Source organism: Terrapene carolina, unplaced genomic scaffold (genome assembly GCF_002925995.2).
Source record: "Terrapene carolina triunguis isolate 2854851 unplaced genomic scaffold, T_m_triunguis-2.0 Scaffold93, whole genome shotgun sequence".
In the NCBI taxonomy this organism is placed as follows: Eukaryota; Metazoa; Chordata; order Testudines; family Emydidae; genus Terrapene; species Terrapene triunguis.
In genome coordinates this window covers 10,419,036-10,563,214 of record NW_020664444.1, presented here as the reverse complement: position 1 = coordinate 10,563,214, position 144,179 = coordinate 10,419,036, and the positions used below count along the sequence as shown (strand labels likewise).

At 44.3% G+C, this 144,179-nt stretch overlaps 2 protein-coding genes across 2 annotated transcripts in view; both read right to left on the bottom strand.

Moving 5' to 3' along the window:
- GNA12 (G protein subunit alpha 12) overlaps nt 1-28,740 on the bottom strand; it is a 75,065-nt gene extending 46,325 nt beyond the window's left edge. Inside the window, exons 1-2 of the mRNA XM_026650602.2 lie at nt 28,320-28,740; nt 8,975-9,190 (exon numbers count right to left, since the gene is read on the bottom strand). Coding sequence (XP_026506387.1) covers nt 8,975-9,190; nt 28,320-28,634 — 531 coding nt within the window. The 5' untranslated portion in view covers nt 28,635-28,740. The remainder of the gene's footprint in view (nt 1-8,974; nt 9,191-28,319) is intronic.
- A 24,657-nt stretch (nt 28,741-53,397) lies between these two features.
- CARD11 (caspase recruitment domain family member 11) lies at nt 53,398-103,089 on the bottom strand. Its single transcript, XM_026650772.1, has 25 exons — nt 103,061-103,089; nt 97,040-97,113; nt 88,628-88,840; nt 87,809-87,946; nt 86,646-86,971; nt 85,962-86,141; nt 83,879-84,031; nt 83,277-83,402; nt 82,562-82,756; nt 81,729-81,908; nt 80,515-80,566; nt 79,229-79,344; nt 77,958-78,061; nt 71,989-72,041; nt 70,044-70,176; nt 69,223-69,424; nt 63,849-63,975; nt 62,534-62,774; nt 61,794-61,890; nt 60,595-60,684; nt 59,137-59,269; nt 58,378-58,557; nt 55,425-55,549; nt 54,400-54,515; nt 53,398-53,857 (listed from the first exon to the last, which is right to left on the bottom strand). Exons 1-25 carry the CDS (start codon nt 103,087-103,089, stop codon nt 53,653-53,655), a joined length of 3,588 nt encoding a protein of 1,195 aa, XP_026506557.1. The 3' UTR covers nt 53,398-53,652.
- Nucleotides 103,090-144,179: the final 41,090 nt, after the last annotated feature.

The window sequence follows — 144,179 nt, the reverse complement described above, 5'->3', positions numbered from 1 at the left end:
TGGAGGAACTGGAATGTTTTGATCAGCAGTTAAATGGTTAAGTGCTCACATTTAACTTCAGCATTAATGCCCCTTCAAATGAACAGGGGCAGTTTACATCACTGAAAACTATTGTTTCAGAGCTGTCTGCATACACTACTACATCATATTACAGCAGGTTCACATTCTTCAAATTACTTTCCCAGCCATGTGAGGTAGAGACAAATTTAAGTGAAAGTTTAGGTTCTGGAGCACAAGATGCAACCATCAGCACATAGGGCTGCTAAGAGACAGCTTACACAGAACTTTACAAATATTAGTAACTGCAAAATATCATGGCCAGTGAGTGACAAGGATGTTTCGGGCTAGTAGCCCTGTGCTCAACCACTAGCTTATGCTGCTTGTAGGGACACCATGGACTTCCACATGGATACTAAAGTGTGGTGTTAGACAGAGATGTAAATGACGTTGTGCAAAGCTTCCCCATGATGTTGCAATTTCACAGAAGTTTTGCAAACTTGAAAAATCCTGGAATTTTTTTAAATAGTTTTGCAATGAATATTGTGTGAAGAAAAGGTTCTCTCTGTAGCGGCCCCTTGTTTAAATTATGCTCAAGGTGAAGTAATGAATAGTTTTGTTATTTCTTTTGTATATCTGTATCAGAAGCCTCCAGGGACACAATTGATGTAATAGGTAAGAGTAACTGGACTGAAAAGAGGTCAAAGTTACAGAACAAGCAACATTTGTAGCCTCTTGTGTAAGTTTATGATTGAGAGTGGTTTGGAGAACAGCGGTCTACCTGTAACATTTGTTTTATGAACTACTGTACAACAGAGCTAATTTGGCACTTCAATTTCCTGAAGAGCAAATCCACAACAAGTATATTGTTGACATTAGATACACAAATCCTCTTCACCATGATTGTATGTTATACTATTTCACATAAGAAAAAGAGAGCAAAATGCTATCTGAGTCATGCGCTTATGTCTAAAATGTAAAACCACTGAGGGCCTGAGATGGAGTTATAGCTTTCAATCCACGTTTCACCTTGAGTACTGGAGAGACTGCCACATCATGTTACATACAGCACGTCTACACAGCAATAAAACACCATTGGCAGGCCCACATCAGTTAACGGGGCTCGGAGCTATAAAACAGCAGTGTAGATGTTCGGGTTGGGCTGGAGCCTGAGCCCTAGGGACCTGCGGGCAGTCAGAGCCTGAACATCCACCCTGCAATTTGATAGCCCCACAGCTTAAATCAACTGAAATGGGCCAGTCGTGGGCATTTTACTTCAGTGCAGACAAACCCATACAGCGTTTTGATAAAACATACTACTGAGTTTTCAGATACTAAAAAAGCACCATAAAACTCCATTAGCCTTCATGTGAAGATGCATCTATATCTATATCTATATCTATATCTATCTTCACATGAAGGCTAATATATATAAATAAAAGTGTCTTTTCAGCAAGTAAATGAAGTGGAGATAGTGTTCCAAACACAGGTGTCCCATACAATGACCGAGAATATCAAAAGAACCTATAAAAGAACAGTTTTAAAGTATTTTCTTGACCATCTACCGCAAACTGCCCCCCCCCCCAGAAAAAAAAGACTTCAGGGGTTCGAGATCATTTATGGCTATCTGCACAAGGAATTGCATGGAACACTCCCCTTAGTAGTAGTTGAACATGAGCAGAGCAGGAAGTTTCCTCCTACCTCTGCAACCCCCACAACCCCTCCATGCATGCCTTTCATGGATTGCTGCTTCATATAAAAGCTAATATTTGGTGCTTTCTCATAGGTTTCAAGGTCAGAAAAGACATTGTAATCATCTAGTCTGCATTCCTGTAGAACTCCTCCAAAATAATTTCTAGAGCATCTCTTCCCAATTTAAAACTTGCCAATAATAGAAAAAAATCACCACAATCCTTGGTAAATTATTCCAATGGTTAATTACCCTCACTGTCAAAAATGTACACCTCCTTTCCAGTCTGAATTGGTCTAGCTTCAACTTCAGCCAGGTTATACCTTTCTCTGCTAGACTGAAGAGCCCATTACTAAATATTTGTTCCCCATGAAGGTACTTACAGAGGGTAATCAAGTCACCTCTTAAACCTTGTTTGTTATGTTAAATAAACTGAGCTCCTTTAATCTATCAAGGTAGATTTTCTAATCTTTAAGAGGGCTAGGGTGCTGGGATAAAATTCACATTTACACTGACTAAAACAGGAGTCTCTCTTTTTTGCTTAACAAGTCCTATTAGGCCCACGTGTGTTAAGGACTGTATCCACTGCTATGGAGCAACACCAAGATACAGATAGCTAATTTAGCTGAGCTATACTCACACATCAATTTTTGTGTGCACCAGTTTTGGGTAAGAAGTCCCCCTCCCAGACATACTACAGTGAATAGCAAGTGCGTGCACAGGAAATAGCTTTTGCAAGTTCTATCCCTTGTTTGGGTGCAAGAGCTGCTGGATAAAAGGAGTAATCTGCTGCCAATCTTACTTTCAGAGAAGTGGAGAAAGAGGGTTGAGCCTATGCCATCTCACTGCTGCCAAAGAGGGTTGCCATGATTTTCCCCTCACACGCACTGAGTATACCCACTGCAGGAAGAGGTGAGAGTAAATCTACCACCATTTCTTGCATCCATAGGACAGCTACTATTCTTGCACTGAGTTTCCCAAGGGCCTTTTTGACACAGAATGGAGCCTTCAGCTGGACAGGAAGTCACCAAGTACTCAGTCTGATGGACTTGGGAACCAGTGCTGTTCCAAGAGGGCAACACCTAAGCCCTACAACCCTGAGATGTTGGTACATATGGAACTCCTGTTTACACAAGAGCACTTGGAATTGGGCCCAAGCCTCAGATTCTTCGCTTCCATGTATTCGAGACAAGCAACCAATGATTCCGTAATAAGTTCCTTTGTGGAAGTAGCCATGCAAATCAAATATTCTGTCTCCATCTGCTGGCAGGGAGGAATGTAATCCAAGTATCTGAGGTAGTACAGAAGACCTCAGAAAGAATAAGTGTTACAGGGTATCTATAGTGTAGTGATAAAATGTATTCTTTTCAAAAATACAGACAGAAAATATGGGGGGGTGAAGAGAGTCACACACTGATTACAAAAGTATTCTTGTAGCTAAAAAAAAAATGAGGACAGCGACCTGACAATGTAACCAAATACACAATGAAGCTTTTGTCCCAAAACTACTTGCTTGCATACAAGGAACAGAGGAACTTGGGAGGGGGAGTGGAGGGGGGCGGGATGTGAAATTGGTTAGCCTGATTTAGGAGAGAGAGAGAGACACTGAAGCAAAGAAAATACTGCTATTGTGGAATCCACCCACTCAGTTCTAAGAGGCTCAAATACCCAGACGGGGTTTACAGGCAGCACTTGAATGCATTGTGTATGAAACAGAAAGTGCTGATAAATGCCTAGAGGCAGCTCCTCTGGTCCAAGTGAAGAAAATTTCAGATTATATTAGGTTATGGTCAAACAGCCATTTTAATCCAACAAGCTTTTCACTGCTAAACCAATCATTAAGTTTAGCATTACAAAGAAAGCCACCTATAGATTAGATTTTTTTAGCTATAGGTAGTCAATCCATGCATCACATTTTACTTTACACACACAAAAAAAGTTACTAAAAAAGTATAGACAGTTCAAAAGCAGAACAACTGCTATAATATGGTTTGGTAGACAGGTATATTGCATAATGACTGTACAAAATGTTACTACACAGATCTTAAGTTTAAAACAAAAGAAGTTTAGTGTTAAATTGATTGGAAGACCACCCTGAAGATATTTTACAGCATTAAGCAAGGTCTTCACTGCAAGCATCTCTAAGGCCTGGTTTATACACAGCTGTACCAGTTAGGTGTTAAATGGTTAAATTAAACTGGTGCAAGAGATTGTACAGGCACTTGTTTCAGTTAAGATTAAAAATCAGGCTTTTTTCAGTTTAAATCAGTAATTGGTTTAAACTAAAAAGAACTAAGGAGCAAACTTCTATGTGGATAATTCTATTTAACCAAGTCAGTTTAAAGTCACACCTTTAGTTAAACCAATTCAGTTTCTCATATATACAAGACCTATAAATCAACAGAGACATGTTAAATTTGGTTTACATCTATTTAGACCAATTTAAGTGCCCACGTAGGGATTAAACCAAATCAGTGCACAGGTGTGGACAAGATCTAAACTAGTATCTACAATATGGGGTTATAAATAAGCCCTCCACATTATAGCATTTGCTTGTTGAAAAATTGTGGGTGTTAAACACAAAAAAGCCAGACCACAAGCTACTCCCAATCTCCATGACCTCAGCTATCAGCCTTTTGCTACATCCTAATGAGATTAGGCATGGCATGAATAGCCCTAAGAGCCAACAAGAGGTGAAGCAGAACCATTCAATTTATTAAGCAGCAAGATTATTTTTGAAAGGACTTGTCTAGTAATGTGTCAATCTGAAAACTAGTACCTATGCACTCAAGAATATTTTAATTCCATGTACCACATATAGTAGCACCTCAGAGTTACGAACACCTTGGGAATGGAGGCTGTTTGTAACTCCGAACAAAATGTTGTGGTTGTTCTTCCAAAAGTTTACAACTGAACATTGACTTAATACAGCTTTGAAACTTTACTGTGCAAAAGAAAAATGTTGCTATTCACCATCTTAATTTAAATGAAACAAGCACAGTAACAGTTTCCTTACCTTGTCAAATCTTTTGTTTTAATTTTTTTTTTTTAAGTATTTTATGTTTAACACAGTACTGTACTGTATTTGCTTCCCCCTATCTCTGCTGCTGCCGCCTGATTGCATACTTCCAGTTCCAAATGAGGTATTTAGTTGACCAGTCAGTTCGTAACTCTGGTGTTCATAATTCTAAGTTCCTATTGTACACTTATGAAGCTTTAATGCAATAAACTATAATTCACTTATATTTAAGGCATCATTCCGATTGTATCTGTGCGCCATATCATGCATTATAGTTGATATTGAATTGCTTTGAATTGCTGTCTTCTGTCTTAAATTATGTTATTCACAGCAGGTCGGGTTACAAGTAGTATTCTGTACTGCTACAGGTTACATCTATGCCTTTGTATATAAAATATTCCCAAGTAATAGTTCTGGGGCCCATAACAGTTTTGTTTCCCTTAGTATCCATATAATATATTTCTACATAACCAATTTAAGTCATGTTACATTAGATCAGAGGTTCCCAAACTGTGGGGTGCACTGATGAGTTTATTGGAGGACACAAAGACCTGACAGGTCAGCACTAAAGGGCTGGGAGCTGGGGGGGGGGGGGGGGGGGGGGGGGGGGGGGGGGGAGGAGGGGCGCTCTGTCTGAGCCCTCTTGGCTGAAGGGAAGAAAGCTCCCTGCCCATCTCATTCCTCCATTGCTGCAGCCACCAGCCAGCAGTCACCCTCCTTTGCTGGGAAGGCCAGGGGGGGACTCTGAGAACTACAAGCCAAAGGCTGCACCCCAGGAGTACTGATACTCCTGCCTGACACAGCCCCCTGCTCACCCCAACCCTTCTTTTCGACAAAGTCTACACAAGGAAAGCAGACAGGACCATACTGAAGGACCAGGATCAGGATGGGGCAGTGTCCAGCGGACGGGGAGGGGGATAGTACTCCAAGCCCCTCTTGACCACAGCCCTGGTAATTTTCCCGGGGGGGGGGGGGGGGGGCAAGGACAGGCAGGGACCAGGACTCAAGAGCTGAGATCACCTGACCACTGCAGGGAGCAACACACTTCCTCATGTCCCAGTGGGGAATACCCCCATGGACCCTCCTATGGGTACTGGGCACCCCTCCTTCTTCCTCCCCATGCATGGAACATGACTCTGAACAGAGGAGCTCAGCAAAAAGAGTTTGGGAATCTCTGCATTAGATGTTACAAATACTACTGACTTCAACATAAAGGTGGAGATCTGGTGTCTTTAGCATGCATCTCTGCCTTCTGTTTGTTTAAGCTTGTAGCTGAAGTTCAAGAATGCAAAAGCAGCCTTAATTTAGTGTCTTGAAAAACCTCTTGTATCAAGGAACTAGTCTTTCCAATATAATACAATTTCATTGCTATTCAGTGATGTGGAGGGAGCATCTGACCTATGTAACCGTTCTCCACTCTGCCACCTGCCCCCGCCCCCGCAATATACTTAGTCACCGTGTAATATTCAAAGGTTGTTTTTCCTGTAACCAACTTCAGCCAATTACAAGGGTTGAGTTTCCAATCCCACTATCACAGCTCAAGTGGTCATAAAGCATTTAGGTCTAAACAGTCTCAGTTATTTAGGATTAGCAAATATAAGAAAGCATTTTAAGAAGATAATAATTTACAGGAGTTAGGTTGGCAAGCCGGACACCTGCATGAAAGACTTCAATCTGCAAATTAAAGGATGTTTAGGTATGCTGAAAATATACAAGATTAATTCATAAATATTTCCCAGGTATTTTAACAACTTATCCTAAATAAATTTCCAAGGACTATTAGTTGTGGTTCTGAGGTATATTGGCAAGGGTTTGGTTGTTTGTGTGTTTTGTTGTTGTTGTTTTGTTTTAAATAAAACAAAAAATAAATAAATGCATTACCACACATAGTGAAATAGAATATACAGCCTTTTCTTTGAGGAATGCAAAAAACTAACTAAAACTGAAAAAGCTCTCTAGCTATTTTAAGAGAGTCACTCCTGATCCAAGAATTTTTAAGTCATGTTTCAGCAAAAGCACAATTTTACAGTTAAAAGTTAAAATTTCTGGAAAAGGGATATAATGGAAGCACTGACAATCTTAACTGTAATGGCACAAAAATCAGAGCTTTGACAATCTGGCATTGACCCTTACTACTAAAAGGCACAGCTAAACAGAAATGTTTGTTTTAATCTTGTTATAAGCTATTCCATTAATTCCAGTTATTCCTTTTAGGGCCAAAAAAGGAAGACACAGCAATGCTGTAATTCCTGCCCTTAAACTTCAAGCACATTCCATTTCAAGAACTTCAGAGTTTATTTATGCAATTAGTTTTCAGAAACGCTTCTCCAGAGTCAGGCAACAATGAGAATATAAAGAATGGCATATTATATTTTATGAAGTTACTGAAATTAAGCCAAAAACTTGACTCCTTAGAAAAAGAGCAGAGTTATAGGGCCACTTTGCTTCCTTGTATGAAAGTACTAACAAAAACATAGCAGACTTGTGTATCTGTGAGCACAAGAGCATGGTGCAAGGGAAGACAAAGAATAATTTCTGATATAGGCAAAGAATATGTTTTAATGCTATGCCTGGTCTAGGTAAATTATTAGTGTTACATTACTGTCAGTTGCATGACATTACAATATCTGTTACTTTTACACGTCAATGCCTAGGATGTAAAAGGACTAAGATTATTTTGGACTGCCTATTTCCTCCTTAACTATGAACTGACAGTGTGGGGGTGGAAGTCTGCACAAGTAACAATTTCCCATTCCAGACCTTAAAAGTACACAAACTAATCTCAAATCTGGAGAATTACAATCCCTACCGGATGGAAGAGAGGCTCTTAAACCCAATGTTTTAAGATGTCTCGGATCACAGCAGCACCCGGAAGGGAGTCTTTAGAGTACTTGTTCATTTCCAATTTTTATGTTTGCTTAAATCTAAAACTCTGCACTTGACTTTGCTTCTCTCCCCGTCCTGTCAGCCTCAAACACTATGGTTGCTCAGAGGGGAGAGAAGGGAGATGGAATGGCATTTCTCCTCCTGTCTGAGGAGAGTGGTAATACTGAGAGTGTAATATAGTAAGGGGAGGCCCCAACTTGGAATTCACTCCTACTGGGCTCACCTTTGCATCTGGCAATTCTCACATAAGAAGTCACATTCTCCATCATACAGAATTAAATTCCTTTCTTTGAACACAATGTTATTTATAGCAGCAAAGCGAGGAAAACACTATTTAGAATAAAGTTCCCTCTTATGCCCAATTTTAGGAAGTCATAACATCTCTTTTCAATGAAAAAAAGGAAATGTTTTCTGTGAAGTTACAGAGTGAGAAACATGGAACATAACTTAACATATAAGCATGGAAGCTAAGCCACTTAAGTGACTGGTCAGATTTTCGTTATCATACCACTGTTTGAACCCAAATAGGTAGTCACATCTTGAGGTTAGCGACAACCAAAAAACACCAATCAACCAAAAGAGGCTATAGTCCCTCAACAACCGCCTCATTATTTGGGGCTGGGAGGGGAGAGGGGAGAAGAGGAGTGGAGAAGGTAGGGAAGAAGACAAGACAGGAGAATAAAGGGTGGTCATCAACTGCTCCAACAGGCATAATAGATATATGTTCATTCATATCAAAGACAAAAATGTTCAATATCAGAAGTGCTTTCTTATCATACCTGCATTTTATATTATGCAATGAGTTTTGAGCTGAACTCTAGAAGTCTGTTTTTAAAGGAAAACAGGGGAAAACAGTTTTTATTTTTAGGCTGACATCCAAATGCTGCCTCAAGTGCAACTTGCAGATATAAAAAAGGAAAGGAAAAAAAAAAATCCAAGAACAGCTTGGAAAGGGATCACATTAACTTCAAAAGAGTTGATCTGCAAATAGTAGCAGCCTGCCAGCATCAATAGAATACAAGTTGGCAAAACTGGACAAATATAAAAAAAAAGTGTGCATTAATCAGTGGCCTACTATGATCAGCCCAACTGAGCAACTCAGGTTTTGGGGGGTTTTTTTGTTCAATCATTTCCTGCCTTTTTTGGTTCCTCTTGTTCTTCCAGTCTAGTCCACTTATTCCGCTCTTTCCCATAGTTTTTTTCAGTTTGGCTCCAATTACTCCTCATTCCTGCTGCTATAGCACGCTCAGATTTATAGCATTGCTACAGCTTGCTTGTATTATGGCCACACACCGGGTCTAGCAATCTGTTCTTAAACTGGATTCAGACTGAAAAAACCCCGTTTACAACTCTTCAATCAGCATACAGTTGGATACACTTACCAGCTGATACTCACTCCGACGGCTAAAAGCTTCCTTGATTCCAGAATCCCTCCACAGGGCGCTCAGTGCAGGTACATACAACTGGAATGTGGCAGGCTCTATAGGCATTCCAGCTTTGTTTTCAAAAGCCATCAAAAACATTCCATGCTTCTCGTTCTCCGTGTACTGCCAAGGAATCCCTAGTTTGTCCCGTGCATCAACGAGAACCTTGCAGCCCTACAGAATGATTCAGATAAAACAGAGTCAGTGATCAAAAAATAAAAGTGTAAAGGAACTTGAACTTAAAAGTACATGAAGCTTACAGTGGCACAAGTCAGTAGTCCTGTGGGAGGACAATTCAGAAGGGGATCCAATTGCAAGGAGAAATGTATGAAGGAACAAAAACTGTCCTTGTTTAAGCAACATAGCTGCTATATATCTGGTAGGGGATGGGGAGAAACACTTTTACAATGACATGGTCAGAGAGCAAAAGTATAAAAATAAAGACCTATATCAAATGTATACTACAATATTTTCTGTTTAGCAACCTGTAAGCAACTCCCACCCCATCACTGTATTATCCAAACATCTACTGAAGCAGACACATGCCTGAAACAGTGTTAAGTATTGACATCTCTTTCCACCTGTCTTTAGCAGTTGGATACTGACATCAGTTATGTCACATCCTACCCCTGAGAAAGTTAGACTAACTCAGCCCCATAAAAGGCAGCTTTAATGAAGATTAATTGAAAGATTTGGCAGGATTGAAAAGCTGAAATAATTTTGGTTACACACACACACACCTGAAAGTCCTTCAATTCAATAGTGCACTCCTATCCCTCAACCCAAATTATTTCCCCCCCTAAAGTACTGCAGAGACCTGCAGGTCTATTTCACTTATTAGCCATGACCTGAAATACATAATGTATTGTAAGAGCTACCAGAAAAGTCTGCTGGAATATGAAACTGTCTTAAAAAGGAGGAGGTGGGAGCACTGTGGAGATTATTTAATAGATGGAGTGTTTTACAAAGTTTTCTTGATACAGAGCCTGGGGGAATACCTTAGGAAACTTTGACGGTTGCCATGTAAAAAGAAACAGGAACTTATCAAAAAAACATCATTGTTTGTTGGGTATGTCGCACATGGAGAGCTGGCCACACCTCCCCTCAAAGTTTAGAAAAGGAGTTATTCAGCATGGAAGCCAAAAACTGTATTAGAAAGCGCATACAGCATATTCTATTGAAGTAAACTAGACTGATTTACAGATCATTGTCTCCATGCCCAAGAACTCTGTCAAAAAAAAAAAAAAAAAGTCAAGATTCATGGGACATGTTTATGTGTTTACCACATAGCCTTAAAGAACCAGTGCCATTTTGCTCAGTCATGTAGTTGGAGTTCACATTAGAAGTTGGCAATTTTAATTAATTTTAAATTGCCATTGACATTTTTAACGGACTCCTAGAGGTGTTCATGTTGCTGTGAAACAGAGCTTTGACACTGGCAGTGTGGGTTCCAACATAATACCATGCCATTTTTAGTGGACTTTAAGTTAAATAGCTTAGACCCTATTCTAAGTTTGCACTGTTCTCAAGACACCTTTTTTCACCAAGATAGCTGTCTCCAGCCAGTTTGTAGGCAGAACAAGACATTTCAATTTATTTGTAATAAATATTTCATATTATCCTGTGAGTTTTCATACTGCAGGGCTGGGCAAAACAGGCACAGTTTGTTCTCTAATAGCAAGCTTCCTTTTAACTTGCCACATTCACAAAAAGGGCTTTTTGGTGAGTGAATTGCCACCTTCTGATTTCATTTTTCTAACAATCAGATTTTGGGGGGATGGGAGGAAGATATCTAGCTCTCTAACCAAATAGTTCTTGACAATACAGAATAGACCGAGTCAGTCTTCATGGTTTGAAGTTTTACACAAGGTTTTTATTTCATGCTGAATGCACAAGATAAATAAAATATCTTTCAAATTTAAACTTTAACAGCCATTAAAGCACACCCATGTTCAAGAGTTCCATGTAATAGACATCTAGTTCTTAAAAGCAAAAGCAATTCGAATGATGGATATATCAACTACAAGGTTTGGTTTTATATGAGCTAACTGATTCATTGGTACAACATTTGTTGTAAGCCAATTTAAAAATGAAACTGCTTTGTTCAGAGATGTGAGGGTTTTTTTTGTTTTCTTTTAATACACACAGCACTGAAGTCTTTTTTTCAGCAGCTTTCAGCCCAAACTTCTAGACCAAGGGTCTGAAGCCTCTTGTTTAGGACATTTGACAAAACATTTTGTTTAACACACACATGCAATCTTGGATTACTTAACAGGTCTGCAATTAACAGAGTATACACATAAATACCTCATCCGCTCCAGCCCTTTAAAAACACACAGCAAGGATATTGTGTTAAAAAAATTTGGAGAGGGACAGAGTTGAGAGACGTTAAACAGTTTTGAGTGCCACAGAACATGAGCTTATAATCAAAGTACCTCAGAAACCATTATATAGTAATGTTCTTACTAGTGCGGTTTCCCAAATATAAACAGTTAATCTTGAACAATGTTCATTTTAATACAACATAATCCTCCAGACACACTGTTCAAAGAACATGTTTTCATGACACCAAGCACAGAGTACAATTCACCATTTATATCCTTAAAATGAGGTACTAAAGATACATATTTAGGATTTTGATTTATTGGACTGACCCAAAGCTGAAAAGCCTGTTCTCATTTCCAAATAGTTAATTCACCCCCTTACTGATCCAAGTCTAAATCTGTTACTGTGTGTGAAGCTCACACCATAACTAAGAAGAAGGAAGACAACAGAATATACAAGGCTATCTTTCAGAATTGCACAGACTCTACATATTCTTTAAAACTAATCACTTACACAAAAGTACCACTCTGGGAGGAATTCAAAGTCACTCCTTTTTTTTTTTCTCTCCCCAGAACTGGTTTTGTACTGACCAGTGGAAAACTGCTATTTTTGGACTTAACGTCAAGGTTGTGTTTTATTGCCTATCAATATACAGAGCAATGTTTGGGGGTTGTTTTTGTTTTTTTAAAAGAGGAATGGTTATTTGGGCTGTTCTCCAGGGAAGCTATCCAAAATACAAGCACATCAGTTGTTGCCATTTCTATCTTCCACGTCTCTTAAATTTGGTTGCAAATATGCATGTAGTGTTCCAGCCCATGCAAGCCAGCTCTGACCTTTCACCGGCTCAGGCTCCAGCTCTCCAGAACCATCTCAGTCAGCCATTTACTGTCTAGCTTCGCTATCTTACAATTTTTAAACAATTTCAGCCTTTACCCATCTCATTGCTTCAGCATTTCCTTAAGACTCTCTCCAATGAATGGCTAAGTGATGTTACAACAGCTGCTTACAAGATAATGGAATTCCCATCAACATCACAACTTTAGTATTTTTTAAATTTCGGATATACGTTTTATTTCCATCCAATGGTCAGCTCTGATTTTTCCTGCTTCCACATATATAAAAATACCAAAGGAGTGGAGTTTATTCTTGTTAAGTTTCCCCATCTGTTTGGAAAACAACCTGACAGCTGATGTGGAGATGTTTTGCAACTGTCAGCCTAACAAATGTGACCACTAAACCAGTTTCAGATTCATCCATAGATGCTTCCCATACTGACAAGATCTGTAACCTGGGACAAGATTTTCAAGAGCACATAAGTGACTTCAGGCTCCAAAGTCCCAATGAAAGTTGATGGAACTTAAGTCACTTTTGAAAATGATACTTAAGTGCTTTAAAAAAAATTTACCGTACACAATTAAATGTCTGCCTGTAAGTTATCCATTTGTGAAGGGAAATGAAAGACCAATCAGATCAGTTGTTTAGCAAGGTGTTTTATAGAGAGAAATTTTCCCTCAAGCTTTCTCACCTGCTAGTTTTCTCGTTATATAGCATTATAAACAGAGCACAAATGGATCCAAGAATTGATTTGCATATCCTACAAGAAATCCATCCAACACATCTGTAAAGTACTTTAAAAACAAAGTTTGACACCCATATCATCCAATTATTACATCCATTACACAGATAGCAAACACAGATACAAAGAAATTCGGGTAAGTTATAGCAAGGTAGTGAGAGAAAGATAGTCAGGACCAGAATTGAATTATGAAACTCCAGCCTCCTGTATATCCCTAGAGAACACTCCCTCTCCAGTACTCCTTTACAGACAAAAGGCCACTACAGGCATAACTCAAAAGCCAAGTCTAGGAGAGAAACAGAGAAACTGTAGCATGAGTTCCTAGAAACAGTCAATAGAAGAATCCCTAAAGGATGGATCATTGAGTAATCTTTTGCTCAAGTGGTTTCATTACTACAATCACAGTATGAAAGACAGTGGAGGCACAACAGATACTACAAATAGATTTCAGTAAAAACTATAGGAATTTTGTTTAGAGGTGAGAAAAGAACTGGCAAAGGCTGCCTAGAGAAGTATGAAACCTTGTCCTAAGAGTACACCACCATTGGCTCATACGTTGGTTACGTCTACTCTACCGTGGTAAGTTGACCTACGCTACGCAACTCCAGCTATGTGAATAACGTAGCTGGAGTCGACATACCTTAGGTCGAGTTACCGTGAAGTCTACACTGCGGGGGGGTCAACGGGAGAAACTCTCCCGTCGACTTACCTTACTCTTCTCATCGGGTTGACTGGAGCATGATCTGCTGTCGATTTGGCGGGTCTTCACTAAACCCGCTAAATCGACCACCGATGGATCGATCTCAGAGCGTTAATCCCAGCTGTAGTGTAGACATAGCCTTTGTTAGGATAGAAGCTTTAGACTGATGGTTATAAACTTGAGGTCATTTTAGATCAAGCAATAGGCTGCTCAGACCCTTAATATAAATAGTCAGCCAAGATTATAAGACTACTGTCAAGATGGACAGAGAAGTAATACCTAGTCACTGCAATCCTATCACTTCTGCAACTTTTTTCCTCCACAAAGATGGAATTTCAGAAACAGATATAGGACAAATGCAACATAAGAGGAAGGGAGTCAGATTTGTCTCTGTGTGGCACAACAGGCCACCCCCATTTAAAATATTTTCCCCTTCTCTCTCCAGCTCCAATGTAGTACCAGCATGAGGAGCTGTTCAGAGAACTGCTTGCCTCTAACTACCCAATCATCTGCCATAGATGAAAAAGGCAGACTAAACTGCAATTAAAATGAGCAATTAACCATATCTTGGCCTGGATACTCTCTTTGATCTATATATTCAGTCACTATGCAATAAGTGAAGATTAAGATTTAGGACAAAGCAAGATCCCAATAAGAGGGAATCCAATCCCAAGATTTCTCCATCTCCCTAGAGAAACAAGAGGATGGGAGTGAATGGGAAGGGAAGGACTGAAATTTTCCCATCAACTGGAAGTTATTCAAGTGAAGTGATGCCCCAGGTTAAGTCTCATGGAACACCAGGTGCCCACTTCAGAGAAGGCAAAAATTATAAGTAATATTTTTACCTCTCCTCTCTTGGGAACCTGTTGCCCCTTGAACCATTACAACTGGAAAGTAACCAGTGGTACAAGTTTTCACAAAGAATGAAAGCACATTTCCCTCCCATCTCAAGGATTTTAATGAAGAAGAACCAAGAGGAATACTGCAGAACCTTTAGTCCAAAGGTCATATCAGATGAACACAACACATGTAATTTATACCACTTGGTGAAGGAATGGCACAATTGAACGCTGTACTTTTACGCCCAGGAAGAAGCCATGTGCCTCACTGAGTGAGCCCTCACTGAAATAGAAGATACTTATAAACTGTATATGGGCTTGAACTCCTGAGTCATCTGGAAAGAGTGAATATGATTAATTTACACCACTTTAAATCCCCCATATAATCCTAAAAATGTATCAAATGATTAGTTTTGCCTAACCAGAATTTGAATGCTTAGGCTACACCTAAAATGTGCAACTGTTTCTCCTGGGCATGGAAGGGCTTAGAACCTAAAGAAGGAAAACAGGCTGACTTACATAAAAACCCCGAATTTTTTGCGAGGCAGAAATACTGGTGCAAGTCAGAGAGACACTGCATTTGGACAAAACCTCACATAAGGATCCCACTCGGATAAAGATCCCAAAACTGAACTCTCCTGAACAATCTGATGGCCAACAAGAAAGCTACTTTAATAGAAACATAGCCCTATATATAGTTTGTCAGGCCACCTCTGACCCTCCCATTAAAAACAAAATCAAGCCATTCTTTCCAGACTCCTAATAAAGACTCTTCAGGGACACAGCTTGAAGAAAAAGGGAAGTGCCAGGATGTAGGAAAAGGAAAAGTGGACTAGAAGAAAAAGGCTGCAAAGCTTTAACTTGTATCTTCAAGAAGCTAGGCTTTTGACCCAATCAGAACCCATCTTGATGGAACTCCAATGTGTCTCCTGGATGTGAGACAAATGGGATGCTACTACACTCCATCCAGAGCCTTATCAAATGACTCTGAATTGCCAACACAATGCCTGCATATGAGAACCTCTTTATGTTTCAAAAAAGGCATTTTTCATCTATTTTATGGCTTAAGTATATTAAAATCAAACGTTTAATAGGTGTGTGTGCATTACACAAATTGCACAGACTTTTAGATATTGAGACGATATCACTGCCTTGAATATGCTGCAATCTAACGAAGAATTAAGAATTTCTATTGGATCCAGTTAGTCGGTTTTTCTATAACTTCATTGCTTAGTTGTGTTTTACTATTTCCATACAAAGCCTTGTGAAAGGAGCTACCTTTAGATTTAGTCATTCACAAGGGATGCAAGAACTCCCAATTTGTCCCCAAAAGTGTTAATGAGGAAATAGCAATTGGCATCCATCTAGTTATATAAACAACTTGCTGGGGGCTTGTACTGGTATACCCCATACATCAGAGGAGAATTAGGAGGCATAAAGATGTTTTCTAGTATCACTGCAGTGGCTCAGCATTACCACAGAAAGTTACAATTCCCTCAAGCTCAGAAGCAAGTGAGTCACAAAGTTTGTCTTCCCAAATGTAAGGAGAGTTCTCATTTATACATTTTTGTTCATTTGACTGCTATGTCTGAGAGAATGCAGATTTGCTGTACTCCAAAATACTTATGAAAAGTGGCTTTTTACCAGATTAAAAATCTCAAGAAGATTTTACAACTTACACAAGTGATAACCAAGTTTTAAAAATTCTTACATAACCTGGCCCTCTCAACTCAATAAAGTTCAAGATAAGGAACACAGAAAATAAACTATAAGAAATCCTCACCACTCTGGAATGCATCAAAATATCATATAACACTGTCCTTTGCCAAGGCAATCATAGAGTGACCTCTTGTCTGTCTCTTCCAGATCTTCAGTGGCTGAGCTTTCAAGAGCCCTCCAAGATGCTGATACCTCTACCATCACCCTCAGCAATAACATTCCATTTCTTTCTTGCTTTGGAGAGTTTAGTGTGTGTTCTTGTCATGGTGCTATCCCTTAAAGCAGTGGTTCTCAACCAGCAGTACGCATACCTCTGGGGGTACACAGAGGTCTTCCAGGGGGTGTGTTAACTCATCTAGATATTAACCTAGTTTTACAACAGGCTACATGAAAAGCACTAGCATAGTCTGTACAAACTAAAATTTCATACAATGACTTGTTTATACTGCTCTATATACTATATCAGTGTTTCTCAACCTGGGCCCACAATTTATTTTATAATTATACGGTAAACATGAGAAAGCAAGCAAGTTTTCAAGCAAGCAAGCATAACGTGCTGAGACTTTTGGATTTTTATGTTTGGATTTTGTAAGCGAGTAGTTTTTAAGTGAGATGAAACGTGGGGTACACAAGCCAAATCATCCTCCTCAAAGGGGTACAGTAGTCTGTAAAGGTTGAGAACCGCTGCCTTAAAGGAGCCAATAAGCAACTCCAAATAAACTAAGTCTAAAAATATATATAACTGATTGAATGCATAGACAACTTTTGATCTGAACCCTAGTAAACCCAGTTTTTAGTACAGTCAGTGTGAGAAAACATTCCCTTATTAATGCAAATACTGTACTTGAAGAACCAGTAGTTTTCTATAATCTAAAATGAGTCCCCAGTTTCAAGTATGGAAGACAAGTGTAATTGAAATTCCAAGGCCATCATGGGTCATTGAAGATAATTACTCTTTCGCATGGTTTCCCTGTACATGTAATTCAATAAAAGTATCAATGTATTTACAGAGAATGAGGACTACCCGAGCAGATAGCAAATAAAGGAATTTAGCATTTCATAAGTTAAAAGCAGGCTACTTAATAGTATATTCAGGATTTGACCTTTAAATATCTATTACAGTTATAAAGGTTTCACGTAGTAGATAAAACAATAGGATCTATAGCAAAACTGCTTGAATTAGAATTTGCAGAGCTTTGTGTCAGCCAACTTCTCTAGTTTATTTTAATCCTCATCTATTTGCGATCCATCCCAGGTTTGAATTTGCTTATGTTCACTTTGTGATCAATTTGAATGATTAAAGATTTGATTACATTAAAAAACAAAAACAAAAAAAGGGAAGAGGGTTATGCTACTTGACAGTTCCTGGTGTGTCACGGGTTTGTTTTCCCTATGGTAGAAATATTCACTAGCCTTAAAAACACCCACCAACTCAGAAGCACTGAGAGCATTCTCTCTGCAAGTTCTAAAAAGGTAGATGCCCATGATGCACTACTTTCACTATACAGTATATTTCCTGATGAACCCATGAAGTCTATCAATAAGTCAGAAGATATGGGGTACAGTGAAATAATCTTATTTTCAGTCATTTACTTTGAGACCAATTAGAAATCTTATCAGGAGCTCAATCGCTGAAGTTGAGAAATACTGGTACACTCTCTCGCTCAGTGCTTGTCTACACTTGAAACACTACAGCAGCATAGCTGTGCCACTGCAGTGCGTCAGTGCAGACACTACCTACACCGATTGGAGGAGTTCTCCTGTTGGCACAGGTAATCCTCCACACCCCCACACTCCCCACCTCCACTCCCAAGAGGCAGTAGCTAGGTCAAAAGAAGAATTCTTCCATCTACCTAGCACCATACGGCCTAACTACCTCATTCAGGAGTGTGGATTTTTCACACCTCTGATCAATGTTGCTGAGTTGACCTAACTTTTTAGTTAGACCAGGCCTTGGAAGAAACGGAGTTTCTTTTGTCACCTATTACTACAGCATTCTTTCCTATACTCCAGATAAAAAGAGTAGACACTATCATAACAAAAAAGCTTTTTGTGTTAGGAATTGACTTCTGACCAGTTCAATTGACCTACCAGGTGATTGTTTGCTAAGATCAGAAATTTTTTTAAAAATAGGTACAAGCCTAAACCTTGCAACACATTAGATAAGGAAACCTCCAGATATTAGAATACAACATGCAAACTATGAATGCCCTGGAGGCAGACTGTTTGCTGCTGCCTATGGGCTTTATTTTAAAAAGCTTTTTTTGATCATTTGCAATAGATACTACTTTTAACTAGTCCTGTGCTATCTAGTTTGATTTTCCCAGCTACAGTACTAACCTGAGCCAAAAAAAGCTTGTTTTGTAACATTTTAGTTATACTCCTGACAGCTAAAATTTCATTATTAGTATTTGTATTACAGTAACACACAGAAGACTGAAATCAGGACTGTATCTTGCCTATTGTCATGCACACCAGTTCACCTACAAAAATCCAAATTCACATGAGATGGTCCTGGTCCATAAATCATGAAAAACAGTTTCATTATTTTGCTATAACAATTAGCATGGAAAAAAGGGATTATTTCTATTTGCAAAGCAAGTTCCCTCTCTCAGAAAAGATGAGTTTTTTGTAACTGATCACATTTCTTTAGATAACAGAGCAAAAAATGTTTACTTTAAAAAGTAATTAATTAATTTGGTAGAAAGGAAAGATTGTTACACTGTTTTGAGATAAACTATTGAAGTGTTTTAGTTAACAGACACCTTCCACATGAAAAGTTAATTCTTCATTGTAACAGGAAAAAATCTCAGTGTTTAAGACAATTGTGTACTCCATTGGGTGAAGTCTTTCATTATCCCAAAAGATCACATACCTTGCTGAAGACAGCCCTACAGACAGACTGATATTAAAGGTGAGGGAAGTACTACAAAGGAAAATAAAGCATTTTTGGCAACCACCAGCTCATGTCCGTGAAGTCAGCACAGACATGGGGAGAAACCAAACAACTCAAGTACCACCAATCTGATGGTTCTACTCAAGCACCTAAGTCTACTAACATGAAATATTACCCAGAGTTCTACATAACCGAACATTACTAAAGTTTGCTCTAGCTGACCTAGGAATTGTCTTAAGGAGCTACTTCAAATGCATTTCAGTTCCCTTGTAATTAGCAACATGATTCATTTCCCTACTTTACAATGGATGGGCAACAGAATGTAAGCAAGCTACACGTGAAGCAGTGCAGCAATAACCTTTTCCAGGCTTTTAGCCATTAAAAAAAGTTGTCAGACCTCATACAAAAAACTGTAGATGGCCAATAGTTTATACTACACCATTTAAGATAGTATATTCCACATTTAGGAACTGATGTGACAAATGAATGAAGTTCTGCCAACTCTTGTGATTTCATCGCGACTCTAGCCATGTTTCTTTTTAAAAAATCTGTCTCATGAAAACATGAAGAAAGGCTGCCAACTCATGAGTTTTCACTCATTCAAAATGGCCACCATCTCCTATTGCTGTGAATGGGGCTGAAGCCAGCAAGATGGCTGCCATTTCATTACAGTCAATCTGCAGGTGGCAATGAAACTGCCACATCCTACTGTTTTCAATGAGACTGAAGTCATGCCCATGTGCAAAATGGCTGTAACTCTATGGTTCAGTGGCCTAGACAGGACACAGGGACTGTGAGAAGCAGCAGAGACACTGTACAAGGTAGACGGGGAGAATGAGGAAGACCAGGAGGCAAATTAAGGGGCTGCAGGGGAATGGGGTGTGGAAATGAGTCGAGCGGGGTCCAGAGGAGTGTGGGAGTGCTACCCATCTTTGGCAGAGAAGTGGGAGAGAGGAGGGAAGCGTGCCTTCTTACAAAAGACTAAACCAATTCCATAGTCTGAACTGTAATATCACTGATATGATTAAGTTTTTATATCTTTATCTGTAACTCATCAACCCTAAACATAATAAGTTTATGTACGAGTCTGAATCATGATGCATTAAGTCAGTGGCTCTCAAACTATTTACCATCCAGCCCTTCTTTTATCAAAGGGAATCAACTAGGAGGGGAGAGTAACAGGAAATGGACGGCAGTTCCCTTATCTGGGGGAGGGTGGGGGGGGTTAAGTGGAGTCTCCATCTGAGCAGCCAGGGAGATGTGTGTATTTTAGGAGTAACTTTGCAACCTAACACTATCACAAATGCATTGGTAGGGGAGTAGCGGGCAGTTAAAAAGTCAAGATAGACTAAAAAAATTATGTTTTTAAAATCTCGTTATTTTTGTTCTCTTGATATTGACAATACTGCGACTGTAAGCAACATCATCATTGTATGCAATGTTGTTGTAGCCATGTCAGTCCCAGGATATTAGACATAAGGTGGGTGAACTAATCACTTTTATTAGACCAACTTCTGTTGACAAAGAGAGAAGCTTTTGTTCTTGCATAGAGCTGTACTTCTCCAGACCCAAAGAAGAGCTCTAGCTTGAAAGCTTCTCTCTCTCTCTCTCACCAACAGAAGATGGTCCCATAAAAGATATTACCTCACCCACCTTATCTCAGCAAAATCACTCACTGAAACACTGGACTTTAACATGAAGAACTGCTGTAGTTTTCAGACTAGACTCATTTTCCCCATGCTGTATTATATTGAAAACTAATAAAGTATTTGGTAAACAGTATTTTGTAACAAATTAAGAATTTTTGATAGTTTAGTGTTCTGAAGCAGTTGCTTGAATTCCTGAATTCACTCCTAGTTAAAATTCACAAGCTTTTTCCATAGAACACACTAATGGTGTGTTTAAAATACAGCCACCTTATTTAATGGAGTGTTTGAATCAGAAAGGAATAGACAATACCATTAACTTCAATTTTTATATATATCTAAAACTTAGCCAAATACATGTTTTACTCTCGATTGCTACAGAAAAAATAGTTGTTTGAGGATGAAGTATTACAGTCTTCTAGAAAATGGAAGTGTTACTCAGTACAAGAGATATACCCCAAAATACCAGTCTTAACTCACCTTCAACATGAAACTTACATCAAGTACTTTATTTGCCTGGTGGAACGATATATGTAAATACTTAATCCAATGCTACCCAGGTGAGAGCAGGGTAAACAGTAAAGATGACTACTCTTCCAGACTGCCAGCCCAAATAAAATATATGAACAAAGGAAAGTGTCATTTACTTAGTCCACGGGAACACAAACATTAAGATACATTTGGATTAGCTGCGGAATCTCTGTATTTGTAGCAGCAGTGACGTCTGCTTGTCTGCAAACTGTGAAAAGACTTCTTGTCTCCAAAGAAATCCAGTGAGATGCAGCAGAACAAAAACTTCATGCTGCAAATGAAACTTGCAACTAGAGTTCAAGGTAGAGTGACCGCTGAACCCAGAGGTGCAGATTGGCACAAACCCTTTGAGAACTTTCAGAATTAAGTTAGTAGTTTTTTCATTTAATGTGGATCTTTACAGAACAGATCAAGTGCTATGAACTTATGACTGATCTCTAGCTCATAATTGGCTAATGTGTTGAAAATTGCTGAAGCAGCTTCTAGTGTTCTGAATTTGATGTGCGGATTCTGATCTATGAAGTGGATTGAGACCACCCCTCCCCTCACACTATACTGCCATAGTTTCAGTCAACAGAGGTGGACACAGTGTTACCATCTCTCATGATTTTGTCAAGAGTCTCATAATTATGGTTATCTTTTAAATCCCCAGCTCCTGGACTCAAGGGAATATGTGATGATTCCAGCCTTCATTCTTAACGAAAAAGTAAGTTTCTAGCTCTCGTGGCTGTGAAAAAAGCGTCAAAGTGTGACCCCAGTGAACTCTAAAGGCTCAAAAAGCAGAAGGCAAATAAACACACCACATCTATTATTTTTTACATAATCTCACGATTTTAAAGCCAATCATGATTTTTTTGGTGAGCCTGACTCATGATTTTTGAACATTTGGGGTTGGCAATACTGTCAACATGAACTCCTCTTGATCTGAAAGGGAGGCGAACTGCTGGTGGAGCTCTTCGCCTCTAGAGCAAAGTCTCTCCTTCCCCCACTCCAAGATAGCCCAGGTCTGTTGACCTTTAGAGCACAATGCCAGGTGTTTCTATTTGCATGGAATGATGCAAACATAGGCTTTTGAGATGAAACAGATTTGCTAAAGAGTAAAAGAGCTGTGGCTCTTTAATTTTGTTTCTGTAATTTACAGAAGAAGGAGTGTTTAGAGCCTGTATAGACACTCCTTATTTAGACATACAAACCTCCCCTCCCCCTGAGAACCAACAAATGAATTATCACATGCACAGGAGGCCCCTGGGTCTCAAGTTCATACTCACTATGCTAATAGCAGCAACGCTAGCCATCACTCAAGCATATTTCAATGGCTAGAGAATCTGTTTGAACTGTAACTGGGTATAGGGGTGATTTCTCCACCTGCTGCATTCCCAAGTGGTTTAAAAAAATTAAATGTGAGGTTTAGACTGGAAAATGTCAAGGTTTGTGTCTTTACTCTCCAGAGACTAATCATGTTCTGTGAGATTGGTGAACCCATATGGGTTAACTGAATGCTATTTTGGATCAAGAGTGAATATTTAACAAAGAAATAAGCATCAATAGTAACTGTTGATGGTATTCATTATCCTGTCAGCCATGATGTAGTCAGTTATATTGACCACTTTCCTCCTGACCCAAACAAGAAACTATCCAGATCTACTTAGGGTTGATGGAATGTGGGATTTATTACAGTAATTTTGCATTGTGCAATTTATTAAGTGTCTTATTGATTCTATTCCAAGTGCATTGCAAAGGGCACCCAGAAACAAATTTCAACAACAATGGCCCTTTACCATTAAGTCAGGAGTAAAGGTGGCAATGATGCCGGTAGTTTTATTACAAAACAATCTATATCTTGAAGACATATTGAGAGTGGACTGAAGGTAACAGTAATTAAGTACCAATTCAATCATACAGTGTAAGGTCTAATTAATTACAAAGCCATGTGTACACTTCCAAGGGCTGACATAGTTCTATTACAACACTTATCTACTGAATTTTCTTTAATTACAAAGTCAGCTTTAATGTAAGAAAATTCAATAAAGATAAGTCTGTTGTAATAGAACCACATCAGCCCTTTGAGGTGTGCAGCTGCTATGATCGAGAAGAAAATGATATTGTCCTGTGACAGACTAATGAAGAATCAATCATACCTACTGCAAATCAAAAAACCACTAATCATGAATCAATACCCAGAATATTTTACCTCTACAGTGAAAGACTATTGAAGGTCAAGTATTGCAAATCCCTCACAGGTTTCTGAATTCACGCATATGCAAACCCAAAACATTGTGGATCAAGACCAACTTATACAGCAGCTTGTGGAATTCCCAGTAATGAGATGACATTTCTCCCTGGATTCTCAAACTAATATAAGGGTTATGATTTTTCTGCATGTATTATAAAGAGCTAAGTGTGTCAAGGAGAACAATCAGCTTGCTCACATAAGTGCAATTTACAACTGAATTCAATGGTATTCTCCAACTTCACCCTTTCTATTGCCTCATAAAATTTGTGTCTGTTTCAGACAAACCTCTGATCAAGTACAAACCTTTTCACTTGTGCAGCCATAATGAGTGCACATCTGTACAGCATCCTGGAACTTTTCTATTCAAAGTCCACAACTTAAGTTATGGATTGGAGTGTCTAGCAACAGTTTCTCTGGAGTCCCTTCCTACTCAAATATGAACTTTTCAGTCACTCTCAAATAATTCAGGTTCTGGACTGAAAAAAAATCACTCAGTGCTCCTTACAGCTTTAATTGGTTTAGTCCATTTCAATATGGACACTAATTTGAAAAAGCTCCACAGATTACACTTTATGCTTTTTTTAAAAGCTGAATTTAGCTGTTAGATTTCTGTTTGAAGTAATCACACATGCTGGCACAGGCATTGCTTCGGTGTTAGTGGGTAATTTTAATTGCTTTCTCATGCAGTGAAGCCTGGTTCATTTCCATTTTTGTGGTGCTCCATTTTAAAAGTCAAAAACAAATAGAAAATAACAATAAACGTACACAAGGAACATCAGAGTTATGACTCACCAGGTGACAGTACAGCCAGAGGTCCCTAAACCTTCATTAATTGTAGTCAGAAGGAGCAAGAATGGGAGCAGTTATTTTATGTTTGAAGAGCAGTTATTCAGTTTGTTCTTTGACACTCAGATGGGAACTCCAACAAACATTTTTACAGAATAGCCGCAGCCATTCACCAGATCTGAAACTTGCAACATGCAAAGACTTCCTCAGTCTCTCCATACATTTGAGATTCTGCTTAAAAAAAAACAAACCACCACAGCAGTTACCCCTGTACTATCCATTTTCCACTTCCAGGTGGGCGTGCTGAAGTAATGGAGTCTGTGTACTCAAAGCAGAACATTAACACTACTGCTTTTCACTTCAATCATCAAAAAGTTTCAATGTTACTTTGAAACTTAGCCTTGATTAACAAGCAAAACCCTAGTTAACCAGTGATTATTTACTTTAAACCAAAGCAAGACTAACGTATTTGAAGATTGCCCCACAATGCCAGAAAAAGCTAGCAAGGCTCTGAACCATCACCTGTACTATATGGAAAAGTAAATTTTGGATCACAGGTTTACTTATTTCAGCATTTTGTTTTTAAACCATGACCTCCCCACAAGGAGGAGAAGGCTAAGAACCATGCATTCATAATTAATTTGCAACAAGATACAGGAAAATTAAGAGGCTGTGGATCAGAAAGGAAGAAGTGGGAGATTTAGTAATAAAGGAAACAAACCAGATGACATCAGAGTCAATATGACAAACTATCTGCACCAACTCATGCCATTTTATTTAATCCATATAAAATGACCAAGTACTACTTCAAGAGGCACATTAGAAAGAATGCAATGCAAACCATCAGGAGGGCATAATCTATTTTCTATTAGAGAGAAATTTAATCATATTGGGGTATAAAAGGTGACCATTTAATCCAAGATATTTACACTACATTTCTAGCAAAGATCCCAAAACTCTAGAAGCTTTAACAGAACTGCTCTTTGATAATGCTGACGAGTAGTGTGGAAAGAGACCTCATCTTCTAGGGTGGGGCCAGAGATGAGTGGTTTGGGGTGCAGGCTGCCCCCAGGCTGCGGTGGGGAGAGAGGATTGGGGGGAGTCCCCAGTCCTCTCTCACTGCAGCAGCTTGGGGCTGAGGGAGGGGCGCCTCTCCCCACCACAGGAGGTCTGAACTGGGGCCGGCCAGGAAGGGCACCTCTCCCCGCCGCAGCCATGAGCCACTGCAGAGGGCTTAAATAGGCAGCTGCGAGGCCGTGTAGTTAGAGGGAACTTAGGTTTGAACATATTAGCCAACTGAAAATAAGTTTGTTCCACGATACTGTATTTCGACTCCACCTATTAAACCCAGGTTGAAATTACAGGCAGCTCCCCAACATCCATGGTGAAAGAATGAACTATATTGAAAGGCGAGAGTACAACTGCGACCACTAAGAACTCAGACAGATGCTGTCCACTTGTCTAGGAGAGTTCTGTCCCACTTTTCCTACCCTCACACATTCCACTGCTCTTTACCATCATTTTAACTCAGTTTAAGGTAGCACCAAAATAAACACACTAATCCAAGATTCACACTACTCACTTTTGGGTATACTTCAAACCTAGTGATACTCTTCTCTTCCCTCCCTCTTCCCCAGAGGAAGAAAGAGAGAAGTAAATTGTCAAGCTATGGATTTTGTGGCCTGAGCTCTCCTTGTGCATTATATGTGCCCACTTCTTCCTCCTGCAGTGGAGTATAAAGCCAACCCATGGCACTTGCTACCACAGGGAACTCCTTTTTTCCTCCCCTTCCTACCACCCATTTTCAGTGACTTGCCTCATGCTTCTTAAAAGCAATTCAGGTAGCGGAATTAAGTGACGAATGGTCTTCCCATTCAGTTTGGATGGACGGGGAAGCTTCTGAAGGAGATCTTGACTGCAAGAGTCACTTCTTCGACTTGTGCTTAAAGAGAGCGCTGTTATAAAAAGGTTTCAGAGTAGCAGCCGTGTTAGTCTGTATCCGCAAAAAGAACAGGAGTACTTGTGGCACCTTAGAGACTAAATTTGTTAGTCTCAAAAGCCTGGTCCACACTAACCCCCCACTTCGAACTAAGGTACGCAAATTCAGCTACGTTAGTAACGTAGCTGAATTCGAAGTACCTTAGTTCGAACTTACCGCGGGTCCAGACGCGGCAGGCAGGCTCCCCCGTCGATGCCGCGTACTCCTCTCGCCGAGCTGGAGTACCGGCGTCAACGGCGAGCAATTCCGGGATCGATTTATCGCATCTAGACAAGACACGATAAATCGATCCCAGAAGATCGATTGCTTACGGCCGGACCAGGAAGTAAGTGTAGACCTGCCCTAAGGTGCCACAAGTACTCCTGTTCTTTTTGTTATAAAAAGGTTATCTTTCGAAGCACATCTTAAGATGTGGAAGCAATTTTCCTTATCTCAGATGGTGCATAGGCCCCTTCCTTGATTTTTGCAGGAAATCCCACAGCAACTACAAGTTTCCTCACAAGTATGGGTCCATGCAGAAGTGAGGAAAGTCCTATACAGATACATTTAAAAAAAAAAAAAAAAGTAGGCAGGGACCCTTCCTCAGAGGGGAACAAGCCCTCTTGGTAGCCCTGCATTTGTATGGACAATATAAGAAATAGCCCTTTTACACACCATGTATCTATTTTTCTGTGCACAAGGGCTCCTTGTATTCCCTTGGTGACCAGTTTTTATGCACCTGTAGGATTGTTCTAAAACTGTGGTTCTCTACCAGGAATCTGGGACCCCCTGGGGTGGCCACAAGCAGGTTTCAGGGGGGTCCACCAACAGGGCTGACATTAGATTCGCTAGGGCCCAGGGCAGAAAGCTGAAGTCCCGCCATGTGGGACTGCAGCCCGGGGCCCCGAACCCTTCCACCTAGGGCTGAAGCCGAAGCCTGAGCAGCTTAGTTTTGTGTTGCCCCCTATGCTGTGGGGCCCCCAAGCAATTGCCCTCCTTGATACCCCTAACACCAGCCCAGGCTTTTATATGCAGAAAACAGTTGTGGCACAGCTGGGCCAGGAAATTTTTATAACATATTGGGGGGGGCCTCAGAAAGAAAAAGGTTGAGAACCCCTGTTCTAAAAGATGACCACCACCTGGTTATTATGCAGAGCACCTAAGACCCCCAGGCAGAAGATGTGGGCAGTCAATTTCCCCAAGCTCTCTACACCTTGAGGACGATCTTCTACATGATGGCCCTGAACTCCAGCAACCATTCTATCCTCTCACCAGGAAGTCATCATGCCATGAGCCCCAGAGCACTGGGGTCTCCATAATAAAGATGTAAGCATTGACTGAAGGCCCAACCTCTCCCCCAGTGTTCCAATCGGGGTGCTCTTAATCTTGAAGCTAACACTCAATGTCCTCAACAGGCAATCTCCTAGATACATCTCCACAAGTCTTTGGTGTTAAGATTCCCCCTATTCGCTTAAAAGTGTTCCCCAAATTATAGCTTTGAACTCCTGTAATCTAGGGGACCTCCCCCTCATCTTCAGGGTCATCCTCTAGGAAAGGATCCTCAACACCCACTCCTCATGGTGGAGATCCTCATCTCCCTCACCTGCCTTCTTCCAAATATGGGGGTCCCCAACTCCCCTGAGGGTGTTCTCATCATGGTTTCCCAGAACATACCTATTACCCCCTTCTCCTCTGGGTCTTAGAATTCGCTCCAGAACCCTTCCATGGGTGTCTGGGCTCTTTGAGAACATCCTCTTGGATGATAATCCAGAAACCCAGGAGGCCCTGTACTCCAACTCACCTATAGGCTACCCTCATTCATGGCACGGAACCCCTGTACCCCAAAGCCCCAAAGGGCTGCGCCCGCTGCCCGATGGCGGCCCAGAACGCCATCAGCCCAGTAACTCTTTGTCCTGCATGGGGTCCCCTCCAACCTTGTCCCCACCCCCTTGAAGGCTGTTCTCAGGTCGGCCCGAACTCCAGCTGCTGTTGCGCCCCGTTTTCTGGGGGCAGGGTCAACCCCCGGCCCCGGGCTCCAGCGCCCCCTCTGCCCCAGCCCGGGGCTCGCCCCTACCTTGACCATGTTCTCGTAGATGATGGCCCGGAACTCCAGCAGCGCCTTCTGGTCGAACTCGCGGCCGTGGATGATCCGCATCTGCTTGAGGAAAGTGGACTTGCCGCTCTCGCCGGCGCCCAGCAACAGGATCTTGACCAGGCGGCGCACGGCGCGCCGCTCCCGGGCCAGCATCGCGTCGATCTCCCGGCTCCGCCGCCGCGCCTCCCGCTCCGAGTCCCGGCTCCGCTCCTTGCCCTCCCGCCGCGGCTCCCCACGGCTGGTGGCTTCGGCCGGCAGCAGGCAGCGGCTCAGGGTCCGCACCACCCCGGACATGGCTGCTGGGGAAGGGGACGGGATCGGCACTCACAGCCGCGGGGACCCCACCAGCGCCCCTAGCACCGGGCGGAGGCCAGCCAGACGCTCGGAGCGGCCGCGGCTGGGGGGGGCTAAGGGCCAGGACCGCCCATTCCCCCGCTCCGCGAGGCGGCGGGGGACGCTGCAAGGGGAGGGGTGTGGCGCAGGGAGCCGCTGGCCGGGAGCGGAGAGGAGGGGAGGGGGGAGCCGGAGGGGCGCGGCCCGGAGGCCCTGACCGGGGCGGGGCTGGTGCCGCGGCGCCCCTCAGCCCGTGGGGGCGGCGCGCGGTTCAGAAGCCCAGGAGAACCGGCCACGGGAGCGCAGCCCCGCGGGAGAGATCCGGCCGCTGGGGTACCTCGGGGCGGGGAGGGAGCCCGCCGGTCCCTCGGTTACTAGCCTGGCTGGCACCTACAGAGCGCTGGCCGTGAGGGGCGGGGGCGAGGGCGGGACGTCACTCCGCCCACCCTACGCCTCATTGGGCAACGGGGTGTCAATCAACGCAGCCCGCGATCTGACTGGACACGCTGCACTAAGGGAGAGTGGGCGGGGGGAAGGCAGGAGGTGGGGCGAAGGGGAGGAGATCCGAGGGCGGGGGAGGAGAAGAGGAGGAGCTCCAAGAGGGGAGGCGGGGTAAAGGAGAGAAGCACCAATAAGAGAGGAGAGATTGGGACAAAGGGGCGGAGTCCCTAAGGAGGCGGAGCAAAGAGGAGGGGCCTTAAGAAGGGAGTGGACGAGGGGAGGTGGAGTTGTTGGCCCAGGGGAAAGGGAGGAGGTGTTAGGGGGGAAAGAAGGCCGGTGTTATCCTGTCTCTCCCAGTTTCACGGATGTTCTCATCATTGTTGGGCTTTTTAAACAAAGTGGTGCTGGGAAAAGACTAGTGTTAAAAAATCCCCAGCCAGATCTGTCGCGCCTCTCTCCCTGATTCCTTAGCGGGGTTGTTGGTTGAGAGCTGGAGTTGCCAATGGTGTTTGGAATAAAATAAAATCAGAGGTATAGTTAACACTGCAGTAGAAACTTCCCTTACAAAGATTATTAAGAAAACAGTGTCAGGCTGGGTGTATTGAAAGCTACTCGCAAGCTTCTAATGATTGGTTTCAGAGTAGCAGCCGTGTTAGTCTGTAGCCGCAAAAAGAACAGGAGTACTTGTGGCACCTTAGAGACTAACAAATTTATTTGAGCATAAGCTTTCGTAGGTTACAGCCCACCCACGAAAGCTTATGCTCAAATAAATTTGTTAGTCTCTAAGGTGCCACAAGTACTCCTGTTCTTTCTTCTAATTATTGGAACTACACAAGGGCTTGTTCCTACACAGAGCAGGTGAGGAGAATTGCTAACATATGCACAAGGTATTAAGTGATGAGCTAAGAGGAACCAGACAGCGCATTAGGTCCTGATTTAGCAGCCCCAATGAACAAATTCCTATTGTCTTTAATACATGCAGGATCAGTCCCTTAATGAGAGGAGGGCTGCATCACTGCCAAGTCAAAAGTTATTTGTTCAATCAAAATGTTGTAATCATTACAGACAAAAAATCTTCAGAGAAATTTTTAATAGACCCATCTCTAAACTGCCACCTAGAATCGTAAGCGGGTTCCCGAAACTGCACATTTGACAAAGTGACCTACACATCAGGAAAAGATAATGCTGCAGAATGTATGTTCAACTGTCTGATGATAAAACACTCTGCAAAGTCTAGAGTAGCAGACGTTCATGTACTTTTTATTATTCCTCAGGCTACTCCTCAGGCCCTAATAAAGGAAGAAATTCTGATTGAAACAGCATGATTGTGACTTTCTTGTTGTAATACTAGTTACTGTACTTTTATATTTCAAAACAAAGACTCTAAAATAGAGTTAAGGTTAGGAGTACAGAGCAGTAACAATGGTTAAAAAACAAATTATAGTTACATTATAGTTGTCTCCAAAACCACGCATTACCAACCCAAGAAATGCAGAGTTAAGGTTACACTTAAAAGAAATTCAAACATGTTAATGTACAGAAATGCACAGGGAAAGCACCCAATGAAGGTTAAGTGCCCTGTATTGACATCAGGCAATAACCGTACAATTATGATTAAGGCATTTTAGCATTTGTCATCCCAGATTAGAGGTGACAGAGTTTTTTCATTTTTTTTCTCTTCACAGTGCCACTACAGAACCAGGTTAAGGTTTTTGTTTGTTTTAACTATGAATTTCCATACACAAGTTAAAACAAAATAAATTGTAACCAGCAGTTAAGACCCAGCAATCTCCAACAAAACAAAAGTCAGTTCCCCCAAATCTTCCCTCTTACAGAACCATCAGCCTCTATCAAGCACTCTCCTCCACCCAAAATGAGAGCAGAGAAATAGAAGTACCATGATGATCAGCACTTTATTTTGGACTAAGGGAGGAGTAGATTCCAAAACAGAGAGCCTCTCTGAAGAATGCTCCACCACTGGTCCCCACTCTTTCAAATCAAGGGGTTACAGCTCAAACATTCCCTCCAATAGCACCCGTGGCAGCATAAAACAAAGAGAGAAGCTGTCTCCCAAGTAGGCAGGTCCCAACCTGTTTGGAGTTGAGTTTTATAGGTCAAGACCAACAATTTAAATCCCTGTGGAGAGCAGTAATCAGCAAATGGAGATCATGGAGCACTGGTGTCATATTCTCCCACCAACAAGCAGACTCCAGTTTAAGTTTCCAGATTGACTTCAGAGGTAGCTCTATGTACAGCACATTGCAGTAATCCAGCACTGAGGTGGCAAAGGCATGGATTATAGTAGCAAGAGTTACATCTGAACAACACTGTCACAGTCTCCTGGCCAAGCACTGGTGGAAAAAAGCATTCCTGGAACTGTTGCTTGTGATTGCCTGACAACAGCCCGGGATCCAATACCCTCTGGCCGCAAACTCAAGCAATAAATAGCCACACCCCCTCAATTCAAGATAGAGAGAGATGTCTCCATATCTTGTTGCTTCTCCCCCCTCTCTTGTCCCCCTCTCAGTTATTGAATGCACAGATGTACAAGGAACAAGGGTGTCATAAGGAGGAGGGAGAAAACTTGTTCACCTTAGCCTCTGAGGACAGAACAAGAAGCAATGGGCTTAAACTGCAGCAAGGGAGGTCTAGGTTGGACATTAGGAAAAAGTTCCTAACTGTCAGGGTGGCTAAACACTGGAATAAATTGCCTAGGGAGGTTGTGGAATCTCCATCTCTGGAGATATTTAAGAGTAGGTTAGATAAATGTCTATCAGGGATGGTCTAGACAGTATTTGGTCCTGCCATGCGGGCAGGGGACTGGACTCGATGACCTCTCGAGGTCCCTTCCAGTCCTAGAATCTATGAAAAAAAAAACAATTAAAAACAAGCTCATCCTTTCTGGAAGTGTACTGAGTGAACATTAACCACACATGATGCTGTTGTCAGCACTCCAAAACAAACCCTTTTAGCCTTAGTAAGTGCAGTGACTCAGGTACTGCAAGAATCAGGAGCAGCAGAGCATAGCAGTTTGTCACAAACTGTCCTCTTCTCACTATTGCAGGACCTAATTTGGGGTTTTTGTCTTCCAGGACCTTTTCTCTTTATAGGGGTTAAGATGCAGCATTGGCTATCTCCAAGGGCTGGACGCCTCTAATATATTACATGTAATTCCCCAATTCAGCCACCAGATGACACCATTGTCCCACAAAGAAACGAGTCAAAAGAATAAGATGGGCGGGAGGGGGGAAATCCTATGGCCTTTCAGAGCAGCTGAGCACCCAGGTGTCACTCCAGCTGACATCAGTGAGATGTGCAGGTGCCCAGCACTTGTGAAAATCAGGCCCGAAGTGACTATGAAGTGAGTAGCCTGGTACTTTCTCATTAGCTCCAGAACCCTCCTTTAGTATAACACCGACACCACTTCCTCTCTGCACTCCAGGCTGCTTCAGGGATTCAAGGGGTTGAGAGAGTTCAGACAAGTACCAAGCTTAATTTCCCTGGAGACTATGGTCCCAGATGAATTGCTCAACAAACAAACCAGCAGCTAGAGATCCTCAGCTCCCATTATTGGATCCACATTAACAATGCTCACTTGTGGGTTGAAGTGGCTTGTCCATTCACCCTTCCATCCAGCAGAAGGAAAAGGTCCATCCCCCCTCAGCGCTGTGGCTGTTCATCCAATCATCCCTAAGCTATTCTCACTGCAGTGCAGAATGAAGTTTGATCACCCTTGCAAAGCTGCTACAATACCGCTTCTGTCGTCATGCTGAGAGCAGGGCCGGCTCCAGGGTTTGGGCCGCCCCAAGCAGCCCCTCCCCCCCCCCAAAAAAGCCGCGATCGTGATCTGCGGCGGCAATTCGGCGGGAGGTCCTTCGCTCCGAGCGGGAGTGAGGGACCGTCCACCGAATTGCCACTGAATAGCTGGACGTGCCGCCCCTCTCCGGAGTGGCCGCCCCAAGCACCTGCTTGCCAGGCTGGTGCCTGGAGCCGGCCCTGGCTGAGAGGGTGGGAAAGAACCTCACTATGGCTGGACAGTGCTAGTGTAGCCACTTATTGATGCCTTTGCTAATTTTGTGTGTGTGTGTGTGTGCAGTACAATTAAGTGTGTGAACACCCAAAGAAAACATCTTGTAACCAACATACTGTGCTCAGTCTGCCACTACTCCTCAAATACACCACACTCCCCATTTCCTGAACCCTGCCTATCGCCCCGCCCCATGACTCCCAATCATCCCTCTCCCCCAGCCTTCCATTGCGGAGACATCAAAACTCCAACCAGTTGCATGAGTAAATTAAATACAATGTAGTGACCATAATACTGAGTCTTGGCTATCAATTTCATTCTCTCACTCCCTCTTTGTCTTCCTCCACCCAGGGCCGGCTCCAGGCACCAGCGGAGGAAGCATGTGCCTGGGGCAGCACATGCTAAAGGGCGGCATTCCATCCATTCTTGGGATGGCACAGTCTGGGTGCCTTTTTTTTTTTTTTTTCGGCAGTGCGGGCGGCTTTTTTTTTTTTTTTTTTTTGCTTGGGGCAGCAAAAATGGTAGAGACGGCCCTGCCTCCACCTCCCAGTTTCATCCTTTCTTTATCTCTATTCCATTCCCCTCGTTCCTTCTCTATTTGTTACTTTAATTATTATTGTTCTTTGTGTCTTTTTCCTCCTCCTTCTGAGGTGAAGAGCTAGCTGAGAAGTTTGGCATATTTCTTACCTGTCTCAGTTGCTGACAGCATAAGAAAGAGGGAGGGATAGCTCAGTGGTTTGAGCATTGGCCTGCTAAACCCAGGGTTGTGAGTTCAATCCTTGAGGGGGCCACTTAGGGATCTGGGGCAAAAATCAGTACTTGGTCCAGCTAGTGAAGGCAGGGGGCTGGACTCAATGACCTTTCAAGGTCCCTTTCAGTTCTAGGAGATAGGATATCTCCATTAATTTATTTAATATAATTTAGAGGAAAACATAGAGTGAAAGATGAGTATGGGGGAGGAGAAATAGGGGGAAGGTAGAGTAACAGTCACTCCATTTCCCTCACTAGCTATGCAGCAGTTGAGTTCTGAACAAAAAGATGGTTCTTGGGGAGCTGTTGGGTGATGTCACAGGGTGGCTTGCCCCTTTAGGGCTGGAGGGCCTGGTGCCAGCCAACCCTAAATACCGAAGGAACTGCTCCAGTCCACCTGTGTTGTGCGTGGATGGGGCCTGATGGAGGATAGCTGATTCCCCTATAAAAGAACATAAGAACGGCCATACTGTGTCAGACCAATTGTCCATTTAGTTCAGTATCCTGTCTTATGACAGTGACCAATGCCAGAGGCTTCAAAGGGAATGAACAGAACAGGGCAATCATCCAGTGATCCATCCCCTGTCATCCAATCCCACCATCTGGCAGTCAGAGCCCTAGGGAATCCCAGAGCATGGGGTTGCATCCCTGACCATCTTGACGAATAACCATTGAAGGGCCTATCCTCCATGAACTTATCTAGTTCTTTTTTTAATCCAGTTATAATTTTGGTCTTCACAACATCTCCTGGCAATGAGTACCGCAGGTTGACTGTGTGCTGTGTGAAGAAGTACTTCCTTGCGTTTGTTTTAAACCTTCTGCCTATTAAGGCAGCAGCAGGAAGCTTTGCATAGACGGTAGAGAGGATGGAAAGACTCTTGCAGTGAAGACCCTGAAACCAGAGGAAGTTGCCCCACCCAAGAGGACTGGGAGTAGGCTGCTAAGACAGGAGGAACACCCTGCTACCAGAGCCTGAAGGCTGAGGTCCATCCAGGTAAAAACTGAATACTGGTGAACTAAGACTCTGTGCTTGGAAGAAGGGCTGGGAGATCCCTACCAAAGGAAGGGTAGGGGGGGAGATATTGAACTGGGAATGCAGTGTGGAGGGCCAATGTGAGTAAAGAATAAATAAACTGGATCCCACAAAGGAAGTGTTCTAATTCCCTTTTGAACTGTGCTGTTGATTTATTGCTGCAGAGTGACCTCTGGTCATAAGTGGGTGCTAGGAGGCAGCTGACCCACTACAGGAGGAATGCTGTGGATTGGAGGTTGTGAAGCAGTTGGGAGCTCAGTTGAATGAGGAAGAAGGTAGTAAGCTTGAACCCCCAACATCTCTGTTTTACTCTTCCAAGTTGACCCATTGCACCTAGAAGGGCCAGAAGAGGACACAGTCTCATTGGAGAGCACAGGCACAAGGTAACTGAAATGAGGAAGGGTGGCACCATGGTCCTGCCTACCTCCAAAGCATCTACCAAGTGGGCCAGACACAGAGAGGGGCAAGTGCTGCAATTCTTGAAAGAAGGCAAAGCTGTCGCTTTTGGCTAAGCCAGAATTCCTCATGGGGAACTCCATGGATAGCACAGCCCCTCCACACCCATTCTGTCCTCTAGTGTTACAGAATTATCTGGTGGCAACGTCATCCTGTTGTGTCTGGTCAGGAGAATGAGGTGGCATCATCACTTCAGTTAAGAGCTTCATGAACCGAATCAAAATTAGTAATTGCTACTGTCATCACACACTGGACACTTACCCATGCTGAGGACACTGATTAGCAAGAACACGACATTGCGATCACAGTTGTACCTGCCAGGTGTTATAGAACTGGGAATCTTGAGAGAAGGAAATGACAAAATATGTAGTAATGGAATCCCTGTTGATAAATCACCTGAGTTGTTCTTTCTAACCAGTGGGTTAGGCAATTAAACTGAGTCAGATTACCAGGCTACTATTACTTCAGGGCAAAAGCAGTCCTGGTTTCTCTTAGTTTAGTTAAAGATGCCATAGAATTTTAATCCAGTTATAATGTTGGTCTTCACAACATCTCCTGCTTACTATGCATTTAGATGGCAAAGCTGAGATTTGAAGGAGATTTATGATCTGCGCTCCCTTTGCTTCTCTTACATCGTGGTGATTGTGACTATTACTGCCCAGATGAGGAGGTGTTCAGTTTCCAGGTACACTTCAAACACGTAACTAATCTGGTGGATTTGTAATGTTAAAAGGCCAGGCTCCTGTTTCAGTTGCTGTGTTGCCAGTGGTTTTATGTGAATCTCTTGATGGCCTTCTCTCTGTGTATTCTTGATAGCTGAATAAAAAGAAAATGGTCAGACAAATTAAATAATGAAATTTATGGGGAGGACTCAGAAAAAAAGTTGTTTAAATAGAGAGGATGCTTTCTAGAGATCTCAGCAATGGGACCAGAGACTCTCAGTATGGTAATTCAGGCTTCTGGTACTGGAATCTTGGCTGGATAGTCTCCACATGTCTGATCATCCCTATCACAACTGGCTTTTTTCTTTCAGGGCCCAATCCTAGTACCTGTAATACCCAATGAAATCAATGTAAATTGATGTCATTCAGCATCCCCAGGATATGACTCTTAATTATGAATTTGGCTCCCAGATTCTGCCTTTTTTCCAGTTCACTTTACTTTCCCCTACAGTGGACCCTGGAAATATTCAAACCCCTATCCCACACAATTGGCGGTAATCTGGGATCTGAAGTTTCCCAAGATGTAATGGGCTCCAGGTTCATAATTAAGGGCTTCATTGAACTAGGGGAAGAGACATTTGAAACAGGACTGGACAAAGCACAAGAGAACCGGCAATAATCCTGCATTGGCCACAGTGGACTGGATGGCCAGATAGCCCAATAGTGCGTTCCATCTCTGTGTGATTTCAGTACATTTCTATGTTTAGTTATTCCTTCTTTCCTCTTTCTTTTGTTAAGTTCACAAACAGTCAGTTCTTGCTCTGTGTAATTTATTCCCAGCATGCGTTATGCTGCGGATGGCACACCCACCACTAAACAGTGCGGGAGCTTGAGACAGGCCTGGAGGGACAATGCAAGTCTGTTTCTTTTATAAAATTTGTAGCAGAGGGATTTTTTGTGTGTGTTCTTTGTAGCACTCATTTTCGGTCCCCTAGGGGATGAAATAGGAATAAAAGAAATATGTAAGTTGTGGCTCTTTACCCAATTAATCTTCATTCGCAGACTACTTGGCAGCAGCCTGTTCTTTCGCTGCAGCGCCAGCCACTGTCACTCAATGAACTAGTTAATTTTCAAAACACTAAACCTCCTATTAGTCTCCAAATTATTAGTAGTTGAAAGAAGCTGATATTTTTTCATCTAACTTGTGGTTTTCCCATGGAATTTCTGCAACATGGTACGTATTGTGTACCCTAGCAAGGGTCCTGATGAATATAAGGGTAGGCCTTGAGAGCTCACAAAGCCTAGGTTCTGAGTATAGGGATATCTTGAGAGAATACAGGGACTGTGACTTGTGGTTCTGAGTGCAGGACTATGTCTTGAGAGTACAGGGACTGAACCACCAAGCTGTGCCGGGATGATGTGTTGTCATCAGAGTACACGGGCCTTTGGGGTCCAAGCCTGGGCCTCTCTGAATGTGTGGTTATGTCCTGAGAAAATACAGGGACTGGCTCTTATGTTCTGCCTGGGAGGATGGGTCTTGAAAGCACACCGGGACTGGAATCTGAGAATGGGCATATGTCCTGGGAAAGCACACATAGTGGTGGGCTTGTGGTTTATGAGCATGGGAAGTGCAGCCCTAAGTAGTCCTGTTGGTTCACACTTGTCCATGGGGCGTCTATATTATAAAAACAACCGCTCGGTAATAACGTGAGAAACAGGGAGAAAAGCAACATGGCAAAAACGACAAACACAAGACAGGGAAAATGGAGCTCCCTGAGAATGGAACTCATCACAATCACTGCTAAACTATGCCTGTTTTTTTCTGCAGTGTTTTTTAAAATGACTTATTTAGTGATGCAGAGCCAAATATCTCTATGGGTAATATAGCGCTCCACAAACCAGTAGGAAATTAGCAAGGCTTAATATAATTATGTGCATGACCTGCTAGTGAAGCTCAAATATAAAGGAGAAAACAGATGTTCTCTTTGGTTATTCTCTCAGATTCAAACAAGGACTCTGTTAGTTACTTAAAAAAAAGAAGCCTGGTGCTAACTGTAAAAAGGTTACAGTGATGTCATTTTCATTAATCTATTGCAGAACTGTCCAGTGACCTCACAAATGCAGGGTCACCCACTTGCCTGTCACCTGCTTCTTAACACCTACACTTTAGGAAGAATGAAACACTGTCCCCAGTGTTTGCATGAGGTCATTGATGGGCTGGTATGTTGGAGGTCCTTGGTGTGGAGATCAGTATTCTGCTCACTCTGCCTGGGTTTGTTTCAGAGCAACTGGAGCATGAAGTTGGGTGGTATTTGAGTTGCCACTGAGCGAGTCCCTCTCTGAGAAGAATCTGAGCTCTTTTACACGGAACTCCTGGCTCCCCTCCTCTAGTTTATGGGGTGAAATCTGCCCACTTAATTTTGCACTGAAAATTGCAGGTGGACAACCTTCTCTTTCCACGTCTACACAATATTTTAAGGGTATAAAAACAGCGGTACTTACAGTAAGTGTTTGCCACTTGAAAGAACGTCCCACTGCCAGACAGTATGCATGTGTCCATGCATAGGGATAACCCTCATTTTTTCACTTTATAGATGTGCATCTAATATAGATTTAAAATGCTAGCCCACAGTGCTTGAGAGTCTATTTGCTCCCATGAAATGTTTATTTATTGTCCCCTGGATGAGGTGATTACCAGCCTCCTCTAGTCTTCTGCAGAGGTTTCTGTGGAAGGAGACACTTATTAACAGAAAAGTATATTTCCAGAACAAAAGTGCAATACTTAGATACTTAGTACTCCAAGTACTGACCTGGCATAATGTTGCTTAGATGGTGAACAGTTAGGAGGTCACAGACAATCGCATGCACACAGACAAGAGACTACCAGCTAATTTAGGATTTACTGGTCTCTGATGAGGAGGGACTGTGTAATTTAAAGAAATGGTAGTGAATGCTGCAGAACCTGGCCAGCAGGAAGGCAGAGGAGAGCTGGCAGAAAGCTAACCAGAGGAGGCCTGATCAGCAGAACCCGGGTTCTGTTGCAAACGAACAAGATTTTAAAAATAAAAAGCTGCAAATAAAGATTCAATTTAAACTTGGGGATAAACTCGCTCAGTTAAATCCTGGCAGGTGCTGAGCGCAAGGCTCTGACTTCAATGGCTAGATTGCGCAGAAGCTGACCTCTGGGTTTTACCCACAGGGCGGAATGTGGCTGGTTTTGCTACCAAAACAAACAGACAAACTAAGAGAATTGATAACTCAGTGTGCACCACTTAGTGGCAGTGTTAGAGGGGCAGCCGCAGGTTGGAGTATGGTGGTGAAGCACCTCCTCGGAGTCACTCAAGAATGAAAACTAATTAATGAGCTGTCACTGGAGTTATGCTGACTGATGCCAGCTGAACATCTGGCCCTGGGTTTATATATATCTGCCCCGTGGTACAGAGCACACTGCATGGGTAAATATTCTTCTGGATGAAATCTGACCTGACTAGCCAAGTGTCTATGGTTATACCACCCTCTAGTGTTTAGCCTACAAGGAGACTATAGACCCTAATGCTAGTGACAGCTTATTGATGGTGGTGATCTGTTACCTCAGTGGCTCTCAACCTTTCCAGACTACTGTACCCCTTTCAAGAGTCTGATTTGTCTTGTGTACCCCCAAGTTTCACCTCACTTAAAAACTACTTGATTATAAAATCAGCCATAAAAATACAAAAATGTCACAGCCACACTATTACTGAAGAATTGCTGACTTTCTCATTTTTACCATATTATTATAAAATAAATCAATTGGAATATAAATATTGTACTTACATTTCAGTGTGATTAGAGTATATATTATAGTATATAGAGCAGTATAAACAAGTCATTGTCTCTATGAAATTTTAGTTTATATTGACTTTGCTAATGCTTTTTCTGCAGCCTGTTGTAAAACTAGGCAATATCTAGATGAGCTGATGTACCCCCTGGAAGACCTGTGCGTACCCCCAGGGGTACATGTATCCCTGGTTGAGAACCACTGTTTTACCTCAAGTGATAAAAGCCTGCGTTTTGGGAGCAGAAGATTGTGAGTACTAGGCCCCGGACAGCGTGTGTGCAGGATAACTGATCACTGCTGTGTCTCTGTGTAGTACTGTGTCACCACCCAGTGGCACATGAGCATGAGAGAACAGGTCTAAATTTTCCTCCCCATCCATTATTACAGGAGCACAGCTGGGCGGCAGCAGAACAAGAGCACAGCTGTGGGTGGAATGGTGCAAGAGGGAAGTGAGAGGGCTGCCTTGCAGCAACTAACTCAGAGCTCTTATTTATGTTCCAAGTCACTGTGCCTTGATTCCAAAGGCATTTCAGCCTCTGACTGTGAAGCAGAACAATGCACTGTTCCTGTTAACCCCCCCCCCACCCTCACCCCATCCCTGCTGTTGTCAGAATGCAGGGATTAGATGCAGAATAATGCAGTCTCTGCTCAAACCTCCAGCTTTAACTCAGTCTCTGGACATTGCTGCTCAGGGGTGCTGGAACAATTTGTATAGTGGCGGTGCTGAGACTCACTGAACCAACCTGTAAACTCTGTATAGGATGGAAACAACTTCAAGCCTGGGGGTGTGATAGCACCCCCTCCCCCCACCCCTGCACCTCTAGTTCAGGCACCTATGTTGCTACTGCCATAATGTTGGGAGGAAAGTGCAGCTGAAGCGGTTTGAGAACAAGAGCTGGTGAGTCCAATTGAATTACAACTCTGGGAGGCAGCTGGGATCCCCCTGTGCAGCACTATTAGTGGGCTAGTCAGGGAATGACTTGAATGAAACTGAGATATCATTTATAACCTAGGCTGGAAGAGGAACAGGTGACACAGAGGGGAGTTGGGTGTGGGTGACAGGACAGGATAGAACAAGGAACCCAAAATAACCCAAACCAAAGTGCCTCCGACAGGAGGGAGCAAGATGACAGCGTCTTTGATAAATCTGGAATGTTTTAGCAAATGGCTGCAATGCAGTGAGGATCCAATGAAATCATTCCATGTAAGGGTCAGATGACAGAGACAAGGCAGATGACACAAGTCACAAGATGGAGGTATTTCCCTTTGACTCACCACAGCCCACTGATAATATTTTCAGGGTATGTCTATACTACCCACCGGATCGGCGGGCAGCGATCGATCCAGCGGGGGTCGATTTATCGCGTCTAGTTTAGACGCGATAAATCGACCCCCGAGCGCTCTCCCGTCGACTCCTGTACTCCACCGCTGCGAGAGGCGCAGGTGGAGTCGACGGGGGAGCAGCAGCAGTCGACTCACCGCAGTGAAGATACCGCGGTGAGTAGGTCTAAGTACGTCGACTTCAGCTATGTTATTCACGTAGCTGAAATTGCGTAACTTAGATCGATTCCCCCCCTCCCCCCGTGTAGACCAGGCCTCAGTGTAATCTGCCACACTGAGATTTTCTGGGCTGTTGCAAAAGGGACATAAGACCCTTTGGGGACACGTGAGGTAGATATCGTGTATAAGGGCTGCAACGAAACACTGCCTCTATCACTATGAAAATGTCTGGAGAAATATGATGGTGCTCAGAAGGCGAAGAGGGGCTCAAAAGTCTCCAAAACCATCATAGTCCATCATTCCGGAATCCAATCACCAGGATGTCATGAATAGATAGTATTGACATTCTCATCCAATAATCATGTTCAGCTTGTTTTATGAGTATCCAGTTTTGGCATTAAATGGATATTTACGGGCAGCAAAAAAAAAAAATAGCAGACAATGCTAAATATTAGTTGAAACAGGGTGAGGTACGGTTTTGTGGCATTCCCAATCTTGGCACATCCCCCTCATTGGTTCAATATTCTTTGTAATACCACACTAGGGAATACAGTTGAGCTCACAGTCAGGCCCGTGGTGATCAGGGACAGGGAGATGTGGAGTTCATACCAGAGACATGGAGATGAGAAGATCTAGGGAGCAGTAAAGCATTCGTTTATAGCAGTGGTTCTCAAACTTTTGTACTGGGGACCCCTTTCACTTAGCAAGCCTCTGAGTGCGACCCCCCCCCCTTATAAATTAAAAACACTTTTTAATATATTTAACACCATTATAAATGCTGGAGGCAAGGTGGGGTTTGGGGTGGAGGCTGACAGCTCGTGACCCCCATGTGATAACTTCGTGACCCCCTGAGGGGTCCTGACCCCCAGTTTGAGAACCCCTGGTTTCTAGCCAGGAACACATGATGGATAATTAAGAGGAAGTTACAGTGGTGTTTACAGCAGAGGCTGTCAGACTTGGGGCTCACAGCTGGACCCCTGCAGCTCAGGGATGATTAGAGTGATATGGGACACACAGCAGAGGGGATGAGACTGGGGGCTGGCAGCAGGGGGCACAGGAATCAGACAGAGTTCAGAAGAGGAGGTGAAAAGTGCCTGGCTTCTTGGCTTTACGTACATTTTTACAGAAAGTAAATCAATATTGCCTCACTCCAGTGCACTTGTATGGTATGGCTGTGTTACAAGGTGATCAGGGCTTGAGAGTATGTCTCATCTAAACTGAAAACAGCTTAACCCAAAGAGATTTTTTCTGTAAAACATATGGAGTGTTCTATTACCCCATCACCTCTTGGCATGACCCAGTATTTTATCCTACATCGCTGGAGTTAGGAGGGAGAAAAATCACGTCCTACGACTAAAATGGGAATTCACTGTCATTCAGGGCATTTTAAAAGGATGTTATTGCAATGGGGGCATTAAAATGGGATTTAATATACAACAGCTGGAAATCAAAGATAAGGGGGGTTTCTATGAGACAGAACATTATAAAAGTAAACACTAACACTGGGGCTTTGACCCCTTAGATTTGTCACGCCATTAATTCACATACATATGCACTCCTGTGCGCACACATCTACATGCCCATTGCTTCTGGAAACTGAAGTTAACCCCTTTCACCACTAGAGGAAGATAGAATTCTTTTAAAAAATCAGTAACGTCTTTTGTTGGCATAAATGCACCTAAGAAAGAAAGGAGAGAAAAAAATCTTGAAAAACCTTTGCAGCTGATTCTGATCCAAGCCAACTGCAGTACATCCTGGGCCCTAATAACAATAATAATAAAGTATGAATGAATCAGTGCCAGATTTACAAAGATATGCAATGCTTTGACCAAATACTGCTCAACTGAATCTTATCCAGACTTCTGTACTTGGTCCTGGTTAAATCCGTCACTAATGTCTATGTACCTCACCTCCTCCCATTGCTCACAAGGCTGTGCTTGTAAAAACACATTTACGATATCAACTCCTCAAACGCTTGTTTCCTAACCCTGGGAGTGCGACTTCACGTGTGACCAAATATTGGCTTGATCGATGGGATCATCTGTGTTTCCACTGACTGTGGCCTGGTGGTCCATTGTGCCATCACTCAACTACCCCTCCTACTGCTCCAGAAAACTGGTGAGAAAACAATTATTTGCTGTAGCCCAAGGAGCTCAGCCACAAGAGGTGAAGGGACCATCATAAAAACTCCGTCACCCCACTCAGATGCTATGGGACAGCAGACCACTATATGCATGTGGTATTGAGAGGTAGCTAAGGCAGTCCAACTCAGCATCTCCAGCTTCAAAAAACAAAGGCTTCGGCCAGTGGAGCTAAAGGAGCTATCTGCTAGCTGAGCAAGTAGAGGAAGAATGGTTATCTCTGATCAGTTCTGCCACACTCTATCAGAAGGTAGTGGTGACACACTCCTTCCCCCTCCCCAATCAGTACAAAACAGCATCTGAACAAGATAAAGCACGTGATAAGAAAGAAATTCCTGTCTGAAGGAGACTCACATTTCCAGTAACCGTGAAGAACCGCCCATGGAAACTTTCAAAACAGCTGAATAGTTGTGGTTTCTGTTATGAACTTTATTAATGAAATGGTGCTAAGGGCCTTTGTGACCTGGCAGCTGCCCCCTCATTCCTGACCTCGGCTAATTATAAAATACAAGTAGAAAAACAACTCTCTCTCTCTTTCATATCTATTTTCATCACCTCCCTCAACAACTGCCTTTCACACCCATGACTGCAACCAACCTTGGGCTTCCTGTTGTATTCCTTGAATGAGGCAATTGCAGAATAAGTACAACCAGAGGCTCAGATGGTTGAAAATCCCTAGTGTGAAATCCTGGTCTCCAGTAAAACCAATGGGAGTTTTGCCATTGACTTCAGTATGGCCTGGATTTCACCCCTAGTATCTGGGGACGCTAGGTTCACCACTACTTTATTTATGGGGCTGAGATGTCTATTGAGGGCCATTTGTAAAGCCTGTTGCAGCCTCCCTCCTCCCTTTATTGATGCAAATGTCAACTTCAATGAGAACCTTTCCCTGACCACTTCACACCACCACCAGCTCCAATCTTTTAGATCTGCCCTGCTCTGATAGTCTAGACAACAGGGAGGAAATCTGCAAAATTTGCTCCAGTCTGGTTTGAAGATCAAAGTCAAATTGCCATGAATGGTGATTTGGGAGATTAATGGAGATCCAGGGAGGAAGAAGACGGAGTGTATTTCATCACCAGCACAGTCTTCATTCTTTCCACTGCAAGACAAAAACCTCACCATGAAGCTGCCAAACCATCCTTGCCCTGAGCTAAATGTAACCATGCAAGTCCTACAAATCTCCTCAGTTTATCCCCCCACCTGCTGCAACCCTGGCCAATATAGAGGACCTGTAAGACATAACATCTTGGGCTCTGGTTTTCAGAGCACCCATGGAGCTCACTGATTTCAGCAGGACTTGTAGATACTCAGCAGCTCTGAAAACCAGGACTTCTACATGTCTCAGAAGAACTCCATTTCTATAACAACTCCACTCTTTCTGTCCCTTAGTAGAGAAGATGTTGAGCCCTGGCCATTGGAGAACTAGCTGTTCTTACTGCCATAGTAGGACTAGCAGGTGCTAAAAAGAGGAATTAAAATAGGTACCCACCACACATTGCAGTTCAATCTGTTTTGAGGCACACACAGTAAATAATAATAATAAACTATGACGGGGAAATCAATCAGTACAAATGAAGCACCGTCCACGCTGTATTCCAGGCTTCTCTATCTCACTGTTAGTGCTTTGATTAATGAACAGCAATCTGATAATGAGGGGAGCAGCTCAGCACCAGGGTGTAGTGAAGCAGCAGTGCTACAATGGCAGAGTTCAGACTAACCAGCATGAGGTTGTCTTTTAAAAAAGGCTCATTTATTCCAGGCTTCTAGAGAGAAAAAGACCATTAGCACAGGAGGGCAGGCACATTCCATGGCAGAGCTCACCAGGAGCGATGCCGGTGGGAGCCACTTGGTTTTCAGTTATGTGTTATACCTGAATATTTAGAGGCACGTTCTGAACCCCCTAAATAGAACTGTGCCCCACTAGCAGCCCCATAGAGGGACCTGAGTACAGGAATCAGAATCTGGCCCTAACTACTGTATTTAATCATAAATTTACATTGGTGTGAAGAACTCAGGATAGGTCAGAGAAGGGACTCAGCTTAATTTCTTCTGGACCATATTTAAGACCAGTTTGAATGAGGTGCAAATCAGTGGAGTTATGTCCACTTACACCAGGAATGAACTGGGCTCTTTTCTCCTCTCTCTCTCACCTTATTTTGCTTAATTGTGGATTTTTCTTCACTTTTTACAACTTGGCTTCATTTTCTTCCTTCCCGTACATTCTGGTCTTCTCCCAGCACAATGCTGGGGCTAGGTCCTTGTATGTTCTGGCCTTCTCTGCGCCCTGTGCTGGGACTTAGCCCTTGTACATTCTGGCCGTCTTTGAGTGTCACGCCAGGAACTGGCTCCCTGCATGTGTTGGCCCTTTCTGGATGCCGCACCAGGACGGGAGCCCTGTGAGTTCTGGCTCTACATGGGGTCTGGTGGGACTTAAGTGTGCTTCCATGGGCATTTCCTCACTGTTTTGCTAGAGCCATAATAAATGAAATTGGTGCGAGCGGTGCGGGCGATTCCTTTTTGTTTCTCTAGACCCCTTTGTTGGCAAAATGAACAGGCTTGTAGAGCACTTCTCTCCTGAGAGCGCAGGGAGCAGCGTGCTTAGTGAGGTACTTATAAGAGGAATATTTATGGTGACTTTAGCTCAGAGAGGAAGGGACGTTCTCCAGGGGATCAGAGGTACCTGCCCCTTCCCATCAAGAAATGCTTCCAGAGTCTATTTGTCAGCCCTGTAGTTAATGACAAGAGAAGCTAATGAGAGAGGGTACAAGACAGACGCCATCCTTGTCTTAATTCTTCCCTTCTTGTTCTGCATTTTCCCTTCTCTCCACCTTCTCCTGAAGCTGCTTACCCCTGTGCAGATTGAAATAGCAACTTCATGTGACGCAGGACACCCCCGACCAAAGCTGACAGGTTCTGGTGCAGAAAAGGGGAAACTAACTCTTTTAGCCCTTTAGTCTGGGGCCCTGCCCCGTGATGAACTGCGTAGGTTGAACTAGCCCACACATCCTTCCTGATAACCTCCAACCTGTTGTCTGCTATTTACATACTAGCTGATTCTGGTGCTGCAGTTACTTTGCTAGCCGGCTTGTCCTGTCTTGTTATTCCTCCCAGGCCTGATCTGCAGCCTAGGATTTTCTATATGAAAGCACCACCTCTCCATCTCTCATGAGATCTGTAGTTTGGAATAAAATCAATACTGCTGTTTGTTGCTAAATTGACAAACGGCTTCTGATGCTAATATCTGATGAAGCAGCCGGGCTGGTATAGATATTTACACTCAGAACATTTTTCTATCACCCACCATCTGTTTTTAAAGGGTCTTTTTTTCCCCAGTGACTAATGGCGCATTTAACCCCCGAGAATCTGCTTGTGATCTGAACATCAGAGGGTTGCTGCAGCGAAGGAACAGAGACAGCGGGGGAGGGAGGGTGAGTGTGTGAAACAGGACTCATACGGGAGCTTCCTGTTGTTCTAAACTTGGCTTACGGGTAAGGTTTTCAAGTCAAACTAGAAACCTCACCTGATAGGGCAGCTGCCACTCAAGTGCTAGATAGGAGTATCAGAATTGGCCTGTGTCTTCATTCAGAGCCTTGAGCCTATTTCAATGTATCACTCTATATATCTATGTGACTCAGCATTGTCCTGTGGCTAGGGCACGAGTCTAGCAGTCAAGAGACCTGGGCTCTATTCTTGGCTCTGCCACTGACCCGTTATTTGACCTTGGGCAAGTCCCTTCACTTCTCTGTATCTCTGTTTTTCCCATCTGTACAATGCGGATAGCAATACCTTCTTTTATAAAGCATTTTGAGTTCTACAGGTGGAAATCCTAAGAGCTAAGTGTTATTGTTCATCTTGGAGACTCAGGGGTGGAGGCCCGGGGCCAGATTTCCCTAGAAAGACTCAGGGGACAGTCTCTGAGGGCAGAAGGAAGCATTCAGGGTCAAGGATGATCCCTGAAGGCTAATGGTAACTCTGCAGAGAGATTGAGTGCTATCTCCAGAAGCATAGGAAAACTCTGTGTGCCTTGCAAGATTCTATGAGCAGCACATTGCAGTGGCTGAATTAGATTATCTGTTCAGGAAAGGTACAGACAGAATGGCCATACTGGTTCCATCAGGTATTGTGTGGGAATTACAGAGCTCTGCCAATAGAACAACTACAATTCCAGACTGAGACGTCTCCACCAGATACTCTGCTAACATGTGGCTAAATGGCCATTTAGCAGCAGGGGCAAAATAACCCAATTTGTTTCACTTGTTGCAAAAATCACATTGGGATTCAGGTCTCGCAGGCTGAAAGACTGTTGCATTGACCCACTGTAGATTTCCGCACCCACCTTCCTGTCTTTCCTTGTGTGGATAAATCTGATAAAGCCAGTTCTCTGCTGGGATTATTGTTGTTGATGACCCCTCCCCCATTTTAACCATTTGGTGTCGCAGATCGCTGCACAGGATAGCTCTACAATGAAGGACCCTAGGGCAATACAAGTGCACTGCAGGCCCTGAATAGATGCATTTATAGATGGGCTGGCCCACAAGAACTTTGACAACTGGACAAGGCCGTTGAAATGGGAAAAACAAAAGAACTTGTAAGAGAAGAACCAAGCATTTAGTGGCTGGCAGTTTTCTTGTACATTTTAATTTTGTTCAGTGGGTAGAACAATAGAAACAGTGCTACATTAAAACAGAAATTGCAGTGCTGCACCTTGTCTTACAGGCCCTGTAACAAGACTGTTCTCATGTGTGCACGCATGTAACTCTCCCTCTGATTTACAGGGGGACTAGATGTACAGAACAGACCCATCAGGAGCAATAATCACTGAACAGAAATTGCAAGTGATTTGGGTTCCAAGGATGTTTATTTCTCAGAGCTGCAAGTCTCTTAGCACACTTAAAAGGGGGAGTAGTGAACCAGCCATAAATGCAATCAGTAGGTCGAACAGTATGGCTAGATTAAATTCTAGTGCTCCAGCTCATTCAGCATTAAACACAGATGCAAAATCCTAGATTGTCACGGTCGCAGAAGCCCTAAACCCCTGGCTGTGCCTTGTGTCCCCAGAGTCATCATGAGATGGAGTAATTACTGCTGCTTAAAAGCCCCAATTTTACGTAGCCATTTGGCATGTCCTAATCCTCCTGAGAGCACTGGGTTTACACGCAAATTCTGAATCCCACAGCACTGAATTCAGTCTGCCTGGATACAGCATTCTGATTTCAGCACTTGGTCACTGCAAGAGTCCTCCAATCTCAGGCCATGAAAATGGTCCAGCATAAACGAACATAAATATATAAGTGACGTACAGACATTTCTATAATAACTGCAGCTGACTTCCATCTAAACTTTGTAGGGAGGAGTCTGCTTTGTGTCAGTTCTCCCTCCCTGGCAAATTGTGCTACCACGGCTGTCTGCTACTGCAGAACAATTGACAGGTTAGCCTCCAGCCAGCATGCTGATGCAAAAGAAAATCAAATACTGTGTAATAAAGTTTGCATGAAATTCTTACATGCAACAATTCCCCACTGTGCTGACCTGTCTGATACTGACTTATATAATACAGCATAATTTAAGAGTTGGGCAAAGCAGAATGGAAAGTTGTATTTAGTTTGCTTTTCTTTATTATCATAAATACTGCCCCACATCTAATGACTGTAAACCACTATTAACGTTACTTTAAAGTTATATAAATAAACGTTAATACCCCACCCATGACTTACTGGTACTTTACCAAAAATATAGTAAACAAAGCTTGTTTTACTAGAGCTGTGTGGGAGCCAGAATTTTTGTGTGTGGGAAATTCCATTATTTTTGAGATATGTTTTCGGTCTAAATTGGAGCAAAACAGAGAATTTCAAAATTTCCTGTGAAATTAAATTTTTGAAAATGTTTTGTTTTGGGTCAATTGAAACATTTCATTTAGATTTCAACTTAAAAAAATGAACATAAAAATGTCAAAACCAAAAATCAAAACATTCCATTCTGAAAATGTCAAAATGGAATGTTTCAACATTATCAAAAGGCTTCATTTTGATGTAATGACATTTCATCAAAATTATCTTCCTTCTGTGGAATGTTTCCATTTTCCACTTTTTGGTGGAAAAACCTACCATTGGAAAATTTTCGACCAGTTCTTCCTATTGCAATTACTTAAGGGTAAAGAAATACATTTTCCAACAGTTCATTTTTTAAAAAGATTTTTATTTCCTGGTTCTGTAAGTGTTCTTAGAGAATAAATAGCTCATCAAGTGACAAGGCAATTACCTTGGATGTTGGAAATCTCACCTTTTCAGTTTAAGATTTTGAAGAAAGTTGAGACATTTTCCAACTTCCAATTACAACTTGTATTTTAAGAGTCTGATGTAAACTTTGCTTACTTACTATAGTCCTATACAAATCAGATGCATCTTCAGTAGACATGGCCTGAGCCAAATCTCCAGATTCAAACCCTGGATTCCAGTTTGAATGTGGTATTGCAGCTTGAATGTTTCTTTAATGGACTGCCTTACTGATATTATTTACTTGTATCGTGGTAGCACCTAGAAGCCCCAATATTGGACCAGGACCCCCATTGTGCTAGGGGCTGTACAAATGAAGAACAAAGAGAAACTCCTTGAGCTAAAGAGCGAACACCCTGACATTTGGGAAAGCTTGGATTCTAATCTGGATTTCAAACCCCCACACTCAGGAGAGTTCAGACTGGGATTTTTGGCCCATCTTTATTCTACAATAAATTAAACCAATTTCCAATTAGTTGTCTGGTGGGCAATTTGCTTAGTTATTGCTCCTAATCCCTTCCAAACTCTGAATAAATGCTGTCTGCTACCCAAGGATGATTAACAGCTTGGCTGTGCTCAGAAGAATGTCTGGGTGACTGAGGGAGGTGGGGCTGGTAATTTGAAAAGATACATCACAAATAAGAACTAGATGAATCAAAAGCCTGGAACTGAGTCCCAGCTCCAAGGGTGGATCTCAAACCTATCTCTGGAGCAGGCGGAATCTGAACGCAGATGCTGAACCCCCTCAAATTTGGAAAAAACCTCATTCACCTTTCACGCCTGCATGTTTGCATATGTGTCAATACCAGAGGTTAGGTTGCGCCATTACAGAGAGGTGACACTTGGATCAGGATCCAGATCTTCAGCTGGTGTATGCTGTCATAGATAACTCCACTGACTTCAATGAGGCTATGGCAACGCACACCAGCTCTGGCTCTTCCCCTTGAGTTCACATCTGGGGATCAGATGGGGAACAAAGCTTCCAGCCCATCTCCAGTAATTCAGCCTGGAAAAATGGATGAGGATTCCACGTACTATACAGGTTGCCAGACACCTGTGTAAAGGAATTGGGTGTAGTAGAACTGGGAGCTCTGCCTGTTGAGCTACGGATGACTCCACTAGTTCCCACCAGCAGACGCTCACAATTCCTTACAGTATCAACGGCCTTGGAAATCCCAGCAGGTGCGTTAAGGTGCCAGGAGACTGCATCGCTTCCATGGAGTCACTCCTTTTACAAAAAGAATTTGTTCTATCATCTCATCCAACCTCAGTCTCTATTGCCACCTTCCCATAGTCTCTGCATAAAGATGGTTCAACGCTAAGTCTTGCGGTCTCAGGACACTACAAATACCTGGAAAATGCCACTCTGACATGTAGCCCTCCTAAATGATATTGCCTTCAGCTCTTGTAGGTGACAAATGCCCTCTAGAGAATCATGCAATGTGCTGAGTTCACCAGTTGGTTGTTACCCCCTGCCACAGAATGGTTGCATGTCATTGCATATGTATACTATAATCTGTAAAGAACTTGAGGATTACAAACTACTAGTAGTGGTATAATCTCTCTACTCCCCTACACTGCAGAAGAGGGCAGATTCCCAAGGTATGGAGTAGGACAGACAACTAACTATTCTCAGAGAAATACTTGCTATGAACAGCTTTTCAAACATTAATGATGTGATGGGCACAGTAGCAGGGAATGAGAGGGAAAATCGGCAGTGATTTCTATAAGGTACCATAAGAAAAAATAAATAAAGTACACCACTGCATGTGTAGGCACAGTCTGGCAAGCTGACCAGGACAGAAAAAAGTGCATCACCGTGGAGAGGCACCCAGCACACATGAACATCAGAGACACCTTCCAAGGAAAATGCAGTCACTCATCTAGCAACTGTGACAGTGCCAGATGTTTTGCTTGGGCTCTGTGTGCCTTTTTATTACCAGCTGCTGCATGCTGGCCTGAAGCACTGAAACCAGGGACTTTGGATGAGCACAGGAGCAATGACAACTTTCAGTGTAGAATCTATCTAAAAAGGGAGGCGAATGGGGAGGCATGGCTGACTCAAGGGAAAAGGGACGTATAGCCACAGGTCACTGTTTCATTTATTCCAGGTCAGTAGTGGTGCACATCATATTAAGGCTGCTGTGAAAATTAATTTGGTGGTTTCAATCCAGTGCCTAGTGTACAGGCGTAACATTTTCAAAAGCACATAAGTGACAAAGGCGCTTATGTCCCACTGACTGTCAACAGAAGGCAGTGCTTTGAAAATGGGGCCTACGTTCCTAAGTAATTTAGACACTTTTGAAAATTTTACCCCAGATGTCTACAGCTGAGTGTGATACTCATTGGCTTCCATGCTGGCAATCATGGCAGAGGCCAAGGACTGAATGGGCACGAAAACTGAACTTCTCCTAGAGGAAGAACTTCCCCGATCATCCTCTAAAAATGGCCCCTCCTATTCAGAGCAGGCATGTTGGCAGATGGCAGCACTGGGGAAGCATGTAGGTCTCTGGGGTAAATGCAGACATCCAGTTTCCAGGAGTGTTAGTCCTGCACCAAAATTCATCTTCTTTTTTCTTGCCACGTCCCTATTGGGAGTCAGTGACTTTTATAGCCTTCTTCCAAAACTCATGATTGTATGCCCGGCTGTCATGAAGATTGGGTTCTCTGAGGTCTACAGATATTTGGTCTATGTACCGGGTCTTTGGTCTCCCCTTTTGTCTACAATCATTGCAAGAACCATTCTACCGATATAGCTCTCAGGTCTCCATACCGACATAACCTAACCTTCCTCAACTTGTCTTCAGTTGTGGCAACCCACATTAGGCCCCTTACAACCTCATTACATTTCCTATCATGGAGCATCCAACCATTTGACAATCTCAACATCTTCATGGCGGAGAGCATACTGATTTCCTTTCTTGTGGCTGGCCAAGTCTCTGTTCCGTAGATTAAGATGGGTTGAGTTACAGTTTTATACACTCTACCTTTTAAGTCTATTGGCATCTTTTTGTCACAGAGAACTGGAGTCAGCTCCCATCGTTTGCACCAAGCAGCTTTAGTATTAAAATATGCTTTTGAAATTCAGGATTGAAGTAGTGGGACTAGTAAAATAACAGTAACAGGGATCAGCTAAGTGAAGCGTGGGCCCATTTGGAAAGATTTGATTTGCCATTGGGGAGCTGGGAGTTTGTTTTGTTGAGGGTGCCAGGATGGCAAATTGCTAAACAGAACTGAGGTTTAAAAATAAAGGGAAAATAAATTGTCATTTTCATTAATGCCAGGAACAGTGGTTAGTTTCTTTCCTTCCCACATGACTGCACCTACGTGTACACACAGGGCTGTGTAGCTGCTGAGGGTATCAGTTGCAGTGTTTCTGTTGCTACTGGGCACCTTGCAGCTTCTTTAATGGAACATACTCAGCTTCTCACTTTGGACTGGGCGTGGGGTGCTCCATAGGTTCCATGTCCTTCAGCCTGACCCTGATCCTTTATCTCCCTATAGATTTCACTACTCTGGTCACGTCAGGAGATTAATGAGGTCCATCTTTATACATAATAAATTACCTCAAGCTCTCTCTCGAGATCTTTGGCCTTCTCATGTGTTAAACAGCTGCCGACTCTGAATGGGGGATCCGGCGCTATGCTGGTAGCAGCGTTCTCATCCATGTCCTAGCTACCTAGCATCTGTGACACTCACTGTTAAACACACAGCTCTGATTCCATTCGACACACAAATTCTGCCAGCAGAAAGAGTCCCCAGCCAGCAAAGATGAAACAGGAGCGGCCGGCACTGCATCAGAGAATTCTGAAAGCCCCAGCTCCACTTTACTGTGTCCTTTCATTGCCGCTGAGCTCCATTTTATTTGCTGCTATTTTTATAGCTGATCTTCGTCTATCCAGATGGTTTTACGCTGCTCTTCCCCAATCTTCTCCTTGATTATTCGGATGAGATCCTCAATACTGCTCCACATGTCTGCCTCTAGGGGGGCATAAAGGCACGGTAGTGCCTCCAGTTCTTTCTCCTTCTGGCGACACATGCGTAGGAACTCCTCCTCAGTCTCTGGCTTTGGCAACAGCTTCCTGCATCAGATGACCAAGCCGAAAATAAGCAAAATAGGGTTATGTTTAAAGTGAATCCCTACAATCTCCCTCTATCCCAGCAAGAGTTGATATAAAGAAGGGTATAGGAGAGCTAGAACGTGACAGCTACTCCGGTCATGTCCTCTCCCACCAAAACTACCATGAGAATAATGAAGCAGTGCTCATTGTAGGGAGATTATCACTACTCCAGACCCAATCTTTCCCAGTAGGGAACGGCACAGGAGTGCTTAGTATGGGGGAGCACACAGATAGTCCAGTCCAGTGCCGTCCTCCTGCAACAAACACTGCCATCAGGAGTGGTGACAGAGTGCTGGATTTGGGGCAACTCATAGCTACTCCAGTGGTCACATTTCCAGGGAGGAGGGGGAGGAGTCATGGGAGGAAATAGAGCCATACTGAAGTTACTAGATTAGCAAGAAAAAGCTCTTCACCTCCTCCCCCCCATGATAAAGTCATTGGACTATAGTGTTATTCAGTGACAAAGACAGAATAGAATCTGTTCGAAAGATTTGATATGTTACCTGAACCTCTTGATGTTTTTCTCTGAGACTCTGATAAAGAGAATAATGGGATATATCTTGGCTTTGATTAAATCCTTTGTGCAGCTTATTCCAGCTTCCAGCAGACAATGCTTATTCTAAAAACATAAAGGCATAACAGGGTTATGAGGGAACATCCACAGCACTAATATCTTGTGATACAGACAGACATATCTCAACAGGGTCAGGTGAACTGCTCTTCATTCATCAGACCTGATGTAAAACCTTTACATCAAATGTACATTTCAGGTCCAAACTCCTCCCATGAATTCACAACTAGCCAATCAAACAAAAGCTAATTTTAGTACTCAGTATGAGAGCTCTTCTTTTGCAAAGGTTTAAAAATGAGTGACCCGATCTAAAGATAACAAATAAGCTAAAATACTATAAATAAAAAATAAAGTCAGACATATATTATATATTCACATGCACAGGTGTGGTCTTTGTTCAAAGAGAACATATACTGTAATTACTTCTGAAAAAACAACCAACTACTCACTTTAATCCTTCTGTTTTTCTCCACCATGTAACAAAAACACTGTATTTGAAGCTATCGTTCTGTCTTTGACAATGTTATCTTTATACTGCATATCATTGTCTCTCTCTGCATCCCAGTCTATCCTTTTCCTTGTCTAGGTCCCTGTCTCTCTCTTTTGCATTCACACACAGACAAAACAAAAGGGGGACTGACTAGGGAAGAGTGGGTAGGAAATGAAAGGGTATTTCACTCTATCAAGGTAGGCCATCACAGAGAGAGAGCACAAATGTAAAAGGATATGGCTAAGGATCAAAAGGAAAGGAAAAATAACAGCACAAAGCTAAAGCTATTTGGGGAAAGATAAATAGAAATCTGGGAACAGGATGAGAAAGGGAGAAAAAAGAAGTTACTCTGAAAACATAAGCCCTTAATGTGGCAGTTAACTGACCACTTTGTTTATGAAAAGCAACCCGCTCTGTAGACAGACTCACAGACAGCCTAAATACTGGCTACATTCCACAACCCTCACCTTGGCAGTGACGGCCTCAATATTGGCAGGTACAATGCATTCATAGGTGTTCGAATTCTTCTCTCTGGAAAAGATGATAGTCTCTGTCCTTTGCTTCCTTAGGAACTCTTCCTTTGTTACAATATCTGGAGAGGGAGGGGGATGAAAGGAAGGTTAGTGGGTTCACATAATATGTACACCTAGGAAACTGTCCAGCAGGAATTCAGACAGGACTCTGATGGTACAGTGAAAGAAGACCAAGCGTCTTCTTGAGTGCTGGTCTCATTTCATTCATTTAATTGAACTGAACCCTCAAATATGGCCGGCACCTGTGAATTTCTGAGCAATTACCACAACACAATCAAGGCACCCAATGACAACAATATGATGCAGTAAAAACTATACCAACACCTAAAATCAAAGAGCAACTATGTTCCACAGCACCAAATCACGAGGCTGGAATATTACACAGTAGCTGAGACAGCATTTCACACAGTAATAGGTTACTATATCACCACATTATTATTGGTGTTGCCATGGGGCTAAGGGGTCCCAGCCCGTTGTACTAGGTCTTGGACAACCACATAGCAGAAAGATGGTCCCTCCTCCAAAGAGCTTACCCAGCTCTTGTACTCATACTAAATAAACACGGCAAACCAAACTCTACAGCACTGTACAGAGCCTAGGAATCTGAAAATCTATCTGACTAGCAATAGACCAATTTCACTGTCCAAGGTGCGTGAAATACAGAATAGTAAACAAACCATACAAATGGCAAAGAGTAAATTAGACTCTTAAAATTACTGTATTTATATCAGTCTAAGTTGTTCATAATAACACAGACCAGGGTACTGGGATTTCAGAACAGATGGTTTTTAACCTAAGAGTCTCTCTTCATGAGATAGTTGTGATGATCTGGGGAATCTGTTTGTATAATTTATTATTTTTGTGTTGGATTATGAATTCTTTGTCTGTAACTTTACCAAGCCACAAACTCCATTTTGAATGCGGGGCCTTGTTACCTTCTCTGTGACCTCTTTACCTCCGTGCTGGACTGAAATTCGAACGGGTATTGATACAGAGCTGACAACAGTGGGTCATTAACTCAGATGGTCTTCTATTCAAATATAAAGATCCTAGACGATTGACTGGTTCCGAACCAGGAAAATTGGTTTGTCAGGGGAAAGATCACCTGGCAATGAAGTCATCCGGTAAGGGTCTGGGGTCATCAGAACAGGCTGATCGAGGAGTCACCTGACTGATGAACTGAAAAGCTATGAAAGGGCTCACAGGGAGACACACAGAAAGTGTGGGCAGGAGAGGGGAAGAGGATGGACTGGCCAGCCAAAGTTGGCATGGGTGAGCAGGGGGAGAAGGCTCCATGTTTCAGAACACAAACCATGCACTGCAATGGAAGGATGCTGGATGGCCTCAAAGGACTCTGACTCCAGCCCACAGAATGCTCCAGAAATGGTGGAGAAACTAAGGCAGTGCAATGCACATAGGGTTTATTATTTGTGTATAGGGGAAAGAGCAATAATGTGTTAGAATCCTGTGCGACGTCTGTATGTGCTATGTGCTACACCTTACCACGTGCCCCCAAGAGGAAACCCAGAAGCCTCAAAACTGCAGGTGGAGATCTGAAAGAGGGTGCTATGGCAGGAGTCTGAGGGTGCATTTTGATTAGTTGCTGTGGAGTGGTTGGAACTTAAGCTGTTGCATCCCCGCTGGATTACTCAGAAGCACTTGAGCTTCAGCCCAAGACCCCACCAATGGGCTAGCTAGCCCAAGCCTACAGCACCAATTAATTCAAGCTAGAGATTAGTGTGTGTGGATGGGAATTGAGTTAGTGGTCACAGTCAAGTTATAACCCGAGATAACTGTGCTGTGAAGACACATCCTGAGGGGCCAGCACTGGTTCTAGGGACTAGGCTGTGCAGTCTAAGCTCTCGGGAGGGGGTGCCAGATTAAGATCTGTACTCTGAAGGCGTGTTAGGGATCCTAAACCGGGGGAGTGACTGTACTCTGTTCATAGTCTGCCGGCTTAAAACACAAGGGATTCAGCACCTCATAGCTGTCTGGTGAGTGGAACAGAGGTGGCGCTTAATTGGAACTATGACAGTAGTGTATCCCAGAGCAATCATGGTACAGCAGGGTTTCTCAAACTGGGGTCGCCGCTTGTGTAGGGAAAGTCCCCGGCGGGCCAGGACGGTTTGTTTACCTGCCCCATCCGCAGGTCCGGTTGATCGCAGCTCCCACTGGCCGCGGGTCGCTGCTCCGGGCCAATGGGAGCTGCTGGAAGCGGCGGCCAGTAAGTCCCTCGGCCCGCACCACTTCCAGCAGCTCCCATTGGCCTGGAGCAGCAATTCGCGGCCAGTGGGAGCCGCGATCGGCCGGACCTGCGGACGGGGCAGGTAAAAAAACCGGCCCGGCCCGCCAGAGGCTTTCCCTACACAAGCGGTGACCCCTGTTTGAGAAACCCTGTGGTACAGGATACTGCTTTGAATGGTAAACAGTTAACAAGAAAGAGTTTTACTCAAAAACCCAGTCTTTGGAGAAGATCAAATGCAAGATCTTCATGCCCTGGACTGGAAAGAAACCTATAATTGGTTGGAAGGAAGATATTCATCATTATAGCAACAGCTAGACACAAGCTGAGCAAAATTTCACATTACCTAGAGTTAAACACATTAGTACTGACAAAGAGCACTCACAACATGCCAGTCCCTGGAGTGTATCATGGCAACTATAGAACAGACACATGTATAACATTCACAGACACAGCACCTCAGGACCATTTATGATGGATATCTCAGACACATTCAGAATGTTCTTACAAACTGTCACATTGCAGGATCCAGAGCTATGCTGGGTGGTGACATGGCTCTGGGAGTCCCCAGCAGCTGGAATTTGTATGCCTACAGTAAAAAGGCTTGCTAAATTTAATACATACTGCAATCTTTTACACATTTACCTGGCTTGCACATGTTGAATTCCAAGGCACCTCCAGAATTGAGAAGCTTCTGCACCAAGGTCTTTGCAAGAATAGTGGGAGTGAAGAGGACTGGGCGCCTGCGGTCACAGTGGATTGGTCGCACCAAACTATAGGGGATCAGACTTAGGCTCTTATTGATTTCACTTTCTGAATCCAAATCTGAGTAAAGAGGAGACCGTTTACAATCTAGTTTGTTCTTCACCAGTACTGGGAGAAGGATGTAGAAGAATCACATACATTAGAGAAGGGAATTGCATGGTTGGTCATCTTATCCATCCCTCCATGCAGAGCAGTACTGTCCCCTACAGTATATTCTCCAGTGCAATGTCCAGTCTAGTTTTAAATGACTCAAGCAATAGGCCCCTCGTCATTTTCCTTGGGAGACTATTTCACAGCTAAATAGACCACTCAGTTAGACATTTTTCCTGATTAACAGCTTAAATTTTCCTTTGTTTAACTCTAATTCACTACTTAGAGTTATACTACCTTGGAGGAAGAACAGGAGAGAACCTAGGAACAGTTGTCAACAAAATAGGACGTTTCAGTCCAGTGGACTTGTTTTCAAGAGCTATCTTCCCCCTGACTCTCCAGAAAATTCCAAGGATTGAGTCACATGCAGAACATAAAAATTAGATATGGAAAAGGCCTAGGACCTGATTGTGCACTGCCTTCCACTTGTGTAGTCATTTAACCTATGTCAAGTGGGCGTAAAATCCTGTCATGCTGTTATGTCCTCACCTTCCAATTTATCAGGCAACAGCTTCATTGCTTCAGAAGAGGTCCGGGCCAGACTGGAGGAATAGCCAGTGACAATGCGGACTCGCTCATTGCTGTTCATACGTTTGTATTTGTTTTCAGACCTGCTAACAAACTGAAAGAGCAAACAAAGAGGCTTGACCCCCACCCATTCTATGGAATTATATTCTTTATTCTTCCACATATTTGTTTGCTCCATGTCCCCTTCCATTATCTACCAGATTTGAATTACCTCTGTGTCTAGCAAAAACAAGGCTACAGGTTCACCAACCCTTCCACAGAGATGCTGGCTGAATTCCAGGGCTATTTTAAACAACGTAGATCTGACCTTCAGCTTTTGTTATTCCCTTGTGGAATTCTTTTCCTCTTGTTCTCTCTACTTATGAGTCATGTTCTATTTCTTTCTCAAAACCCTCCGGCATCAACAGAGTTACTACAGATGGATTCACTGGGGAGTAGCATGCCCACTACGAATGTTAGCACAGCAGTTCCAGAAACTACCCATTTCTGTACCCTTACCTTATTGCAACCCCCAACTTTTAGCTTGTCAGGACTCAACATTTTTTTCCTATAGCAGAATTGAACACCTAACAAAATGCTTCTTTCATACACCATCCACCCAAATATTCACTCCCCCACCTGTGCATTCTCTAACCTTCCCAACCACACCCTTGGGGATTTTTGTTAATAATGTGCTCTTCAGTCTAGCAGAGAAAGGCATAACATGGTCCAATGGCTGGAAGCTGAAGCTAGATAAATTCAGACTAGAAATAAGGTGCAAATATTTAAGTGAGAGTAATTAACCACTGGAACAATTTACCAAGGGTCATGGTGGATTCTCCATCACTGACAATTTTTAAATTAAGATTGGATGTTTTTCTAAAAGATCTGCTCTAGGAATTGTCTGGGGGAAGTTCAGTGACCGGTGTTATACAGGAGTTCATACTAGATAATCACAATGGTCTCATCTGACCTTGGAATCTATGAATCATACCATTCACCCACCCATTCGCCATCCTCTCCACAATATCTGCCCCTGCAATTAAAAAACTATTCTCTTCTGGGATTTCATTCTCCTAAGTAGCAAGAGAGTTAGTCTGGCCAAGAAAATTTATTGTCATGCTTCAGATGAGGTCCATTTTAGCCCTTCAGAGCAGGGCTGTATGATATATCCAGATTATATTAATAATGGAGATGAGAGTATTAAAAGCTAAAGGTCCCGCATGACAGGGACAGTTAGAAAGTATAAATCAATCAGATTTCTCATATGTTAAAGCTCTTTGTTACAATCATAAGCACTTGGACAATGTCTCCAGCACGGGAAGTTAGACTCTGAGAGAACATGATACCTGAGAATATCACCAGGAGATATCTGACTCAAAACTCCCAGTGAAAAATCATGCTCTGATGTTTTGTAGAGGAGAATTTTAACTTTATTACCTGTATAATTTGTCCCAAAAGGAAGCTTGCGCGGGAGAGGCGAGGGCTGGCTTTGGGGTCATTCTGTGGGTCCTCTGGCTGCAGTGTATTCTGATAAGAATTGTACAGGAAAAGATCAATTTCAGTAAATCGTAGCATCCAAAAACCAAAACAGGCCTTGAGCAGCTATTCGGCTATTTACAGTTAAGGAGATAGGGACTCGTTAGCATTCATACCCATGACAAAGTTAAGGAGTGTTCTGTGCAAATTACAGACCTAGCACTGCCTAGGCTGAGAAACTCTGCTCCTGTTACTATTTCCCCACATGCCTCTCTTCAGAGGAAGTTCTATGACTGTGTCTGCACTAGAGATTTGACCAGAGGCCACCTGTGCAGTGACTAGTTTACTGTGGGATGGCAGGGCTATTTGCATCCAGTCATGCTTTTATGCCAGTGATTGCCGTCTACCCTGACACTTGATCAGAGGAGACTGGAGGACCATCTGGTGCTTTGCCTTGTTTGAAGTCTAATCCAAATGGTGATTGTAGCATCTCTGCATTATTGGAAGCATTCTTATGTGTGGTCCCAAAGTGTGTTAAAGGAGTGCTAGGTGCACACAAGGTGGCTAATACAGCAGAAAACTAATGTACTAGTGTACATAATAGGAACTCTTGGGGCTAAAGGAATAGACTTAACCCAGTATCACTGTGAGTAGGGCGAACAGTCTGAAGACTTGATGCACAGAAGATACAGTAATCCCACTTCTCTGCATGGGATATACTTTTGGAGGAGACAGATTCTTTGGGCCTGGGACAAAGAGAACTCTAAGGATTAGACGCTTGTTCAAGATAGGAGAGAAGAAATTCTGATTATTAGCTCTAAGGACACAGCTTCTTCCCCATGTACGATTGAGGGAAAGACCTTTGGAAGGTTAGAGGTGTGGAAGACTTAAAGAGACTAGAGACCAGGTAGAGTGGATATTAAACATGTGGAGACTTCTCACTGTCAGCATCAGGAGTTAAAATTATACTGGAGCTAGACCTGGAGTAGGAAACACTGTGGGTAAAAGGAATGGAGACACAAGACAGTTATCCACAGGGTGGACCAAAGGAAGCTTACAGACAGTGATTCACAACAGGAATGTAACGTAAAGATGAAGTAGTGAGCAATAAAGAGTGCTGGAGCAATTGGTGTGGAAAGACCCTGGCTGTGGAGACCTACCCGGAGTGCTCGAAGAGTGTTGGATGAACTTTCCGTCTCATCCCTGCTGCCTCTGTGCATCAACCGCTGTAGCTTCACCAGAAAGAGCTGCTGGGCTCTGCAAGAAACAGTGAACATGTGGATCAAGAAGACGCATTTGAGATCATCTAGAGGAAGAATGGATGCAATAGTCAGTATTTGGGAAAAGACTAAAGAGAAGGGGGAGGGATAGCTCAGTGGTTTGAGCATTGGCCTACTAAACCCAGGGTTGTGAATTCAATCCTTGAGGGGGCCATTTAGGGATCTAGGGCAAAATCAGTACTTGGTCATGCTAGTGAAGGCAGGGGGCTGGACTCAATGACCTTTCAAGGTCCCTTCCAGTTTTAAGAGATAGGATATCTCCATTAATTTAATTTATTTAACAGCAATGAGGAATGGATGAATCACACAGTGAAGACACGGAACAAAATAGTCAGCAGGACTGTGGTACACAGCTGAGGAAAAGGGCGTCTCCATTGTACATCTTCCGATCCTGCTCTCTGAGAAACCCACAGTCTCCTAACAAAATCTGGGGTCTCCCCCTCAAAACCCTTATGCTCACATGCTTATGCTTATGTTGCAACCAAACACCCGTCCTGACCACCAACTCTGAGAGTTGCACCTCCCCCCATTATAGCAGGTACTGATTCACACAACAGTGCTCATATAGTTGCTGCTCATAGTCACGGTCACTGTCCTATTTCAGCCTGCATTATGCTCACCTGCTGTAGCTGGGGATGGTCCCCGTTTCCAGGTTCCTGTCGGTGAAAGGGTCAACTCTGGCACACAGCCACTCACACTTCCCCTGGTACATGGTGTCAAGAATATGCACAATCTCATCACACTTCACTGACAGGGAGCAGCAGTCTAGCTGGCTAGAGATGTTTAGATTCAGGCGGATGTGAAATGAGTCCCCTGACGTGATCAATCCTTCATCCAGTTCCGTCAGCAGTTTCCTGTAACCTGCAGCAACAAAGGAAGGAGCCAAGCATGGTCAATCTGTGGCCAAGTGCTGCTGTATTCCTAGCTTTCGATGAGTAGGCACTGTTGTGGTGGAAGTTCACCGCACTGAAATCCTAGTTTAAATTGACAGGGCACTTCTGAGAGGAAACTCATACTGCTAGAGTGTTAGTTGGAATGGTCTGGGAGCAGCTCACGCTGCAGGTATCACAGTCCATAAGAGATTCCTGTTCTAAGGATACATTTAGGCAACATCATTTCTGGTAGGTTTTATACAAATCATCCATAAAACAGTGAACTTCCCAACAAAGACACAGGCTGAAAAGCTTAAGCTGTTATACTTAATCCTGCAAGTATAACATGAGTTCTACCAGGTGGTCTAATGGCAGGCTATTCGCTTTATTAACAGCTGTAACTAGCACTCCCACAATCTGTAACATGCTTTATCTGCAGCCAAGTGGTGCTCAAAAAAGGGTGATATTCTTTTCTACTTAAACATCAAAGGAAAATCAAAGAAATCACTTCCAGCATGATCTGTACAACCGAATTTCCCTGACCAGGATAAAGAAGGGGCCAACATAGCTACACAAGTAAAAAATGGGTTTTGGAATGTAATTTTTAATCCAAAATACCAAATTATTACTACAAGCCACGATCATTAAAACCAAACTCCATTCAGCCGTTAAAGATCAGATAAAACTGCAACAGTAATAAACAAAGTAAACTCCAAAGTGTAACTGTTAAATCAGACTTTAGAGGTGTAAAAGAAAACGCAGCACACCATGTTACATCACAGAAAATAGTACACACAAATCATCTGGCACATTGTGATTATTGTCTCCAATGACCCACCCACTAAGCTCTCCAGACTCTTGGGATGACAGATGTATGGGCTATTTCTGCTTTCAGTTACATTGGTGTAAAGCTGGGGTAAGTCTATAGAAACCAATGGATTTACCCCAGGTTTACACCAGTACAACTAAAAGCAGAGTTTGGCTCAGTGAATTCTGATCTAGCAGAGGACGTGCCTTCACTAGAATTCTGGCAATCTGTGATGAGCCAAACTTTAGGTCTTACCTTCATGGTTTGGTTTATACTGGAGTGTTACCGGTCCACTGCACCTCTGAATTGTCCAGTGAGCTTCTTCCTTTGTGCAGGTATCCAAGGGAACGCTCTGATTTTCCCCTTTGATGCAGCCTTCCAGCTAGATGAAAGAGATACTCTTAGCTGTGAGCTCAGTGTGTGAGACAATTATGCCACCCATTACATTCTGTTGTTTCTTTCTAGATTAAACAACCTGCCTATTTTTGCTAGCAATGCAATTACATGGAAATGATTTGTCTGTAGCTTCTTTTCTCTCCTCTGGAAATTCTAGAAGTTGGTGGAACTGTAACTCCATGATAATCCATGTTTCCCCAGTAGGAGTCACTACTGGGAATGGTATAGGGATGATGGCTTTAGGGTAAGCCAGCAGCTATTCCTTTCCCAGCTTCTCCTATCAAGAGCGGCAATAGGGAAGGGTGTAGCAATGCTGGTGGCGGGGGGAAGCTCATAGTATGTCCAGTTCCTGCAGGAATCATAGTAGGGAATGGTGCACAAGCCATGGGGCTGAACAAAACCACAGAGCTACCACAATGACAGCTTCTCCAGGCAGAAGTGGCTACTGGGTCTAACAGTTTTAAGGATAACAGCTCATAGACTCGTAGACATTAAGGTCAGAAGGGACCATCATGATTATCTAGTCTGACCTCCTGCACATTGCAGGCTGCAGAACCTCACCCACCCATTCCTGAAATAGCCCCCTAGCCTCTGGCTGAGTTACTGGAAGTCCTCAAATCATGGTTTAAAGACTTCAAGTTACAGAGAATTCACCATTTACACTAGTTTAAACCTGCAAGTGATGTGTGCTCCATGCTGCAGAAGGCGGCGAAACCCCCCCAGGATCTCTGCCAAGCTGACCTGGGGGAAAATACCTTCCTGACCCCAAATATAGTGATCTCTTAGAACTGGAACATGTGAGCAAGACCCACCACGCAGATACCTGGGAAAGAATTCTCTGTAGTAACTCAGAGCCCTCCCCATCTAGTATCCCATCTCCAGCCATTGGGGATTTTTGCTACTGGCAGTTGCAGATGGGCCACATGCCATTGTAGGCATTCCCATCATACCATTCCCTCCTTATCAAGCTCAGTCTTGAAGCCAGTTAGGTTTTTTACCCCCACTGCTTCCCTTGGTAGGCTGTTCCACAACTTCACTCCTCTGATGGTAAGAAACCTTCACCTAATTTCGAGCCTAAACTTGTTGATGGCCAGTTTATATCCATTTGTTCTGGTGTTCACATTGTCGCTTAACTTAAATAATTCTTCTCCTTCCCTGGCATGTATCCCTCTGATGTATTCATAGAGAACAATCAGCCTTCTTTTGATTAGGCTAAACAAGCCAATCTCTTTGAGTCTCTTCTCATAAGGTAGGTTTTCCATTCCTCAGATCCTCCTAGTAAGCCCTTCTCTGCACCTGTTCCAGTTTGAATTCATCTTTCTTAAACATGGGATATCAAATGTGACATTCCATACCTTGGGGGAGTGTCCTGTAACCCCCATATTCCTCATTTTTATATGATTGTGATCTTACATATAAAGCATGCCTTAGAAGGTATCAGGGGAAAGATTGTGATCTGCTGAAAGTCATTTCTTTATCCATATATGTATATCATTAATGCATATGAAGTTATGAGAATTGTGTTGTGTGGTTGTCACTAAAACATACTGTAAGTTGGGGAATCAGCCAGATATTAGCTCCCCAGCGGCAACAGCAAGGAAAGTAACCAATGCCTGGGTGGGTGTCAAACAACCCATCAACAACTATTGTCCAGCAAGGGAGCTACAATTCAATGACTCACCTGCATGAGGCCACACCAGGGGAATTGCTCAACCTTGCCCGGAGGCTCAGTAATGCCCACCAGACATGCCTGGACTTGTGTGTTCCCCAAGCACATGGGACTGAGGTTATAAAACAGAACAGAGCAGGCCCATGCTTCGCCTTTCTCCTGCCTCCACCTATGTTGCAAGCAACCAAGACACTCGGAAGAAGACTGAAGACTCCAAGAGAGGAGACTGGCCCAGATTTAAGGGCCAATCAGTATATTAAGGACTGCAATATCCAGTGGGGTGAGAAAAACTGCTTAGTCTAGTTGTTGCCCAGTCTAATAGGGTTGAGAGTTTTGTTTCTTTTGGTAACTAACTCTGACTTTTTGCCTATCGCTTATAGTCTCTTAAAATCTATCTTTTGTAGTCAATACATTTGCTTAACTGTTTATCTTTACCAGTGAGTTTGCCTGCAGTGTGTGGTAAATTTGCTCAGGTTTTATACAAAGGCTGGTGTATATCCGCTTTCCATTGATGAAGTGGCGAACCAATTAATAAATTTGCACTGCTCATCTTGCGCAGTGCAAAACGGTATATTCCTTAGGTACAGTGCTGGGAGCTGGGGGGATTTGACTCTGGTGCCTTTCTCTGTGTGATTCATGAGTGGCTCTGGGAGCATTCATGCAATCTAGCTAGGTGTTGGGTCTCCACATGCAGTTGTGCTGAGTGATAACAGCCCCTGGAGGGATTTGCTGCTGGTCACTAGCAAGGCATTGTGAGAGGCAACCCAGGCTGGAGAGAGTTCAGGGGGAACAGCGGTCCCACGGTCACAGGCTGCACCCCGGGAATCCCGTCACATCCAGAATTGCACACAGTATTCCAGATGAGGTTTCACCGGTGCCTTGTGTAATGGTACTAACACTTCCCTGTCTCTTCTGGAAATATCTCGCCTGATGCATCCTAGGACAACATTTTTCATGGCTGCATCACATTGACAGCTCATAGTCATCCTGTGATCAACCAATACACCCAGATCTTTCTCCTCCTCTGTCTCTTCCAACTGAAAAATCCCCAGCTTATAGCAAAAATTCTTGTTCTTAGTCCCTAAACACATGATCTTGCACTTTGCACTATTAAATTGCATCCCATTTCTATTACCCCAGTTTACAAGGTCATCCAGCTCTCCTTGTATGATATTCTGGTCTTCCTCTGTATTGGCTATACCTCCCAAATTTTATTAGCACACACTCACTTGTGTCAAGATCAGTAATAAAACTGTTAAGTAAAATTGGTCCCAAGACCGACCCCGAGGAACTCCACTAGTAACTTCCCTCCAGCCCGACAGTATGACATGTTGTTGTCTCCCCTTTAACCAGTTCCTTATCCAGCTTTCAACTCTCATATTAATTCCCATCTTCTCCAATTTACCTAATAATTTTCCATGTGGAACTGTATCAAATGCTTTATTGAAATCCAGATAGATTAGATCTACTGCATTTCTCTTGTCTAAAAAGTCAGTTATCTTCTCAAAGAAGGAGATCAGGTTGGTCTGGTAAGATCTACCTTTTGTAAAACCATGTTGTATTTTATCCTGATTACTGTTCATTTCTATATCCTTAACTACTTTCTCTTTCAAAATTTGTTCCAAGACCTTGCATACAATTGAAGTCAAACTAACAGGCCTGTAGTTTCCTGGATTACTTCTCCCTGCTTTTTAAAAAAAATAGGAACTATATTAGCTATTCCTTTCTCCATTGCTGTGTCCATTCTTACTTGATTTTCCTTCCTCTTAATGTTAAAATCAGGCATGGAGATTACATGAGCTTCTCCCAACCATCTCCCCCCGAGTTCCTAGTTTAAAGCTCTTTTAATGAGTTGTGCCAACCTCCATCCCAGAAATCTATTTTCCTTCCTACTCAGGTGGAGTCCATCCCATGAGAACGGTCTTCTGTCCACGAATGCCTCCCAATGGTCAAACATCCCAAAGTCGTCCTTATAGCACCAATGCTTGAGCCATCTGTTGATCACCATAACTTTGTCTCGCCTTCATTCTCCTCCTCTAGGAACAGGCAGAATCCCTCTGAACATCACATGAGCCTCCATTTCCTTATATGTTCCAGTGAGAATCTAGCTGTGTCATTTGTTCCCACATGAAGGATAATCAGTGGATTCTTTTCTGCTTCCATTAGGATCCTCTTCAGCCTCAAGTCCACATCCCTTATCTTAGCTTCTGGCAGACAGCATACCCTCTGGTTCAGCTCTGGTGACAGGCGTGTCTGTTCTTCTTAGTAGGGAGTCCCCAATCATGTAGACCTGCCTTTTTCTGGTGATGGTGTAATTCTCCAGCCTTCCTCCTGTTCTTTCTGGCTGAGAGTCCTCTTGTCTTCTATTCTCCCTTACAATCTTCTGCAAGTCATCCTGTATCGTCCTGGGGCTCTGAACTCTGGCTATCTCCATTGACTCTTCCCCTCTTCTTGTAGGACTAGCCACTCTTCTCTTCTTCCTTGCCCTCCCTGTTTCAGTTACAGCCTGCTGTGCCCCTTCTTCGTTTTACAACTCAGCAAACCTGTTCCTGAGCTCTATTTCTCCTTCACCAGCCAGTCTTTTCCTCAGCCTGGTTCTTGTAGTCACATGCTTCCACTGATCACTCTCCTCACCCATCAGGCTCTGCTCTGAGTCCTTTCAGTCCAGCTTGCATCTGCAAGTCTTGACTTTTCCCTTCAGCCTCCTCTTGCCTTTGCTCCATCATCTGCTCAAATCCCCCTCGAAACTCCACCATAGTTTCCCCACATCTCCATGCCTCGGATCTTCTCTTCCGTCAGCTCTATCAAGTGGAACTTAATACAAACAAAGTTTTTTCAGGTACCCGCTGTAGGATCATGTACATCCCACAGCTTCCACATCCGGTCATCTTCATTGTCTCTTCCATGGCTTGGGTCACTACCACTGCTGCCTCTGTACCTGCCATAGCTTTCCCGCCTAAATTCCTGTCAAGGAACAAACAAACAAACAAACAAAGACCCAAACACCCAAACAAACACCAGATCAAAATCAGAAGACCACACATCCCTACCCCTAACAAACTCCCACTCAAACTCCCCTGTTTACAGCTCTGTTTGCTGCACCTGTGCCACTGGCTGACTGTTTGGCTGCCTAATCAGGGCTCTGTTTCTCTCACAGCACGCTGCCTCCTACCAGCCTCTACAAACTGAACAAGAGAAAACAAACAAACAAGCAAACACACAAGACAGAGGTGACAGGGAAAGCTCACAGCCACTCCCGTGCTAGTCTTTTCCAAGGGGTATCACTATAAGGGAGGGTGTAAAAGGAAGGGGCAGTCACTCCTGTCCCAGCTTCTTTCAGCTGGAGTGATTGTAAGCTGTAATTGTGCAGGTGTCTGGAAAGCCCACAAATACCCCCACTTCCAGACTCGCTCATCAGGATTCCCGATTGGATCTAAAGATGTAGGAATATTGGCTGCAGAGATGCTCATGTTTTGTCATGACTAGGGAATTAGAAGAAGAAAAAAGAAACAAAGGGGATTAGTGCAATAAGCACACACTGTTTGTTGTATGTTTAATGCTCACCAGAAGCAGCTGATGTCCCTCCCGGAGGCCTGCTTTCTCTGCTTGGGATCCCAGCTTGACAGAGCTGATGAAGCTTCCTTTGTCATTCCCCCCCAGCAGAGTGATTTCTGAGTTGAGGCTGTCTCCATTCAGGGTGATGCGCTGGATAGTGTGGCAGGAGTTCTTAATGTGACCAACAGACGTCACAGAAGGACGGAAAGGTCTGTGTTCATGAAACAAATAAACAGCTTAGACAATGCAGTTCTCAGCTTCTCTCAACTAGTCTGGGACCAAAATAGAAATTCTCCACTCAGGACAAATGTGGGGAGGGAGCGGGGCATGCAAATGAGCTTTCTACATTTATCAAGCACTAGGATCTAATGACCCCCGAGAAATTTGTCCTCTCTGCTACAATTCTACATAAGTTATACTAGCGAGCAGCATCTGGGCACCTCCTAAATGCTGAAACAAGACTGAACAGCCTCAGATGTATGATGGCAGAGTGAGCAGTGAGACAACAAGGTCACTAGGATAAAGCTGTTTTCTTCAGATCACTTTCCTCCCCTGATTTTTCTGAGATAGTCATGATAGTCAACCACAGTCTCAGTTTGCAGGATAAATGGTCCCAACATAACGTGTTGTGTTGCCGCACTGTGACATGAGGACATAAGGAAGCGAACTGCCCATGCAACACTGTGATATCACCGTGTTATACGATATCCCATCCTCTGAGATTCATGGAGTGATCTAATATCTTGCATTTAAAGATGGCAACCCTGCCCTGGGTAGCCTTTCTACCCCCAGATCAGCCTTGGGCAAATAAACCAGCATCCCCAAAATACCTTTCCAGAGAGAACTTCCTAAAAATGGAGCTGACGTGCTCAAGGTCATAGGCTTCCATGCCTTCAGACTGGTGAGAGGAAGAGGAGGAGTGCACTGAGGGAGCTCCATGCGAGTATCTATCATGACTCTCATCTGAAAAAGGACACAAAAATCAGAAGAAATTCCAGATGCCGTGAGGAAACAGAGACTGGGGAAAGGTGCAGACGGAGCCGATCCCAGGGCAAGCCTGAGGTGGGGGGATGGGGGAGAGACACATTATTTTGATTCAGAGCAGGGAATGGGTTCCACCAGCCCTGGAGGCAGGAATGAGAATCCCCCTCATCCAAAGTCTATTCAGTCACTGTCAGCTTCATATTTTTGTCATGCTGTCTATTAAGCCTGGAACGGTCACCTAGTCCTTACCAGCCAAATGCGCTCTCTCTCCTCCAAATCAAATCCCTCCCTAAGACCACTTCTTCAAGCAATAGCTCCTCCCTCCTTCTCATCACTAATCACCATCTTGCCTTTCCTCTTCTGAAGCGCAAACTTGGGCTTTTTCTTGTGCTTTTGTGTCTCATCTTATTTAGATTGTTAAATCTACAGGACAGAGGATACATTGATATCTGTAAGGCACCTTGTAAATTAGCAGCCCCACAGAAATGGTTTTTGATAAATGCTCTGGCGCCACTGGAACAGTGACAGAATGATGGAATGTACCAATCCCTTTGAGAAATTCTTTACAAACATTAACTAACGCTCCCAACAAGAAAAGCATCATTATCCCCATTCTATGTAGGGATAGACTGAAATACAGAGTGGTTCAGGAACATGCCCAAAGATCACACATCTATCCTGGACCAGAGCCAGGATTAGAACTCAGGAATTCCTGGTTCCCAGTCCCTTGCTTAGTCCGCACTACCTCTTTCTCCAACAGCCAGAAACCATTCACCATTCCCTATAGCAACTCCTGCTGGGATCAGAGAGCTGCTCCACAACCATTGCCCCTATACCACTTCTCATTGTGACTCCTACTAAGAGAGGTTTGGACTAAATAAGCTGCAGCTCCCTCTACAGCCAGTGCTCCAACACCATTTTCTAAAATACAAGGTTCAAAGGTCATTTGTTTCCTTTTCAGCACTGAATGTCCCTTCTGGTCATTACAGTCCCTGGATTTGGCAGAACCCAGCACAGAACTTCGGCCTCAGAAGGCCTGCCTACTGGGGTCTACTCCATATGAAAAAAAGAAAATCTTGTGTGGATTGATTTGGTCTTAATTATTACATTTTCCAAAAGGTGTGAGGGTGGGAATCCTTTACATCCCTGCTGAGGTTCTACCTGCGTTAATGGAGGTCAGTGAACGTCAGGCATCCCTCTCCTATCCCAGTTCTGCCTGTGATAATGGAAAGCCAGTGCATATCACGTATCCTCCTTCCTCCAACCCTATGTAACGCTGACAGACCCCGGGAGCAAACCTCGGGAGCTGAATGCATGAGCCTCTACTGCATGAGCTAAAAGCCACATGGCTGTTAGTGAAGGCTGTAACAGAGTCATTAATCTCTCTCTAAGGGTACGTCTGTTGTAGACGCGATAAATCGATCCACGATTGCTCTGCCGTCGACTCCGGAACTCCACCGCAGCGAGAGGCGGAAGCGGAGTCAACGGGGGAGCAGCGGCCATCGATCCCGCGCCGTGAGGACGGGAGGTAAGTCGAACTAAGATACGTCGACTTCAGCTACGCTGTTCTCGTAGCTGAAGTTGCGTATCTTAAGTCGATCCCCCTCCCCAGTGTAGACCAGGCCTAAGTGGTCTCGGTGCCATTAGATGGGACAGAACACCACACCCAGGAGGTGTTACACCTTTATGTGATCATAAGGGCTGGTGGATAGTATCTGAGTCTGGTGAGTTAAGGAATCATGATCATGGCTCAGAGTTAAGGTTACAGACTGGTAACCTCCCCTTACTTACCATCTAGTTCCAAAGTATCATAGCAAAAGCTGTCATTGTCCTCCTCAGCCAGGCTGGAATTAAAAACAAAGAGAGAGAGAGACTTTCACTTTTCAAAATTCAGCAGGTATCGGTAGGCTCTGACAGAGGAAGCTCTGTGATGGAGGAAGGTGTTGGAGGTGGCAGGTGAAACAGCAGGACAGTGCCAACAGACTAAGCTTTACAGACACATGTGGCACAGGGAAGAAACAGGAAGGCTGCATAGGAAACATTATCTAGAGAGGCCTGTGGAGGAGAGAGAGGCGTGGGAAGCAGCAGGAAGTTTCAGAAGGAAGAACTGTTAACAGAGAGGTAATGAAGGTTCTGACAGGTGGAAGGAAACTGTGGTCTCTGGTGGCCTGAACTGGTTGATCTGCACTTACTATTTCAGTTCTTCTTTTGAACACTTTGATACAGTGCATGCATAATACCTGCTTTAGACTGCAATGTGCTTTATTCCACACTGGGTCCAAAATGTAAGGGACGGGCTTCAAGTAGAGCAATAAAAATGATTTATTTTGGTTATACCTTTGAAGTGCACTTGCAGTATTATAACAGCGGCACGGGTCTTTCTGAGGGACCTTTGACAATGGAATGTCTGGTGAAATCAGAGGAATGTCTGGGTGTACCCGGCTCCGTGCAGAACCTCCAACTCCACAACCATCGTCCAATCCAAATCCCTTTGAAATCAGTAAGATACATCGCTTCAATGGAAGTTGGATCAGGCGCCATGACAAAATACTAGCCACTTCAGGTCTTGCTGACATCTTTACTAAAAATAAAAATAAGGGGCCAGATTGTGATTCCCTTACAGTGATCGAACAGCACCTTCCTCCACAATAGGTGGCTTCACAGGGACTTCTAGAGGAGGGAGTAAGATGCTGCTCATCATGAAGACGATCAGCCAAGATTAAAAACAATGCAGCTTCCGTCTCTGGTGTTGACTCTGACTTGCAGCCTCGCTGCTGCAAAAAACACAGGCCCAGCACATGGTCATATCAGTCACTCCGAGACCTGGCAAACTGGTACCAGCATCAGGCTATTTAGGGCATTGCATTAGTCGCCTTTTTGGTAATAGGCTTTCCTTATTAGACAGAAGGAAAAGGAGAGGAGAGGAAAGAGAAGAAATAAGGTGGGGGAAGGAAAAGGACACACAGGAGATGACAAAGTCTCACACCCAGCTTGTATTTGGCATTAACTGGAGTCAGTGGAGACGGTGATGTCATCTGGTCCCTCTCTATTGGCCCAGTTAGGACATCTTTCAGGATAGGATGATAAAGGTCAAGGGGGTCCCCAGGAGATGGTGGGGGAGGTAACCATGATGATGGGACTTGCTCCTTCTCTATCTCCTGTCTTTTAATCAGCGAGCTTTATGGTAGCCAGCTTACCCCGCCACCCCAAAGTCTCTTAAGGACCCCAAAAGGGAATGATGGAAGGAATAGCCCATCCCCTCATTGTTCTGTCCAACAATTAGGCCTATTTTCCAACACATCAACTTTGGTTCATTAATTTCCGGTCCCACACTTCTCTTGTTTACCAGGCATGATCTTAACAGTCCTTGAATTATATTAGTAGGCCCTTTTGTTTAGATTAATTTGGTCTGTCTCCCTATTGCATCTTTTCTCCCCAACATTTGTTATTATAGGTTATTGTGACATTTTATGAACTTTTGTTCACTTTTCACCACTGAACTCACAATTAAGGTAAATTTGTAGGCCCAGTTATTACAACTGTGTCCAGTCAACTGTGTGATCCAATTGGCTAAATATCTAGAGCAGCTTGGTTATGGCAAATGCTGCAGTAAAGGCTGCAAATTGGTTTAAATGATAACCCCTTATTCTTACCTTTGAGGCTGACATTTTCTCCACTTGATCCAAGGTGAAAGGGGAATTTTTGCAGAAAGTTTGGAGAAAATCAATTCAACTTGTTTTTAATTATGTGATGCTGCAGGGGGAAATAAACCCAACCACTTTCCCCCACTATAAGAAATGGCCTCAATTTATTTTCACACAAATAACTCAAAACCAGCTGAACGGTGAAACCTAAAACTTGGCGTGTAAATAGGTTTTGTTGTTGTTGTTGTTTTTTTGAGCACGTCCATGAAATGAACAAGCTTGGCAGGCTAATCACAAAGTTGTAAGCTATTGAAAAATTACTTCTGAGCATGCTCCAGGGACATCTGTGAAGATTTTTGACTCAGCAGAAAAAGGCTACACCTCTACTCTGCTGGACACTATGCACATCTGTCTTGCCAGACAGAAACAGGATGTGCTGCTGGGACAGCTTGCATGAAGGAAATGCGAGAGTCTCTCTCTCACACACACACTGCTCCAAAAACAAACAAAAAAACCCTAGTACTTTAACACAGAATATCTGGGTTGGAAGGGACCTCATCTAGTCTAACCCCCTGCTCAAAGCAGGACCAATCCCCAGGCAGATTTTTGCCCCAGATCCCTAAGTAGCCCCCTCAAGGATTGAACTTACAATGCTGGGTTTAGCAGGCCAATGCTCAAACCACTGAGCTATCCCTCCCCCCGTCTGGAACTGTCATGGGTCCAAAGGTTTGCAAACATGGCAGATACCATGATTTGAAGATGGCATTATAGTTTTTACTGCACTCTGCAAATTTTAAGTTTTCATTTGAAAAAACTAAGACAAATTTTCAAAAATGGCCACTGATTGTGGGTGCCCAGGTTGAGATACGTTGGTTCTGATTTTAACAAGTGCTGAACCCTCTGCTCCTAGTGACTTCAAATGCACAAGGCCTCTGTCCCTCTGAAAACTAGAGCCAAGCTGACTCAGCCTGGGCATCCAAAAACTGGGGCAGCCCAACTCAGTGGCCTAAACGTCTATCTTTTTCACATGCTGACACACAGCCAACACTTTGTACACAGATGGGCTGATCTCTCCTCTTTGCTCAACCATGCTGAAAACTGTCTCAAAGAGATGTGAACTCTGCTTCCTCTTCCAGCCCATTTACCTCAATGAGGTGTGAACTTCAGAACCTCTTTGGGACCATTTATGTGTTAATGGTACCAAAGCACAGGCAATTGCCTATTCTCTCTCCTTTGTCTTTATAAAAAAAACTATCACATGCAACCCTCTGGCCCCTACAACAGCACAACTTAAAGAGGGCACAGTTAAACCAAAGAGAGTCAGGAAATTTGAAAAATTAAGTACCTTCAGTAACATGTTGTACATTTTACAGTAAACATGTAATGAAACAACCAAAAATGTAATACACCAGATTTTAAGAAGAAAAACAGAACTAAAAATGCTAAATATGTGCAATGTACCAAAGTTAACATTTTAGAAAGAACCTTAACTTCTGTATTTCTTGCTTTTTAAAATGTCCACTGATTTTTGGAGTGCTGGATGAGTTGGAACCAGTTGCAACTCCTCCCTCATACACAGACTGGTTTAGTGAGCTCTTTGCTACTGCATTAATGGAAAAAATGACTCTGTTAATAGAAATGCTTGGAAAAAATTTGGTCACACATGAAACTATTGCATTCGTTAGCAGTTCAGTATGTATTAGTCCCCGATATTCATAGGTTATGTTCATAGGTATCTTTATCTAGATAGTCATTTAAAAATTCATGCCTTGCATGACCTCTCTGGGCTCAGGTTTGTGTTGGTTGGTTGGTTGGTTTGTTTGTTTCAGGTTTTACAAATAATAAACACTGAATTGTGTTATTTATATAGTATTTCCATGTTGTGCATGCATTGATATATGTTTTGTTTCATTATATGTTTATATTTTATATAAAAATAATAAAAATAAAGTTTAAAAAAATGTCCACTGTGTGTCCTGAACACCAGTGTTTTGCATTTCCTAATAAAAGACCAATATTTGGTGTGACAACAATAATAGCAGTTGGGGTGCTACAATCCAATACAAACACATATCAAGATCAGGTCCCAGGACTTTTGCTTTCTTTTTTTTTTAAAGGAAGTCTGAACTTAAACTGCACATCAGCAGTTATGATGAACTGGGATGTATCTGTACTATTTGTTAGGAATATGGTGCAGGCTTGTGCATGTTTGGTTATTGTCATAACTATAAAGGGAAGGGTAACAGCCCTCCTGTGTACAATACTATAAAATCCTTTTACCTGTAAAGGGTTAAGAAGCTCAGGTAACCTGGCTGACACCTGACCCAAAGGACCAATAAGGGGACAAGATACTTTCAAATCTTGGTGGGGCGAGGGAGGCTTTTGTTTGTGCTCTTTGTTTTGGGGGGGAGCTCTTAGGACTAAGAGGGACCAGACATCAATCCATGCTCTCCAAATCTTTCTGAACAAGTCTCTCATATTTCAAACTTGTAAGTACAGCCAGGCAAGGCATGTTAGTTTTATCTTTGTTTTCTCAACTTGTAAATGTACCTTTTGCTAGGGTGTTTACCTCTGTTTGCTGTAACTTTGAACCTAAGGCTAGAAGGTGGTTCCTCTGGTCTCTTTAAGTTTGATTACCCTGTAAAGTTATTTTCCATCCTGATTTTAAGAGATGATTTTTACCTTTTTCTTTAATTAAAAGCCTTCTTTTTAAGAACCTGATTGATTTTTCCTTGTTTTTAGATCCAAGGGAGTTGGATCTGGATCCATCAGGAGTTGGTGGGAGAAAGGAGGGGGGATGGTTAATTTCTCCTTGTTTTAAGATCCAAGGGGTTGGATCTGTGTTCACCAGGGAGTTGGTGGAAGAGTCTCTCAAGGCTACCCAGGGAAGGGAGTTAGCCCATTTGGGAGTGGTGGCAGCGGACCAGATCTCAGCTGGTAGTTAAGCTTAGAAGTTTTCATGCAGGCCCCCACATCTGTATCCTAAAGTTCAGAGTGGGGAAGGAGCCTTGACAGTTATGATGAAGGTACTTCCTATGGAGTTTAATTAAAGTAACCAAGAAGGACTGGTAAAACAATGACACAGATAAGGTTTGTTGGGGAATACCCCCTAACTGGCTCCATCCAGACTGGAACGGATTACTCTTCCCAAGGTTAAAGCCTGGAATCAAGGGGGACCCTACCCTCAAGATCTTAGAAAAGGGTGGGGGGGTTGGGGGAGGCAGGAGAGGCTGCTCACAGTGTATCAGTGAAAAGCTATCAGGCTAGCAAACACAGTAGAAACTACAGCACGGTCAGTCTGTTTCCCCCTGCCAGAGATGGAGAGAGCTGGGCTGAGGGGAATTTACAAAGGTGTAATGATAGCCATGCATAAACAGGCCATTTGTCTGGTTTTAAACCAGACAGTCCTGCTTTTCTAAATCTTTGTCCCCCGTCCAGTACTGAGACTAAACCACACGTCGTTTTGCCCGGTATCAGACGAGAGACGCCGTAATGAAGAGTGCACTGCTCTGCCCCTGCCAGTGTGATGTCGCATGCACTGTGTGAGAGAAGTCACGCCAGCAGGGGCAGGGTGGCACGCTCTTCAAAATGGCACCCCCATGCGGCGTGACCTGGCCCGCACCATGCACATGAGGTCACGACAAGAGGGGTAGGGTCATGCCAGCGAGGGCAGGCCCATGCCGTTCCCAGAAATACCAGAATGTCTGCTACTCCAGGAATGTGTGAGTGGCCATCCTACCCATGCGTGTAGGGGCTTTTTATTGTTTTAACCCTGGGTTCGATGTACTTTGCATCTTTGAAAAATGAATAAAGAAAGCACTGGTTTGACGATGCTGTTTCTGTATCACTGCAAACGTATGCTTGTCACAGGCTCCCCAAGGGAAATTCTTACAGGGGCCAAAACCAAGCTGGGCCTGTGTCATTAGCATGGTAGGGAGTCATGCATCCAGTCTGAGTCTGGCTGGACCACGGGGTTCCACCCAGAATGAGGTGTGAGAAGCCAGGCCAGTCACCTGAGGCGTGCCCTTGGGATGGACTAAAAGGGGTAGGAGGCACAGTTAATTCTCTAGCCTTAACAGCGTTTTCTACCCATCTTTCACTAACACAGCTACCCACCTGCAATGAGGAGCATCTTCTTTGCACCGTCGGACTATTGAGTCATTTCCTGGAGGTTCTGGAGTGGTGGACATGATACTGTGGTTGCGATTTCTCAGGGTTTGCTTTTATTTTAAAAAGAAAGAAAGAAAATCCATGTTAAGTGTCATATCCATTTCTCATTTGAAAAGTCATCAGCGTTTTGGTCTGGTGCTTTACTGCTAGTCTCCATCTAATATGGACTAGGACAAACTCATTCCATGGTCACAGAGTCCCATGCACATGAGCACACGTCTATATGTTCCAACTGTTCTGTGTGTGTGTGTGTGTTGTGTGTGTGTGCGCGCGCGCATTGTGTATAGACATGATATGGTCTTATGTGGCAATGCAAGTGGCTGATTCACTGCAGAGTTTTAGCTTTAGCCTTGTTAAGTGGGACATATGTTGCATTGTGAATACATGTACCAGAGGATACAGAAAAAGAAGGAAAATACATGTCTGCTCATTCTAAATAAACTAATAACACCAGTTCATAAACTATTCTAAACTGCACTGTAATCAAGACAGTGTAATTCATCAGTGTATCTGACTAATAGTCCAAAGGGTATCCCTATAAAGGCAGCTGAGCTTATTATGAGTGGCAGAGGGTCCCCCACTGGCTAGTCTAGGCTGTAGTTTTTAATTTCCTGGGGGCAGCATTTCTTACAGTGCTCCGGCAAGGTGTTTTGTTCTTCATCAGATCTTTTATTAACACTCTGCAAGATCATCCTCTCTAACTACACCTGCTGTGCCAGTGCTCACATTGTGTATAATGGCATGTCTGCCTTGGGAGATTATGGGGCTACTGCCGAAATGGATTGGTTAGTGTGTGCAGAAATTACCAGCTGCTAGCTGCGCCCCTTCTCTGACCCATTGTTGCTTATGGACATGAAGGGCATGAGAAACTCCAATAGAATTTCAAATGTTCCACTAAAATCAATTACAAAGCAGCCTTTGAAGAAACGCCTCCACCTCCTACACTAAGTGTTAAATGGAGAGATGAGATACGGAGAGGGTGTAAATACCCTGTAAAGTCCTGTTGAAATATATTTAAATAAACATAAGCCAGTTATGTGATTTTGGGAAAGGTTAATAACATGGTTCTAATAACATGCTGGTAAAAAGGATTAGGGAGCTAGTGACAGGGCCCTGAGTTTGATTGCAGCTGGGCTGCTAGTGCTGGGTTGTGGGAGCTCTGAATCACATTATAGGGAAGGTCACAGACAAACAAGGGGCACCTGAAGGCTCCTTACAATTTTGCCAACTTCACAGCTGCTGACTGAGTTATTGATGGAAACAGGATTGGAGGAACTGGTGTCTGTGCGGCTGCTGCTGGCATCAGCCCCATCTTCATCCTGTGCTCTGACTGCTGTGCTCACAAATGACAGAGACAAAGGCAAAGGCAGAGAGGGAGATAGACACCAGAGATATTTATATTAGATCCACTTCAGTATAAATTCTTCCTCACATTCCCAACAACATGTAGGATTTTCCACCCATTCGGGCTTATCTTCTGTCTGCCCCTTCATTCTCTTTACTGAATGGGAGATTGAGGAAGCTCTCCTTTGCCTTCTGATTCCAGCACCCTTTCCTGTTGGGAGATGCGCTAAAGCAGGAATGTGCACACTTCCGGGGAGCACTCTGCCCCTCATTCAACCCCCTCTTTAAAACACGTTTCTCCTATGAGGTTCATGAACATTAATCCACCAATTAAAGAAATGTCTTATTTATATAAAAACTTAAACGAGTTAAAGCTGGAACTGGTCATGTGCTCCATGGGTGGAGATTAATCCATCTGCTCATTTAACATACTATGTGTCTGAACTCTACTGATTGTCTGCTTAACATGTAGGCTCCATGGAACAGTGACAATCTCTTCTTCTACCTTCTACCATTCTACTCACTACAATGCTGCGCATGCTGCCTGCACATAACAAATAATGCACATATTCCCGGCTCAAACCATTTCTTTTTGTTAAGTGTCTGTTAGTTAAATGCAGGGCACTAGGAAAATGCAGACAGCCAAGACGCACATGATAATTTGGTGAGATTACAGCTAACTGATGGATATGTAAAAATAAATATCAACAGGGGATTAGAGTAAAAAATGGACTCCATCTTGCCAACAGATAAGGGGACTGTTTAGATGACCCAGTAGATTAGGGGCCCTTCCTACTCAAAGATTCCATCAATATTCAGAATGGTATGATGATCTTTAAAGTAGGTCTAATTTTGACCCTTTTAAAATTATAATCAGATAGAAGATGCCAGTTAAAAGTAGCTAGAAAGCTGAGACTGTCTATGGGACAGGATAAAGCAGTCTATAGAGTGACCATGGATGGAAAGAATGATCAGACAGCCTCTCGTCAATTTGAAATGATGATTAACATCATTTAGTGCAAAAGAAGACTGCTGCTTAGGTCTCTCGGGTTTAGTTCTGAGTTCGCCCTGTTGGCATGTTTGTTAGAACAAACTGATGCAGATGGACTAGATGAGACAGACTGAGACAGGCAATAGAGATACTGGTGCTCTCTCTGACCTTGAAAATCTGATGCTTTGCTTGTATTGATGGGGGATTTAGCTCGTGGTAGCTGAAAGAAAAAAGACAGAAATCAAGCCAAACTCAGGATATGTGTCACATTCACTGTAAAACAGACACCTCCCTTCCTTCCCCTTTGTCACATTGCAGAGCCTATGTGCCCTCATCAAACAGGGCCTGGAGAAGAGTTATTTAAACACCAAATGCACTGCAGTTCCCATATTCTGCAGAGGGAATGACAAAAGATGAAGTGGGTCTCTTGTGACTGGTTTAAACAGGCTGCTCATACAAGAAGCCTCCCTTTGCCAGGTAAAAGGAAAAAATGGACCTCCACTGCTCCTGGCAATAAAGACAGCCGGGGCTCAGAAAGGTTAGGAAAGACAGAGAGAATTCAGATGGGGACACAGAGAAAGAGCAGCTCAGACATTCTATACCAATCTCAGATGGTAGGTTTTTACAATTCATGAATGCAGTGGCAGCCACAGTCAGCCCAGTAGTCAGGGAAGTCAAGGACCTCAGTCATGCTGCCGCTTATATTTGAATGGGTAGGACATGCTTCATGTCATTCTGAATTAGCTCGCTAATTTTGCTCCAGATTTTGTTCATTTCTTCCGATCGCAGGGCCGCCCAGAGGATTCAGGGGGCCTGGGGTCTTCGGCGGCGGGTCTTCAGGGCACTTCGGCGGCGGGTCCCGGAGCGGAAGGACCCCCCCCGCTGTCGAAGACCCGGAGCGGAAGAAGCTCCGGGGGCCCAGGCCCCACGAGAGTTTTCCGGGGCCCCCGGAGCGAGTGAAGGACCCCACTCCAGGGGCCCTGAAAAACTCTCATGGGGGCCCCTGTGGGGCCCGGGGCAAATTGTCCCACTTGCCCCCCCCCCTCTGGGCGGCTCTGTCCGATCGTTCCTTCCAGACTATGCCAGCTTTTCCATCAGTGCTGCATTTTCCATCAGCCATTCCACACATACTGGGCTTAGGGCATTAAAGCAATTTTCAAGACGTACTTTTTTCACTACTATTAAAGAGGCAAAGATCCATTTTATTGAAGCCACAGTGAGAATATAAATGAGCAGCACGAGTATGGAGCACATAGGGGAGGAGGAAAAGGGGGCAGCAATTGTCCCGCGAAACCTGATTGCTTTCCCCCCCACAAAGCCTGACTGTATCTCCTCCACAACCCATCTGAACTACACAGTTCTGGCCTCAGATTGGGACACACCTGGATTCCCTTCAGGTTCATTCTTCTCTTAAGTCGAGACTGATCAAGGAGGAAGAATTTATTGTCTTCTGCTGACTCTTCAGAGGTGGAGGAGTCATCTGCTTCCTGACCATTGGCTTTGGGGCCAGGAGCACCAAAGGTCTGGGAAATAATGGTAACCGGCAGATTCCTTGGTAAACTCTAGAGATAAAAGAGAGATTTTAGTGACCTTTTGCTGAAGGCTATTGCCAAAAGCTTAGCACTACTTCTGGTGGCCTCCCTTTAGTACATCGGGCGGGGCTGCCTGTAGACCGAGTGAGGCCTGCATGCTCAGTTGTCATGGTGTTCAGGCCACATTCCTGTAGTTCAAGTGGTTCAGCCGCTGTCTGTCGACCAAATAGACTGTGGTTCAGGTCTCAAACTAGAGACTGAAACTGAAATTCACAGAAATTTCTGTTCGTCTTTAGCATTAGTTCATGGCCCATAACCAATTTGCAAACTTCATTAGAACTAGCTCCTCAGAAAGAGTTGTTAGGAGTTTCCTTCCCCAGTATGCAACCAATCCACCCTCTACATTTCCTCCTCTTCCATTTAGCGTCAAGGCTCAGCAGAAGTGAACTGCCAGGCTCTGAGAGACTATGTGGGTGGCAGAGCCAAGTTCCACCCCTTAGCCCTGGAGGGCTTCTCGCACCATTGAAGTTGAATAGAAGAGAAATTTCCCTCAACTGCTTTCTTCAGGCTAGCATTGCTGCTCACAGAGGGAATAAAAATAAAATCCCATCCTCCTCTACATCATGCTGTAACTGAGACAGCCATGAAGGGAAGAGAGCACAGCTAGTTCTCCCTGGCCCAACCTGGTCATGACAGTTCTCCTTAGAAAGTCGTCGGAGTTTGCACTCCAGGTTAACAATGCAAGCCTCCTTCCGGACTGCCTCGATCCGAAGTTCATCGTTCTTCTCCTCCAGCTCCCGGATCTGCTTTCTGTACTTGTCCTTCTCAATCAGGCACTGTGAGTACTGGGTCTGTGCCTCATCTCGGGAACGAAATGCCTGCAGAGGAAGGAAAACACTGCTTACCCGTGTGCGCCACATGGGTTCTCATCTTAATTTAGATTGCACAGTCTTTGGGACAGGGACTGTCTCTTACTGTGTGTTTGTACAGCTCCTAGCACAATGTTTGGGACCTCTGTGCACTACAGTAATACGATTAATGAAGATGATGATGGCTGACAACTTTTAGTTGGCAGCAAATGTTGCAGAGTGCTAACCAAAAACCTTGACATTAATAAGCAGCCTACTGTGTTGCCATTAAAAAGTCAGCACCCACTGGCAGCTGCCACAGAACCTTGAAGAATCTCCCTATGCTTAGACTAGTAGATAACAGTAGTATTGCAAATGCCACTATCTAGCAAGTGTTTACTTATTTTAATAGCAACCACTATATGTAACAAATGTAGTGACACTTTGGGTCCAATTACCCTCAATTCCCAGAGGTGGCTTCCAGCAGAAACAGAAGAAAGAGAAGATCCAATTTCTCATTGTTACTTCCCCCGCTTCAAATGTGACGTACCTGGTCTCGCTCCTTCTCCACCTCCTCGAGCTGTATCATCACAGTGGTCATACGGTGCTTGTACATCTCACAGTCTTTCCCCAGAGTTGAGCACTTTAATTCCAGGTCTTCTTTCTCCTCAAGATACTGCAAATGACACAGACTAATCAATACACGCTGTACATCAAAGTAATCGGGAGGTCTACCCTGCTGCATGGAGGAGATTCCTGTTCACCTCCAGGTGTGCACTAATCTATACATTTGCTTACATAAGACATAGACACATATGGCTAGAGTGAAGCCCCGTGCTGAAAAGGCATGGCTGTGAGGAAGCTCAGACTGCTGCAGTCCAAGCTGATGCTGATGGGGTCTTGTTGTAAATTACTCCCACAGCAGTGAATGTTGTCTATATGAAAAATAATTGGTTTGAAGGAATTGCACCTGCCCTGTCTGGATGACCCTAGACAGATTCATGTGAACAGCTGACGATGGGAAGTGAGGACCGAACCAAATTGCTACTGCACTTCCCCATCAGCAGTCACCTGCAGGTATCACTGGCCATCGCAATCAGAGATCCCTCAAAGAGATCTGATCCCATTCTTTCAGTCCTGTCTTTCTCTCACCTTGTCTCTCAGATCCTCCACATGACGGATCTCCTCCTGGAGATAAAAAATCTTGTTGACCAGCTCCTGGCGGTCCTCTAGCGCCTCCTTACGGTCATGCTCCAAGATATCCAAGATGGCTTTGTCCGAATCTGGCAAGCTACGTTTGCCAGCCTGAGGGGACAAGGTTTAAAGATATAGGACAGGAGGAGAGAGAAAGAGAGAAACAAAGGGATGCGGAGAAGAAAGAAACAGACAGACAGTTGAAGAAAAAGAAGAGAAAATGAGATTGCAGTGTGAAAGTAGGAGAAGGGAGGGATATTTGTTAATGTTTTGAAAGCTGAACAAAGCCCAGCTCACTGTCAGAATGGCTGTGGAGAAGGGGTTATTTTTATTGGATCTGATATAATTTGATACATTTTGGATGCAGCGACAATAAGCAGCCGCTCCTTTACTCCAGGCCCTGCATTCAAAACCTCTCTCTATTAATCAGCCCACTGAGCACAGAGTTTGCCCTTTGCCAAGGAGCAGGGCCCAAGAAAACATGCAGAGGAATTTTTAAAACATGCAGACTTTGCATGACTATGCTTAATGAATATTAAACACATGCCTAGAGTTACCAATGCCCCTGCCTAGAACTAATACTTCATTTTCTACAATGTCCAGAAACTTTCTTTTCCCCGTTAGGAATTAAAATTAACAAGATGACTGGGGGAGAAATAAATTGCGGCCAAAAATAACCACATAAACCGGGAATCAAAGACAAAAAACTTAAGCAAGAAAATGCAAATTTATTTTAAAAATACTTATACTAAGTTGGAGAGTCCGCTGACATTTTGATTACTGAATAAAATAAGTATTTCTAAAATAAGTTGGCTTTTTGTTATTTTGGGAGTGTTTTGTTCCCATTTTTAGGTAGTTATTTTTTGGTGATTATTTCATTATTTCCTTGTGCGTCATAGTAATCATCATGTTAATTTTTAACAGCATACGAGTCTTCAGATTAGACTACGTCTCAAAGTAAGTTTAGATATTATACCTTTTTTAAGATTTGAGCTTCACCTTGTAGAAAACTAAGGCCTGTTCTATACTAGGAAATTAGGTTGGTATAACTACGTCGCTCAGGGGGTGTGAAAAATCCACACCCCTGAGCGACACAGTTAAACTGACCTAATCCCCAGTGGAAACTGAGCTAGGTCGACGGGGGAATTCTCCCATCGACCTACCTGCTGCCTCCCCTGGGAGGTGGAGTGCCTAAATAGCACAGGTAGTGTCTTCCCGGAAGCACTATAGTGGTGTAGCGGTTTATGGGTAGGCAAGCCCTAAAACTTTTTAGGCACTGCCAGAGAGGCTACAGTTGTGCTCTGGCATAAGAATGAGTTGAGAATCTTTAAAAGGTGTCATTCTAAAAAGGAAAGTCTGTTCCTGCAAGGTGCTGAGCGCCCGCACATTGAGATAGATGCTGGGGTCTGGCCCAGCCCTGCTTAGCACATCACCTGAAAAGGAGGGCTAAGGTGGCTGTGCCCTCCTTTATGCCCTTCCCTTACCTGGAGCTGGCCACCCTTGGTGAAGCCCCCAATGCAAGTTAGAGCAGTTTTCTGCAATAACCCACAAGGAGGTCGTCTCAGTAGCTTGTGACTTCTGGAGCGCAGAAACATTCTGACCAGGCCTCCTTTCCCCAGTCAAATCCCTTACTCCAGCATGGGTGATGACATAGGACTGGCTGTGCAGACCCTACACCAGGAGTATCTAGGGGAGCTAGTTAAAGTGGTTTTGCATTGGTGAGCTGGGGCAAAACAACTCCAGCAGAGCCAGGATTTGGCTCATTGATTTTAATAGGAATCGAGAGGGCTCAGCACTTCATAGCAGACACTCAGCACCTTGCAGGATCCAGCCCTTTTGCTTGTGCATCTGTTTTATATGGGGTAATCTGTAGAAAGTTGGGGGCTGTGCAACCTTTTGGTTTTTGCAAACTTTGTGATTGGGTTCATTATAGTTTTGGGGGCACAGCTTCCCCCCACATTTCCCACCAGTATAATGGGCGTGTGTACTGATTTCAAGGCAGAGAGTAAGAGGATGGGGCGTAATTCCTCCTCTGGCTTACCTGAATGATAGATTGTAACTCTTGGATTTTGGTCTTCATGATCTCATTCTCCCGCTCCAATTCCAGAACCTGTTCCTTCTTGGGTCGATTTTCAATGTCATTCTTCAGCTTCAGTGACTGGTTCCTCTCCAGCTTGCATTCCTCCTCCATCTTATTCAACCGATGCTTCAGCTGGTCAATCTAGGACACCCCAGGAACCAATGAAAAGCAGAAAGAGGCACAGGGAAAAAAAAAGATTCTCCAAAATACATCAAGCCTCTGTATATGCTTCTCTAAATACATCCTCACCTCTAGTTGAGTGCACACAAAACATGGACTTCATGCTCTTGGGGTGGTTAATTCCCAACAGGTCAATACAGTGGTATGCTGGAACTCTTGGATAATCCACCATGAAACTTTAGTGCATACTTGGGTAACTGCCCCAATATATTATTGACGCTGAAAAAACAATGTTTTTCCTTTCTCCATAGGCTGGGAAGTCCCATCCCTCAGAGGGAATCTTACACTAATACACATCATCTCCGCTTAACATTTCATTATGCCGTGAGCCTCTAACCTGGATAAGCAAAGCAAGTACGAGTTCTACACACCTTTAGCGTAATTGAAAATACCACTGAGCCAATTGCCACACTTCATGCTCCACCTGTGATTTATACCCAAACCAATCCAAAGCATCTCTTTTACCTCTAGCTGGAGGTCCCGGCTCCTCATCACAGCCATGTTCTTCTCTTCGCTCAGCTGGGCGTATCTCATGGCCAAGTTGTAGTTCTCATCCTTCACCTTGATCAACTCGTCGTTGTAGTTGTTCCTTTCCTCCTTCATCTTGTTGTATCTCTCCTGGAAGGTCAGCAACTCTATATTGTTCAATTTCAGCTGCTTCCTGTCATCCTCCAGCTGGCGGGACTTGGCCAAGAGTTCACAGCGCTGCACATCCTTTGTCTTCACCTGCTGCTGTAGCTTAATGATTTCGTTCATTAGGAAATGGGTGAGACCCTCATGTCCCTCCTCCACTGAAAAGAATCAAACAGCCCATCAGCTCCAAGATCCATGGCACTGCTCTGGAGCAGGTTAATAATGTGGGTTCAGGCAAAGTTGGGACAGCACAGGTGGGGAACAAACAAATGCACATGCACACACACACACACACAATGAAATATACAGACACAGTCAAACTCACTAGCAGATACACAAATACCATACATAGACAATACAATCATACATATATGCACCCCATCATATATAGAGTCACTATACACAGACACATGCGTATATTTATATTCATGCATGCACATGTTCAGAGTACACACAGACAGCATATGTAACTGCATATGTACACTCAAACTCATCTACTCAGTCTTCACACACATTCTAATACACAGACATATATACTACAATGGTGAATACACACATATCCATGCACCTGTTTTTGGACTTGGTGGAGCAGGTTCATGTACACCCATTGGATCTCAGCTATCCTGGTGCAAATCCAGAGTACCTCTGTCTATTTCAACAGAGCTACCCCAGACTCACACCAGTGTAACTGAGATGAGATTCTGGTCCCTAATGTCTTTCCGTGAGGCACCTTGTAATGACTGCCATTCTAGAAACGGAGGCAGACTGGGTAGCACTCCTACTGAAGCTCTTCAGCTTCACTCCAACAACCGGGGTGTTGCTTTCACCAACAGCTTAGTCAATGCTAGGCCGTACCAGACCAGAGAGTGAGAAGTGGGAATGAGCTACTACCCGTCACTACGCCTCATTAACACTTCTCATCTGAAAAAAAAAAATCAGTCTTATCTCGTGTCTTGACTCCAGCCCTTATTTCCTCAGGGACTGATCCTACTCACCGACAATGGTAGAAAATCTCCGTGTGGGCTCCTTCCCCGTCACCAGTTTGTAGAGTTCAGGATAGTAAAACTCCAGGCTCTCTAAGAAAACTACATAGCCCCTTTGACCCTTGGTATGAAGGATGTCCAGCAGTCGGCCTAGGGACAACCCAACAATAGTGCAATGAGAGAGGACACAGGAGTACTGAGAATAGGATAATCAGATATTGTAACCCTGAGGCCAAGCCTGCTCCAGATTTAACAGTCGCTGGCACATAAATACACTGTGGAAAAGCCAGTCTTGTCACACTGCGCGCAGCTGATCTCATGAAGCTATGCCATGTATTCTCCAGGTTTGTGCGGGCTGTTACTCTGAAGGAATAGGGTAGGGAAGGTAGCTTTTGGATTTGAGCCTTCGAAAGACAGTGGCATTCAACGCAGCCCACACTGTACAGTACTGAAATGCCAGAATTGCAAACCTTTCCACCAAAAGTGATGCTCAAATCAAAGGGGTGCTGCTGACCAGCCCTGATTGACAGAGATATCTGGGCATCAGGCATGAAAGAGCAGTGGTTGCTGCCTATCATAACTGAAATGTACTGGCAAATGTAGGAATGAAAACTTGGTGAGCATCATTCTGTACAACACAGGCTTGGCTATAGTCACTATTACCAAACAGCAGTTCATTTTCGTGAACATCAGATTTCCCCCCAAAAATCTAACTGAAAGGGAACAGAGAGCCCTTCATAGATTTTAATTCAATGCTGGGGTCAGGTCAACCCAACCCAGGCAATGCAGCTCATAAACTGGTGCAGTCTTGGCCGTTCAGGAAAGAATTACCTGCTCGGTTAATTTTGGAGAGCAGCATATGCGAGTTGAGCACCTCATCCTCATCTTGCTCGTCGATGACTTTACACTGACGCAGATACGGGGTCAACTTGGCTGGATTGATGTACCGGCTCAGCATGTGCCGATTGCACTCTACATTCTCCCACAGGGCTTCCTCCTCATCTTTCAGCATCTCTAGGCAGTCATCCATTTCTGGCTCTGCTCCTTAGCAAGGGAAACAAATCAGCAAATAAATACGAAGCACACTGACTCAGGAGGGTTTCAATCCTGTTTACCATTCTGAGCTGCCCTGTCACATGCAATGAACTCGGCTGCACCTCTCAGGAATGCTGATATTGCCCTATATTAAAACTGTTTGTGCTGAAGTGCAACCTGTCTTCAGCTCATCTGAGAAGTGACAGCTTAGAGAGGTTCTAGCTAGACTCTGAACGATTGCATATTGCTCAAGCGATGATTCTGCAGCCCGGTTAACTCTATGATGGTTCCTAAAAGTCAGAGAATTCCTCTTCTGAATGGTTACTGTACTGCAGGATGTGTAATGGAAGAAAGGGGCCTGAATTTGCAGTGCTCAGCAGCACAAAGACATGCAGTCACTAAACTATTATGGGGCATTCTCTCTCCCCTCCCCACACAGGTTTATCTCAGCTTTACAGATGTGAGCATGTACTCTTCAGGTGTATGTGCAATGTGCAGCTATATGTGTGAGTGACTGCATCTGAATTTCCAAAAGTAGATGTATGCATGTGCAGTACATGGTGGCTGTCTGTGAATCAGTGCATGGGCTTGAACGTAAGTATCTGTGTGCATACAGGTGTCTGTCTGGGTGTGTATGAGTGGGTTTAAATGTGTGTGACACCATCGGAGCATGAAAATATTCTTGACTCATGCAAAATGTGGTCACATAATATTTGAGCTGTTGCTAAACGGTCTCCTGCCAACTTTTTCTTGGTGACCAGCTCATCCGGGAAGGTTTCAGGGCAGGCAACAATGAGGTGAGAAAACATGTAGCGAGGTAAGTCAGCACACAGCAAAAGAAATCTCGCACGCATCAGATAGGAACGCTAGGTACTCTGAATTTTAAATGTTTTTATAATGCACTCTAAGCTTAGCAATCAAGTCAGAGTTAGCCATTCTGGCTGGCTGGATTCAGCCTGTCTTCAAGATGTTAACAGCAGCCTCCTATTATTATATCACAGTAGTGCCTGGGAGAGCCCAACCCAGACTGCAGACCCACTTTTCAAACACATAGGCAGAGATCTAAACAGGACAGACAAAGGCTGGAGGAGATGGGGAGCTGAGAGCACAGAGAGATTCAGTGACTTGCACATGGGGCCGTCCATAAATTACATAACTCATTAGGGGTCCTTAATCTGTGTGTTTGTTCCAGCATTACAAGGGGGTGGGTGGATCTTAAAAAAAGTCACCGAAAATGTGTTATGTGATTAATGGACAACCCCTAAGTTCACACAAAGAAAGTCTGTGGCAGGAACTGAACCCAGCTCTCCTGACTCCCAATACAGGGCTTTCAACCCAAGACCTTCCTTCCCAGTGATGTGTTTGAGAAAAGAAATTTCTATGTGCATGGCCTACAATCAAATGTAATAAGTGTGAAGAACGCTGCATACAGCAGGTATATTATGTAAACACCACAACACCCTCAGATGGGGAAAGGAAAGGCAGAGACAGTCCCCTTAAAGCTCCTTCCAGGGTGCTCAGATCAAGGATGTGGTAACAGATTTTTGGATGGAACTAGGAGAAGGAAGTGTTCTGGCCCTACTGCAAGCAATCCCCAAAGCACCCTGTCAAGCCCTGAAATCCCACCAGGGATAAAAGGAGGCTAGGGGCTCTATCCAGGAGGTTTCCTTAAGCCAGATATTGAAGGTTTTAAAAGGATGTGATCTAAAAACAATGTGCTGTTCTCCAGGTCTGAGAACAAGAGTTCTGCTTTATGAGACTTTTCTTAGTAACTGACTTTTAATCAGTAACTAATTAGCTCAACAGCAATAAACTATTTTCCTTGGGCCAGAGTCTCGTGAATGTGTTATGACTTCCTCAGCCTCCAGTTTCAGGAACTGCAAAACTGCCTGGCAAACACTGGGAATCACTGAGCTGAGCCAGGCTTTAGGGTTAGGTCTATGAAGCCTGGGGCTGAAAGCGCCTTCAAATTTGGGGGAACTAGAAATTTGATGCCTTGTCTACGTGCGAAAGATTTTTCTGAATATGTTTTACTGCTAGAACTAATGCAGAATAACTATAGTGAAGGAGTCTGTACACTGCTTTGTTGATGCCATCTGTGGTCACTTGGGTGCCTTTGGCAGTTGTTACAGTGCCATCCAAGGCCTTCCTCCCCATGCTGGGGTTTGGTGGTGATCTCCCTTGCAAAAATCCAGTCCAGCTCCTCATAGTATGGACAGATAATGGGAGCATTACCGGAGGTCCCGTTCTTGTCTCTTGCCAGAGCTCCTTTGTTTTGTAGCAGCACTGGCCTGTGTCCCAGGACTACCCTTTCTCCTCCATTTGTTTTTCCTTGCATCTAGTGACTGCTGTTCGGATGGGCCTGGATGATCTATTCTCGCCAGAAGGCAAGGAAGTCCAGAACTGCCAGATGGGAGAACGAAGAAGCACAGGGCATGGCTGCTATATTGGGTATGCAGCTCCACCACAGACAGGAATTGCAAAGGCATGCACTTGCCTGAGTGCTAGCATTTAAAAGAAAAGATGACACCCATTCAAACGACCCCAAAGCAGTAGAGGGCACACAAGAGGGCACACAGTCCAGATGTGAAGCTATGCAGTTTCGACAGCAGTGGGAGGACTGCCTGAAGTGAAACAGTTAATCCAAAATACTGCTGTGTCCACAGGAACCTTACACTGAAAAACTCATTCTGGAATAGTGGTATTTCACTTCCAAAGCAGAATAATAAGTGTGGGATACAATGCCAGAGAATTAAAAAAAAAATAGTGGGTGTATGTGTGTGTGTTGCGCGCACGCATGGTAGTCCTCTCCCCCTCCACCCCCCCCAAAAAAGCCCTAAAGTTATTCCATGCACACAAGGCCTAAGAGTATCTTAGCTTTCATTCTTTTAAAGCTAAATTTCTAGTCCTTTTCCTTGAGAGGATGGACCAAATGTGGGCCAAGGTTTGGACCTAAAGATCACAGAGGAACTAAAGATCACCCTTATATCCACCCAGGGCTAGTCTTTTGCATCCAAAAGCCCAATGCCCCAGATCCTTTGATTTTTGATAGGTTCCCAATAAGCTCAGAGCTGGGCCTCAAGGGGAGCAATATAAACTCTTCTCTGGAGTTCACAACACCCCAGAATCTCTTCCAGCCTGCTCTGTGGAATCAGGAACTGTTACATTCTTTGCCAGTGCTCCCTTGGGACATCACTGAGGGATCCCTCCATGAGATGATTCAAAGAGCGGAGTTCACTCAGCAACACCACTCTATTGCAGAAACGTTTTCATAGGAATTTAAAAAAAAAACCCTCCATCAAGATCCCCCACATTTAGGAATATAAGAACTTCATTATAAAACAAGGATTTACTACACATGCACAAGCCATCAAAAAAATCCTAGAGGAGTGGTCCTCTGTCTCCATACAAGAGCCTTTCGCTTCTTTCTTTACATCTCCCACCTTTGAAGTCCAGCGTGACAAACATCCTTGACTCCTCTCAGAGCTGATGTTTGGTCTATTAGAGGGGCTATTAGTGAGTAAAATACAGCTTCAGGAGCTCAGGGTTTTGCGTCGCGGGATTCCTTGGGTCTGATTCTGTTCTTATTTACAAGAGTGTGAGCCTGGAGTAACTCCATTGTCTTCCATAGAATTACTCCTGCTGTTCACTGGAAAAACTGAAGGTGATTCTATGACAGCACCAAATGTCTATTTAACTTACTATTTAACCTAATACTCTTATAATAAATTAAATACTAGTGAGATGCTGGAGCCTGGGTGCTCTGGTCAGGAAACAGAGGAGGTCAACTAAAGTCCAATGAAAACTAACAAATTCACTGCATTAGTGGCTAAAAGTTTTAAATGGAGAAGAGACTTCCAGCAGCACACACTTCCTGCATGTCTGAAGTGCATTATTCCTTGCCTCTATCCTTCCTTCCTCTGACATCTTTGCAGAGAAGCTGTTTTCACTTAAAATAAAAACCAATTAAAAATGACAGATTTCAATGTCCTTGAAATGTGTAAAAATATGTAACCATTTATTGCATCTGATCTTTATAAGCATTCTCTAGCATCTGATTCCAGCACGTCTTGAGTTGTAACCTGACATCTTCAGAGACTATTAAGTACCATGGAAACACTTTGGCATCCATCACAAATCACAGGTGCAAATACACAAACTTGGGCTGACTTGAACCGTGATTTGGCCATAAAGAAATAAGACTATCCACAGCAGTTGAGGAATTGCTCTCCCGCTGTTCCTTTCAGTGTTTAGTATACAAGATATTCTTTAACAGTAGGAGATCTTAATCCAATAATAACCTCCAGCTAGTCCTAACTATTTCAAAGGTCTTCGTGGATTCAGAAGAATAAGAGAGAGAATCTCTTTTTACATTAAAAGAAGCATTCTCTTCCTCTCTCTCTCTCAGGGACTGGCCTTCTCCTGGCTGTTTCACACAAATGCACCTTCCTATGTGTTTGCTATTTTTTTCTTTTTGTTACAATTTGTGACTGAACAAATCACCTCACAGTTAAAGCTCTTCCCTGGTCTCTCTCAGCCTTCACACTTTCATATGCCAGGAACTGCTCTCCACTGATCAAGGGAAAAAACCTCCCAGGCTTCAGAACCAAAGTTCCATAAAGCACTCATCTCCAGGTCAGATCTAAAGCTTCATTTTTAGACAGATAAAATGCTTGGGGTTTATTATTATTCTAACAACATCCAGTGAATGAGTTTAGCTTTGAATCCTGGGGTCTCTTAGTTAGGTGGAAGTCCAAAGGCAGGACAGGCAAGGAACTTCTCTTAGAAGCAACAAGAACAGCAAGGGAAAAATCGTGGGGATGGAGGAGTTGTTATTCTGCAATTCAACTCAAGCGAGCATTGCTAAAACACTGTTGTGGAAAAGCTCCCACGGCCAGACTTCTATTCAACGCAGGCAGCGTTCACCATGATGGTGCAGAAGTTAATCCCTCCAGCCCCTTAATCGTTTCCATTACCTTCCTCTGAATTCTTGCCACTCTATCAGTCCTGAGGTGACCAGAACCAAACCCTGCTCTCTAGAACAGAGTGGGAGCACAGCGTTCAGTGATCTCTGTGGATCACTTGGTTGCTCCTTCATGAGATATGAAAAAACACAGGGTGCCGTGCAAGTGAGGAGGAGGAAGTTTATTCTGGAAGTGGTGAATTATCTGGGTCCCTTGGACTTCCGCATTTTGTTCACAGATGTTCATAGCGTGGTGGCAGTTAAAAAGAAACCACAACACAGAAAATTCTCATGTTAACTACACGTTAATATACAAACGGGGGTGGGTTGGGGGCGTGGGTTAGTGTTTGATGCTAAATAGATGAAATAAAAGCAAGGTTTTAAATAATATTTATAAAAAAGAAAAGGGTTACATAAGAAAGATAAGATTTTTAAGCTGGATCCTGCAAGCTGTGTGCCTATTATCATCAGCAACGCTTTGCGTGTACGCTGTAGCTCATTCTCTTCCTTTGTATGTTTCTCTAGCACACAAGGGACAGGAAGTGCCTTCCTACCATGTGTTTGTAGAGTAATACAATAAATCATAATTAAGGCTGCGAGTTTGTCACAGATTCCGTGACTTTCCAGGACCTCCGTGACTTCTGCAGTGGCCGGTGTGACTAGCCCGGGAGCCGCCTGAAGCTCAGGCAGCCCTTGGGTCAGCCACACTGGCTGCTGCTGGGGAAGTCTCAGGTCACTGTGTCCCCCTCCCCCAGCAGCAGGAGTTTGGGTGTGGGAGGGGGCTCAGGGCTGGGGGTTGGGGTGTGGGACAGGGTGAGGGCTCTGGGTGGTACTTACTTTGGGGGGGGGCTCCCCAGAAGTGGCTGGTATGTCTGGCTCCCAGGCAGAGGCGCGGCCAGGGGGCTCTGCGTGCTGCCTCTGCCTGCAGGCACAACCCCTGCAGCTCCCATTGGCTGCCAATGCAGCTCAAGGCCAATGGGAGCTGTGGAGCCTGTGCTCGGGGTGGAGGCAGCATGCGGAGCTGGCTGGCCGCGCCTACACCCAGGAGCTGAGGGACGGGGATGTCACTGCTTCCGGGGAGGCATGGAGCCAGGTAGGGAGCCTGCCAGCCCCACCAACCCCCCAGCACCAGCAGGGGTCCTGGGTCACACACCACTACCCACGCTCCCCAGCACTGGCGGAGCCCCCAGTCTGCCCCACCAGCACCCGTGGCACCCCCCAGGACCTGCGGCGCCCCCGGTCCGCCCTCCCCAGCACCCCTGGTGCCCCCTGGTAGCCCCCCCCGAGTACCCATGGCACCCCCGGTTCGCTCCCCCACCCCCAAGATTTTGTCAGGGGTATATAGTACAAGTCATGGACAGGTCATGGGCCGTGAATTTTTCTTTACTGCCCGTGACCTGTCCATGATTTTTACTAAAAATCCTTGACAAAAACGTAGCCTTAACCATAATAATAATGACAGCAGAGAGCTTTTTTCATAAGCCCTCTCTTTGGATAGATGCAGCTTTGCAGTATCAGAGCAACATCCAACAACAACAAAACCCAATAAAAAGAGAAGAATTTTGTGCTATGTTTCCTCCTAAAGGAAAATCAGAATGTGAAATGTGATAGGGAAATCACTTCTTTTGCTTAAAGAACCAGGAAACGTGGCTTTATTCTTGGCTCTGCCACTCGTTTTTCATATAGCCTTGGGTAGGTCATTGAAGGCCAAATTTGCAAAAGTGGCCTCTGAATTGCGGGCGCTGAACTTTAGACAACCTCAGTCTAATTTCAGAGGTGCTGAGCACCCACCACTCTCACTGATTCTGGCTGGAGTTCTGGGTGCTCTGCACTATTGAAAATCAGACCCCTTTTATTTAGATACATAAATATGGATTTAGATACCTACCGATAACTTTGGGAACCACATTTGAAAAGTTTGTCCAGACAGGTGTCTAAATTTAGATACCCGAGAGGAGGGAAACCTAAAATCAGAGCCTGCTTTTGAAAATTTGAACCTTAGTCTCTTTGTGTTGCAGTGTCTCCATCTGATAATCAGGATAGCAATAAATACGAACATCACAAGGCACGATTCACTAGTAACTGCAAAGCACTTTGAAATCCCAGGATGGTAGGTATTAGGGAAGTATTAATTATTATTACTACAGTATTATTACTTCAGATTCTGAAATCCTCAAAGTATCTCTAGGAGGCTGAGAGCATTGCTGGATAATCAAGGTTGAAAATAGCTATGTTTCTGCTTTACTTAGTTTGGATGGACACTGAAACAACCACTTCAATCAGCACTCCCTCTCTCTGTCTATAAGAGAGTCAACCAGCTTGCAAAATGCCTCAGCGTCAGCAAAATGTAGAAGATATAAAATGACGGACCCATAAAAAATAGAATAGAAAGTTTTAAACACAATATAGTTTTCCATTAGCATAAATATCTTCTATCCACTTCTCTTACTGAGTCAGGCTTCTTGTTACAAATAACTTACAGCGGGAAAGAGACCATTACTAGATTTGCAGGGGATCAGTGAAGTAAAGCTGGGTCCTTGTCATAAGGCATGTCCCCATCCCAATCAGGAGAAGGCTAACGAGCTTCTCTGGGCTCAAATGGTACCAAATTGGCACACCTGCAAAGCGTGCTCCAGCTGAAGGAAGCGAGCTTAAAAAAGAAATCTTGTCACAGGAAGAAGTAGCAACCAGGAGGAAAGCTGCTGTGTCTCAGAAGTAGCTGACTCTTGCAACAGAGCAGCTGAGAGGGAAACAGCTGACAAGCCTCTGCTGCCTACAAGGACTTACTAGACCCAGGACCACCTGATCACTGCAGGGCAGAGGTTGAAGGTAAACCCTGACCCGGATCCATCTGTGCCAGACTGCCATATACAAATCAGACCTTTATAAGGGAACTCAGAGGCTGAATGTCCCCTTAAGCAGGAGATCCCCATAGTGCCAGAGAGTTTGGAGTAAAGTTCCCAAATGGGGAAAGGACTCTGTAAGTGGAAGAGACTCAAACTGCTTGAGTGTGACCCAAAGGAGAGGCCCAGCCTATCACAGTCCTCACTGAGGACAGTTAGGAGGTACGCTCATACATCACTTGATTTCACTTGCAGTTCACAAGAGAGTTACCCGTTATTCAGTTTCCCTCTTGGTTCACAAGGGAACCAACTATCATTTTCAGTACACATCAGAGACGAGAGGCAGAGACAATCCAAACCTAAACTGTGGTTCAGAATGCTCTGGAAGCAAACCCAACTCACTTCTGGCAAAAGGAGAGAGAAAGAATTCCTCTTCACTCTTCATACTTATTATCACTTCCTCAAGAGAGTCAGACCTAGAAGAATAAAAAGGAGAAATCTACAAAGTTGTCCCTACATTCATATTTATGTCCTTATGAAATATTAAAATAGTGGAATAAATCCCAGGAGATTAGTTCCTAGTCAGGAGTTCTAAACAGAAGCGAACAACTGGAATGAACCTCAGAAGAGTTCTACTTTCCCAACTAATAATAGAACGACGTATAAAACTCCATTCCACCAAAAGTGAAAGAATCATGCATGGATGAAGCAAGGATCAATTATTATCGTTATTGCGTAGTGCTTTGCACCTCACAGTCTAGAAAAGATGACATGCATCAAAGACAGAATGCTGGCAATTGTTCTGCATGCCAGGAGAATCTTGCTTAATATCTGAACAGTACACACTCTTGCTTATTCCATTTAGTTTTACTTGAGCTTGCATGGGGAGTCCCATCCCTAGCTTTAATCTATTTTGTGGAAGGGCAAATTGCTCCTTTACTGAGAATGCTGGTTTGTCCTATGAGATGTTGCTGTGGAGGTCATGTGTTCTTCTAATCAGTGCAATAATATTTAGTATGTCACTGCAGTGACTTCAGGATTAAGATCCACGTTTTCTGCAGTGCTCTCCATCAGGTAAGATATCTGAGGTCCAGGGCAAACGGATTGTGCATTCCTCAAGTCTGTTAGCATTAGCCCTTCAGAGTTCTTATCAAGTTCTCATACAGGAAGGAAAATGACTAATTTTGTCTGAATAGCAAAACCCACAACAGATTGTGATAGCCCAGACAGGCAGCATCCAATCAGATTTGCCTGCACAACATCTATTACCAATAATAAAAACACAGAAAATGGAAAAAACCCTCCTTCGCAAACAGCGTGGTAGCGACGCTTAGGCTTTTTTGCCACCCTTTCTGTGTGTATTCTCTTCTATGCAGGTATTTATATCCCGCCCACCACCATAGCATCTGAGCACTAGTTGCTAATCATTTTGAAAAGCATCTGTGAGTGACTTAGGAATCTACATCCCATTTTGAACGCTGTGAGGCTATGTCTGCACTTAAAATGCTACACCGGCATAGCTGCAGCTGTGCCACTGTAGTGCTTCAGGGTACACACTCGCTACAGTGCTGAGAGGGGTTCTCCCATCCCTGTAGTTAATCCACCTCCCAGAGAGGTGGCGAGGCTGCAGCTTGCAGTAGCTAGGCTGACAGAAGAGTTCTTCCATTGACCTAGCACTGTCTACACCAGGATTAGGTCTGTGGATTTTTCACACCCCGAGACATAGCTCTGCCAATGTAAATTTTCAGTGGAGACCAGCCCTAAGACAATGAAACTTGGGTTCCTAAGTGTCTACATCATTTTTGAAAATGGGATTTAACGTAGGCTCTTCTGAAAGTGTTACTCGTGGCATTTCCCAATACTAAGAGAAAACGGAATGATTAACACGGTGATCAGGACAGACAACTTGACAAGTGTTACTCCTGGGGGAATTCTGCGCCACTGCGCAATGCAGAATTTTGCAGAAATTAATGTTGTGCGCACAGAATTTCCTTTCCCCCCCACAGAAATGGGCTGCAGAGATGTTGGATGCCAGTAGGGCCAGTGCAGAGCCCAGCTCACAAACAGAAGACAAGGCCGGGGGAACTGGAGGGTTCCCAGCAGCTGCAGTTTCCAGCACACCCTGAAGGAAGGAGGGGGGCAGTGCGCAGGAATCTCCGTGCAAGCCTGGGACCCAGCATCAAGTTGTTTCTCCCTCTGGCTCCCTGGCCTCTGTGGGGGTAGAGGATAAGAGTGTCTGGGCCTGCAGCTGGCCTCTGGGGGATAGAGAGTGTGAGTGGCTGGGGCGGGCCCATGGCTGGGCTGGGGTGTGTGTGTGAGTGTCTGGGCTGAGAGTGGGGGCATGGCTGGGCTGGGTTGGGTGGGAGGGGGTGTGAGTGTCTGGGCTGGGACAGCCATGGCTGGGCTCTAGCGGGCAGGGAGTGTGAATGTCTGGCTCCCCAGCTGGGCTCTGTGGGGAAGGGGACAGAGAAAAAGGAACTGGGTTGTCGTAGGGGTTTCTTTAACGCTGTACTCCGGGGGGAATTTTTGTGTGTGTCTGTATTGTTACAGACATACTTGCTGACAGGTATTTTGAAATAAATTACCAAAATAATTGAAACTGGTGTGATTATACAGGGAAATTTTGACAAATAACATTTGCAGAATTTTGCACAATTTAAAAAATTTGTGCCAAATTTTTAAGGCGCAGTATTCTCCCAGGAGTGTCTGAAGACGTACATCTGAATTTTCAGATGTGGGCATCTTAACAGGGCTTCTTAGGTGCATATGTAGCTGCTTTATACATGCACATTAGGTGCCAATCTAACATCCAAATGTAGGATTTCAATGCTCCATTTATATCACCATCGTTTAAAATGGTGCCTCTAGTGACAGCTCTCCTGTAACAGAAGGACGGGAAACAGGAGGAAAGAGAGATGGAGAAAGACAGAAAAGAGAATCAGGGATAAGGAAAGATAGAAGGGAGGAAGAAGAAGTAGGAAAGGTGAGAGAGAGGGGAATGCAGAGAGAAACAAAGAGGAGACACAAGAGAGATGGGGATGAAAGTAAGAAGGGTTGTAGTAAAAATGGTGAGAGGTGAGACGCAATTGGGGAGATACAGGGAGTGAAAGATTGGGAGGTCCCGAGACAGATCTTGGCATGCTAAAGATGAGTGTTAGTTCAGAGCATGCAAATCAAGCTAATGGCAGAATAATTTTAATAATTTACCACAGGAATTTAGTGCATGCATTTAAAAGGATTTGAGAAGCAGCAAGCAGAGAGCTGAAAGCTTGACACTTAGTAAGTACTTTAATTTACACATCCTCCAAGCTACTGTGCATGATGATGAGGACAACGACAATGAGGGTGATATTGTAATACAAACATGTTTAAAGACTGGATTTTTTGGTTTGAATGCAGCATTTAGCTGCTGACACAGACACTCTCTTTTTACTAGAGTGTGGGGAAAGCAGAGGTATAAAAAGAAGCTATTGTCCTTGAGTAGTACATGGCTCATGAGATACTTGATCTAGGAAATGTTGTTGAGATTACGGAAAGTCCATTGCCAGGCTTCACACTTGTTTTTAGTGGTGATGAACAGTCTGTTTTTACAACTGGGATCTGGATTCCAACCAGGCTAAGAGGAGGAAGAGTTATGAGTTAAGAGGAAGAGGAGGACAAGATGCTAGGTACAGGAAGGTCAAGTCACCAGCCTTTCAACTCAGGAGATCTGGGTTCAAAATTCACTTTGGCCATCAGTGCAAATGACTCTGGTGATCTTAGCTTAGGTCTTATTGTCAAGGCTAAGATTTTGTCACACATATTTTTAGTAAAAATCACAGACAGGACACGGGCAATAAAGAAAAATTCACAGACGCCCGTGACCTATCTGTGACTTTTACTAAAAATATGCATCACAAAATGGGGAGCTGCAGGGTCCCCACACCATCCCAGAGGTCCCCAGCTTGGAGCTGTGGAGTCACCGCACTGCCCATGGCTCCCAGCTTGGGGCACCCCAGCAGCCTGTGGTGGCTTGAAGCTCCAGGGCACCCCCACCGTGGGGAGCTGCAGGGCACCCGCCCGCGGTGGCTGGGAGCTCCCGGGGGCCCTGCTGTCCGTGGCGGCCAGGAGCTACGGGGCACCCCCACCGCCCACAGCGGCTGGGAATTGCGGGGCATCCCTGCCCCCACACAGCAGCTGGGAGTTGCAGGGCACCCCTGCAGCGGCTGGGAGTTGCGGGGCACCCCGCCATCCACTGAGGCTGGGAGCTTGGGCCCTCCACAGTTTCCAACCACCATGGGCTATGGGGAGGACTCTGCAGCTCCCAGGCGCCACAGGCTCAAGTCACGGAGGTCTCTGGAAGTCACGGATTCCGTGACTTCCGTGACAAAATCGTTGCCCTACTTATCGTATATATCTGTGTGTGTGTTCGTCCCCATCATAAAACTAGCACTAACTCTAGTACAGTGAGCCTTGGCTCATGATTAAGTTGAATTGACAGAGCTGTGTGGGAACCAAGGTTGGGATAGAGGTTCATGCCCACGTTAGCAAAAGCTCCCACTGCCCTTGCGTGCATTATAGCTGGTTCTCATTAGTGCTATTAGCACCTCCCTTTTATGAGTACAAATAGATAAATATTAAGAGAGAATGAAATGTAATTGTACCATATAAAATTATCATGGGTGTTATTTACTTAAGTTTTGGCTTATTCTAAACCCATATGTTACATGGGTTAGAAAATGCGTCCACAAAATTCAAACTTGCAATGTTTCTCTCATCCAGTGAGGTCAATGGGATTCTTGTTGAAAGTACAGTATTCTGTCATTTCCAAACAACCAGTTCATGACATGGAATGTCTGAGAGTCAGGACCAGATTGTCTCATTTACCAGGAAGTGTCCAAATTCAGCAAGAAATGAGCACAAAGTCATGTGACATCCCAATGAGCAGAAAGGCCAAAATTTTCATCTGTTACATTCATGTAATTCCACTGTCTTCATCTTGGCCCAGATAAATTCATGAATAACACTTTACTCAAAAGACTGTATGAGATCCAATATCACCATACTGTTAGGAATGTACTGTCACACTCCTGCTCACAAATGAGAGTACTACACGGTGGCTAGACAAAATACAAGAAATATGAGATATGAATAAGTAACAAGCTGGCTGACAGTTTCAGAAGACAGATGGATCTTAGCAGACCTACTACTCCCAACACATAAGACAATACAAGACACAAAACCTCACCACTAAAATAAAATATCACAATACAACAATTCTGGCCTTTCATGGGAATATGACAGCTATTTCAAACATCTCAAATGCACTATACACATGTATAATGATTTCACACCTAGCTCTCTATGTAGAATCAATCACTTGTATGTTTACCAGCTAACTGTTTACCATTGAATTTGTCATCCCCAAAACTGCTCAGCATCCTACGGCCAATGATTGTTAACATCTGTGTACTACTTCTTGAACCTCAGATATATAGTATTCACCTAACTACTTATTCAATTTTGTACCTCCCTGTAATTTTGCCTTTGAAATGCCAACAGTTGTAATGTAAAGACTACTTTTTGGTGCACCATCCAATTTACTAGTCCAGTTGCTCACACCTTTCTTTCTCAGATCTGCCTAGAGAATGAAGTAAATGCCATACATAACACAGGCATCAGGTGTCTTTCCAAGCCAGAATCAGTGGGTCAAATGATGGGACATGCTACTGCACTACAACTTAGCAGAGGGTGTGCTAGCCTCTGGGGGAACATACTTACTCAACTGGTGATAGGCTCCATTCTCAGTCATAAAGCTCCTTGGACATGCCTCTGGATGGGCAGCCAATGTTCCTAAGACTCCCTTTGTGGTGCCCCTGGCTTAAAGCTGGAAGTATAGTGTGGTGAGCTCTTCCCCGCAAGCAGAGCACAAAGCACATGTAGAGATCTGGATGTCACTTGGCAAGGAAAATTACCCAACAGATAAAATGCAACTCTGCTGAGGAAGTACAAAGTCCTACTAGGAGTGAGAAGCAGCTCCTGGCAGGCTACCTACAGTTCTGCTGGTTAGAAAGCAGTGCCTTTCATACAGAAGTGGCTGAACCTTTTAAATAAGTTTCATCTAGTTAAACTGGCTTCCCCTCGTTACCCCCTCTGATCCCCTCTCCTTCCTCTCGCTCTGTGTCCTGCCTCTTCACTTGCTGCCGCAGCGGGACTGTGTGACATAGCTCCGGAAGCGCACACCCACCATCCTCTCTCAGAAATGCTGTGTCTATATATAGCAGGGGGAGAGGTGTTGGGGGCTGCCTCACTTCCCCATTTCTTCTGAACAGAGGCTGTGGGTGACTTTAAAACATGACACCTCTGTAGAAGGAAATCAAAGAGGAAGTGTCTCATGGCGTTAGAGAGCTCTGCTCTGGATGTGATGGGGGAGAGGGGTATTACCTGAAAACAGCCTTCTCTTCCGCAGACATTATGACAGAGGTCCTTCTGCAGTAACATGTGCATCAGTGAAAGGGTGGGGAAAACAAAGATGGAATGCAGAAGACCATTCCCAGCTTGGGAGAACGTTCCCTTGAGACAACGTATTAGGGCAGCAGCATGATGAGCCCCACCGTAATGAACTCCTAACTCCTTAACAGGTGGGGCTGTACTTTGTTACTGTAAGCAACGTTCTCCATTAATCATTATCCCACTGCCAGGGAAAAGGAATAATAGCAATACTCAGGACTTCTAGAGCAGGTTCTACCATCAAACATTACTGTTTGTGCTGTGCAAACATTACTTAGTTAAACAAATACCTTTGCGCTGCTTTACCCTGAAACTGTACCCATTGCTTCAGCTAAGGAGAATAAGATGAGGTACAAACTCCAGTATGGAAAAATTATTCCCAGCAGGACTAGCGAAACATGGCATGAGACGGAATTCCACTTTCACCACAGAAGAGGCCAGTTGGTTCAATTCAGAGTCAAGTTGCATCACTGGTGAAGAGTGGAGAAGCCAAGAACTGAACAAGTCAGAAATCTAACTATCATCTTCTCCTAAGAGAACGTGGTCATCATGGGGAGCAGTATGGGGAAACCCAGGATGAAGGAGTACTATTGACTGAATTCCCCTCTTTCAGCATGGGAAAGGAGCAGTTAGGAACTGCCAGATCAGATCAGAACAGTGCTCCATCTAACATGGATATCCTGTTTCTGAGAGTGGCCAGTACCAGTAAAACACCCCTTCTGGAAAACACTCTAAAAACATGACGGGGGGTGGGGGTGGAAGAATCCCAATCCCATCCATTTAGGGAGACATTTTTTTAAAGGCACAAAGTGCAGACACCTAAATCCCACTGAAAGTCAATGGAAATTAGGTACCAGAGTATTGTTTGGGCCTTTGAAAATTTCCCCTTCTGTATTTGGTTTCTCTCCTGAAACATGAGGAACAACAATCCTTACCCATGTTTCTTCTAGCTAGTGGAACTGCAGAGATTGTGCGTACAAGTTACACACCTTGCTATCTCATATCACCCACTACCAATGGTTAATTATGTTTTTTGCAAAAGAGCTATCCATCGGTGGTCACCTTTTTCTTGTAATATGAGAATGGGTAAATAATTCCCACACTCGAGGATTGAATTCTTTCAGCTCTCAGCTCTAGTCAAGAGCCTTAGAACTAGATTTTTTATTTTCTTTCAACCCACAATCAAGGTCATATTTTGCAAAGAGCTCAGCTGCCATGTAAGCGGCAAAATAATGGCTGGGGTGACCCAGCGACCCGTTGGGGTCAACTGGCAGAGGACATAAGGGATGCATAGGAGTTTACTGGGATCGCCTGGGTCTGACGTCTACAAAATAGTGCACCAAAGGGTGGGATGTGAGGTCTCTACCAACAGCTACCGTAGTAACACACTGGTCGTCCTAATCATTGCAAGATGTATGTATGGATATCTAAGCAGCTATGTGTATACGCTGAAAACGATATTCTTAAGATATGTGAGTTATAAGACAGCTCCCCAGAAGACGACAAGCAGGTTTGCATCAGGCGAGGGTAGGGCGACCCTATGTCCCATTTTTAAAGGGACAGTCACATTTTTTGGGACTTTTTCTTATATAGGCGCCTATTACCTCCCTCCCCTGTCCTATTTTTTCACGGTTGCTCTCTGGTAACCCTAGGCAGGGGGTAGTAGACGCTTCTCTCTCTGGCTGATCATTGTGTGACTTACAGTTTAAGTCTTGGCTGGAAAATGCAGCAAATACTTTAGATGGGCTAAACTTCACCAGACAGGAGAGTATCTGGGTAATTCAGTCTTGTGTATCATGTTATTTTACACGTAATCTTTTGTTTCCAATACTTTGACTTGCTACTTCTCAAATCTCTAAGCTTTGTTAAATAAACTTGTACTTGTTTTCACTTCAACCATATTTAAGTGCTGTGTGTTAAACAGAGCAGTGTTCTGAAGGAAAACTGGTAAACTGGTGCACAGTGCTTCTTTGGGAGCAGCTAATCTGTGAATACTGAGAGCGTTCAGTGGAACAGGAGCTAGACACTCCAGCGCGGATGCTCAGAGGGTTCAGGTGTTGGAGTGTGCTGATCACTAACCTGCAGGGGGAATGTGGGGCCTGCACATGTCTGGAGGGAAATGCTTGTGTTGCTGGTGGAGTTGGGAAGCTGACTTCTGGTAGGCACAGACAAGAGTTCCTCATGCTAATGGCAGATGGTGGCGGGGTGCCTCACAACCCTAGATGCCCTCGGGAAATATCACAGCTGGACTTTTGAAAGACCTAGCCCAGATGGTGAGAAAATCTGGTCCTATGTGTCACAATGGCAGGGAGCTGCTGGGTACTAAGCCCTTCAGAAAATCTGGCCCTTATTTAGATGCCTAAATTGGCTGAGCTCTTTGAAAATCTTGGTTCAGTTATAGATGCTGAGTACTTGAAAATCTGTCCCTTAAAGCCTTCTTCAGATGTTAGCTTTGCATGAATAGGATGCGGCTATAGAGCACTTCTTGCATACAAAGCTTGCTGGGAGTAGTAGTTTATAGTTCTGGTTTGATGACACTGTATAAACTCCACTACTACAGAAAAACTACAAATCCCAAGAGGAAGAGACTTGGCACCATAAATCACGCTTCTTATGCATGGTAATATTTAATCCTTGGGAACCCAAGAAATAGACATTCTACTGGAGAGTAGATGGTGGTAATCACTGTCAATGGACCAGTCTAAAGTCTTTTTCAACATATTATCTCCCATCACAAACAACCTTTTGAGAGTTAGATTAGTATTTGCACCTTGAACCCCTTCAAAAAAATCAAAAAGGTTCTTTCCCATCTCCTCAGCAACACTGCTTTCTGAGAAGAGCAAACAGAATTGTTTTTCTTGTATTCAAAAATTAATATAGTGTAATAACTACATGGGGTTTTAGATTAGACTCTCCTTCCATCATTATTTGTTCTGTTTATCTTCCTTGTGAAAGCTGGGAAGTTTCATCTTTGCAGACTCTCTACTGCTGACTCAGCTGCCTGAGCCAAAATGCAAAAAAAAAAAAAAAAACTATTTAAAAAAGGTCCAATGATTTTATTTTCTCATCATAAATATGAAATTTAATTAGCAGCTCACTGCTAACGAAGCCACCCTGGAAAATGAGACTGAGGTGACAGGCAAGCATAAAACACAACTGTTATGCAGCAGCCAATTTAACTCCTGCTTTTCCCTGCCAGAACTTCAGCTCTTCTAAGGCTGTTGTGCCACGTTTTTCTTTACTGGGAAGGATTCTCTGTCCTTGTGGTAGCAATCACTCTAGTGTGAAACAGCAACATACAAAGTGCAAAAGGACAACAGAAGAGGAGCACTGGGGGGTGTGACGGGTTGGATCACAGAAACCCCCTTGGGAGCTGCCACCCGATGTGCCAAGACTACCCCTGCTTCTGTTTTCCCTGCCAGCTCAGGACTCCAGCCCCCTGTCTTGCTGAGCGAGACACTCCAGTCTGGCTCCAACACAGACCCAGGGTCTGAATCACTTGTCCCAAAACTGCAAGTTTACCCAAAAACAGCTCACAGGAGTGTGCTTGTCTTTAGCACTCAGATGCCCAACTCCCAATGGGGTCTAAACCCAGATAAATCCGTTTTACCCTGCATAAAGTTTATGCAGGGCAAACTCATAAATTGTTCGCCCTCTATAACACAGATAGAGAGATATGCACAGTTGTTTGCTCCCCCAGGTATTAATACATACTCTGAGTAAATTACTAAATAAAAGTGATTTTATTAAATACAGACAGTAGGATTTAAGTGGTTCAAAGTAGTAACAGACAGAACAAAGTAAGTCACAAGCAAAATAAAATAAAATGCGCAAATCTATGCCTAATCAAACTAAATACAGATAATCTCACCCTCAGAGATGCTTCAGTAAGTTTTTCTCAGACTGGACACCTTCCAGGCCTGGGCACAATTCTTTCCCCTGGTACAGCTCTTGTTCCAGCTTAGGTGTTAGCTAGGGGCTTCTCCATGATGGCTCCTCTCTCTCTCTGTTCTCTTCCACCCCTTTATATATCTTTTGCATAAGGCGGGAACTCTTTGTCCCTCTGGGTTTTCACCCCCCCTCACTGGAAAAGCACCAGGTTAAAGATGGATTCCAGTTCAGGTGACATGATCACATGTCACTGCAAGACTTCATTACTCACTTGCCAGCCCACACATATACAGGAAGACTCACAGGTAAACACAGTCATCTGCAGACAATGGTCCTTGTTAATGGGAGTCATCAAGATTCCAAACCATCATTAATGGCCCACACTTTACATAATTACAATAGGCCCTCAGAGTTATGTTTTATATTTCTAGTTTTAGATACAAGAGTGGTACATTTATACAAATCAGATGATCATACTCGGTAGATTATAAGCTTTGTAATGATACCTTACAAGAGACCTTTTGCACGAAGCATATCCCATTTGCATTATAGTCACTTATCAAATTTTTATAAAACTATCCCAGTTACATTATATTCACTTATTATCATGTTTTTATAAAACCATATAGACTGCACAACATCACACTGGGGGGCTTACCAGAGTCCTACAAAATATATAGAAACCTAGTGTCCCTCACTAGTCTTCAGCCCACATCCAGGCATTTGTGGGCTGTGCACCTTTGCCTCGGGGCTTACCATGTCTCTAGCTCCCTTAGCTCCAGAGGGAAAGGAGGTTGTATGAAGGGATAGGGTTCCAGAACTCGGGCTCCAGCCTGAACCTGAATGTCTACACTGCAATTGCCTGAGCCAGCTGACACGGGTCAGCTGCAATGAAGACATACCCTAAGAGCAAGGGGCTTGTTCCTGGGAGTGTCTGTATGTGTGTTATTCCGCCAGCTCCTCTGACGCGGCTCCTGAGCGGCAGGAGACAGAACTTCTTGCAACTGGGTCTGTGTATCAGTGTGAGTGTAAGGGGGAAGGAGCGTGCCAGGTTCCTGCACAACCACACAGCCACAGCTGCCTGAGGTAAGTTCAGAGCAAGGATGCACAGGTCCTTTTTGCCCTGGTGGAGGAGCACAAGTTGCCACAAAACCCCAAACAACCCTGTACAGAGTCATCACTGAAAAGCACTGTGGGAGAACACTGGGAGAGCTGCCTGAACCAGTGCAACCACAAAACCTGCACTTCCTACCTGTTCTAGCAGGGAAATGGTTGGAAATGAATTGGTGTGGACGGAAATGTTCACAGGAGCTGCCCGGGCTAGTGCAAGTGAAACGATTTCTGGACTATTTGGGAAGCATTTGGAGCAATTCTGTGGGTGGGCAAGAGTGCTGCTGGTACTTGAACTAGTGCTGTAAATGACAATCTTTTCTCATTGTTGTATGCAGTGTTGTTGTAACCATGTTGGTCCCAGGATATGAAAGAGACAAGGTGGGGGACGTAATATCTTTTATTAGGCCAACTTCTGTTGGTGAGAGAGACAGAGTCAAAAGCTTGTCTCTCTCACCAACAGAAGTTGGTCCAATAAAAGATATCACCTCCCCCACTTTGTCTCGCTAATATTTTCTAAAGTAGATGGGCCTTAACAGCACTGGCCCTGGTTACTATTCAATTCTTCTGGCTTCACTCCTGAGACTTCAGGGCAGGTCTTAAAATCCTGAAAGATGCTGGAATGAGGTTGCATACAAACAGTTTGCCTACCAATGTGACATACCCAGAGGCAGTTCTTCTGGTCAGTAATGGAAAACAGTGGCTAAGAACGAGCAGCATTCCACCCAGTGGCTTGGGGCTGCTGAGGATTTTCCAGATGAAACAGGATCTTGTCGTCCTCAGCATGGCCTAAGGCAGGGAGTTTACATCTCTGATGTTTGTTTAGAAAAGTAAGAGCTTTGTAATACTGACTCAGGAAAGTGCCAGGTGCTGATATCTGACTGCTGGTAAAGCCTCTCAGATCAAATCAAGCTGTATTTGCATAGCACTTTTCAACGGAGGACCACAAAGCGCGTTACGAACATCATTTAAGGCCTTGGCTACACTTGCAAATGTACAGCGCTGTGAGCTAAACCTGACTTCGTGCAGCTGAGTAGGGAAAGCGCTGCAGTCTGTCCACACTGACAGCTGCCCAGCGCACTGTCGTGGCCACATTTGCGGCAATTGCAGCGCTATTGGGAGCGGTGCATTATGGGCAGCTATCCCAAAGAGCACCTCTTCCCATTCTGGCGCCATGGGTTCTGGGAAGGGGGCGTGGGTGCGGGGCATTCTGGGTCCTGTCCCAACGCCCCGTGATGCATCGCTTCGCATCCCAGAAATCCCTTTGTTTCCATCCACCTTTGGCGCCATCTTTCAACGGTTTCTGTGCAGCGCGATCTGTCTGCGGGAAATGGAGCCCGAACTGCTGAGGCGTATGCTGACTTATCTCGCCAGCACGTCACGTTTGGCTGTCGAACTATTCCTTAAGATCCAAAGTGTCAGTGAGAGTGAGGAGTCCGACTATGCTATCGAGCCGCGTAACGTGTACGACACGAAATTGCTTGTGGCATTCACGGACATGCTCAGCACCATGGAACGCCGCTTTTGGGCTCGGGAAACAAGCTCCGAGTGGTGGGATCACATCGTCATGGAAGTCTGGGATGATGAGCAGTGGCTGCAGAACTTTCGGATGAGAAAAGCCACTTTCATGGGACTGTGTGAGGAGCTTGCCCCCACCCTGCAGCGCAAGGACACGAGATTGAGAGCTGCCCTGCCAGTGGAGAAGCCGGTGGCTATTGCAATCTGGAAGCTGGCAACTCCAGACAGCTACCGGTCGGTCGCAAACCAGTTTGGAGTGGGAAAGTCGACCATTGGAATCATGTTGATGCAAGTTTGCAAGGCCATTAATCGCATCCTACTCAGAAGAACCGTGACTCTGGGTAACGTGCAGGAAATAGTGGATGGCTTTGCACAAATGGGGTTCCCTAACTGTGGAGGGGCGATAGATGGGACGCACATTCCTATTCTGGCACCACCCCACCTAGGATCCGAGTATGTTAATCGGAAGGGGTATTTCTCTATGGTTCTCCAGGTGCTTGTGGATCACCGTGGGCATTTCATTGACATTAACACAGGCTGGCCCGGAAAGGTGCATGACGCACGCCTCTTTCGGAACACTTGGCTGTTCAGGAAGATGCAGGCCGGGACTTTTTTCCCAGAGCGGAAGATCACGGTAGGGGAAGTCGAAATGCCCATTGTGATCCTTGGAGATCCCGCTTACCCGTGAATGCCGTGGCTCATGAAACTCTATACAGGGAGCCTTGACAGCAGCAAGGAATGGTTCAACTACAGGCTGAGCCAGTGCCGAATGACTGTGGAGTGTGCCTTTGGCCGTTTAAAGGGCCGCTGGCGATCTCTGTATGGGAAGCTGGACTTGGCCGAAAACAGCATCCCCGCGGTTATATCCGCGTGCTGTGCCCTCCATAATATTTGTGAAGGGAAGGATGAAAGCTTCACTCAGGCATGGACCTCCGAGGTTCAACACCTGGAGGCGGAATTTGCACAGCCAGAGAGCAGGGCTATTACAGGGGCCCAGCGCGGGGCTGCAAGGATTAGGGATGCCTTGAGGGAGCAATTTGAGGCTGAAAACCAGCAGTGATATCTGGTGCCCTGCACGGGAGTGAAGTGCAGTAGTTCCAATCTTTAGGAATCAGTGTTTGCTAAGCAGACAAGCAGACTTGCAGTGCCTGTTTATTTCCTGGGCTAAGGAGTCTTTTACTTTATGCAATAATAAAGCATGTTTTCAAAGCCAAAAAATCCATTTATTGAAAAGAAAAAAAATTATTTATTGAAAAGAAACAAGGGGGTGGAGTGGGGAACAGTACAATCACAGATTTGCGTATGTCCTGTCTCGTGTGCTGTGCAGTTAGTGCTGCACTTCAGGATAGCTATACTGCATGGTGATGGGGGTTGAGTGCAGAGGGTAAGGGTCATGGTTTTCAGGGCTGGGTGGTGAAGATACTGCAGCGGGTGGCGTGAAGAACACAGAAGTTGGGGAAAGTGGGTTGGAGGTGACAGTGGGGCACAACGGAAAGAGTTTTGGGACAAGGGTTGTAGGGGGGGGGTGGCGTTTGCATTTGCGGTACTGCTCCTCTTTCTGCACGGCTACCAGCTCCTGGATAGCATCTGCTTGGCACTCCAGGATGCTTATGAGCCTATCAGTGCTTTGCTGCCGGTGCGCGGTGCTTTGCCGCCGGTGTGCTGTGTTTTCCTGGCGGATCCTGCTTTCTCTCTCCCTCCAGTTCTGTGCTTTCTCATTCTCTTTAATAGATTGCCGCATCACTTCTTGCAGCATGTCTTCTTTGCTTTTTCGCGGTCTCTTCCTGAGTCTTTGCAGTCTCTGAGCAGGCGATAAGAGGGCCGGCTGAGGTCTCAAGGTTGATGCAGCTGTATAGGCAAAATGCAACATTTAACAGAGGCAGCATTGTTTATACCAGACAGAGTAATGATTTCCCCCGCACTTAAGGAGTAGAAAACACACAGGGTCTACACAATTGCATAATCTTCCCGTCCGAAACAGAGCATGCATATCCCACGGGAGCCTCAAAATGGTGAGTAAGGGGGACTGATTGTTTCAGGGCAGCAGTGTCCTCTGGGTTTCTGTGCCTTGGGGAGAGCCAACAGCTTCAGGGGGCAGCTACACTGAACACTGTCCCAACATTTTCCACAGGAGTTCGTCCTGGACGATATCTTGCTGCTGAGGGTGACCTGGGAAGCAAGGGAGGGTCTTCTACTGCAATGCGGCTTCCGCCCTGGCCCATATGCAGCTTGCCTGTGTGCAGCAATGGTCCCCCCGCCCCTCGCGGCACAGTGGCGCGGACACGTTAGCCTGGCTGGGACAAGGACCACGGTGGCTCTCACGATAAACCTGCGCAAGCGCATTGCACACGTTCTGGATGAGACATTCGAGGAGATTACCGAGTCCGATTACCGCGATGTGATAAACCACATCAATGCACTATTCCACATCTAGGCATGCATGCGTAACCCTCCTCTCCCAAAGAGCCCGCACCGAAAAAATTCCTTCCCGAAAAAAAAAACGCTTACCGGGAACCTGCTCTTCTGTTTGTCCTCCACCAAGTACTGGCCGCTGCGACTGGCTACCTTCCTCCTGGCTCGAGAAGAGCTCCTGGCTGCATGGCTCCAGGGATTCTGGGGTGTCTCCATCTGGCCCACCACCATCACTCCCGTTTTCCTCCTCCTCTTCTTCCTCCTTCCACCCCCCCCCCCACCGGCTCTGAAGTGTCCATGGTGGTGCTTGGAGTGGAGGTGGGGTTAACCCCAAGTATTGCATCCAGCTCTTTGTAGAATCGGCAGGTCGCGGGGGGGAGCACCCGAGCGGCCGTTTGCGTCGCGGGCTTTGCGGTAGGCACTCCGCAGCTCCTTCACTTTAATCCTGCACTGCAGGGCGTCCCGGTCATGGCCCCTTTCCATCATGTCCTTTGATACCTTCCCGAAGGTATCGTAATTCCTACGGCTGGAGCGCAGCTGGGACTGGACAGCTTCCTCCCCCCAAACACTGATGAGGTCCAGCAACTCGCCATTGCTCCATGCTGGGGCTCGCTTGGCGCGTGGAGGCATGGTCACCTGGATAGATTCGCTGATAGCACTCCACACCACGCCGGGCTGAGCAAACAGGAAGGGGATTTTTAAAATTCCCGGGGAATGTAAAGGGTGGGTCACATGGTTGGTTACCTGAGGCCAGGGCAGTAGAGTTTGAACTGATGACCAGAGTGGCTAGAACAGGCATTGTGGGATACTGCCGAATAATTCTGGAGGCCATTCACAGCACATTGGGCGGCCACACTGGCGCTGCAGCGCTGCAGCGCAATACTCGCTATTCCTCTCGGGGACGTGGAGTACATGCAGCGCTGCAACCACGGAGATACAGCGCTGCAAATGCCTTGCCAGTGTGGAAGGGGAGTGAGTTACAGCGCTGGGGGAGCCTTTACAGCGCTGTAACTCGCAAGTGTAGCCAAGGCCTAACTCTCACAACACCTCCATGGGGCACATAAGTATCATTATGCCACACTTTACATGTGGGTAGACAGAGGAACACCGTGAATTGGCGGCAGAGCCAGGAATGCATCCAGGAATGCTGATGCCCAGTTACCCTGCTCTAATCACTGCACTGTCCTCCATTTCTCATCACAGATTTTTTTCCCAGCTGAGCTTGCAGCCCCTATTTATACCCTGATGAAGAACAGTGAACAACAGCTCAGTTTCTGGGTTCTAGTCTCACTCTCCTCCCTGTAGACCGTAGCTGAAGCTGGATCTGAGCAGGTGAAAAATAAAGAAACCACCTGCTGTATTTTGGCATCCTGACTACTTCTATTTCCTGTAATTAACCCTATCTGTTTCTGTAGCCTGCCTGTTCGGAATTATTTCTTACCAGCTGTGGACGTTGGGGGAGAGCGGGCTGGAAGAGTGATAACACACCAGGAATAATGAAAATGGAGTTAGCAAAGATAGAGGTGACTTTTCAGGTTTCCACTCACCAGCAGTGATTAATATGAAGCTTTTTACATGCTAATGTTTTCCTGCCTTCTGCCAGTAATAAATAACCAATATGCTTTAATACCTAGTTATTATTCATCCCTTTCAGATATTTGGATTTTGATTCTTTGCTGCAGCTCAATCACATTGAATTTCTTTAACCGGGACAGCTCCATTAAGGCGCCTCTCCAAGGACATCCTGGCAGGGCTGGTGACAGTAATGGATAACATGGCACATGAAAGAGAGGAAAACTACAACACAAAATATTACTAGCCATTGGGAAACATAAGAGAAAACTCAAACATACGCACAACTACATTTAAAGTAATGTTAGGGATGTGACACAAGCAATAAAATGAGAAAACGCACAATTACGCCTGACACTCCATTCTTAACTCGCTCTTTAATGTCTGGGCACTACAGCAAATACGTTATGCTACTTAATCAGTGTTTGACATCCTTATAATACCTTGATATAATGTGGTGAGTTAAGAATGCACCATTAACTATGAATTTCCTTGGGATTTTTTTTTAACTCATCTGTCACAACTTTAACTTTTGTTTGTTAATTTTTTTTTTGTCTTTCCAGAGGTTTTTTTTTTAAGAAGAAACAAAGGGTAAAATTTTCAAAAGCACTTGAGTGACTTAGAAGTCTAAATCCCATTTTCAAAATTTTAGGTGCTTAACTCCCATTGGGATTCTCATTAAAATAAACGGGACTTTAGGGTTACCATATTTCAGGTTTCCAAAAAGAGGGGAGGGGAGGAAGAGATCTAGAGAAGGGTACATTTGTGGGAGCTGGAGGTGATACCTGCAGCAGGGATACTCACTAGAGGTGGGGGAGACAACATCGCTCCCTGTCATGGTGACTGGGCAGCTAGCACAAGTCCAGGATGCAGCAACAGCTGTCAATCAGTGCCTCTCTGTGGGCCCACTCCCCAGGGCTAGGAGCCGGGGCCTGGGTGGGCGGGATCCGACAGCTGTGGCTGCAGAAGAATGGCCAAATCAGCTGTCAATGCAGGGAAGGGACCTATCTGGGGCTCTTTCTGAGCCGGATAATGCCTGTTATTTGAAAAATCCTCCCAGACAGAGGATGGAGGCTCAAAAAAAGAGGCAATGTCCAGGAAAACCCGGGCGTATGGTAACCCTACTTATGAGCCTAAGTCACTTAGGTGCTTTTGAAATTTTTATCCCAACTAACATTCATAATCATAAAAAAGCTGATTAGTGGACACTCATTTCTAGGATACATGCTCTGCAGTACTCTGCCAATATACCCCAATCCTAACCGGCAAAACTTCTACTATACCAGTGCTGAGGAGACCTTGGGAAAATTCAAATTACATTTGGCAACTTCAGATATAGGTAAGAGTATGCTTATAAAATTTGCAGATGACACTAAACAGGGGGAGGGGGAGAGGGGAAGGGTTGCAAACATTTTGGAGGACAGAATTAGAATTCAAAATGACCTTGACAAATTTGAGAATTGGTCTGAATTCAACAAGATGAAATTCAGTAAAGACAAGTGCAAAGCGTCTTCCATATGCATGGAAGAAATAAAAAACAATACTATTGATGAAGAAAAGTGATTCAAAAGAAATGAGCAACTACTGTCCAATTACAGTCCTCTCACAAGTGTATAAAGTCTTCACCTGCATCATACTCAGTCGGATTAAGCAGGCTCTTGAAATGCACGAAAGCAGAGAACAAGCTGGTTTCCGCTCAGGGTATTCGACAATTGATCACATACACTCAGTTCGGCAGTTCATCGAAAAATGCAAGGAATACAAAGTACCACTGTGTATTGCATTTGTCAACTACAAAAAGGCATTCGACTCAGTAGAGATCAACGCTGTACTCAACGCACTCAATGAAATCGGAATCGACCCGAGATACATCGACCTGCTGGAAGAAATTAACCACAATTGCTTGACAGAAATAACATTATTTAATGTCCCCTGCATTATTACTATACGCAGAGAAGTCAGACAAGGCGACATAATCTCACTGAAGCTGTTTGCAGCAGTACTGGAGTTTCTGTTCAAGCAATTGAACTGGGAAGAAGGAACCAGAATTGATGAACAGTTAAGGCATCTTCTCTTCGCTGACGACTGTGTAATACTGGCAAAGGACACAGCAGAAATGGAGAACAAATTACAGCAATGGGACGGGACACCTGACCCGCACTGCCCTCAGAGGGTTAAAACCTGCCTAGGGAGGCTGAGTGGCAAACAGCCAATTAGGGCAGTGGCTGCAGACAATTAGGGTGGCAGCTGGACCAGTCAATCAGGGCCCAGCCGGCCCATATAAAAGAATGTTGCAGACCAGAGTGAGGGAGTCTGCTGCAGGGAGCCCTAGGGAGAAGACTGGCTTCCTAGAGGGCTCCTGATGGGCTGCCAGGAATTAAAGGCTTGAGGCCCTGGAAAGAGGACAAAGGAGCTGGAGCCAGAGGCAGGAGCAGAAGGAACTGAAGCTGCGGGGAAGTGGCCCAGGGAATAGAGACAGTGAGCTGGAAGGAAGAGACAGCAGGAAGCTACTGTTAGCCGGGTCCCTGGGCCAGGGCCTGGAGTTGTGGGCGGGCCTGCCCCTCCCCCCACCAGCTGCTGAAGGAGCTGGGGACTGCCAAGTTGCTGCGAGGAGTGGCTGGGCTCTTGTTGGAGGAGTCCCCCGGAAGGGGGGAAACCGAATGGTGACACAGCCAACGCTGAGAGGGAGGAGCTGTAACGGGTCTGCAGGCGGAGGTGAGGACAGGAGAGCCACCACCACCCGAGGGCGCACCCAGTGGGACTGAGCTAATTCCCGAAACGCCCAGCAGGCGGCGCCAGTGTGGTGAGTGACAAGCAACTGCAAACACTTTCACATGATATCAGGTTGGAAGTGAACACGTCAAAGATGAAGTGGATGTGGAATGACCACTATGCAGAAGGAATCATCACTGTAAATGGGAAAGAAATCAAGGAGGTCGACAAATATATTTACTGGGGTCAGCAGCTGAGCAGAGACAACTCATTCAAAGGGGAATGCAGTAGGAGGTGAAAGGCAGGGTGGCCAAGTTTCAACAAAATAAAGACATCCCTAATGGATGATGAACTGCCCATGAAGAAAAGGAAAGAACTGTATAACTCCACTGTTTTGCCAGCAATGATATACAGAGCAGAAAGCTGGTCAATGACGAAAGCGGAGGAAGAAAAATTCGCTGTCACCCAGAGAGCAATGGAAAGGCAAATGTGTAAGATATCGCTCCGTGATCATATACCGAATGAGGAGCTCAGAAGACATACGGAGGTGACCAATGTAGTGCAGGCGATGTACGACGCAAAGCAAAGATGGACGGGTCATGTAGTCTGCAGGCAAGACAATAGCTGGACAACCCGCATCAGTGACTGGATCCCCAGAGACCACAAGCGACCAATGGGCAGACCGAAAATGCGCTGGGCTGATCCCATGACAAAACTCTTTGGCCAGAAATGGAAAGAACATGCTCGCAACAAAATAGAATGGCGTGGCGTCAACTTGTGTTCGTGAAGAGACAGACAGAGATGGACAAAGAGGGGGGGGGAGGGATAGCTCAGTGGTTTGAGCATTGGCCTGCTAAACGCAGGGTTGTGAGTTCAATCCTTGAGGGGGCCACCTCGGGATCTGGGGCAAAAATCAGTACTTGGTCCTGCTAGTGAAGGCAGGGGGCTGGACTCAATGACCTTTCAGGGTCCCTTCCAGTTCTATGAGATAGGTATATCTCCATATATTATATTAAGCCGGACAAAGGTGACAAATGCAAAGTACTTCACTTAGGAAGGAGAAATCAAAATGCGCAACTACAAAATGGGGAATACTGCTGAAAAGGATCTGGGGTTATAGTGGATCACAAATTGAATAAGAGTCAACAACGTGATACAGGTGCAAGGCTAATCTCATTCTGGGATGCATTACCAGTAGCGTCGTAGGTAAGAGACGGGAGGTAATTGTCTTGCTCTGCTCAGCATTGGTACATAGCTGGAGCACCAGTGCCAAGGCCAGGCACCAGGTGGCCTCAGCTGGAGCACTGAGTCCAATACTGGGCACCACACTTCAGGAAAGATGTGGAGAGTCCAGAGGAGAGCAACAAAAATGATAAAAGATTTAGAAAACCTGACCTATGAGGAACGGTTTAAAAAACTGGGCATTTTTAGTCTTGGGAAAAGATGACAGGAGGCGGGGGAGAAGACGGGGACCTGATAACAGTCTTCCAGTATGTTAAGGGCTGTTAGAAAGAGGACGGTAATCAATTGTTCTCCATGTCCACTAAGGTAGGACAAGAAGTAATGGGCTTAATCTGCAGCAAGGGAGATTTAGGTTAAATATTAGGGAAAACTTTCTAACTCTGAAGGCAGTTAAGTTCTGGAATAGGCTTCCAAAGGAGGTTGTGGAATCCCCATCATTGGAGGTTTTTAAGCACGAGTTGGACGAACACCTGTCAGGGATAGTAGGTTCACTTGGTCCTGCCTCAGCACAGGGGGCTGGACGTGAGGACTCCTAGCCCTAAATTCCTGTGATTCTATCAGTATTCACAAATTCAACTTTTTCTTCATTTCACAAATCAATAATGGGCCCATTAAAAACAAAGTTCAGATATATATGAAATTCAAGCAGGTGAAATCTAGATATCAGAAAAAGAGAAACAAAGAATGTTTACAATTTGTCAACTTTTATCCAAAATGGAATTCTGCCTCCAATAGCCAGTGTTTCAAATGTAGGCCCAAGGATGCCATATAGGGTCGGTGACACCTGTAATTTAACAGGCTCAAATGCTATTTTTTCTGATGTTGTCCCTGGTGAAATAGCTTCAGGCTAACACACTATCAGGTTGTGACTTAGCATCAACGTCATGATGATGCAACTTTGAGTCATTGTGGCTTCCACATTATAGAAAAAAGGTCGGAACCTGTTGCCAGAACTTTCTGACAACTTGCCAGCCCCCAAAATGATGGTTAAAATTACCAGCATTTCTGCCCAGACCTTCAACCACAAATATCATTTTCTGATTGCTTTCTTGAAGTGGAGAGTTCAATCTATCCTTAACAGTAATGTATACAAAAGGCCAATATATTCTCACACCTGTGCAACACCCCTGAATTCACTGACATTGCACGTCCATAACTGTCAGCAGCATTTAACCAAGAGGCTCCTACTCCATTAGCCCCAATGAACACAGGGGAGTCATACAAACACTAACATGTACAACAACACCATGTTGAGATGTCCCATCCTCCCTTCTGACCATAGAGTTTCAGGTAAAAAGAAACTGATTCAGTGTTTACAGCCCTACAGGAAACATAAGGCTCCTTTATTTCTTCTAACAATCAAAGCAGAAGAGAAAAAAAAGGACACCCTTTCTGACTTGAGACAAGAGTTTAAATACTTTGCGTTTCACATTGCACCAACATATTTCATAGCAAAGGCTGCAAAAGAAGCACAACTCTCCCAGTGAAATGAGTTTGATAATCTCAAGTTTGGGTATACTACAAAGCCATTAGAGATTGACGGAACTGCAATTCTTTGTTCAGGAGAAGCCAATAAATAGAAGCTGCAATATGGGACCGAGGTCTGGAACGGAAGAGTTCATTCTTGTTCAGGACTAAGGTGCAGTGGTAGAGTTTTGGAAGAACCCATAGAGTGCTGCAAGAAGAACGTAAATAATCCTATTTAAAACACACACAGAGAGTGAAGCGACTTCAGGTGTTTTCCCCGTTTACTTATGTTCAGGATTCAGAATTCACAGAGGGAAATATTTTAAGAGTTTCTTCATTGTTATTTTTAATCTTTATGGAAATGGCTCTTCTGCTTAGGTGTAGAAACAATATCTTGAAACCCATTAAACAAACCCATAGCCATTAACCAATCTAGCGTTGCACATACTGATATTTGTTACAATGATCATTATGTAGAAGTATTTTATGTATCGCATATAAATTTTTCAGAATTAGTTTATAAACATATGTCCACATACACACATACTTACAAAACAAAAAGAAAACAACCTGTTAACTGCTAATGGCATCCATGTACATACTACCACCATATAGCCTATTCCAGCATTCACATAGCAAATATCCTATTTTATCCACATTAATGAGGAAAACTTAATCACCAACGAAGGGACCCGATCCAGTGCCCACTGAGGTCAATGGGAGGCTTCCCACTGACTTCAATGAGGTTTGGATCAGGTCAAAGACTATTTTTCTAACACTGATAAGGAACCTTCATGCTTATGAATTTTCTCACAACTTTACCCAATTTACTTTAAAATGTTACTATTCAAGAGGGCTCACAGAATAGCATGATATTCGTACAAAGCGAAAGTATATTTGACTATGCCAAAACAGACTTTAGACACCATAATCCAAGCATCTGTCATCGCTATACCTATTTACTTTACACAGAGATTCAGTCACTGAAGAAACAAGTACTAAGCCTCTAGTAATTTATACAGAACTATGTATATTTACCCTCTTTAAACTAAAACATTTAGTTTGGCATTTCTGATAGACTTCCAGGGATTCCACAACTTCCTTTGGAAGCCTATTCCTCTTTCCTGTTGAGTTGCTACACAGACTCATCGCAGCTAATAACATTGGAAAGCAATGCCACATACAGCAGTGAAAGCAGATGAGGCCTAGTGGGGCTTTTACAAGAACTATCCCTCTGCTACACTTGCACAGGAACTACATACATTATGCTCAGCTGTTAATAGTGCTATTCGTTCTTTACTTTCATGAGCTTTGCAAAATGTACTAGGGTTTTTTGTATAAAAATGTAAGAGCCCTATCTGCCAGTGATTTTAAATGCAAAACTCCCCACTGATTTCAGTAGATAGTTTTGCATATGGACTGATGGCAGGATATGGCCCTCACTAAATTTAGTCTCTTCTGGAATCCAAATATTTGGCAGGAGAAAGTGGAGGGGAAGAGAGGTCTAGCTGTAAAATAAAATCTGAAAACCACTTGTAACTTTAACTGAAGCCATTGTGACAATCCTCCAGAAAGAAGTAATTCACCAACTACATTTAGGACACGTCATATGTGAAATGGGTATAACCCAGTTCTGCCAAAGCTGCAATTTAAATAGACTGACATTGTTTTCCCTTTTTGTCTGCAAGGGGCAAAAGTGAGGGGGGCCAAGAGGAGAGAAAAAAGTGGCTGAGGAAGCTAGAACAGACGCACTTTTTATTACCTTGTTGGATCTGTGCCGCAGATAGCAATCATATAAATCTTACAGCGACCATTATAACTCCTGAGCCCTTGAACAAATCACAAGCAGAAAGGTTACTCTCCTGAAAATATTCACCTCCATTAAAACTACTGACCCAGACAGGAGGGTGAAGGCAGCATTTTTAAGGAAATGTTGGGATGGGGGAGATGGAGGCTGTTTGACGTGCACACTTGTAAAAATCCATCTGTACTGAAAATAAACGTATGCTTTTTCTTTTTTCCTTTTTTAAAAGTACAGGCACTGTAGCCTCAGCAGTGAGGGCAGCACTCTATGAGCTCAATCCAGCTTCTGCAGAAGTCAGCAGGCAAAGCTCCTAGGGGTGAAATCCTGGGTCCTCTGACATCAATGGCAAAACTCCCACTGACTTCAGCGAGGCCAGGATCTCACTCCTAGTGATTAGATTGCAAGGTCTTTGGGCAGGGGCTGTCTTTTTGTTCTGTGTACGTACAGCACCTAGCACAATGGAGTCCTGGCCCAAGACCGGGGCGCCTAGCAGGGTGGATTGCTAATTTAAATAACCAAGTGTAAAGCCTTGATTTAAATCATTGGTTTCCATTTGCACTTCAGTTATTTTTCTAAAGAAAGGCGCAGTCTCATGGGCTGATATAACCATTAAAACATGTTGATTCACAACTAACTAGAGCATTTACACTAGATTTGGTACATCTTTTTGCTATCTAGGACAGTACACTATAACTATCTATATTTATTTAAGCAATTATATAGTTTAATATTTTCAGATTCTTATTAATTGTACATTTTTAATATGTTAGAAAATGGTGAATTGTATATTGCTTATTTACTACTATTGTGCCGCATTTATAAAGCTTGACCTCAAAAGTTAGAATCAGAGGGAAAAGATCGTTCTCAATATAGAAAAGCAGCCTTTAAACTCAAAGTTCTTGATAAAGGCTCCTGGATTCAGCATATTTATTTTTTATTTAAATGTTTTAAGAGATTAGAATAAGTTTCTCCCTTAACATTGTGACGGGTTGGATCACAGAAAACCCCTTGGGAACTGCCAACTGATGTACCCCTAAGCCTGTTTTCCTTGCCAGCTTGGGACTCCGGAACGTTGCCTTGTTTGAGCCAGACATGCCAGTCTGCTGCAAACACAGACTCGGTCTGAACCACATCCCCCAACAGCTGCAGGCTTCACTGAAAACAGCTTAAGAAGTGTTCCTGTCTCCAACACTCAGGTGCCCAGCTCCCAATGGGGTCCAAACCCCAAATAAATCCGTTTTACCCTGTATAAAACTTATACAGGGTAAACTCATAAATTGTTCACCCTCTATAACACTGACAGAGAGATATGCACAGCTGTTTGCCTCCCCCAGGTAGTAATACATACTCTGGGTTAATTAATAAGTAAAAAGTGATTTTTATTAAATACAAAAAGTAGGTTTTAAGTGGTTCCAAGTAATAACAGACAGAACAAAGTGAATTGCCAAGCAAAATAAAACAAAACACGCAAGTCTATGCCTAATACAGTAAGAAAGCTGAATACAGATAAAATCTCACCCTCAGAGATGTTTCAATAAGCTTCTATCACAGACTGCACGCCTTCCTAGTCTGGGCACAATCCTTTCCTCTGGTACAGCTCTTGTTTCAACTCAGGTGGTAGCTAGGGGGTTTATTATAATTGCAGTCCCCTTTGTTCTGTTCCACCTCCTTATATATATCTTTTGCACAAGGCGGGACGCCTTGTCTCTCTCTGGGTTCCCACCCCTCCTTCTAAATGGAAAAGCACCAGGTTAAAGATGGATTCCAGGTGACATGATCACATGTCACTGTAAAACTTCAAGCCCTCATTCCTCCCAGCCTGACTCACAGGAAGGCCTGCCTGCAAACAGAGCCATCCACAGTCAATTGTCCTGGTTGATGGGAGCCATCAAAATTCCAACCACCATTAATGGCCCACACTTTGCATAACTACAATAGGTCCTCAGAGTTATATTTCATATTTCTAGTTTCAGATACAAGAGTGATACATTTATACAAATAGAATAACCACACTCAGTAGATTATAAGCTTTGTAATGATACCTTACAAGAGACCTTTTGCATGAAGCACATTCCAGTTACGTTATATTCACACTCCTTAGCATATTTTCATAAAATCATATAGAGTGCAACATCACAAACATATTTTGTATTAAATTCAGATTTCATTTTAAACAGGTTTATTTTTTAAAAGAAAAAATATGTAAATAACAACCATAAAAAATCTGTTTTTAATTTTTTTTAAAAAACCAGACTATAATCCACCATAACTTCTAAGGCTATAATAATACAAATACTAAATAATAATTTCAGTGGTGAAAGATCAGGTCCCATGGTGTTGACTGCTGTGCTCCCAACTTTTACATCAACATGGATGTTATTTACTAAGAGAGATGTAATGGGCCAACTACCACTCTCATTTATGACCATGCAACCCTAGTGAAGGTTGTGGTTCCACCAGGAGTGCCCAAAACCAGAGGAAATGTCCACATTTCACACACCAGTTTGAACCAGAGCAAAAATAGACTTGAGGCAGCCTTTATAAATGGGGTTAGTTTGTTCTTGCTCACTCCATTATTTACAAGTTTGTTCAGACTTTTGATAGTCAATGTTTTCCAGTTGGAAAGTGGTCATCTGTGAAGGCTCCTGCATGTATCAAACCAAATGTTTACAATTGGAGTGCAGGGCAAACAGGGGTGATTGCCAGGGAAAAGTCAAATGGAGAACTTTATTAAAAGCTGACCCTAATATCTTTCTAGTAACTGATTTACGGAAACACTTTTTGTCAGTTTCTGATGTGTTTTCATAAATTCATCAAAACTCTTGACATTGGAGCATGGAGCATTAAATTCTGGGGGTGAAATTCTCCTCTCTGTTACACTGTGGCAATCCTACTGACATCAACAGAGTTGCACTGGCAAAACCATGGAGAATTTGGCCCAAGGTTTATGTTAAAACCAATAAAGGGCTTGATCTTAGGCCTGGTCTACACTACGACTTTAATTCGGATTTAGCTGCGTTAATCCGAATTAACCCTTCACCCGTCCACACTACAGAGCCAGTTAATTCGAATTAAAAGGGCACTTAAAATCGATTTCTATACTCCACCTCGACGAGCGGAGTAGCGCCTAAATCGATTTTGTTAATTCGAATTAGGGTTAGTGTGGCCGCACACCACCGAATTACTGTGGTTAAAGTAATGGGGTAGTGTGGCCGCACACCACCGAATTAATGTGGTTAAAAATCGAATTAATGTGCTTAGTGTGGCCGCGCACAATCGAATTTATACAACCTGTTTCCCAAATTCGAATTATCTAAATTCGGATTAATCCTGTAGTGTAGACATACCCTTACATTCCTTGCACGCCCAAGGAGTTTGGGTTGCATAAGGAGTCAGGATTGGGCTCAAAATGTGCTAAAAGTCTGTTAAAGCAAAAATTCAAGATAGTTTTTTATTATAAACAGTACGCTGGAAATACCACAAGTTTGCTGTTTTTGCAGCATTGGAGACTGTCTACAGAGGGGGCTGGCAGACACTTGAAGATCTCACATAATGCCTTGGAAGCTTGTCCCAGAAAACACGAGGCTCCAAAGGGGATGAATTTACACATAATTCAGAGAAAATAAGGTCTGGTCTACACTACAGATCTACATCAGTATAACTACGTCGCTTCAGAGTGACTTAGTATATCAACCTAACCCCTAGTGTAGACAGCGCTATGTCGGTGGAGGAGCTTCTTCTGTCAATATAGCTACCGCCTCTCGGGGAGGCAGATGAACTGCGCCAATGGGCGAGCTCTCTCCCGTCGGCATTGAGCTTCTTCATTCAAGTGCTATCGCAGTGCAGCTGCACTAATGAAGCATGTTAAGTGTAGACCTGCCCTAAGTGTTTAAAAAACTGTTATTTGCTTTTTAACGGGAGTCATAATTTGCCTAAAGAGCAAAATGAAGAATCAGAGAAAAACTGTCTAAAACCCTCATTTTCATAAGTGGTCCGAATTGCTGCTGCTTTCCCTTGGCTCTGAACTGGCAACAGCTCTTGGTCACTAATGTTAAATTCATTGGGAGAGTTTGTTCAATGAAGGGTCCAAATTTAGTTGGTGCAAATCAAAATGGTGATAAATTGACAGAGGTGCATGGATGAAGACTGTACTGTTTCCACACAAGTTATAGGGTTCGTTATTCGCTTAGTTCAGGGCCATCTCTTACTGGAGACAGCGACATGAAAACGTCTTGGAGTCAAAGACTGATGTCCCGATTCTCCATTCTGGAGTAACTGTTCTCAGTCCAGTGGAAGGGAAGGCAAAGTGGCATTAACCTTTAGACCTATATTGGAGCAGACTGGGGTAAACCTAGGGGTTAAGAGAAGTTGTTCATGCCAATTCAAAACTTCCACTAGCTACAAAGACAAAGAGCACGTCTCAGACCCCTCCTGGTCATTAATGAAGCCACTGTAAGTAAGCTCATGAACTGAATAACAGCCAAGACATTGTTGTCCTGGGAGGAGATTTTCAAAGGCCAGTTACTTATCAGGTGTCCCAGCCTGCAACTTGGTGCAATGAGAGGGAAACTCTCTGAAACGGAAGGTCTGATTACCTATGGCAATTGTACTGTAGTCCCACAGTCCTTGCAGGATGACATAATGAAAGGGTACACGAGACATGCCAGGGCCTCACAACATGTCAGGTGTGGTGGCCCAGCACACAAAAGAACCTAAAACGCAAGGTGGAATCATGCAGAATGACTAAAATGGTGCAACTGAAAGCGGGGGAGAGGGGGGAAAGAAGCGCCCTGTGAATGGGACAGTGGAGGGATAGAAGGGGGAGCAAGGGGACCTATTAAGACTGGGGAAGGGCAGGGAGCTGGCTCCAACCTGGGAAGAGGCTTCCTGGTAGTTCCTACGGCCGTTCCTCTGTGGTTGGTGCCCAGTGCCCCCTGAGCTCCCACACACACTTTTTAGCTACTGGCCCCCTGCCGCCTTGCTCAGGTGCTGGTGCCCTGTCCTGACCCCCACCCCAGCATCTGATGCATGTGTTCCTGCCCCTCCCCCATGCTGGGCATCTCCAGGACCCACAGTGGCTAGTGTCTGAAAGATAGGCCCAGGTTGAGCTGGGGAGTCCTACCTGCTCCCCGGTGGCCAGCCTGATCTTGTGCACCTTGGTGGCCACTCCAGCCCCTCCTTCTGGTCCCCCTCTTGTCTGCATGAGATAGTGAGGGGGGGGGGAAACATTGGGGGGAAGAAAGATAGATCCGCACCCCCAATATTTTCACCGTGGGGGCACTAATCACCCCCCAGTGCCCCTGACTCAAAGTACTTTTCATGCCCACAAAACTAGCCAACAGTCCATGAGAAATAATAGCACTAGAGCTGTGGGAAGAAAAGCAATCGACTATCTGGGAGCCTGTGATAATATTCTCGACTTGTAGAAATTCTACTTCTCAATAGGCCCACAAGTCAACAGGTGACAGAAAAATTAGAACGCTGTTGTTTCAGCATTCGGGAAGGAATGGTCATTGACAAAAGGCCATAGATTGCCCTGAAATTCTTGGGATGCTGTCACATTTCAAGCATGCTATTTGCAGGCCTCCCTCCCTCTCCCCTCCCCCCCATCCACAAGGGGAAAGACCATCTGAGAGAGCAGGACGGATTGCTAGAAGAATTCCAGAACACAAAGACCCCTTGTTAGTTCTGCTGGGATACGGGGCAATTCCCTTGCTTTACGCTGAGAAATCTGAAATCAGAACAACACTGCCAGCCCTGGAAGTAAATCTTCATCTTAAATCGCCCTGGTTTAAGGAGTGAGGCTGAGAGATGTCAAATCTAAGAAGTCTCAGGCCTTCCTTTTAAGTGTCACAATCCAGTCCAAAATGTATCCAAACTTAAACCAGGACACAATATCACCTTATTACCCAATACCCTACATGTTTGAGACAGATCAAAATTCTCGGTACAGAAGAAATACGTAGCCTCTTAACTGTTTCTAACCCCTGCTGAATTGTTGTGAGGTTCTGGTAGCAATCACACCATAGTCTTAATGGACAGACACACTTATCGGAGTCTACATCTTTGGGGTTTGATAATCCAAGAGAATCAACAGGACCACCTCCTCCTCAAGGCTCAGAAGGTCCTGAGCAGAAGCTCTGCAGTCAGGCAGAGGGAACAGCGTAATTGTTTTCTCTATTTCAATTAAGTTCCTTGTCCAGCTTTTGAAGCACGTATCTCGTTCTGTGATTCTTTACCATCCTCCAAGGACATTTTGGACCAAACCATTCCCTTTCTCTGCCCACCCCCACTCCCACTGCTCTGCTCCTACAGCCTGCAATGGAAAGGGAAAGCACAGATATCAGCACTTCCTCCAAATTTCCTGCAGGCACCACTGAGGGGATGCAAAGGCAGGGAGGCAGCAGAGAACTGGAACCCCCAGGTGGGCTCCGGTCCAGTATGGCAGCACCAGGAGCTAAAGGGAAGAAACGGACAAAGAAAAACTGGGGGAGAAGAGAAAATAGGAACATGGGGGAAGCAGGAAGAAACCTGGGGGAGACAGGGATACATGGGGGAAGGGCTGGGGTGGGGAGCAATGGGAGGGGAAAACTGGGAGGGGCGGGAAGAGAGAGAAACTGTTGGAAGAGGAGAACACTTGCAGCAGGAGAGAATGGCTCCTTTTCAGAGGAGCCCGTATATATATGTGCAAATGTGCATGGAGAAGAAGCTATGTGCGTATAAAGGGAGATGCAAGGAGGCTGTGTGTGTGACAGCCAGTCAGTGTGGGGAAGGGGGAGGCTGTTTGTTGTGTATTAGTGAGAGAGATTGAAGAAACCTGCATGGGGTGTGTGTGTGTGTGTGTGTGTGTGTGAGAGAGATGGGGGGATTTTAGGGGGGCTGGGGAGCTTTTGAAACAAATCTTCCAAGTGTGGACAGGTGCAAAGGGAGACAGCATGTGTATGGAAGGGTAATTTTGGGGTAAAGCAAGAGCTGGCAGCCCTATGTGTGAGAGAGATTTTGGGGAGAGGAAGTGGAGAGAGACTAGAGGAGGGGAGAACAGAGAGATGGGAAAGGGGAACAAGACAGAAAAGAACAAAATAATAGAGGGAGAGGGGAGAGAAATGAATAACTTGGGGGAAGAGGTACAGCCCACTGCACAGGCTAAAAAAAGAGGAAGGTGATGGAGGAGGATGAAAGGAAAAATAGGAACAGTTGTCATACAATAAAGAAATTATGCTGCATGGAAAATAGACGTTAAAAGATGGCAGAAAAGATAATAGAAGATATATCAGGGTCAAAGAAAACAGAGTGGAAGAAATGAGAAGTACAGCTGTAAAAACATTCAAAGTGGTTTTATTACTTAGAGGAAGCATAAATCCTCAAACGAGTTTTACAGAAAGGGGCTGGATGGACTGTACTGTGGGTGGGAAGAGAAACTTCCCTAGCACCAGCCCTGGTCAATCAATCTCCTTCCCTCTTCCCTGCCCCCCAATTCTTCCTCCTGATCCCTCAAAATATTTTGCTATGTGCTTGCACCTATGAATGCAACCTGGGCTTCATATATCTGTGCATGCAAAGTGGAGCTAGACCTGCTGAGGGTGAGAAAGGAGCTAGCAGAAAGACTATCAAAGAAGTCTCCTCGGATGGGGGAGGAGTGAAATTGGAAGCTGCAGTGATCAGAACCAAGCACCATCCCAGCCAACAATGGTGTGGAGTTGGTCTGGCAGGTGGCTGTTTTTCTTACCTTGGGCGCTCATGAGTGACCAGGCTCACTTGCTGTCCTGCTGCTGGGTGAAATTCACTAGGTCATCTCCATGCACTTGTAAGTATCCCTCTGCAGGAGCCCTAGAGAGGTGAATCTTGCTCTGCATCTGCTGGGACGGAAGGGAATGGCAAGGGCCAGAGCCCTGCAGATAGCCAAGAGTCTAGGGAGAAGAGGGCTCTGGAATACAGGATGCAAGTGCACCAGTGTCAGAATGAGCAAGTGGCAAGACAGAAAGTAAGAAAAAGTGTGTCACAGGCTGGGAGGGGCGGAGAAGGAAAATGCAAAAACATGACAGGAAACCAGACTGTAATAATCTGCAAAAGGTAAAACAAAAAACACAAAAAAACCCAAGAGCACCCTCTGCTCTGCAGTACAGGGACTGCTTGCAAAGGCTTCTGGACGCAGGTGGAAGCAGAGCCCAGAGGTGCACACTGCAAGCAAACTCCAGCCTCTAAACCAGAGAGGGATTGGGCAGCCCAGCAGCAGCACAACCACAAACTACAGCTTGGGGTGGAAGTATCAGATTTCCTCCCTGCCTCTTATGAGTCTGCCTGCATCACCAGGGCTCAGAGTCTGCACAATCTGTTCCCCTTTGATGCGAAGGCAGACATGGCAAACACACACCTTACAGCACTGCTCCTTTCCCAGCACAAGGTAATAGCCCTTCCCTGCCCACAGCCCACGCCAGCCAGAGAGGGGAAGGGAGAGGACGAACGGACACTGCAGCCTACAGTGAAAAATAAAAAGTTTCAAGAGCAGCAGTTTCAGGCAGAGTTTGGGGGTTTGCAGCGTTTCCAAGTTTCAGAGGCTTCTCCAGGAGACATCCATGTTATTGACTGCTTGTTCATTTTGTTGTTTTTAAACAAAGGGGGGCGGGGATTTAAATACTATTATTTTATTTTTAAAATAACATTTTACATGTTTTATCAAGGAGGAGAAAAATCTCTATTGACTTCACTATGCAGCAGGGCTTTGACTTGCAGAACCTCTGCAGGCCTGAGGCTAGGCTACTGGCTCAGGGCCATACGTGGGCAAACCCCCCATATACTGGCGTCTCACTGAGCACCTTCACCTTCCAAAACGTGGAAAGAGGCCTCCTACCATCGGCACAGCCACGCGGAGTAAGGGGACATGTCCCCTCCATTTCCCTTCCCTTGCTGCTTTGCTGGCCCAATATTCCCAGCACCACCCTTCCTGCCACTGCTGACATCAAGCCCCGGGAATGCCCACACACAAGGGCTCACATCACCCTCCACCCCAAAACCTCCGGCTCACTGCTTGCTGGGGCCAGCACAGCCTCCAGGGGGTAGAGAATGCAACAGATACGGTACTACTGTACTGCCACCAGCAGGGGGCACTCGGGCAGCTATAGAGCTGGACCCACCCTGAAGCTTCATCAGGAATCAGCACCAGGAGTTAAGTGGGAGTAAAGGGACAGATGAAGAGGAGACTGTGAGTGTGTGGTAGGGTGACCAGGTGTCCTGATTTTATAGGGACAGTCCCGATTTTTGGGTCTTTTTCTTATATAGGCTCCTATTACCCCCCCACCCCGTGTCCCGATTTTTCACATTTACTGTCTGGTCACCCTAGTGTGTGGATAAGGGAGCCACCATGTGCGTGTGCCCCAGAGTAATTCTGTGGGGGGGAAGAGGCACTGGTGTGTGTGTGTGTGTGTGTGTATTTGCTGGGGGGGAAAACAGGAGAGTGTGAGAGAAGCTAGACTAGTGGAGAAATCAGAGAGACTGGGGAACAGAAAGAGAGAGAGAAGGGATCGAGGGAGAGACCGCTACACCGGAAAAGAATGAGGAAGGGGGGAGAAGGGAAGAGGAACAGTTGGTATGCTATAAAGAAAAATACAGCTGACAGAAAAACAAATGTAAAAAGCCAATGGAAAAATACCAAGATACAACAGGGTCATGGAGAACAGCAAAGGAAGTGAGAGGGCAAAGTGAAAAGAATGAATGCAAGGCAGAAAATGTAAGTCTCAAAAAGTTGTATTACTGAACAGAAAACGTAAATCCCTAATGAAAGTGTTTTTTAAGAAGGGACAGAATGTGCTGTGCTGGCTGAACTACATTTTCTTAGGGCAGAAAAATGGCTAGGGCCAGCCTGCCTCGCCTCTCCATCCTCAACTTTAATTCTTCCTCTTGGTTCCCCCACTTTACGTCTGCACCCGGGCCTCTTGCCTTGATGGCTAGGGAGCAATTGCAAAAGCTCCCCCAAGGGGAAAGAACCGATGAGGGCTCAAACTGAAGGAGAATCCAGTTTCCTGTTAAAATGCTGTAATTACTTTAATAAATAGAACAAGAATCCAAAGACCAAAGGATACCGGAGTTCCTCATGTCCAGCAGAGAGCTGCAGTATGGTACAACGCACAGCCCAGTACACCCCTCATTACCTCCTTCTCTTCCAGTTTTTAAATGAGGGCCATCTTTTATCAGACCTCTCACAAAAATTTCCTCTTCAGCCTGTGGTGAAACCTCTGTACTGCATGTGTGCATTTACAGAGAGGATTGGTGGGAGATCGAGGAATGCTTCTCAGCTGCATGCTTCCTTCTTTGAGCAGGAAGGAGCCAGTGAAAGAGGACTTTGGGGGCCGGAGCGTGAATCGCCCCTGCAATGTTTTGGCACTTGCTCAAAGTTCCATAGGCCTCAGAGCCAGAGAAGGCCAGGACCCAACTATTTTTAAGCAGTGGTCCTGTTCTACATCAGTACAGCTGCTATTGGAGTGGTCCAGAGCGTCGCTCTGGCTGCGTGTCACAACGCCATTGAAGTTGACCCAACTGCCCTTTCATATGGACGGAGGAGCAGCCGAGCCTAATGGTGTTGCAACCTGGCGCATGGGGAATCTGCCAAGAACTTGTCTCCTGGCGGCACTGGCTCATGCGCTGGTGACTGAATTACAGTCAATTAGTACCTACATGGGGAACAAATACTTAATAATGGACTCTTCAGTCTAGCAGAGAAAGGTACAACATAATGCAATGGCTGGAAGTTGAAGCTAGACAAATTCAGACTGGAAACAACATGTAAATTGTTAAAAGTGAAAGTAACTAACCATTGGAACAACTTACCAAGGGTCATGATGGATGATCTGTCATTGACAATTTTTAAAATTAATATTGGATGTTTTTCTAAGAGAGACACTAGGAATTATTTTGGGGACATTCTATGGTCTGTGTTAAATAGGACGTCAGACTATATGATCACAATGGTCCATTCTGGCCGTGGAATCTATGAAGGAGAGAGGGGAGGTTTCCTGGCCTAGGGAGAGCTGGACTCTCGGGGGGAGGGGAAGAGGGGGGAGCTGGAATTTGCCTTGCACCCTCCCCAAATATCTGAATTGGTGCTACTGGCAGAAGTGCCATTTAAACACTGCACGCTAAGAGGTTTTGCAGCTTTTGGGGAAGTGTGGCCAACAGGCTGGGGCAAAGGAAGGAAACAGAAGGATATTTTTGAGAAAACAAGTATAGTACTAAGTTCTGTTTTATGCTTTCTACTCTTTTCACAGAGGAAGCTGATATGCAGATGCACTAGGTGAACTATTTGCAGCACAACCACTGGTACTAGCTATGCCTGTAGCTCTCACTTCTACACAAATACCAGGCAGTTCACAGCTGAGATTTCCCGAAGTTCTTTCACATAAATACCAAGCCACAGTTCCTTTACAACACTGATAACCCCTCCCCGACTCCCAGCAGGAAAATGGGTTGGAAATAGGGCATAAGGGAATTAGGATCTGTTCCTGGTTTGTTTTGCAAGGTGCTGTTAGGTACATAAACAGCTTTCAAAAGACTCAGTAACTTGTTTTAAAGAAGAGCCTAGCATTCACTGGGCTCAGAGTGGGGTCTTACAGACTGGTTAATTATCTGCTGGGGCTTTAGAAACCCTAAGGATCCTGCCACTGAAACCTGCAATGATTTAAAATTATCCTAATAATAAAATGGAAGCCCCATACACTGAGATTAGCATGGTGTGATCCAGCCCTTAGACGCAAGGTCACATTCAGTCCCAATTTCTTTCATAAGAACTTCTTTTTACCATTGATCCCTATTTTCAGTGTCATGGAAAAGGCTCTCGAGCAAGTGGTATTTTCCCCCTGCACCTTCTTGGCCCAGGTTCAGTCAGCCTGGTACAAGAAAGTGTAAATTGCATCTCTCTGACAAGAAGGGATCTGGCATTGGAAGAGGAAATTCACCAAAAGGGAACATAGGAGGTGTGTCCACTACCACTCTTCATCAGGATATCTATAAGAGAAGAGGAGTTTTAGTTTCCTCTGGTGGCTCCATAGAAATCTTGCCAATGGAAGCTGGTGAATGAGTGCACCCTTCAGCTGTCCTGTCCATACCACTCCCGACCAGCCCCACCCACTTTTGGGGCTTTGCTCATGCGCTGCGGTATCCCACTGTACCTTCCCTCCCTGTAGCACATTATCCATTGGGAGCCTTGTATCTGAGTTTACACCTTCAGAAACCAGCATAACCTGGAGGTGAATCTAGCTCATTTGGTCTACCAGGGTGGCCAAACATTAGAGTGGATTTAGCACATTAACAGAGTCCCTCTTCAGGTTGCTGGACTTGCTTTGTATGCATCCTTCCCATTAATGCTTCCAAGACATAAACTAGAACTCTTGTGGTCTGTAGGCAGGCATCCTCTCTTTGACTAGGCCATAGGAGCTGTGCAAAGCGTCTCTCTCCACTGGCAGAGCCTCTTTGCACAATTTCCCCCGTTCCTCTCTTTCCATAGCAATTGGATCACTGGCACCCAGGAAGGCATTCTTTAGTCCAGCAATAAAGCTGCTAGATGTCTTTGGATATTCCCATGCTGGAGAGGCTGACCAGAATCAGCCATGGGATGCAGAGGAACACTAAACTGTCCAGCTCTTAAATTATCATCCCTGTGCTTCTCTTCCTTCTCCCCAGACAGTAATCCCAGCCCATGCAAAGACTGCCCTTAACTCCTAGGAAATCTTTCCTTATCAGCATAATAGTTCTGAAAGTCCCTGGATACAAGAAATGCATTTCACAAGCTATTGATCTGAAAATTAATATAATGCATTTGTCCTGGAGGCCATAGCTCTGTGGTACTGTATATATGGTTTACACAACTCCTTTGCAGCAAAGAAACAGAACTATTGAATACCTTTTGTGACAGAGATGTCAATTTCCTGCAATATCCTTGAAAAGCCTTTTTGTATTACGTTTATGTATTATTTGTGGCCAGGATTGTGTGTATCCTCTTTAGTGGGGAGATGTGACAGAGGTGAGACCGGGGAGTTCAAAAGACTATACTGAAATTGTGCCTGAGAAGTATTGACTTTTGGGACAATAAGTGTTAAATGGATTTCCTGGGAAATCCCTAGAAAGAGGTTAATGGAAATTCCCCAAATCCAGTTACACAAAACCCAGCTTTTTGAAGCGATGCCAACAGAGGGTAATTGTCTGCTGATTACCTGTTACATAAGGCCAAGATCAAAGGTATAAAGAAAGAGATGATCTGCCCAGATGTTGTTCTGGATCTAAGATAGATATGAACTTTAACCGTGAGGAAAACCCAATTCTGGGTTTTGAAGGACTGAAACCTACCAGAGCCCTAGGTTGGAGTTGGCGGTGGCCTTTGATATCGTTTTAGCATGCGTGTAGGCTCTTTTATTATCTTAATATGTTTTATCTGTAATGCTTTTACTGTAAGAATAAATGTGCTTGCTTAGAAGGAGCTGTGTAATAACTTATAAGTGTGGGCAATATACTGGTCATAGTCCTAGGCCTTTTTAGGCCGTCTGGCTTGTGGGGCTATCACAATGTAAGTCAGGGAGCTGGGCAGCCTTAAAATCGCTGGTCAGGAGGGAGAGAGACATGAGTCTCCACCCCAGAGAGGTGATGGTTGGTAGCCAGAAGTCTAAAGTGGGTGCCCTTGGTAGACCATGGAGGGGGAATCCAGGCATATTTTAATATTATTAGTGTTTTGAATTATCCTAGATCAATGGTTTTCAACCTGTGGTCCGTGAACTTCTGGGGGGTCTGCAGACTATGTCTAAGATTTCCAAAGGGGTCTGCACCTCCGTTAGAATATTTTTAGGAGCCCACAAATGTAAAAAGGTTAAAAACCACCTCCTCAGAACATCATTCTTAATTAGAGATATTCATAATTTATGATGTCTCTCTGAAGGTTTGACTCAGATGTATTTCCCCATCCATTTCACCACCCTGCGGACAAGTAGCCGTTAAGCCTTCAGCTCTAACATCAGACATCAGAAATACCCCTTGATCTTAAAAAGCAACATGCAGGTGGATTTTTGTAACACCTATGGGGATAATGGTTTAAATCCAGCAGGAAAATGTTCCCATCTGTAGGCTTATGATACACATTCAAATAGTGTTTCAATTGACTGAACTATGAAATATTGTGCTAGTGAGGCATATATCACAGGGGCAACAGATAGTATAAAATTTCCTCTCATATGACTGTACAGGATTTTATGTATTTTTGCACAAAATTTGTAGCCTTTAGTGACTGGCACAGTATTATTGGGTCTAGTAGTGTTTGCCTGTTGTTAGCACATTCACCCTTGTTCTGTAAGGGGTTGGGTTCAAATCCCACTCCAGGACTTTGGGGCGTATCCATTAAGACCTCACATTAAAGTAATGATGGGTGGCAACTAGGGATGTAAAAGGTTAAACGGTTAACTGGTAAGCACTAGGCTTACCAGCACTAGGTGGCCCCGCACCAGCCGGAGGGACCTCAGCCCTGGCCGCATCGGGCAGGCGGGAACCCCAGCCATGCTGGCTGCCTGGAGTAACCCCAGGCCAGCCGGAGCTACTTTTAATCGTTTAACTGGTTAACTTTTTAAACCGATATTTACATCCCTAGTGACAACCTATCAGAAGAGCAACCCTCAGCTGAAATGGTGAACTCAGATCTATTTTGCCTGCTTCGGAGGCTGTATAGGTGAAGGTTTAAGATACTATGGCACTCTTTCCAAAAGAATACGGGTTTATTTAATGTCTGACTCTAGGCTAACAGCCCCTCGCTGCTACACAGACATTAGTTACTAATGCTCTGTGTGAGCTATTTCTCAGCACGCTGGCTGCACTATTGGCTTTAATTATACTTTCTATAGGGCTTCAAATCCAAGGATCTTAGTTTTACAGATCAAAAATTTTGCCTCACAGCAACCCTGCAAGATAAGTATTCGTATCCCTGTTTTACAGATGAGGAAGCTAACTCTACATAGGGAGGTTAGGAGTCTTGCCCACTCACCCAGGAAGTCTATAGTGAAGACAGGAGAAGGACTTAGGACCAGGGCCGGCTCCAGGGTTTTGGCCGCCCCAAGCAGCCAAACAAAAAAAAAAACAACAACAAAAAACAAAAAAAAAGCCGCGATCGCGATCGATCTGCGGCGGCAATTCGGCGGGAGGGCCTTTGCTCCGAGCAGGAGTGAGGGACCGTCCGCCAAATTGCCGCCGAACAGCTGGACGTGCCGCCCCTCTCCGAAGTGGCCGCCCCAAGCACCTGCTTGGTAAGCTGGTGCCTGGAGCCGGCCCTGCTTAGGACTCCCAGTAAGAATTGGTCAAAAATGCCAATTTTTTGGTCTTCAAAATTTCCCATGAATATATTTGGTGAAAAATGAAAAAAAAAATTAAAACCAAAAACACAAAAAAAGGATGGTTTCCCAAAAAATATTTTCGGTTACCCCCGTCCACACACAGAGTGTGTTTGGGTCTTGTAAACCAAAAATAGTGTCCAAAACCTGAAAACATCCAGTTTCCGCTTTTCACTGAAAAACCTGAAAACGTCATCGTTGTTGAAGAGCCATTTGTTGTTGAAAAAAATGTTTCCATTAAAGCTCTGGTCAGCTGTATTCCCAGTCCGATGCTTAAGCACAATGCCACCCTTCTGCCTATGCAGTGACTGCACTGCCAATATGTACTCTATGGGATCAAGCTGGGAAGAATGTTAGGACACCGGGAGTGAGAAGGCCACTCGATCAAAATTAAAACCGAGCAGCAGGCTGCTAATTCTTGTTCCTTTATGTTAAAGTGGAAATGTTGCAGTCTTCTTCACAGGTCAACATTTATTTTAATTAGTAATTTGCCTGTATTTTTAATGGAAACAAATTGAAAACACCTGCACAGTCTTAATGATTGTGAGCTATTCTTAATTTTCTCTCTTTTTAATTCCATAAAGCTTGCATAAAAGGTCAGGAGGAAGCAAATCTTTGCTAAGTGCCGTATACAGAGGGATCTACTACATCGCAGAGTAATAAAATAATAATAATAATAATAATAATTAACAAATGGTGCAGTGCCTGAAGCAAATAATAATTACAATTTGAACAGGGTTAGGGGATAAATGTAGCAAAAATAGCAGCTTCTCCTAATTTAGGGAGAGGCATGATCACAGTACTGGTAAGAACTCTGCAGCCCTAATTATGGCTCTCGCACTGACTCCCTCAGTGAGTTTGAGCAAGCCACTTAATCGATCTGTGATTTCCGTTTCCTTATCTGTAAAATGGTCATAATATTTACCATAAGTGCTTTGAAGATACATAAAGTTAGAGATGTGCCAAAACCTGAACCTCAAATCCAAACCCCTTCACGTGCTGTGGGGAGGCAGGATTCAGTTTAAAATCCTGGTTCTGAGCTCCCTCCTGCCCCATGGTGTTAGTTCCAGTTTGGGTCTGAAATGAGACGATACTTGTTTTCTGGGCCCATTCAGCTGCAAATACCACAGCTGTTTTTATGAGAAATCTCTTGAGATCAGCTGATCCCACAGCATTTCTTATGTCAAATGGCAAAATCCCAAAAGAGCTTAACAGTTTTCGCTTGCTCCTGAATTGGACCCTGGTCTTTTACCTTAATTTAGCCTCCAACCTGAACCATCTTCTAAATCTATTTTTAATTTATAAGCAATAACATTTTTAGAGGATCTAGCCAAATGTAAGATAGGTAGCGGGGAAGTGACTCAGAGAGAACTATTAAATAGCATACCCAAGTAAAACCTTCTACAAATGCATCTCCAATGCAACTATGTGAGTAAGTTTGGGGAGCAAATGTGACATAACTCTATGGCAAATTGGAAAAAAAATCCTGTTATTCCAAAAGTGGAATGCCATAGGAGTCTACCTACAAGGCTGAAAATAAGTGCTATCTGAGGAAGACAGGAGCTGATGCAATTGTAAAGTTAAAATACAAGTAGATCCAGCTGGCTATCAATTACTGTTTGAAAAAATAACTGTGCTTCAGATTTACTTACGTCCCGTCAGATTTAGACTTCCCTTGAATATCGACATTGTAAACATGTTTCTCTTTGTCTATAAATACAAGGGCTGAACTTTAGAGTTATACTGCGAAAATATCCCTTGTGGAAAGGAAAACCGACGAAGAGAGGGATATGCAGTAGAAGTTGCATTAAGGTTGTTTGAATTTCCCTCATCAAGGTGGAGGGTGAGGCATTCATTTTGGTCACTGATTGAGATATTCGTGGGATGTTCCTGCTACTTCCCTTTTTTATTTGTGGGTGTGTGTTGTTTCAAAGCATTAAACTCTTCTTTTCCACCCCAGGATGTTTGAAGTAAGCACTATACCACCCAGCGTCAGTACACTATGCATCAAGTGGAGTGACAGGCTATTTTCTGAGCCGAACCACCCGTATTCAGTGCAATAGCCCCAAATGCCACATATCCCAGGGCAACGGAAAGCCTTCAGTCTGACTCTTACTGTTATAGCGTTGTCATGGGAAATCAGCAGAAAAACAAGACTTAATCAAAAGTTTGTCATTTAACTTCAAGGGTGAAAAATGTAGATCCCTGCTTGTCCAGGACTAAAAACTGTGAAGAGAGCTTGCAGGAGAAATTCAATGCCTTTGGAAAGACACGGAATTCCTATAGTGGTCTGTAATGGCCCCTCCCTGTCAGGCTTAGAGGGAGGCCACTCTGCTTCCTGCATCAGGAAGAAAAACCACTATTAATGAGCAGCGTATAGACCCTGGCCCTCTGGGTGGGGCCGAGGCAGACAGCAAACATAATCTGGGGCTCTGACCCTCTGGGTGGGGCAGAACAACAAGCAGTCTTTAGCTTCAGCCTTCTGGCTGTGGCATGCCACCAACAAGGTACAGGCCTTCTGACCTAGGGTGAGTAGGCCACCATCCCGGGGTGGGTTGGCGGCAGGCAGACCCAGACCCACCCTACTCCACTAGGTCCCAGCCCAGGGCCGTAACAGTGGCAGGTGGTCCTACCACTGGGTCAGCAGGGATCCCACCAAAACACGCTGACTCATTTCCCAGCAGCACAACTGGACTAACGTCTGGTTCCCCTGGGCTACTTCCTATTGCCCTCCGTTGGCATGGCTCCGTAGTCTGCGAGTCCTCAGGCTCTTCTGGGTAAATGGTGGATGGCAGTCCCAGCAGCTCCTCTCCGCATTCAGGCCTCTGGGGACATGGTGCTACATGGCTCAGCAGCAGGGCCACAGTCCTGCACTGGGCTAGAGATGTAGGCCTACTTCCCTGGCTCCCATCCAACTGAATTGAAGGGCCTGCCTCATACTCCCTGTCCCGCCGCTCTGCTTCCGGCACGGGGGTGAGGCTGGCTTGGCTCCACCCAGGGGTGGCTCCAGGCACCAGCGCAGCAAGCGCGTGCCTGGGGCAGCAAGCCGCGGAGGGCGGCCTGCCAGTCGCTGTGAGGGTGGCAGGCAGGCAGGAGGCTTTCGGTGGCATGCCTGCGGGAGGTCTACCGGTCCCTTGGCTTCGGCGGCAATTCGGCGGTGGGGTGCCGATGGTGCGGCACCGGCGGACCTCCCGCAGGCATGCCACCGAATCTGCGTGACCAGCGGACCACCCGCAGGCGCGCCGCCAAAAGCCGCCTGCCTTCTGTGCTTGGGGCGGAAAATAATATAGAGCCGCCCCTGGCTCCACCCACCATGGGGTCTGTAGGGCACCTCCCTGTCAGGCTCAGAGGGAAACCACTCTGCCTCACTACAATCCTACAACTAAGGAAATAAATTAGTTGTTTGGAGAAAGTAAAAAACCAAAGGAAGGAGAAGCTGGTCCGTGTTTTGTTTTAATAAATCGATCCTACAGCTGACAAAACACCAAGACACTGAAGTAAAAATGATCCAATATACTCAGTTGATGCATGGGAGGCAAGAGCAAAGACAATATTAAAAAACTAAATGGAAAAGCCTGGCTTTGAAAATTCTGGACACGGGATATGAATATAGGAATTAACTTTATGGACCAATCTAGCTTCAGTAGAGAGTGCAAGAAACCCTGTAATGGAGTAACATGCCCATAAATAGAATTTAAATGGCAAAACAAAGGAAAGATGTTATACGTGCTGAAAACAAGCAGAATCTATTATCTTCCACTTATTCACCCTATTCCTCACTTGTAAAGAAACCATTGCAGGAAGAGGGACTGGAAGCAGCTAAACTGCAGGGCAAATGTGAAAGGAAGATACACTTCGTTTAGGAACTGGAGTCTGCAGAAAAAATTTGGGATGAGTTAGTAACTTGACGGCAGTTGATGAGACGTTATCAGGGTCCAGAGACCAGTTTTCAGACCTTTGGACTATGACATGAACATTTTGTTATAACTTATTTCTCTTTATGGGCTCATTAAAATAGGACAAGATTCAGGTAACAAGTCACAGGGTATTCAGAAGTCAGTTTAGATGGAGTATGTTTGATTGTTCTATGACTTGTTGCTTGTGAAAGATTTTATCATATTTGGTTCTATTTGTTCTTTTAAGGCTCTGACGTTCAGTTTTTAACTGTGTGCCCCCCAAGGGAATGAAACTTAACCGTACGTCGGGAGGAACTCTCAAATTGCTTATAATTAGCACTCATATTTCACTCACTATTATACTTACATGCGATTAAACATGGCTGTAAAATTATATGGCTGCTATTTATTAACCCATAAATGTAATACCTAGTTTTACTTATGTTTTAAATTTTTCATAGTCCTCTTTGAAACAATGGTACTGATAGGCAGAAGCTAGGCTCCCTCTATGCATGACATGTCTATGAAATTAAATAGTTTTGTGTATTATATACACACACACACACACACACACACACACACAGCGCGCGCGCATTCCCATCCAGCCTGGTCCCAATGCTTTTTACACACACTACACATTGTGGGCCAGATTCTGATCTCCATTATATACTGTAAATCCATTGTCACTAGGTATTGCCAAGTGGCTAAAGCAATAGACAGGGACTCAGGAGACCTGCCACTGGTTTGCTGGGTGACCTTCGGCAACTAACTTCCCTTCCCTGACCCTCAGTTTCTCCATCTGTAAAATGGAGGTGATGATGCTAAGCTCTTTTGTGAAGTGTTTTGAGATTTAGAGATTACAATAATGAGGCCTGGTTTTTAATCTATGGAGTTACTTCAGATTTACACTGTGTAACAGGTCAGAATCTGTACCACAATATGTAACTGAAATCTAAATGTATACAAAGACTGAGCACATGTGTTTTTTGTGTTCACTATATAACTCCAAGTTCCCATTAGGATGATGATTTATTAGAGTAGTTCCCAGAGGCCCTTATCAGAGCTGGCTAGGCACTGCACAAATTAAGTCCCCAGCTCAGCAATTTATAATGCACAGGAAGACTGCTGTGCCCCATGTGGCTCCCTGCTGGCACAGCGTTCTGCCTGCACATTGTACATTGCAGGTTTGGGATCAAAGATGTGGACACTGTCCCTTCACCTACAAGCTTAATTTCAAAAACAGAATTTCTGCCTAAATTTGGGGTAATCTTTAATGAAGCTCAAATGTTCTGGAGAAAACATACAATTGCACAGTATAATTATTTCTGAAAGACAACCATTATACATCCATAATTTTAATAGGTCGTGTAGCTCTCAGGAGCTGCTCAGCAACCTTCAAGATCAAGTTCCTAACGAGTACAATACAGTGCATCTTGGGAAACTTTCGTCTTTGTCCAAGATGAAATAGCTTTTTCTCAGTATTTTATTTTAGTGGTTACAGCTCTGTTGCAGCCTGTTTAGCACTACCCTTGGAGGCCATTCTGAACTAAACTTTAGCATCATGTGGTTGGCCACCTATTTGGTGGTAATACCCTCAGAGAGGATATTTCTTTCCAGGTGCACTGGCTTCCTCTTCTCTTTCAACTGAAATTCGAGATGTTTGAGAAAAACCTGTGTGGTTTGTATCCTGGCTACGCACGAGACCATCCCTCTACTCATACATTGGCCTTAGAGTTGAGGTCATCCAAGGCACACACAGCTAACTGTCCCAAGAGTGAATCAGCAAATGGTATTGGTGTGATGTTCTCAACAATAAGTTCTGTTCTCTGGAATTTGCTTCTCCGCTTCCCAGAGCCTGAGCACGTTGACCTTTAGACCCAAGGCAATGGGTGTCCCTTGGCACATGCTTTTACCTGGGAACAGTTGTATGGGGGAGTCTTATATTAGACTTTTGGCTTTCATTAAAACTGTGTTGAGAAATGAGTGCATTTTATAAATTAAATACATATGTTGAATATGGAAATTCATTCGAAAGAAAGTTAATTAAGAGAAATGAACAGGTGGTTGCCTGGGGCAGCTTAATTTAACTGTGTATTTTGAAAGTGGCCGTGGGCTTGGAGGGAACTATATTTTCCAGTTGTATTAGGGCAAAAATGTGCTATAATGCCCGAGAGTCCAAGGAGCCCAGGAAGTGGTCCTCAGCTCTCTTGCATGGGAACACACAGCTGGAACACGCCGTTGGACAAACCATAAAGTCCTCTCATTCGATGACAGTTTGGGCACTGTGAAGACATGGAGAGTGGGAAGGATTTATTTACAAGGAAATAAAAAGGTCTGCATTTTTAATGGGCTGGGAACCATTACATTGATGCCAACTTCAGTCCTGACTGCCAGAGACACCAGTGAGACAGATGGCAAAACTGTGACCAGCTTTGGAAACAAAAACAAACTACCACCCAAATCCTGCAAAGACACCAGCAGATGCCCTCTCACCGGACCCCTAAAACAAACAGTGGTTTAGTTTATGGCTTTATTTGAATCTGATTTTGTCCGGCAAGATGTTTCTGAACAGCTCTGTAATATGTGACTGAATTTCTTGAACACTTGTAATTTAGTTCAAATTGCTACTCACTAAAGGACACTAAAACAAACAAGATTCATACTTATATTCAAGTGTACTGCAATACAAGCAAAATTAACTTAGGTAAATAAGAGCCTCCTGTCACAGTAAGCATGCATGCATAAACTATGCTGTACAAAGAAAAATAATCCAGAAACATCAAGTACCCAGTAATAAAGAGAAGGACTATAGGTTTTATTTTTATTTTCATGCAGCAGAAAAATAAAGAGAGGCGAGGAGGGTGGAGTCATTCTCACTGGGGTACAATTCAATCCAATTTATTTTTGCATCCTTCATACAGACATTTAACAAAATGCATTACAGCTGATCACTTGTATTTGTATGTGGAGACTGTAAAGTATGCAGGTCACAATGTATTATACAGGCAGCATCTGCAGACACAACGACAGTAATGAACAGGGGTGGCTCTACGTGTTTTGCTGCCCCAAGCACAGCAGTCAGGCGGCTTTTGGCGGTGCGCCTGCGGGCGGTCCGCTGGTCACGCCAATTCGGCGGCATGCCTGTGGGAGGTCCGCCGGTGCCCCGCCTTTGGCGTCCCCACTGCCGAATTGCCGCAGAATCCGCGGGACTGGTGGACCTCCTGCAGGCATGCCGCCGAAGAAAGCGTGACTGCCGCCCTCATGGCGACTGGCAGGCTGCCCCCTGGCACGCGCTTGCTGCGCTGGTACCTGGAGCCGCCCCTGGTAATGAATAAGGGTACAAAGGATAAAGCTATGCCTACTCTTAAACCACTACAGCACTGCTGTAGCTGCAGCGCTTCGTGTAGCCACTCACGACAGCGAGGGGAGGGATTCTCCTGTCACTGTAGTTATTCCATCCACCTCCCCAAGACATGGTAGCTAGGTTAACAGAATAATTCTTCCACTGACATAGTGAGGTCTACACTGAGGGTTAGGTCGTCCTAACTACGTCACTCAGGGGTGTAGATTTTTTGCACCCCTGAGTGACGTCGCTGGATCAGTTTAAGTTTTTGGTGTAGACCTAGCCTTAGTTTCATGGAAAATAACTGAACAAGGGGAAACAAAGAGCCTCCAGAAGCAGTCTGGCTTTGATGGTTTCATTAGAGAGGAATAGGAGCCCGGGGCCATGCAGAAGAGAGAGCACTGGAGATGGAATTTGAAGGGAGTCAGAAAGTCAATAACAAACAAGGACATTTGAGGTGATGAGGGAAGCATGCGAGACGGAACTGCTGCCCACTGTGTAGAGACAGAGGTGGGGCATACAAAGAAATCTTGTACATAAAATGCCTACGGGTCGGGCTGGAGAACAGGAGGAGATAGAGTGGCATGAGAGGCTGAAGCTCAATCCCTAGAGAACAGTAAGAGGAAGGACTTTCCACCAATTGCTAGAAATTGACAAGGAGTTAATATTTCTGGAGATGAGAGTGTGGTTCTGTTTCCAGCAACAGGAGATGGGTAACAACCGGAAGTAAGTACTC

Coding starts and splice junctions, on each gene's coding strand:
- CARD11 (XM_026650772.1), bottom strand. CDS start 103,089: ATGTCTGCGGAAGAGAAGGCTGTTTTCAG. Junction 63,976..69,222: donor AGGGACATCAGCTGCTTCTG/GTGAGCATTAAA, acceptor TCTTTCATCTAG/CTGGAAGGCTGCATCAAAGG. Junction 59,270..60,594: donor TTTTGGGACAAATTATACAG/GTAATAAAGTTA, acceptor TTGCTCTTTCAG/TTTGTTAGCAGGTCTGAAAA.